The sequence below is a fragment of the Vipera berus genome (assembly GCF_964194415.1).
Source record: "Vipera berus genome assembly, chromosome: 2".
NCBI lineage: Eukaryota > Metazoa > Chordata > Lepidosauria > Squamata > Viperidae > Vipera > Vipera berus.
The window spans coordinates 25,708,114-25,852,292 of record NC_138203.1 but is presented as its reverse complement, the minus strand read 5'-3'; the positions used below and the strand labels follow the sequence as shown (position 1 = coordinate 25,852,292).

Here is a 144,179-nt window from a genome sequence, read left to right as displayed (position 1 = left end):
GACTCTCTCTTCTTTGTGGCAACCCCTGACATATTGGAACACTGCTATCATGTCCCCCACCTCGTCCTTCTCTTAATTAAACTAGACATACCCAATTCCAGCAGTCGTTCCTTATATGTTTTACCCTCCAGACCTCTAATCATCTTTGTTGCTCTTTTCTGTACTCTTTCTAGAGTTTCAACATCTTTTTTACATCATGGTGACCAAAACTGGATGCAGTATTCCAAGTGTGGCCTTACCAAGGCATTGTAAAGTTGTATTAACACTTCATGTGATCTTGATTCTATCCCTCTATTAATGCAGCCTAGCACTGTGTTGGCTTTTTTGTCAGCTGCAACACACTGCTGGCTTATACTGCATTTAAATGATTGTCCACTAGGACTCTGAGATCCCTCTCACAGTTGCTACTATTGAGCAAGGTACCTCCTAAACTATACCTGTGCATTTGGTTTTTCTTGCCTAAATGTGGAACCTTACTTTTTTCACCATTAAATTTCATTGTGTTAGATAGTGCCCAATGTTTTTATTTAATTTATTTATTTAATTTAATTTGTATACCGCCCTTCTCCCAAAGGACTCAGTTCAAGTCTATCAAGATCCTTCTGTATCTTAAGCCTGTCTTCTGGATTGTTGGCTATTCCTGCCAGCTTGGTGTCATCTGCAGATTTGATGAGTTCCCCATCTATCGCCTCATCCAAATATACCCTACTCATTTCCAAATCTGTGCTTTAAGTAAATTGCATAAATATTGATGCAATTACAAAATGCTTATTCTTTCTTGTAAACAACCACAGTCAGCATCAGACTAATTTTAATAGCAATTCTGATCTTTTTATATTATTAAAGAGTATGCATTGTTTGACTATATATCACTCAACCCACTTCCTGCCTAATGCTGTACATAACAACCAGTGGGTAATTGGGAATATACATTAGATATTTTGCTGACAACAGAACATCAGATTTCTAAACTCAAATTAATCACAAATGAGAGAAAATGCTTCAGAGAATGAAAATTCTTGGTCAAAAGAAGGTTTTCTCTGACATCATCTGGTCACTGTCACATCCTGCAATGGACAATGTTAATCGATCCCGTAAGTCGCTGAATTCTCATACAACAGTAAGACATTTTCTTGAACCATTATTTTTTAAAAAAATAAACCATAAGTCACCAGCTTCCTATAAAACAAATGGCAAACCATGTTCCACATACTATGATACATGAAAAACAAGCATCATTATGGTTTTAAATAATGCTCTTGTACTTCAAGACAATTGGATGGACAATGTTTTGATGGCTCAGGAACCCTACTTATAATTTTAATGCGAGTGAACATCACAGTGGGTGAGATGATAATGCAAAATGTGACCAGCATGATTTTTTTCATCTCTTTCCACCAATTGTTTAAAGGGACAGGCAGAGAAAGTTTTTGTTTAATCCACATTTGCTGACACAGCTAGAAGCTGCTGCAGCCTGGACTTCAGGTTCATATCTCAGTTTCATATGAAACTCTGTTTCATATCAGAAGCAAACCTAGTTTGCTGAGAAGATATCTGGTAAAACCAAGATTCATATATGGACTATTTGTCCTCAATACTGCTGTACTGGAGGCTAGTTTTTCTATGCACAAGCAGATTATCAATGTGACAAATAATAAAAACCTCATTTATTATTATTCAAGATATTTGAGGCTTAAGAAACTTGAAAATTGTAACATCTAAGAACTGCATCTTTTCAGGGTTTAAAGCTGTTGCAAATATACAGTAATGCCTATATAAGGTGTGTACTTTTATGTATATATATCTTTCTTGCAATAACATAAACTTACAGAATGTTTTCCTAATCCTATGTTTCATTTTTCTCAATATACAATATGATATTTTACTATATGTTTACTAAAGTATTCACTTCAGCTTTGAAATTCTAATTAGTAAAATTATTCTGTGGGTCACCATTATTTCTCTTGAAGTCTGAAATCTTATGCTGATTCAACTCTGCCATCTTTTGGAAATTTAGATAACTACATCCAGTCATAAAAGAGCCAAGGTTGCCTACCCCTGGCCTAAATCAATCAAATCATCTGCTGTCCTGAAAGCCGTAATTCAGACAATGTAGTTGGCTCAAGTTTAGAATACTAAAATTTGGAAAGTTTTTTTTCAGATGAGCTTCATTGGACCTTCTGTCTCCTACAGTTTTCATGACGTACTATCAAGTTGGTGTTAAATGAGAGTATTAAATTCAGCTAATGCTGAATGGGATGACGTTTTGATCCGATTTATTTTATTTATATAGCTGCCCATCTCACCCCAGTCTTCTGGTGATTGGCCCAAAGTCACCCAGTTGGTTTTCATGTCTAAGCTGGGCAGCTTATAATAAAACAGGTCAAACAAGTAATTTTTTATTATAAAAAAATAATAAAAGTAAAATTTTATATTAAAATTTTATTTTAATATAAAATAAAAATTCATAGCAGTCAAACATCATAAAATAACCATCAACAAAACGAAGAGACAGGCACTCTTCTGGGACCTCAAGCCTGGGCACAAAACTAATCATTTGGGGCCTTGCAAAAATTTCCCAGGAGGGTCAGTTACATTGCTTGCAGTGCTTTATCTGGAATTGGTGGGATCTAGTCTTCAGATAATATAAAGCACAGAGCAGTCACGTTGGTATCAAGAAAACCAAAGCACTCTTCTGCTGAAAGCATCATATTTGTTGCCAATTTTTTTTTCTCAGTACAGTCATTCTTCTAAATCATTTCTGATCCCTCCGCCCCAAAACTGAAATCTTTGGGAGATTCATTTATGGTTTTGTGAGTGCCTGGAAATCTCCTCTTGCAATCAAGAATGTGCTCCTGAAGAACTGAAGGGATTAAACTTTTTGTGAGGTTTTTAAAAGCATTCAGAAGAATGTGTCTTCTAAAATAGGATTTTGACTGATGATCAATTTAATTTCGATCTTAATTTTCACTTCAATATGAGCAGGCTTTATAATAAACCATCAAAAATTCAGTAGTTGACAGCATAACCGTTCAATCAGTCAGTCAGAAAGCTGGAGTGTGCACACAAGTGTTTCCCAGATAAAATCTGAGGAGCCATTACAGAACAAGCCTGCATGACATATTTTAAAGCTGTTTTCTCTGTTGTATCAGGAAAAAAGGCATAGTCCAGGCTGCCCAAGGAATGTGTTTCCAGAACTGGAGGCATCAGAATACTCTCACCTTTGGCAATAGTCATAAAAAAGATGGCAGGCCTTAAGACAAGCAGGCCCTTAAGCATTTCAGATGTTTACAGGCCTTAATTTCCACCTGCAAAGCAAGTGTCAAGCCATGTAGTTCTTTAAAGATGGGTCATATGATACTAATGCTTCAGTGATGATCAGATCAACATTGCAGTTTGGATGTCACCAAAACCTTGCCAGGAGCTTACAGAATCACCTGAAATCATCTCCATTGTCTTTGCCATAAGCCTAGTCCATTTTCTGCACTTTCAGAAATTTTTGGGAGGCAGAGGGTTTTTTCCCCAAAAGTTATCCGTGGGCTTGGGCCAAGTTAAAACAATGTTGCAATGAAATCTGAACTCTTGCAAAATGTTAGAAATTCAGCAGTACAGATGCATCCTTTCAAAACCATGTTGAAAAATTAGGAAGTTAAATACAAAAAAAGGATCTGATCCTCTTCTTACTACAGATGGCAAATCAGTAGAGGCTGGTCCTGTCCTTAGCTGGAATGAGGAAGCTGCTTCAGACTGTAGAATAGATGATGGAAGCAGGGATAGTGGGAGGTAATGGAAAACAGCCAGGTGTGCTTCCCTTGCTCATTCATAAAAGTAGAGTATATTGCCCTCTTCAGGCGAATTCTAGAATAAGCACCAATCTCATATAGGGGATAGAATAATAAGAGTTGGAAGGGACCTTGGAGAACGTCTAGTCCAGTGATGGAGAACCTTTTAGAGACTGAATGCCTAAAAACCACCTCGCAGATTGCCCAGGCAGCTCAGCAGTGTCATGGCAGCCAGGCCCTCTGTCCGCACCTCGCAGCAGCATCTGCACGTGATGGGGTGCGAGGGCAGAGTCTTGTCCTCGCTGCTCAGCTGCCATGTCCTTGGCTGTGCTGCTCTGTGCAGCCTGCGCACTGGGCGACTCTCCTCCGGGGGGGCTGCTGGTGAGGAGGGCGCCACGGGGGGTGGCGGGGCTGGGGTGACAGCATGCGTGCCCACAGAGAGGGCTCTGACTGCCACCTCTGGCATGCGTGCCATAGATTTGCCACCATTGTTCTAGTCCAACCCCCTGCTCAAGTAGGAGACCTTGCACCATTTCAGACAAGTGGCTGTCCAGTTTCTTTTTAAAAGCTTCCAGCGATGGGGCACCTACAATTTCTGAAGGCATCATCAGCTTCATCAGCCTCTGCAAATGAAATGAGACAGGGGATACTATACTTCAACTTACAACCATTCGTTTAGTGATTGTCTGAAATTAAAGGTAAAGGTAAAGGTTCCCCCGCACGTGCGTGCTAGTCGTTTCCGACTCTAGGGGCCGGTGCTCATCTCCGTTTCAAAGCCGAAGAGCCAGCGCTTGTCCGAGGACGTCTCCGTGGTCATGTGGCCGGCATGACTAGACGCCAGAGGTGCACGGAACGCTGTTACCTTCCCACCGTAGTGGTCCCTATTTTTCTACTTGCATTTTTACGTGCTTTCGAACGGCTAGGTTGGCAGAAGCTGGGACGAGTAACAGGCGCTCACTCTGCTACACGGCACTCGGGATTCGACCCGCCAAACTGCCGACCTTCAGATCGACAAGCTCAGCGTCCTAACCCACTGAGCCACAGTGCACCAAAAAAAGTGACTTATGACTTGCAACGGTCACAGCACCCCACGGTAACATGATCAAAATTTGGGCACTAGACATTCGGCATGCATTTATAAAACTTGCAGCATTCCAGTGTCATTATGATCACCCTTTGCAATGTCCAGCTTCCAACAAGCAAAGTCAATGGGGAAAGCTGGATTCACTTAACAACTTCATGATTCACTCAACAAGAATGGCAAAAAAGTCATGAAATTAGGCATGACTCACTTGACAACCACCTTACTCAGCAACAGAAATTCTGGTCCCAATTTGCTACACGCTGGTAGCAAAAGCATGGTAAGTGGAGGGCCCAGCTGAGAGTTTCTCCTATAGATGCATAAAATATAAATATATTGATTAAATCTGAATTTTAAGAGACATGTCCTTAAGTTGAAGTTAATATGCTTTTGGTATTGTTCAGCAACACTGAAAGTCATGTTTAAAGTTTCATGAATAAACATGATATGTATACTCCATCCCTTTTTTATATTATGAGATCATTCATTAGAGTCATAACTGAAGCAATGTTAATGCTATATGTAAAAATATTTTATTATAACAGATTAAGGCAATCAAAACTGCATTCACATATATTTATACATTACCAAACCCATTCTCAATATTGCATCTCCAGAGGTCTTCGGATTGCAGCACTGAGAAATATCAAAATATCACGATTGTGGCTGCAAGCATGTGACTGAGGCCCATCCCTTGTCTCACTCCACTCCCTCCCCCCCCCGTGGATGTTTGCATCTTGAAACAACTCAACGAATGAGAGACACGTAACAGCGTTTTTCTTTGCTTCTTTCCAGGGAATGCTATAAATGGGCAAAAAAGATTTAATAGAAAAGCAGGAAGAACTGGCAAGGGCCACGAGAGCATTTTTAAGATCTGCCAAATACAAAGAATATCATCCTTGACACTTGTGGGGAGGGGAGAAGAGGAGGACGGAGAGGGTCACACGACTGTCAGGTTCTTGAGTAGTAGAATTTGGTACTTGATATTTAGTATTTCTAGTAGTAAAGTAACCTAACCAATCATGTGAAAAACCAAAAACTAAAAAATGAAAAGGTATCTTGGCTCCATTAATCACAGTACGTAAATAAAAAATATTTAGCCTTCATCGTTTATGCTTTTCTGAATTTTACAATATAATTCACTTACGTTAAACATGTTTTTCAATATATATGTGTGCAATATAATTACAAACTTAAATATATAAGAATACAGACACATACATTCATGAAAAATAATGTTTAATATGTTATATCAAGGCAATTTGTTTGCAAATTCTGTCTTCATTGTTTTCTTTGAAAAAGAAATGAATGCAAATGTCTGAAGATATTCACAAAAAGCAGATAATTTGTTGTACTAATTTTTAAAAAGAAATTTTCTAACTAGTATGGGAATGGCAGAAACTGAACTTTTAAAGGGAAAATAAAATAACCTGAAATTGTGGAGGGAGGAAAGAAAATACTTTTGATCAATTTGTCCATACCTCTTATTTGTAATGTGTTTAATCTGGTGCTTTACTCTTCATGTAAATATCCACCCTCTGTGTTAGTTAGAGAAACTGCTAGAGATCCAATCTTTAATGTAGGGTTATTGACTGATTGATTGGTTATAAGACATCAAGTCAGTATAGGGAACAACTTAGATTTTCATCAAGTATAGTATTGTAATGCAGTATTATTTCTGTAAATCAATCATAAAAGCAAATCATATTAAATTTTAAGTTATCCTTGCAACTCTTCAGAGTAATAATTCAGTCCCACTTTTAGGTGCTAGAACTTTACCGCATTAAAATGCAACAGATTTAGAAATTATTTCTTCTTTTGAGAAAGAGGGTATATTTTTATCATGATTCCAACTATTATCTCTAATGTAAAATACTGGAGAAATAACTATTATTAATAAGAAAAAGATTTGAGGCTTTATCTACTGTAACAATACTTGCTACTAGGGATATAAAGGAACCATTACTTAGGAAAACAGGACTTAAACATTTTTTTAAAGTCCAGAACAACGAGATAACATTTGAAGTAGCTCAGGCAGTTGCCTCACTAATTCACTAGGGTTTAAGAAAAAGAGAAAGTAGAGCAGAATCAGACATACAAGATTGTTACTACAACCAATCTCAATAAAGTTGTTTTAGCCTTCCTGTTGAGTCAATTTCCTAGTCTACCTACCAGAGCTGACATTACTGATACTGTTTTTGCTTAGTAAAAATTCTTACCTTGTTCTTTTTATTGTAAACCCCTTAATTTACAGAGGGTGGCATGGTGGCTCATTAGTTAAGTTACTGGGATTGTCAACTACAAAGCCAGCAACTCAAGTTCAAGACCCAAGCGCCACATGATGGGGTGAGCTCCCATTCTTTCCCCAGCTTCTGCCAAACTAGCAATTCAAAAGCATGCAAATGCAAATAGATAATTAGGTATCATTTTGGTGAGAAAGTAACAGTGCTCCATGACATCATGCTGGCCACATGACAGCAGAAATGCTTCAGACAACTCTGGCTCAAATGCCTTGAAATGGAAATGGGTATCACCCCCTATAGCTGACAACAAATAGCAGAGTAAAATCTGCAGGGACTTCTTTACCTTTACCTTTACATAATTTACAGAAGGAACTACCAAATTTGGCATCAGATCCATGAGAGAGGTGTGTAACAGTCTTCAAATGCTTCCACTAGAAAATAAAGCAAGTTTTTAGTTCATGGCTCTTGGAAGCCCCATGGAATTTGTGCCACCCTCTCTATCCTCACAACCTCAGATCAAGCCTCTCTACCCTCACAATCTCAGATCAACATATATATCAAGTCTGATTCCATAGCTACTGGGAGGAAGCAGCTATTCACTACTGTTTGTAGCATTGCAGTGCTTCTGTAATTCTTGCTAGGTGGATTTGTCCCATCCCCATCCATTTACATGACACAGCCTAGCCAATTTCACAACATCACCCCTTGCTTGCTGTAGCCTTCTCTGCTCCCCCCCACTCCCCACAAAACAAGAAAAGACAAATACTTGTTCATCCTGTAAAAGATTGTCTGTTCCTAGAGTAAACTGTATAATGATGAGCAGTGGGCATAAGTTTCCAATCTTCAGAGAGGGTTTTTACTCTTTTTACCACTACCACACATATCTTATTATCTATGAAATAATCCCATTAGTATTTAAATAGCATTGCAAGCTTTGCACATGCTCTGTCTGATATTGTGGATGCTCATTCATCCAGAGATTGCAGTTTAAGTACAGCGTTTTGAGAGCTGATGCTGCACTACCAGCAGATTCCTTCCTAAGCAAAGGAATAAAAATGCTTTTTTTCATGAAACTGTAACGCATTAATGTATTTGCAAGGCTTGTTTTCCATTGGATCTATTAGCAGCGGAGGATAAGGCTCCCGTTCTTTGTCTTTTTTAAAGAAGGCAGATTTAAATTAAACAAGACAGGTGACAGCAATTGCTAGACATGCATTGTTTACTAACAAAATATAGGCTCTAGCTGTAAGGATTTCAGAATCAGTCATGGATTTTAGCACTTCGTCGGTGTTTGATCATCAGAAAGGTATGATAGTTGTTTTTTTCATCCTAAGATTCATTCATTGAATATATTTCTCCTATCCTATAGTTGTATTTCATGAACACAGTACAAAAAGCTCTACATTGTATAGGGAAAATCTGGGGTAACATGAATTTTAAGTTAAAATTGTCCAATCTGATTTTCTGAACTTGTTGATTTTTAAAGCAGGTTCTTTCTGCAGTCAGTTTTGAAATTAGCCATTTACGTCTGCTGCCTAAATTGTTAATTGAAACAGGTGTATTGTTGGAGGGGGGGAGAAAACCTGACAGTGCCTGCCATTTGTTCTTATCTTTGATCTGTGATTTTCTGTGCCATTCAAAACCTGCCTCCTATGTTTTGTCATTAGTAAAGAATTGTGTTTCCTGATCGAAATAACTCATTATGAAACTACAAAATGAAAGTAATAGAAAAATGTGTGGCTGGTGTCATTATTTTCTTTGAAGAATTATTTAAATTAGCTGTTTGGGAATGTTTGTGTTAAAATGCATAATTAAATTTGCTGAGTCTTAAAATAAACATTTTTTTTCTGGAACAATTGGATGTAGTAATGATCTCTTGGGGTGGGAGGTGATATTTTTGTCTCAATTTTCTGTTTAAGGTCTTTATACTATTTGTTCAATTCTATTTCTTATCTAACTTTTTATGTAATTAATTAAAGGATTAGATTTCTACTGGGAAATAACATTACAGATTGATATTGCCTTAACTATCTTCATACTTCCCCCTTCCCCCTGGCATTTCAACATTTTTTGTTTTTGTTATCTATATTGTTGTTTCCGGTGCTACTTCTTGTAGACTCTATTAATTTTGTTGCTAAGATGAGCCATCAGGGATCCTTCAATTCCAAGGCTTCTCCATTTAATTCAGTCCAAAGGGCAATTTCATGCAAGGGTTTGGACTTGGTTAAGAGCAAGTGTGCATATGAATCACTGAAGCACACCAAGGTAATTACATGCATTACAATCTTTGCCGTCTGAGACTCCATCTCCAGATACAAACAGTCACATATTAAAAGGGAATTGACAAACATGATAAGGATTTCTCTATTCCTAATTTCAGAAAGATGAGAATCCCCATTCACAGCAAAGATGACCATAGGTAGAGTGTATACCCAATACTCTCACTGAAAAATCAAAAGCAACTGCTACACCATTGAAGTGTGGAAACAAGATTCTTGGGCCAATGATATTATTTTATAAATTTCCTCCAACTATTCAACAAAAACTTCATATAACAGAATTGGACACATGGATTAACATCTGTAAAGATTATTGTAGTTGTTTTTAAGCATAAATTTTCTCTCTTGGGTATTCAAAGAGAAAGGCAAATTAGAGAACCCAATCTTTTTTATGGTCCATTGTCCTGTTGTCCATCACTGACTTCAATGTTTTCTTCATTGCATTGTTTTACGCTGGTGCTTTTTTCATGATTCACCAGCACTTGCATATTACATATAATAAAGTTAATTTGTACAAAATAAAAATATGTGATGGCCATGCAGTTTGCATAAATTTTATTGCACCAAACAGTACTCCTACTTTATTTTTATTATTTGCTTTTTCTATGGCTTTTATGCCATTCACTTCCTAAGGTTCCCAGTGGCTTATATCTACCTAAAAAATATACAGTTTGAAATATAAGCATTTATATTACTCAAGCAATATATTTTCATGCTCCATCCAAATCCTCAACCTTACCAAAAGCAATCCTGAAGCTCCATGTCTATGAATAATGGAATGGCAGAGTGGGGTTGTGAATAGCAGTTAAGATCTTATGCATCTGATTTTCATACATTCACATTAAACCTCCCCCCAATGCATAAAGGTAAAGGTAAAGGTAAAGGTTCCCCCGCACATGCATGCTAGTCGTTTCCGACTCTAGGGGCCGGTGCTCATCTCCGTTTCAAAGCTGAAGAGCCAGCGCTTGTCCGAGGACGTCTACGTGGTCATGTGGCCGGCATGACTAGACGCCAAAGGCGCACGGAACACTGTTACCTTCCCACCGTAGTGGTCCCTATTTTTCTACTTGCATTTTTACGTGCTTTCGAACTGCTAGGTTGGCAGAAGCTGGGACGAGTAACAGGCGCTCACTCTGCTACACGGCACTCGGGATTCGACCCGCCAAACTGCCGACCTTCCGATCGACAAGCTCAGCGTCCTAACCCACTGAGCCACCGCGTCCCCCCAATGCATGCAAAACGTGAAAGGCTATTTATACAATCCAGATTCCTTACCGTTGAATAAACAATTATGCACACGTTGAGTGAGCTCTCTGGATCTTCTTATGCACAAGAGCAGAAAGAACAGAAAGGCATTGGAGAAAGGCATTGCCATAGAACCCTCTTACAGGACCTGGTAGACTTACAAGCAGGCAAAGAAGAGTAACAATAATGCTTTGAATAGAGTGCCAACAGATTAAAACCATGAGCTATACTTTTCTTGGAGGAAATTCCAAGTCATTATGGAAAATATAAATATCAGATCTTTGAGAAAGTGAGAAGGCTAAAACTGTCATTGACAGTGATTTTTGGTGATTCAGATCTTCGCAGGTGTCCAAGAATGTTAAATGCTAAATGTTAACGCTGGTCAAGTCAGATAACTCTTAGATATTCCTGCTCCCCTTTCCCTACAATGCACAAAGGACATGTTTTTCATGGGGAATATACATCCTGTTCAAAACAATCCCATGTTTTACCTGTGATTCTGCTAGCCTTTGTATCTATTTTTAAAAGGCCAATAACTAGTGTTAATATAAAGGATAACGGTTACTTGGTATATCCTGCCCTCCCATTTTTAAAAGAGAATTTTAAAGACCTTCCTGTTAGGTTGGTTTTAGATTTCTGCTAGCACCTTTTTTCTTTTGGACTGTTAGACTGGCCAGAATTGTGTTATGGGAAGAAAAACAGAATAAAGATACATGGACATTCTGGGGGATGATACATCCATATGGTCATTAAAAGTTGGCACTGATTTCATGGCATTATACAATGTGTCATTATAATTTCCATTGTGAAGTAAACTAAAATAAAACTATATGGGAAATTATTTTGAGCTGCATTAATTAAAATAAGGAATAAATAAAGTCCACTAGCAGCAGCAGTGAGCTATAATAAATCCCTGTATAATTCCGTCATTTCTGCAGATGGAATAAATTGCCACTTGTTGCCTAAAGCTACAGAGCCAGGCCTAGTTGGGTATTTGTGTGCAAGCATGCCCTTGGTGCCTGAGTAATGAAAGCTCCTGCCAGTAATTGAAGGGATAGAAGCTAATTAGAGTATGTTCATGATGCTGAAGCAGCAAATATAGGTAATGTTTTCATACACATTTCCAAAGAAATAGGTTGACTATGCAGTCCACTTTAAAGAAAAACAATCTATTCTGCTAGACAGAATCCCTGAAGATGGGATCCAGCATGAGCCCAAAACCTCTTGTCCTGCTGACCAACGTTATCCTGGAATGCATATATTTGCCTTCATTCAAAGTATTTTAAGTATCCTCTCTATCCGGTTCAAATCTGGTTTTAAAGAATGGATAATATCAATCCATAGAAAAAGCAGGGGAAATGACACAACATTCCTTTTACTGTAGCTGTGAATGAGTTTATGTTCCATGTCATAGGCATCTGCAATTGTTAAAGTGGCTGAAGAAAGGAGCCTCAGAATATGGTCTTGGCTGGGTATCTTCTGTTCCATTCAGTGATCACCGTTCTATGCTATGCCATGAGGTTCCATCTCATTGCTTATGTTTTTAAAGTGTAAACAAAGTGAGAGAAGCCAATGTACATAAGATGCTCCCTGCAATCATAATTATAAATTGCTATCACATAGTATTCCAGTTGTATAAAGCAGGGGTCCCCAACCCCCAGTCCAAGGACCGGCACCGGGCCGCAGCATGCCAGAAACCGGTCCATGCAAACAAGCAAAGCCCCATCTGCAGGATGCAGGCAGTATATGAAACCATGGCCCTCCGGTCCACGGAAAAATCTCCCTCCACGGAACCAGTCCCTGGTGCCCAAAAGGTTGGGGACCTCTGGTATAAAGCACCATTGTGCATGGAGCTGCTTTGCACAAGCAAAATATCCTTTGCAGATGCCATCCTGAAAATGTATATTCAGTGAATTCTTTTCTTTTCCATGTGTTTATCTTTCAATTGGAAAAGAAATAATCACACAGTACAGTGTGAATATGAATAATGTTCAAAGACCACAGTACATAGGACTGGTTTTCTCTAAAATGAAACATTAGTTGCTAGGTTACCTTTTGATTTAACTGCAAGGAAAGCATACCTTCCACTTTGTTTTAAAAAGGATTGTGTTATGTATGCAGGCACCTGCATAGCAACAGCCACCAGGGGGCATTGGCCTGAACGGTTTTGGTGGGAAACCCAGTTTCGGCGGGAAACCTAGGGCCAACCCCATTGGCTGTCCGTTTACCTGGCTAGGTATTTAAGGAGGCCAGGTAACCCTCATTCCTCAGTATGCTACCCCCCCAATAAAGAGCTGAACACGTACTCCGGCTGGCGTCTCTTCCTTGCGTCGGACCCACTACATTGCAGTGGCAACGAAGGTGGGATCCTGCCAACAGAAGAGCTGAAGTCACTGGGGGAATGCACCGCGAGCTGAAGGGAAAGGCATTTTTCCTTCCTCTTTTTCCCCCTCCACGACCGCCAGCCGACCGGACCACGCCGGTCACCGCATCCGTGACTCAAGACCCAAACCTACACCACGATGGCAAGGGCCGGACAACCCCGCAAATTCGACACCCGCCACCCTGAGACATGGGCCCGGTACCTGGCTCACGCCGAACTGTACATGCGGTTCAACCAGATCTTGGAGGACAGTGCAAAGGCGGCAGCCCTGCTCTGCATTGGGGGACCCACACTCCTAGAGATCGCCGCAAACCTGTTCACCCCAGAAGCCATCAATACCATCACATACCGGGACCTCGTTGCCAAGCTCAACGCCAACTTCTGGCCCCGGCGCTCCAAAGCGGCCGCGAGGTCGCAGTTCAAAAAAAGGGAACAGCGCCCCGACGAGTCCGGTGCCGAATTTCTCGCTGCCCTACGAGAAGCCTGCAAGTTTTCGAACTTGGAGGAGTGGCTACGGGACCGGCTGATTTGCGGCCTACAGGACAGGCGGCTGCAAGAGTGCCTGTTCGAAAGAGAGGAGGTTTCACTCCAGGAAGCTGAAGACGCCATCCTGGCCCATGAAGCGGCCTGCGGGGCCATCCAAGCAGTCCAGGAGACCCGGACCGGCAGCCAGGTGGCCAGCATCCACTGGCAGGTCGTCACAGCCGAGGGCGAGCAGAGCATCGACCTCCTCCAGTGGAAGTCGACCCCCAAGCAGCGAGGCAGACGCCCAGACAGGCCCAGGCCTCCTAGCAATGCCACCAACCCTCAGAAGTGCGCAGGGTGTGGTGGAAACCACGTGCGCAGCCTCTGTAAGTTCTGGGCAGCCACGTGTCGGGCCTGCAAGAAAACAGGCCACATAGCCACGGTCTGTTCGAAGGTACTGGTGCCCCAACCAAAACGCGAATTGGCTATGTTGAGAGCCGGCTGGCCATTAACCACACGGGTAGCCGCCAGCTGCTCAAACCCAAAATTAGATTAACAATCCGCTTGCAAGGCGTTCCTTGCAGCATGGAGCTTGACTCCAGATCAGCGGTCTCAATCATTTCGGACGAGATCCTTAACTATATTAATAGCCGGAGCAAGCAGCGGATTAAATTACGGCCTACAAATTTAACCCTGACCGATTTTCAGAATTCACCGGTCAAGGTAAAGGGGGAAGCTACCGTTTTGGTGGGGTTTAAGGGTCGCGAAGAGCACCTGGAGGTTGTAGTGGTAGAGGGCCAGAGAGCCAGCCTGGTCGGTCTAGACTGGTTTGAGGCCCTGGGAATCACAGTCTCCTGGATCCACCGGATCCAGGGAGACTCCATTGAGGCCGTCTGCAAGGAGTTCGCAGACATCTTCGACAGGACGCTGGGCAGGTACACAGGGCCCCCATCTTGTTCAAGCTTAACTCGAACGTTCCCCCCGTTAGGGTCCGGCCACGGCGAGTCCCCTTCGCGCTCAAACACAAAATCGAGTGCGAACTGGATAAGCTGGTGGCCCAGGGAATCTTAGAGCCCGTAGATGGGGGGGAGTGGGAAACCCCAATCGTCACCCCCCCTTAAATCCAACGGGGAAATATGGATCTGCGCCGACTACAAGTGCTTGGTGAACCGTGCCCTAAACCCGCACGCTTACCCAGTCCCCACGGTCAGCCATGTTCTCGCTTCCCTCCAAGGTGGCGCCATCTTTGCAAGGCTCGATCTTGTGCAGGCATACCAGCAACTCACAGTTACTAGGGCAACAGCTGACATTCAGACTATAGTAACACACAGGGGAGCGTTCCGGGTGAACAGGCTGCAGTTTGGGGTCAGCGTTGCTCCTGGCATTTTCCAGGAAGTTATGGAGAAGACACTCAGGGGCATCCCAGGAGTCTGCCCCTATTTTGATGACATCCTGATTGCAGGAGCATCAGCAGAAGAGCTGGCAGGTAGGCTAAGGGAGGTGCTGTCCAGGCTGCGCACAGCTGGCCTCAAACTTAAGAGGGAGAAATGCAGCATAGGTGTTTCCTCCACAGAATTCTTGGGATTCAGGGTAGATGCCAGGGGAATCCACCCCACAGAGTCCAAGGTGAGGGCCATCAAACTAGCACCCACACCCAAGAACAAGGCAGAGCTACAGGCATTCCTGGGTCTGCTAAATTTCTATCATACATTCCTCCCACACAAGGCAGCCATTGCAGAGCCACTTCACAGGTTACTGGATAAAAAGGCAGCATGGGCCTGGACTTCCGTCCACGAGCAAAGCTTTAGAGCATTAAAGGCACTACTGTCTGACAAGTCCACAGTAACCCACTTCATAGAAACAAAGCCCATATGCATTGCGTGCAATGCATCCCCTTATGGCGTGGGCACTGTTCTCAGTCACCTAGAGCCTAATGGGGCTCAAATCCCCATTGCCTACTATTCAAGGACGCTGTCTGGAGCAGAAAGGAACTACGCCCAAATTGACAGGGAAGCCCTGGCAATCGTGGCAGGAATTAAAAAGTTCCACGATTATCTGTATGGCAGGGAGTTCACTGTTTACACGGACCACAAACCACTCCTGGGCCTGTTCACAACGGACAGGCAGACGCCCCAAATTCTGTCCCCCAGAATGCTCCGGTGGTCCATCTTCCTTGCAGCTTACAATTGCAAGCTGGTGCACAAGCCAGGAAAGGAGATGGGCCACACAGACGGTTTAAGTAGGCTTCCCCTCGATACAACTGAACCAGACCCGGCACCAGCAACACAGATCCTAGCTTTGCAGGAATTACCAGAATGCCCAGTTCATGCCAAGGACATTGCCAGCAACACAGCCACCGACAACATCATGAGCAGGGTACACTCATGGGTTTGCACAGGGTGGCAGGACAAGCCCCCGGGGCCTGAGTTCCAGGCCTATTTCACCAGGCGTCACGAGCTCTCCACACACAGGGGTTGCCTCCTCTGGGGTAGCAGGGTCATCATTTCCACCGCAGTCCGGGGCAAGGTATTGGAATCCTTACACGAGGGACACCCGGGGGTGGTTCGGATAAAGGCACTGGCCAGAAGCTACCTCTGGTGGCTGGGGCTGGACAAGGACATTGAGGAACGGGTCAAGGCCTGTTACACGTGCCAGAGATCCAGGCCAGAAATGCCACGCGCACCAGTACACAGGTGGGAGGCCACACACACACCCTGGTCCCGCATCCACATTGACTATGCAGGGCCATTTCAGGGCCAACTGTTCCTAGTAGTAGTGGACAGCCACTCCAAGTGGCTGGAGGTAGTCCCTGTCCCCAATATGACCTCAGCTAGGACAATCCAGGTGCTCAGAGCTCTCTTTGCCACACACGGCCTCCCCGACGTAATAGTGTCTGATAACGGGCCTCAGTTTACCGCTACTGATTTCCAGGCGTTCTTGAAGGCGAACTGGATTAGACACGCCACCTCCACGCCCTTTCATCCATCGACCAACGGGCAAGCTGAACGGATGGTAAGTTCGACCAAGGACGCACTCCGGCGCATCATCAGCGGGGACTGGCATCACAGACTGGCAAAATTTCTACTTGCCCAACACACTACACCGTGCGTTGCTACCGGGAAGAGCCCAGCAGAACTGCGATGGGGACGGTATCTCATCACCAAGCTGGACCGCTTACACCCAGACCGAGTAGCAGCTGAGACGGATAGGCCACCATCACCATCACCATCATCATCATCTGCATCCACGCACAGAGTTCTCAACGTGGGGGACCTGGTCTGGGCAAGGAACTATGGGGCAGGATATCCATGGATTCCAGGGACAGTGGTTGAGAAAACTGGGCCCCTCTCTTACATCGTGGGGGTGGAGGGGGACAGACACATAAGGCGACACATCGACCAGCTCAGAGGAAGGGTCCCTGAGTGCACCACACACGCCCAACAGGATAGCCACACCCCAGGAGAGGTCAGCCCAACCGGAAACAACACAGAACAGGAACCAGAGGAGGAGGGCCTCCTGAACCCAGCTCTGTTCAACCCAGCACAGAGGCCTCACGAACCAGCTGTCCAAGCCCAGGCCCAAGCCATGCCCAGACGGTCCACCCAGCCCCACAGGACACCTGCCTACCTGACGGACTATGTGTGCAAGTGACCACCCCACAGTTGCCTTGCATTGACACACAGTGTATATAGTTACGTAGCTAGTTGCAAATTTGTTCTATAGTTGTTATGTGGTTCTTCTCTAAGGGGAGAGGGGTGTTATGTATGCAGGCACCTGCATAGCAACAGCCACCAGGGGGCATTGGCCTGAATGGTTTTGGCGGGAAACCCAGTTTCGGCGGGAAACCTAGGGCCAACCCCATTGGCTGTCTGCTTACCTGGCTAGGTATTTAAGGAGGCCAGGTAACCCTCATTCCTCAGTACGCTACCCCCCCAATAAAGAGATGAACACGTACTCCGGCTGGCGTCTCTTCCTTGCATCGGACCCACTACATTGCAGATTGTCCTAAATTTGAGTTTAGCAATCTTGTTGTTTCCCCTATATGATTGCTATAGAATTTGCAGATATCTCAAAAACCACAGAAGGAACAAACCATTGTTTGCTGTCCTTCTAACTCTCTAAGCTTCTCTTTTTCAAAGACCAGTAAAACAGCTCAAAAAGACAACAGACACAAAGATTTAATTTTTTTTTAAAAAAACCTGTTTAGCCAACCAGCCTTTGGATAAAAATGAGATTTTTCTGAAAGAAACAGGGAGAACCTGAAATATTTCTGTTTTTGGAACAGCAGGAGATTCCAGATAGGTTCAGACTTTACTACAACATAGAGTGCTAAGTTAGATTTCCTGTTTTAGACTATAAGTGATGCTAAGGTACCTTTTCATTTAGAAATCCCCTTCCCTCCTATATTTAGGTCATGCAGTATGGTTTCCTAGGCTCAGAAGTAGGTTGTATCAACAGTAGTGAGAAGAAAGAAGAAGGAGAATCCATAAAGACCTCTCCTCAAGAAGCCCACCTTGGACCCATCCTCCTTGAATAACTTTCGTCCTGTCTCCAATCTTCACTTCCTTGCGAAGGTTGTCGAGAGCGTGGTGGCGCACCAACTTCCTCAGATCCTGGATGAAGCGGTTTATCTAGACCCGTACCAATCGGGTTTCAGGCCGGGCTACAGCACGGAGACGGCATTGGTCGCTCTGATGAATGATCTCTGGAGAGCCCGGGACAGGGGCCATTCCTCTGTCCTAGTCTTATTAGACCTCTCGGCGGCTTTCGATACCATCGACCATGGTATCTTGCTGCGACGCCTCAGGGGACTGGGAGTGGGAGGCACGGTTCTGCGTTGGTTCTCCTCCTTTCTCCAGGGTCACTCGCAGTCGGTGCTGGCAGGGGGACAGAGGTCGACCCCGAGGCCTCTCGCTTGCGGAGTCCCTCAGGGGTCGGTCCTCTCGCCTCTCCTGTTCAACATCTACATGAAACCGCTGGGTGAGATCATTCGCAGCTTTGGAGTAGGGTACCATCAGTATGCTGATGACACCCAGCTTTTCATCTCAACTCCAAACAATATCAGTGATGCCCTCGACGTGATGTCCCGCTGCCTGAAAGCGGTCCGGGAATGGATGGGGAGGAACAGGCTTCAACTGAACCCGGACAAGACTGAATGGCTGTACGTACCGGCAAGCCAGGATATTCAGAACGTCCCATCCCTTAACATTGGGGACAAGTTACTACCACCTGTTGATAGGGCCCGCAACCTGGGTGTCCTCCTAGACTCGCAGCTCTCCCTGGAAGATCACATAGGAGCTGTGACCAAGGGGGCCTTCTCTCGGGTCCGACTAGTTCGCCAACTACGGCCTTATTTGGACCTGGATGCCTTACGTACAGTCACCCATGCCCTTGTGACCTCTCGCCTAGACTACTGTAACGCTCTCTACATGGGGCTGCCCTTGAGATCCACTCGGAAGCTTCAACTGGTGCAAAGTGCAGCGGCACGGACACTCCTGGGAGCCTCCCGATACTCCCATATCACACCTCTCCTCCGTGCGCTGCACTGGCTTCCGGGTGCCTTCCGTGTGAAATTCAAGGTGCTAACAATGACATACAAAGCCCTACATGGCATGGGTCCGGACTACCTATGGGAGCACCTTCTGCCAATGTCAGCACCCCACCGTCCTGTGCGCTCCCACAGAGAGGGCCTCCTCAGGGTGCCACCGCTCAAGGAGTGTCGGCTGGTGGCCCCCAGGGGGAGGGCATTCTCAGTGGGTGCGCCAGCCCTCTGGAACAGCTTACCAACCGAAATCCGGATGGCCCCCGACCTCCGCACCTTCCGGCGCGATTTAAAAACCTTCCTGTTCCAGCAATCCGGCCTGGCATGATAGCTTTAATTGGGGGTCCCAGTTTGTTTTACTATTGTTTTTATTGTTCAATCTGTATCTCTTCCTTCCTCTGTACACCGCCCCGAGTCCCTCGGGAGAAGGGCGGTCTATAAAAACAAATAAATAAATAAATAAATAAAATAAATAAAGATTATTTGGTTCCACGGATCTTCAAAGTTGGCTCTTCTTGTTTCACTATTAAACATGGTTATTTCCTTCTTTCCAAGAGACAAGATTCTTCATTCTAACGCAAACATTAATTTTCACAGGTGATTCAGCAGAAGAAATTGACCTAACTCTGGTGTATCAAGCAACAGCTAATGGAGATATTAATACATTAACTGCTGTCATCTGTGAAGATCCTTCAATATTAGAATGCTGTGATAATGAGGGTAAGGTAACCTATGGTCTTATTGTTGTAGCACCAGTTTTGGTATGACTATCTTCTATGTTACTGAAGAAAAGTGATGGAGTTTTTTTAAACACTTTTATTTATAGCTTCATTACACACTCATTTACTGTATTTCTATCTAGTAAAATGTGTCATCGGTACAACAGATCTGAAATCATAAGTGTCTGAAATAGGTGAAATAACAAGAGTTCATCAGAATCATATATCCTGAAAGCCAAGCAAAAGACAATATGTTAGACAGGTTGACACTGTTGATTGGCAATATGGATTTCCATATTTACTGCAGCTGCACATAGTAAGCTTTCTCTACAACTCTGGGGAGGGGGGGAAACCAAAGGTTTGATGATAGCTTGCACCTAGACATGTATAGCTTGTCTTTTACAGCACAACCACAGGTTGCTCGCTTAGATTCAGAGAAAGCATTTGGCTCAAAATCACCCAGTGAGCTCCACAATCTAAATCCCACTGATTCCACCATGCCGCAATGGCTCCTCATTCTTGAAAAAATATAGGAATAGCTATGCATTCTTTCAGAACCCATAGGAACTCTAGTGCAGGAACTTATTTGTCTATATTTTGCATCACAAATGTGGTGGCCCATCTTGACTGGTTGCAAACTTGTAGAGTACGTTCACCTGTGATTACATAGTAACAGTGATAGCAATGGTATCTGTCAAACTGTGAACATGTGACATCACAAATAACTCCATTCCTGATTAGTCTAATCCAGGGGTGTCAAACTCACAGCGTCATGTGATGTGTCGTGACTTTTTTGCCATTGCCGGCTATGGAGTGGGTGCGGTTTCACTATGATGCATCCAGTCCTCGGGCTGGCAGTTTGACACCCCTAGTCTAATGTTATTAAGGGAGAGTATATGCTTTGACCAAAGCAGGAACTGCAGCAGCAGTAATAGACATAATAAATGCTAGGAAGCATTTAGTTTGCATCAGCTGCTTTCAGTGAGCGAATACAAAAATGTTTTTGATTACCCAAAGCTAATGGGGTAAAAATTGACAATAAGCATATTATAAAACAGGGGTAGAAAGTGTTTGGCATACTTTAAGCCAAACGTATAATATTTATGTCTAAATATTTAATCATAATCATAACAGTAAAGTTGGAAGGGACCTTGGAGGTCATCTAGTCCAACCCCCTGCTCAGGCAGGAAACCCTATACCATTTCAGACAAATGGCTGTCCAGTTTCTTCTTAAAAACGTCCAGTGATGGAGCATTCACAGCTTCTGTAGGCAGGTTGTTCCACTGGTTAATTGTTCTAACTGTCAGGAAGTTTCTCCTTAGTTCTAGGTTGCTTCTCTCCTTGACTACTTTCCATCCGTTGCTTCTTGTTCTGCCTTCATGTGCTTTGGAGAATAGCTTGACTCCCTCTTCTTTGTGGCAGCCCCTGAGATATTGGAACACTGCTATCATGTCACCTCTAGTCCTTCTCTTCATTAAACTAGACATACTCAATTCCAGCAACCATTCCTTATATGTTTTAGCCTCCAGACCTCTAATCATCTTTGTTGCACTTTTCTGTACTCCTTCCAGAATCTCAACATCTTTTTTACATCATGGTGACCAAAACTGGATGTAGTATTCCAAGTGTGGCCTTACCAAGGCATTGTAAAGTGGTATTAATACTTCACGTGATCTTGATTCTATCCCTCTGTTAATGCAGCCTAGCACTGTGTTGGCTTTTTTGGCAGCTGCAGCACACTGCTGGCTCATATTGAAGTGATTGTCCACTAGGACTCCGAGATCCCTCTTACAGTTACTACTATTGAGCAAGGTACCCCCTATACTATACCTGTACATTTGGTTTTTCTTGCCTAAATGTAGAACCTTACTTTTTTCACCATTGAATTTCATTTGTTAGATAGCGCCCAGTGTTCAAGTCTGTACAAATCCTCCTGTATCTTAAGCCTGTCTTCTGGAGTGTTGGCTATTCCTGCCAGCTTGGTGTCATCTGCAAATTTGATGAGTTCCCCATCTATCCCCTTGTCCAAATCATTGATGAAGATATGAAGATATGAAGAGCACTGGGCCCAGAAAAGATCCCTGGGGCACTCCACTACACAATTCCCTCCATGTAGATGCAGTTCCATTGAGGACCACATGCTGAGTATGGCCGGTCAGCCAGGTACGAATCCATCTGGTGGTGATGCTGTCTAACCCACATTTTTCTATCTTATCAAATAGTAATTTGTGATCTACTTTATCAAATGCCTTACTGAAGTCCAAGTAAATTATATCCACAGCATTCCTCTGATCCACTAATTTTGTCACTTGGTCAAAGAATGCAATAAGATTTGTCTGGCATGATCTGTTTTTGACAAACCCATGTTGGCTTTTAGTAATGATTTTGTTTGCCTCTAGGTGCTCGCTGATTTGTTGTTTGATTATCTTTTCCAGAATCTTCCCAGGTATTGAGGTCAGGCTGATAGGTCTGTAATTTCCTGGATCCTTTTTTCCCCTTTTTTGAAGATGGGAACTACATCAGCTCTTTTCCAGTCCTCTGGTAATTCCCCAGTGCTCCAGGATCTTTGAAAGATATAGTTCAATGGTTCTGAGATCACATCTGCCAGTTCCTTGAGAACTTTGGGGTGTAATCCAACTGGTCCTAGTGATTTGAACTTGTCTAGGCTGGACAGGTGCTCACTTACCATTTTCTTGCCTATCTTAACTTGTGTTTCTATTCTGTTTTTTTATGGCACTATTTTTGATAGGTTGATATTCTTGTCCACACACACATCTATGTTACATGCACTGATAGCCCTATAGTTTTTAGATTGCCGGGGACAGGGATGTTCTGTATCAATTAACTCACTGTCCCTGCTGTTTAGTTTAAATATTCCTCCAGAAAGTATGTGAATTTATAGCCGATCACCTCCATCCCTTTCTTTGATGGATGCAAATCATCTCTTTTGTACATTTTTTCACTGGACCAGCTACAGACATCGTGACTAATATATCCAAAGCCTTCCCCTTTACACCACTCGTTTAGCTACATATTGAATTGTGCTGTATGCTGGCCTTTTCCATTTTGCTCCTTATACACTGGTAAAACCTCTGAAAAAGTAAGCCTACAGCCTATTCTGCTAAGCTTGTAAGCCGTCCTGAGTCTTCAGAGAAGGGTGAGATATAAATAGAATTAAAATTAAAAAAAAATAAGTTCCTGACCCAAGTTTTGGAAATCATTCTGCACAGAGAATACATCTTTTGGGGACAGATTGTTAGTGCCAAGATGTACAATAGCATCCACATCACAGTCCTTGCTGGCATTCTTGATTATTTTGGAAATACGCTTCTTGTCCCTACTGGCAGTAGCACCTGGAAGACACCTGACCTCTTTCAAAATCTCTATGTCCTTTCCTAAGCTTACATCCCTTATATTTGAATCACCAACCAGAAGGTGGCTTCTCTTTTTGGATGCCTTTCTCTTCTTGCATGACTGATGTGTAATACCTGATTCGCACTTCTCCCTGTCGAAAACAAGTTTTTCATTTTGGACCACAATCCCCTGCTTATTTGAGTTATCATCATAAATACCTTTACCAGTCTCCTTAATGTCCCTATTAAGGTCAGCAAGGGCACTGTATCTGTTGTGCAGGGACACAGCAAAAGCTTTGTGTTTATGATTCACAGCTCTCACCCTACCAGATCCCACGGTTGTCAACACTGCCCTTCTCCTGCAGGATCTTTGTGGTAGTGGGGGCAGATAGCGCGGAGGCTCAATCGAGTAGAAGAGCTGAACTGGACACCTAATTTCTGGCTGAAGAGCATGGATTACAGACTCTAGATAAATAATCTGTCCTTGTAGACTAGTGATTTGTTTACAGATAGGACAGTTTCCAAGTTTGAAAAAGGTACTGCGAAAGACAGCTGCAAAACAAGTTTGCACTGAACTAAGCTTGACATCCTTAGATAGAAGGATGTAACACTGCTGTTTATGATTATTAGTTATATAATTCACATGCCGTTAGGTGCACAGGCCGCTACTTCTCTGGTATTAAATATAAATATAAATATACTGCTCAAAAAAATAAAGGGAACAGAAAATAAGACATCCTACTATTAAATACAGTACATTGTGTTGTTTAAGTGTTCCCTTTATTTTTTTGAGCAGTATATAAATATAAATATAAATGATATTTAATAATTTCAAATGAAAATATAAAAATATGTAATTACACCGAACATTGTAGCCACAATGGGCAAAGTGGTGGTATACAATTTCATGCAAGTGTGTGGAGCCAAGATTTCCAGAGTGTTTGAGGCATTTGAGATTGAGGAATTGTTCAGACATGTTAGGTCTGAGTTCACACCTCTGTTTTTAATCTGGCCTGGTTCATGGGGCAGAAAATATCCAGTTTGGAGGTCAAATACAACTGAATCACAGCTTGCTTAAAAACACTAATCAGTTAAGATGGCCAAAAGAGTAATGAGGAAACAGATACCTATCAGTTTTGTGACAAGCCAAATGTTGTACTTACCAACAGACCAAGCCATTCTCCAGTAAGAAGTGAATAAATAAATATCTGGGCCTTGTTGATGCAAAAATAATTTAGGAAGAAAAAAGGAGAAAGTGGAAGATTGTCTCTTTTTTCATATCACCAATTTGAGGTCATTTAAGAAAAGCAGAAAATGGGAAACTGAAGCTACTCCTGTTTTTTATGTATGTCACATACATAGCACCCATTAAAAACAGCAGTTTTGATTGCAACATTGCAACTGTTATCTTGACCGTTTTATTATTATTATTATTATTATTATTATTATTATTATTATTATTATTATTATTATTATTATTATTATTATTATTATTATTATTATTATTATTATTACCACACCCTGTGCATACCCAGGTCCTTTTGAGCTTCTGGGACAACAGTATGGAATTGCCTAATATTTACAGGGGATATGTAATACACAAAAGAAAACTGAAGTTAAAAAGGGGAAGCAAACAAGTTTATTACTTCCCCTTGTCTGAGATAGCTCAAAAATCTAAGCACCGGAATAAGTAACTCTTCTTGCCCACAAAATCCTACTGTATGAGATTTGTCAGCATTTTTAAAAGCCCTGCCTGAAACAGAAAGCAATTAGAAGAACATAAACATAACTGGGCCTCACATTTCAAAATTTTGCTGTTGATTTTTTCTGTTTGCTCTCTGTACAATTTTTAAGCTGCAATCTTTATAGGCAAAGATTGGCATATTGCTCAGCAAAAGATAAAAAGGAATAGGTTGTCCAGCACAAATAGATGGTGTATGAGATTCTAGAGAGGAAACATAACAGCCATCGTTCACTTTCCAAAGAAACAGCAAACGGTATGCCAGATTCTATGTGCTAATGAATATTCCCACCAAGAGACCACGTGTAGACTTTAACTAGCAGTGGGAAGAGTGTTGAACCTCGAGAACCCTATAAAACAGAATCTTGGAGCTAGACCTACCCCTTCTCAAGCATCAGGAGTCAGCCTAAGATTGAAGAGAAGAGCTAACATAAAACAATGCCTCCTTCTTATCCAAGGCTGTGCAATGTTTAGAATGCAGTACTGCAGCTACTTCTGCTGATTGCCAGCTGCCAGCAGTTCAGCAATTCCGAGTCTCACCAGCTCAAGGCTGACTCAGCCTTCCATCCTTCAGAGGTTGGTAAAATGAGGATCCAGATTGTTGGGGGCAATATGGTGACTTTGTAAACTGCTTAGAGAGAGCTGTAAAGCATTGTGAAGCAGTATAGAAGTCCAAGTGCTATTGCTATCCTCAAGCCAAACAAGGAAGAGACCACTTTGATACCTTCATATCAAGGAGGACCAACATAGATACACCAAATCTACCAAAATAATGTCACCTTAGGGCTATATCCCAGATTGAAAGCTGATATAGGTAGTCCTCATCTTGCAAGTATTTTTAGCAACTACATGAAGTTACAATGACACAAAAAAAGTGTCTTACAACTCATCCTCGCACATAAGACTGCTGTAGCATCCCCATGATCACATGATCAAAATTCAGCACTTGGCAACCAGTAAGTATCTATGATGGTGACAGCATCATGTGATTGCTATTTGCAACTCTTCCAGACAGTTTTCAACAAGCAATCAAGGAGGAACCCAGATTCACTTAAAACCATGTGATTCGCTTAAAAACTGCAGTGATTCAACTAAGATGGTAAAATCAAGCACATCTCACTGAATTATTACCTTCCTTAACAATGAACACTGGCCCTTAGTTTAGGACTACCCTGTATATACGATATATGAGTTCATACATCCTATGTAATCTGTTTTAATCAATGAATACTGTCTTATTAATATGAAGAGTAAGAAAGTAGGGATTCCAATCAAGAACAAAAGCCAAATTCTCCAACAGTCCTTAGTTTGCGTCTGAATTCCAGATGCATAAACCAAGTTCACATATGCTAAACTGTGATTTACTTAACATATTCAATATTTAACTGTCCATTCATTTGATATGTATCCCACCTTTCCTTTGGGGATTCAGTGTGGCATACATGGAAGTCCCTTCTCCACTTAATCTCTCACAACAGCCCTCTGAAGTAGGTTAGGTTGAATCAAGTCACTCCACGAATTTCTGTGAAAAAGTGAAAATATGGAGTTGAAACTGGATCTCCTTTAATCAAAATATTGGAGTAAAGGTAAATTGGAGTTGGAGTAAATTGAAAAACTGCAAGGGAGATTTGGAATCAGCATTACAATAAAATTAATCCAGTAATAACTGAGGTTGGAGTTTCTGGATGAGATCTTTTAGCAATACTAATTCTCTTTTAAAAAGAAGTGATTGTTGTATCAATTGAAATAAAGGTCAGAAGACACTGTATTCTAAGACCCTCTCTTAACTTTGCCTCTTTAACTTTTATGTGGGCACAGCTATAATAATAATAATAAATATAATAAACCTTTATTGTCAAAGTACAACATGTGTACATTGAGATTAGCTGAGCCTCCCCCCGTGCTCTCTCCCCCCAACACACAGTGACAACAAACCCTCCATCCCACCACACTATGTGAACCAACTACACCACACACCGGCCTCCTAAGTCATTGTTGCATTGTTGCATTGAAGTTGCATTGAAGTTGGCTAATTGTTGCATTGAAGTTGGCTAATTGTTCATACATAAAGAGGAATAGAAACAACTTCGCTAGCTAAATCCCCAGCAAATGCTTGTTGAAATGGAACCTCAAATGTAGACATGGGACAAGGTGACTGCACAATACATTTTGTACTATGAAAATGCTTCATGTTTATGTCATTTTTTTTCTTTCCAAGGCTCTACCCCTTTGATGCATGCCATTTCAGGGCGCCAACTTGATACAGTGAAATTGTTGCTAAAGATGGGAGCCAATATTAACACTCAAGATGCCCGAGGGCGCACTAGTTTATCTTTGGCAACCTATCTGGTACAGAATTTCCTTGTCTTACACATTGTTTTAGGGAAGCGTTGAGCTGAAATAGAGAAATGAATATTCTTTGTTAGAGCCAGTAGTTAGGCCTAACAAAAGAAGTTACTGGTTAAGTGAGACCTAGAAAATCTTGCTCAATTTTAGCTCAGTATATATTAATTTAATTGCCTCTTCTATGAGAGAAATTGTGAGAGACAAAAAGAGAAATATATTCAACAGTTTCTCAAAATATGTATAATGTATTATTTTAATGATGGAGCTTCACTGGAATTATATTCCATTTCTTTCTCTTGGATGGAGTGCAGAAGTAATTCAGATAATTTCTACCAACACTCTACTTAGAGACTGAAATGTCTAAAACTATCCTCTCGATACTCGTGACCCAAAAAAAATTCTTCTGTAGACCAGTTAAATAAATCTACATGGAAAGAAAGCGACAAAGCCTCTCCCAATTAAACTGCAGTCAGATTGTATAGGATTTATTTTTAATCCTACAGTAAAAACAATAATGAAAAAAATATGAGAAGGATCAGTCAGTCACCACAATGGTATTTAGGGTATCCGACTATGATGACAATAATACAGTAAACAGGATATGGCATTGGTTTGTGGGGTTATCTAACACTAGACAATGTATTAGTTAACTTGCTGTGTGTAGTACCACATTGGCCATGGGATAACATGAATGTGCTCAATAATTTGGGGAAGAAGGGAGGGAATTCAATGCAGAATCTTTACTCAGTCCCCAAGATTTTCTGAGTAAATGAAACTTTGTTCTATTTTCAGGGATGGCTTGAGGGTTGTGTTAGCCTGCTAAGAAATGGAGCCAGACAGAACATCCCAGATAAAAATGGAAGATTACCCCTACATGCTGCCACTGCTGACCCTAATGTCAGGTATCCTTCTTGAAGCTACTCAGATATACTTTTTTAATAGCGTTCCCTAATAATTTTAGTTCTTGTATTGCAAAAGTAACATCACCTCCCCTAGGCAATCCATATAGTAGAGTAAGATGAGAATTCCATTAGATTCTACCCAATCAGAATCTTAGTCATTGTGTTTTCTATTAGTCTTAAGCATCCTGTGCTATCAGTTAAACAGATAAAGAATTGCAGAATTTCATAGCTATCATGCTGTTAATGTACTAAGGGTTTGGACCAATAGATCTCAGGCGTATATCCTTCCTCCCTTTTTATTCAAGAAATCTGTAAAGCTGTTAATCAGGGTATGGCCAACAGACATCTATGTGTAACCCCCATTTTATTTCAGCTGTTACTCCAATGGGTGGGATTTGCATCTGCAATGTGTGCAACCAGCATCAACATACTGCCTATATGCACAAGTCAGATGGTTCTTGCAAAAACACAAATACAAATACACTTTAAATACTTTATCTTCTCCAACTAAAGAAAGATAAGTATAAAGAGAGAAACAGAGACAGAGAAAGTGTTGTGAGTATAACTTATTTGGACTTCAGAAAGACATTTGATAAAGTAGACCACAACCTACCACCTGAAAAATTAGACAGCATCACCATCAGATAGATTCATAACTGGTTGACCAATTGCAACCAACATGTGGTCTTTAATGGAACTGTGTCTACAGAGAAGGAAATATGCACCGGGATACCCCAAGGTTCTGTCTTAAGCCCAATACTCTTCAATATCCTCATCAATGATTTAGACAAGGGGAGAAAAGGGAAATTCATCAAATTTGCAGATGACACCAAGCTGGCAGGAATAGCCAACATCCCAGAAGATAGGCTCAAGATACAGAAGGATCCTATCTAACCAAACTAAATTTTCTGTCATGTCATGATGAGCAAAGTAAGGCTCTACATTTAGGAAAGAAAAACCAAATACACAGGCATAGAATAAGGGGAACCTGGCTCAACAGTATTAACTGTGAGCGAGATCTTGGAGTCCAAGTGGACAATCACTTAAATATGACCCAGCAGGTGCTGCAGCTGCCAAAAAAGCCAATGCTGTTCCAGACTGCATTAACAAAGGCATAGAATCAATATCATGTGAAGTATTAATATAGCACTTTATAATGACTTGATAAGACCACATTCAGAATATTGCATCCAGTTTTGGTTGCCACAGTATAAAAAAGATGGTGAGACTCTGCAAAGAAGAGCAACAATGATGATTAGGGGATTGGCGCTAAAACATATGAAGAATGGTTGCTGGAATTGGGTATATCTAGTTTAATGAAAAGAAGGTCTAGGGAGTGACATGATAGCAATTCCAATATATTTATTTATTTATTTATTTATTTATTTATTTATTTATTTATTTATTTATTTATTTATTTATTTTATTTGTTTTATATACCGCCCTTCTCCCGGAGGACTCAGGGCGGTGTACATAGCAAAGTAAGTATACAATAAAGCAATAATAAAACAAATAAAACCCCAAATCTATCAGGCCAGGCCGGCTTGCTGGAATAGATAGGTTTTTAAGTCACGCCGGAAGGTGCGAAGGTCGGGGGCCGTCCGGATTTCGGCTGGCAAGCAGTTCCAGAGGATTGGGGCACCCACCGAGAATGCTCTCCCCCTGGGGGTCACCAGCCGGCATTCTCTGACCGGTGGCACCCTGAGGAGGCCCTCTCTGTGGGAGCGCACAGGACGGAGGGGTGTTGACGCTGGCAGTAGGTGCTCCCGTAGGTAATCTGGACCCATGCCATGTAGGGCTTTGTATGTCATCACTAGTACCTTGAATTTCACTCGGAGGGCAACTGGAAGCCAGTGCAGCTCACGGAGCAAAGGTGTAATATGGGAGTATCGGGAAGCCCCCAGAAGCATTTGTGCAGCTGCACTTTGCACCAGCTGAAGCTTCCGAGTGGTTCTCAAGGGCAGCCCCATGTAAAGAGCGTTGCAGTAGTCAAGATGAGAGGTCACAAGTGCATGGGTGACTGTACGCAAGGCATCCAGGTCCAGATAGGGTCGCAGCTGGCGCACCAGATGAACCTGAGCGAAGGCCCCTCTAGTCACAGCTCCTATATGATCTTCTAAGGAGAGCTGTGAATCTAAGAGGACACCCAGATTGCGAGCCTTATCTACGGGGGGTAATAACTCGCCCCCGATATTAAGAGATGGAATACTCTGAATATCCTGATATGCCGGTATGTACAGCCATTCAGTCTTGTCCGGGTTGAGTTGAAGCCTGTTCCTCCCCATCCATTCCCGGACCGCTTCCAGGCAGCGGGACATCACGTCGAGGGCATCACTGATGTGGTTTGGGGTCGAGATGAAAAGCTGGGTGTCATCAGCATACTGATGATAACCCACTCCAAAACCACGAATGATCTCACCCAGCGGTTTCATGTAGATGTTGAACAGGAGACCCACTCCAAAACCACGAATGATCTCACCCAGCGGTTTCATGTAGATGTTGAACAGGAGAGGCGAGAGGACCGACCCCTGAGGAACTCCACAAACGAGAGACCTTGGGGTCGACCTCTGCCCTCCCGCCAACACCGACTGCGAGCGTCCCAGGAGATAGGAGGAGAACCACCGAAGAACTGTGCCTCCCACTCCCAATCCCCTGAGACGCCGCAGCAGGATACCATGGTCGATGGTATCGAAAGCCGCCGAGAGGTCTAATAGGACTAGGACAGAGGAATATCCCCTGTCCCGGGCCCTCCAGAGATCATTCACCAGAGCGACCAATGCCGTCTCTGTGCTGTACCCGGGCCTGAAACCCGATTGGCACGGGTCTAGATAATCCGCTTCATCCAGGGGCTTCTACAAAGAAGAGAGGGTCAACCTATTCTCCAAAGCACATGAAGGCAGGACAAGAAGCAATGGATGAAAACTAATCAAGGAGAGAAGCAGACTAGAACTAAGGAGAAGTTTCTTGACAGTTAGGACAATTAATCAGTGGAACAACTTCCCTGCAAAATTTGTGTTTGCTCCAACACTGGAGGTTTTTAAGAAGAGAATGGTCAACCATTTGTCTGAAATGGTATAGGTTTTCCACTTGAGCAGAGGATTGAACTGAAAGACCTCCAAGAACCCTTCCAACTCTGTTGTTCTGTTATATAGACAAAGTGGTAATTTAAGATATTAGATTTTACTTTATTCACTTATTTATTAAATTGATATACTGCCCATCTCTGTGTGGCTTATAATGTATATAAAGCAGTACTTATAAAATTACAACTCAAGAGTTCTCAGTTGAGACAAAAATGACCAAATTTGAATTATTACACTTTGGACACATTATACAAAGAACTAGTTTTCTAGTTCTGGGAAAGGTGGAAGGAAAGAGAAGAAGATAACCACTAACAGCAAGGTGGGTGGACTATTACAGTAGCAAAGGGTGCACCACTGGAAGATCTGAAGGTCCAATTAGAGACAGATTGTCATACAGGAAATCTATCTGGGTGGTGTGTAATCAATCACTTGTGAAGTTGCACAAGTCCAATCATTCAGTGAATTTATGTATACATAAAGCAAAAACCAAAATCAAATTCATTTATAATTAATAATTATTTACTGATTTTCTTGAAGTAGGTAAGGAATAATAGTATGAACCAGAGATAAAAACTTGATACCATCCAGATCTTTTGGACCTGAACTCTCTTCAGCTCCAGCCAGCATGATTAAGAGCAAAAGGTGTAGCTGTTACTGACCAATATGCCTGGTATTATTTGTTTTATTCTGTGCACATTATAACTTAAATTAAATCCGTACAGTTATATTTTACATGCATATACATCACATTTTGAGAGATATGCCAAAAATAAAAATTTAGAAAAAGCATCTGATAGAAGATAGATAGATGAACTGATGAAAATTAAATGTGCAGCCATACATGATGCTTAATTCATTATTTGCACCTACATCTCAGTTTTTCTTATTGTCATCACCATTTTGTTAATTTCCTGCCATCTCCATTTTTCCTTTATATCAGTTGAACAGTGCACTTCGAAGTTTTCAACACAATCACAATAGCACTATTATTAAATAAAAAATCCACAGAAAATGAACCAGTGATGTTTAGAAAAGAAATCGTTTCTACAATCCCCATGGTAACAGGTAAACCTTTGGTCAGAACGGAAGTATGCCAGCTGCTCACTTCATTTTCTATCAACCCAAGTCAACAAAATTAGTTCTGCTGAATACGATCACTCTCTTACTGGAAGGTACTGTTGAAGTGCCACCATTCTTCAAACTATATATTTGTTTTTCTCTTTATCTTTGCTCAACCTGACCATAACAAGTTAAGTGAGACAGGAAATCTAACTGCAGAAAGCAATAACAAGAACAGTATTCCAGTGATAACACTATGATGAGATTGATAGCAATCATACCAATAACAATTTTTAAAAATCAGCCCTAAAACATCCAGATTAAATGCCAGGAAACACTGATCTCTGACAACTGTAATACTGCAGTTGAAGTAAATATATTTATTGATATTTACTTTGTAATGCTTATTTTGTTTTATATAATCCTAGAGATCCATAAAGAAGACAGAAAACCTATAACCTGCATTAGAAATCATATTTGGCCTCTCTCAGCTTCTGTAAATTAAAGCAGACTTGAAGCGGGAGAATTTTTTTTACTCGCTTCTTAAAGTGTTATTTATTTATTTTTTTATTGAAAAGTTTTAAAATACATTTTAAAAACATAAACTCCCTCCCTCCCCTTCCCCCCCATTTCCCCTCCCTCCCTCTCCCCCCCCCCGACTTCCCAGAGCTGAATACAGGGTATTAACTTTTACAAACTTAAGCTAAAATATGCTAACTAACTAAAAAAAGCACTTTAAATTCTATCGCACTTTAACTCCCCTTAGGTTTTAGGTTTAGGTTTTATTAAATTTTTATACTGCCCTTCTCCCGAGGGACTCAGGGCGGTGAACAGGGCATATCATAAAACTACAAAAGTACAAAAGTTAAAAAAGAATTAAATTATTGCCCAAAGTAAAAACAATAAAAATATATACAAATATTAAAACCCTAAGTAACTCCCCATCAGGCCAGGCCAGCCTGTTCAAACAAATGGGTCTTTAACCCACGCCGGAAGGAGCGGAGATCCGGTGCCATCCGGAGCTCAACCGGCAATTGATTCCACAGAGCCGGGGTGCCCACAGAGAAGGCCCTCCCCCTGGGGGCCACCAGCCGACATTCTCTGACTGGAGGCACCCTGAGGAGGCCCTCTCTGTGGGAACGCACAGGGCGGAGGGGAGTCGACGCCGGCAGCAGGTGGTCCCCGAGGTATTCCGGACCCATGCCATGTAAGGACTTAAAAACCATCACTAAGACCTTGAACCTCACCCGGAAGACAACTGGTAACCAATGCAGCTCGCGGAGCAAAGGTGTAACATGGGAGTACCGGGAAACTCCCAAGACAACTCTCGCGGCTGCATTCTGTACCAGTTGAAGCCTCCGAGTGGTCTTCAAGGGAAGCCCCATGTAGAGAGCATTGCAATAGTCAAGACGAGAGGTCACGAGCGCATGAGTGACTGTACACAGGGCATCCCGGTCTAGATAGGGCCGCAACTGATGCACCAGGCGAACCTGTGCGAAAGCCCCCCTAGTCACGGCTACTATATGATCTTCTAAGGTAAGCCGTGAGTCTAGGAGGACTCCCAAGTTGCGAGCCCTATCCATGGGGGGTTAAGACTCACCCCCCATAGAAAGTGATGGAACATTTTGAATATCCCGGGATGCCGGAATGTACAGCCACTCAGTCTTGTCAGGGTTGAGTTGAAGTCTGTTCCTCCCCATCCAGACCCGAACCGCCTCCAGGCAACGGGACATCACAGCGAGGGCATCACTGGGGTGGTTTGGGGTCGAAATGAAAAGTTGGGTATCATCAGCATATTGATGATACCCAACTCCAAAACCACGAATGATCTCACCCAGCGGTTTCATGTAGATGTTGAACAGGAGAGGCGAGAGAACCGACCCCTGAGGAACTCCACAAACGAGAGACCTAGGGGCCGATCTCTGCCCCCCTGCCAACACCGACTGTGAACGTCCCAGGAGATAGGAGGAGAACCACCGAAGAACCATGCCTCCCACTCCCAATCCCCTTAAACATAACTAAATAACTAAATAATAATAACTAAGTAATAATACATCTTATAATAGTAATACTTATTCACATGCTAAATGAAACTTTTTAGTCCCATATTTATTCTGAATAAAATCGATCCATCTTCTCCATTCCAAAATATATCTCTGTTGCGATTGTTCTTTCAAATATGCTGAAATTTTTGCCATTAATGCCAGGTTTGAAACTTTTAAAGTCCACTCTTCTATCGTAGGCAGGTCCGCCTTCTTCCAATATTGAGATACCAAAAGTCTTGCTGCCGTTATTAAATTCAACATCAATTTGGTTTCTATAACAGTACAATCTATAATAATACCCAACAGAAATAACTGTGGAGAAAACCTTATCTTTTTCTTAAATATTTTCTGCATATTCCACCAAATTTTAATCCAAAAGATTTTTAAAAATGTTATTTATTTATTTAATTTATATAGCTACCTATCTCATACACATGATTGTGGGCAACTAACAGTTAAGAACAGTTTGAACAACGGTGGTGTTTTCTTTGCAAATGGTTGATTTTACCATTGATAAAAACTGTTGTCCAGAAAGAGAAAGTTGAAGACTGGTCAATAATTATCAGAATCTAGAACTTCTAGATTTACAGCTTCAGAGCTGTGGTAGTGCAGTGGTTACAGTGCAGTACTGCAGGCTACTTCTGCTGACTGCCAGCTGCCAGCAGTTCGGCAGCTGAATTCTCACTGGCTCACGGTTGACTCAGTCCTCCATCCTTCTGAGGTTGGTAAAATGAAGGCCCAAATTGTTGGGGGAAATATGCTGACCCTGTAAACCGCTTAGAGAGGGTTGTAAAGCATTGTGAAGCAGTATATAAGTCTAAGTGCTATTGCTATTGCTATTCCTGAGGAGGCTGCGCACAGCCACTATCTTCAAGGCAGGCAGTCATAGTCTTTCTTTCAAGGATGCATTTATCACTGCCCTCACCCTGCCCACAGTCACCTCCCTGGAGCTTTCATAATTCAGAGGGACAGAGGTTCAGAGTAAAGGTGATATAGCCAATGTCTCAGAGAACTCTTGTCCACTTTCTTTGGACTCATAGATTCCCACTTATCTTAGAGAGCAAGATGTGATCTGCCTCAAAACACTGCCTCAAAACACGGCCACCTAGCATCTAAGTCTAAACAGATCTGTGCAGTTTTATTGGATGGCCATGAACACATAGGAGTACAAGAACACATAAATACTTGTATAATTCAGCATATTTTAGATACCTAATATAGTGAATGTAAGCTATGAAAGCTTATGCAATAATAAACGTGTTAGCCTAAAAAATAAATGAGAAAGCTTGCAATGGAACTATTCCTTGAGCTATTAAATTGAAAACAGTCTTATGTAAATTCAGATATCTTGCTTTAAAAATGTTATTCTTATCATCTATGTCAGTGGTCCCCAACCTTCTGGGCACCACAGACCAGTTCCATGAAGAAAGGTTTACTGTGGACCGGAGGGGGCATGGTTTCGCATGCTGCCTGCATCCTGTGCATGGGGCTTTGCCTGTTTGCATAGACTGGTTCCTGGCATGTGGTGGACCAGTGCCAGTCCACAAATTGGGGGTTGTGGCCCCCTGATCTATGTGGTCCCACTGTTTCTAGAACCATAAGTGACAAAAAAGGATCAAAAGAAGACTATTTCAATGCTATTGAATTTTGTTTATGACACAGGATCCAATCTGCATTGATCACCAGGACCAGAGGTTTAGTCTTCCCAGCTTTTGGATTCTTGCTGGAGCCCATCCTCAGAGAACTTTTGTTTATGATATACTGGATTATAATGTATTACATTGAGAGTCTTTGACTTAGGATCACTATTGGGACTGGAACATCTGTTGTTATGCAATGCAGTCATTAAGTGAGATGCACCCAACTTTACAACTTTTTTGCCATAGTTAAGTGACTCTGGCAGTTGTTAATTGAATCACATGGTAATTAAGTGAATCTAGCTTCCCTCATTGACTTAGCTTGTTGGAAACTCCCTGGGAAGCTGTAAATGGCAATTCACATGACCCTAGAATGTTGCAAATGTCATAATACATATCACCCAAATTTTGATCACATGAGTGCGGGAGAACTATGACAGCTGTAAGTGTGAAAACAGTTTGCGAGTTACTTTTTTCAGGACCATTGTAACTTTCTGCGGTTGTTAAACAATTGGTAGTAAGTCGAGGACAACCTCTAATGTATTGAATATAATTTTGTTCTCCATAGACTTTTATCTGTCTTGCTTCAGCAGTCAGATCTAAGTGAAATTAATCATCAGGATAATGAGGTAAGCAATCAAATCTCCACCCAAATATATTCCACGATATGGTCCCTGAGACAGTGATTCATGCTAAAAGATCTAAAACCAGCTGATACTATTTAATATTCTGGTATTATTTTCTGGACCGAAATGCATCATGAAAGCAAAAACCCCAGCAAACTGCCCTGTTTGCAATTTGCGCAGTGTGCCTTTCAGTTCCTCCTAACCAGAATTTGATAGGTAAATGAATGACAGCAGGGATAGCAAAAGAAATGGGGGCAGTGGGAGAGATGGAGGAAAGAACAACACTTTATTTAGATGATGTATCTTTTTCTAGAAAATTGAATCTTCTGACTGCAATTGCTAAAAACTGACAACAGTTTCCTGCCATTTTTAAGCAGGAAACATGGAAACCATAGTGTGAAAACTGTAGCGTGCTGAAGTCAGAGTAACTACAGAAAGTATGAGAAACTCTATTGTGCATATTTTTAACTTTACCCTACTAGAGGTATTTAAAAGAATAGAAAAATGGAACAATTTTTCACAAAGTAACTTCTATGCCAAGGCAAGGAATTTTCCATTGTTTTGCTATCTTATTCTATATAAAATAGCATATTATTATTAGGATGTATCTATTTTATTCTAGATAAGAAACATTTTTTCTTTATGCCCAATTAGAAATGGTAGAAAATATTTGTACGTGTTTCCGAACGTTTCATCACCAGACTAAGTAACATCACCAGGGGAACTTCAGCTGAAGTGTCTTGTTTTAGTTCTCTTTTGCTTTTATCGGTCTTATGTGACTGGGGTCATCTGGTGGTAAGGTCACCCTGGTTGTCATGTGAGGTAGGCTAGTGGTCGACACCATCGTTGGTTGGTTGCTCAATTTATGACCAATCCTACCTTCCAGAGCAGTGTTTCTCAACCTTGGCAGTTTGAAGATATGTGGAATTGAACTCCCAGAATTCCCTAGCCAGCTATGTTGGCTGGGGATTCTGGGAGTTCAAGTCCACATATCTTCAAGATTAAAATATTACTCTACAAAAAACATATGTTACCTAAAGATCTAATGATTTTGTTGTGATTTTCAGGGAATGACACCACTCCACTGGGCTGCATTCCACAATCAACCTCAACATGTTCAGACATTACTCCATAAAGGATCAGATCCAACTCTGGTGGACAAAGATTTTAAAACAGCACTTCACTGGGCAGTTCAGGTATGGAATAATTGCTAACCATGTAGTGTCCCTATATTGCATCTTGAAGGGGTGGGGGAGGAACATAAGCAAAGATTAATCCAGCTGTGTCTCATACCCCTCACACTGGGAATGGCACTGTAGGGTACAGTAGAAAAACAAGTCATCATTACATATTTTTTTACAAAAATTTGTGAAAGTATTTCAAGATCAGTTATATTAATATTCTTAAAGCTAACTTTAGCATGCAAAAAAGGTGATTCCCCTTTGTAAGAATTGCATTACTATAAGGCTGTTTAAATTCAAGAAATGTAAAAATGCTGGCTTCAGGTTACAAAAAGAAAAGAACCTAAACATGGCTTTGCTTAAAACCACTATATCTGAGAATCAAATTACCAAATTACAACCTTGGGTCTTTTTTCATATTCTGAAGTGACATTACAGCACAGTGTTGTCAGGCAAATGTTAGCACGCTAGTGTTCCAGATGGCCTAAGGAAGCTAACAAAGGCACTAACCTCCCTTTCCCCACTTTTAAAATGTTATTAATACCTTAGGATCCAGCACTAGAAAAAGAAATGTCTGATGCCACTGCCATCTTTGAAGTTCTTAGCTAATTTTCAAGGTAATATTCCTCTGGTATTATGTCAGGGCCCAAAGGCATTTTTTGAAAAATAATATGGTTACAGTTGAAGTCTGATTTAAATTAAACAAATTATTGAGCTGGTTAAAAACCAAGAACTTAATGAGTAATAATTCAGTTTGGATAGCCCTAACAGAACATTAGGGACGTGGTGGCTCAGTGGGTTAGGATGCTGAGCTTGTCGATCAGAAGATCGGCAGTTTGGTGGGTCGAATCCCGAGTGCCGCGTAACACAGTGAATGCCTGTTACTCGTCCCAGCTTCTGCCAACCTAGCAGTTCGAAAGCATGTAAAAATGCAAGTAGAAAAATAGGGACCACTACGGTGGGAAGGTAACAGCGTTCCGTGTACCTTTGGCGTCTAGTCATGCCGGCCACATGACCACGGAGATGTCCTCGGACAAGCGCTGGCTCTTCGGCTTTGAAACGGAGATGAGCATCGGCCCCTAGAGTCAGAAACGACTAGCACGCATGTGCGAGGGAACCTTTACCTTTACCTTTAACAGAACATTTGTAAATAAAGCAATATTACTTTCTGGGATGAGGTCAAAAATGCTTATAGATCTAGAATTTATGCTTAGCAATGTTGATAAATAACATATTCTCTATGATTGGTTTTCAGAGTGGAAACCGGATCCTCTGTTCTATTATCCTGAACCACCATCAAAGCCCATCAATAATAAACTTCGATGATGAGAATGGGAAGACTTGCATTCATGTTGCAGCTGCTTCAGGATACAGTGATGTTATTAGTGAGCTGGCTAAAATCCCAGAATGCAACCTGCAGGCACTGGATGTGGATGACAGGTAGCCATGGAAACAAAGAGAAGAGCTGTCTGGGGCTTTGCTTGCCTAACCCATAGTTGAAAGAGGGTTGACTGCTTTTGAATGCAACAAGGGATCCTAATGAAAGAGTTTCTCCTTGGCCTTCTCTTTGTTAAACAGCAACTACAGTATTCAGTGGGACCTCTAGTCTGTCATCAGCTAAATAGTCACATTTTTAATAAATGCACATACTACCCATGACATATTTTTTTTTTATTGAAAAGTTTTAACATACAATTTTTCTTTAAAAACCCCCCTCCCCCTCCCTTCACCCTCCCCCCCTACCTCTCCCCCCTCCCCCCCTCCCCCCCCGACTTCCCAGAGCTAAATACAAGGTATATATAAAAAAACCAATCATAAACAATCATATACTAACAACTATAAGCTCTAAAATCCATCACTCTCTAGCTTATATAGGATAAAACAAACCTTAGTAATATTAAATATATATATAAAAAAAACTAAAAGAAAAAAAAGGGAAGAAAAAAGAAAGAAGACTTATTCAAATGCTACATAAAACTTCTTAACCCTATACTTATTCTGGATAAACTCAATCCATTTTCTCCATTCCATAATATAGCATTCTTGCGAGTGATCTTTCAAATAGGCCGAAATCTTCGCCATCTCTGCCAGGTTGGAAACCTTTAAAGTCCACTCTTCTATAGACGGCAATTCCTCTTTCTTCCAATACTGACCTATCAAGAGTCTTGCTGCCGTAATTAAATTCAACATCAACTTAGTGTCCACAACTGTAGCATCTGTAATTATTCCCAACAAAAAAAGTTGCGGACAAAACTTTATCCTCTGTTTAAAAATCTTCTGCATGTTCCACCAAACTTTTATCCAAAAGGCCTTAACCTTTTTACATGTCCACCATATATGAAAATATGTTGCATCTTCATCACCGCACCTCCAACATTTAGGCTGATAATTCGGATACATACTTGCGAGCTTTTTGGGATCTAAATGCCATCTATAAAACATTTTGTAAAAGTTTTCTCTTAAATTTTGAGCTTGTGTAAATTTTACGTTCCTCACCCAAATCTTTTCCCACGTGTCCATTGTAATAACTTCCTGGATGTTTTGGGCCCATTTTATCATACAATCCTTAACAAGTTCTGTTTCTGAATCAATCTCTATCAATGCAAGATATATCCGTTTAATATGTGCCGGTCCCTGATTTCTAATTTGCTTTATCAAATTTTCATCAGTCATTGTAAAACCATTTTTCTGATCTTCTTTCCACCTGGCCCGTAACTGAGTATATTGGAACCAGTTTTGAACAACCTTCTCTTCTCGCAAGAGACTATATGATTTCAAACACCATACATTTCTTTCCAAACTTAGGATCTCCTTGTACGTAGTCACATCATGTTTGAAACCAGCATGTATATTTTCTATTGCGTGTTTTGGAATTGCCCACAGTGGTATCTTGCAATCTAGCTTATGTCTGTACTTCTTCCAAACTCTCAGCAATGCCTGTCTTAAAATATGCACTCTAAACACATTGTCTACCTTCTTGTCAAACAACAAATATGCATGCCAGCCAAACAACAAATCATGGCCCTCAAGATTTAATAATCTCTTCTGTGTCAAATTAATCCAATCACTTATTCCTACTAATGCAGCAGCTTCATAATATAGTTTAAGATTGGGCATTTTAAGCCCACCTCTCTCACGAGTATCCTGCATAATCTTAAGTTTAACTCGTGGCTTTTTCCCTGCCCACACAAATTTATTGATACCTCGCTGCCATTCCTCCAAATTAGAATCTTTCTTAAGGATCGGTATCATTTGAAATAGAAATAAAAATTTAGGCAGGACATTCATTTTCACTGCTGCAATCCGTCCCAACAAAGACAATTGCAATTTTTCCCAATTCTCCAATTCTTTTTGAATTTTCCCCCATAGTTTTTCATAATTATTTTTATATAACTTTGTATTAGAGGGCGACAAAAACACCCCCAAATATTTAACCCTTTTAACAATCTCAAATCCAGTTAGTCCTTCTAAAAGAGCCTTTTGCGAAACTGTCATATTTCTGACCAAAATTTTGGTTTTCTGTATATTAACTTTAAATCCAGAAACCTTCCCATATTGTGTTATTATCTCCATCAGGTCCACAACAGAGTTCTCTGGCTGGGTCACTGTAACAACCAGATCATCTGCGAATGCTCTCAATCTATAATCCTGATCTCTAATTTGTATCCCTTTAATTTTTTCCGAATTCCGTATTTTAACCAATAATATCTCTAATGTTAACACAAATAACAAGGGCGATAACGGACAGCCTTGCCTTGTGCCCTTCTCAATATTACATGCTTCTGTCAAGCTATTATTAACTATAATTCGGGCAGTTTGTTTTTGATATAATGCCCTAATCGGTTGCAAAAAATTTTCCCCAAAATCCATTTTGTCTAAAACTTTCAACAAAAATTGCCAATTCAATTGATCAAAAGCTTTTTCAGCATCTAAGAAAATTAGCGCCGCAGAGATCTGGTTGTTCCTTTCCAAAAACTCTAACACATCAACTATATGCCTCACATTATTTTTCATTTGCCTACCACTAATAAACCCCGTTTGGTCCCCATGAATCACCTGTTGCAGAACCCTCATCAATCTATTAGCCAAAACCTTAGCAAATATCTTGTAATCTGTATTTAAAAGCGATATCGGTCTATAATTTTTAACTTGAGTAGCTTCTTGGTCTTCCTTCAGAATCAAGGAAATAAAAGCTGTTCTCCAAGACGGTGGCACCTTTCCCCCCCTCTGGATTGTCTGGAACAGTTCCTTTAACGGTTTTATCATCTCTATTTGTAGATTTTTGTAATAGGCCGCAGTCAAACCATCCGTACCTGGTGCTTTATCCACCTTCAATTCCTTAATTGCTGTAACAATTTCTTCTTCTGTAATCAATTGATTAATCCCTTCTTTTTGTACTTGCGTAAGAACCGGGATGCTAGCATTTTCCAAATATATATCAATGTCTTTTTCATTAATTTTCTCCTTAGCATATAATTTAGAATAAAAATCCACAAAAGCGTCCTTAATAAGGTCCTGTTGAAACACAACCCTTCCTTTATGCTCAATCTTGTCTATATTAGAAGCCCTTTGTTTTTTCCTCAATCTATAAGCTAACCATCTACCTGGTTTATTAGCGTTGCAAAAAGTATTATGCCTGGCAAACCGCAAATTGGTTGCCACTTGGTCAGCCATTAATTTATCAAATTGTCCTCTTAACAATTTAATAGCCTCCTTAGTTTTCACATCCTCTGAGTTCAAAATCAAAGCCTTTTCTTTTTCCTTTATTTCATTCTCCAGTTCTTTCCTCCTAGCTTCCACAGCACGTCTATGTTTATTATTCATATATATCAACACCCCTCTCATGTAGGCCTTGCTAGCATCCCACACCATATCCATAGAGGTACCTTTGTTCATATTAGTTTCAAAAAAATCCTTCATCCGCTGTTTACATTCTTCCACATTTCTCTGATTTCTAAACAAATTCTCATTTACGCGCCATGAGCGCCTGTCTCTTTTCTCCTTATCAATCTCTAACCAAACTGGACTATGATCAGAGATAGTTCTTGCACAAATCTTCACCTTTTTAGTCCTCAAAAAAAAGTCATTAGTCACCAAAATAAAATCAATCCTCGAAAAAGATTGATGTCTATCAGAATAAAAAGTATAATCCTTCTCCTGCAAGTGTCTCTCACGCCAAATATCTCGCAGTTCCAAGTCATCCTTCATTTCAAAAAAAGATTTAGGCAGTCTAGCATGACTTGGAATGCGCTTAAAAGCTCCAGCCTTATCCATCTGTACATCCAAAACACCATTCCAGTCCCCCATAAAAATAAAAGATTTATAATCCAACTGGGTAAGCTTTGTATGAAGTAAACTAAAAAAGTCAGCCTGTTGTTGTTGTTGATTAGGGGCGTACAGACCAACTAAAAGCGTCTTTTTGCCTTCTAGCAACAAGTCTATCAGTACATATCTTCCATGCTTGTCTGCTTCAATTAAGTCCGCTGTTATAGCACTTTTAATATAAACAACCACTCCATTTTTCTTATTCATTGCAGAGGCAACAAAGTGCGTACCCAGTCTTGAGTTCAATAAAAGCTTTTGGTCCATAGCCCTAATATGCGTTTCTTGCAAACATATAACATCTATCTTGAATTGTTTTAAATATTGAAAAACTTTCTTTCTCTTCTGTGGTGAATTTAGTCCATTAACGTTCCAAGTCAAAAATTTAGTTGCCATGCATATCCTCCCAAAGCTCTTGAAGCACTGCTTTGATAGGACTATCTTCTTTAGGCCGTGCTCCTCCCACTGCTTGGCTATGAGTACGTTGTGAAGATTCCGAAGACTTTTGCTGGTCTTGTTCTTTTATTTTCTTTGCTCGTTTTAAAGCAGCACGCGTTACCCTTTGCTCTCTAGGATCATCCAAAGAAGCTATAGCTTGATCTCCTCCAGCACCGTTTTCCTCTACTTCAACCTCTTGATGTTCTCCCTCTCCAGATCCCTTTGCAGCTTCCAGAAGTGTTAATGGGGTTGCTTTTAAAACGTTATTATAGAAATCACGCGCTTGCTTCACAGTAATCAGCCGATACCTTTTACCTTCATACATCACCATCAACCCATCTGGAATCTCCCATCTGAACCTTATATCTCGTTGCTTGAGCTCTTGCACAAGAAATGTGAAGTCTTTCCTTTTCCTTAAAATCTTTGGAGGAATTTCTTTTAAAACCAAGACTTCTTGATCAGCAATCACAACTTTAGCATCATAGGCAGCTTGTATAACTTCATCTCTAATTTCTCTTTTTGCAAAGTAGACCACCACATCTCTAGGCAGCTTTCTCTGTCTAGCAATCCATGAATTCACACGGAACACTTTATCCATAGCTCCTCTTATTTCAGATGCTGGCTGATTCAATACCACTTCGAGAGCCTCAGAAATCAGCTGCTTTAAATCTTCCTTAATATTCTCTTTTAAGCCTCTGATTCTAACAGCAAACTGCATCTGGTAATATTGAGCAAGACTTAATTCCCTTTCCATTTTGTCTCTTAAATCTTCATTCTCCCGTACTTTTGCTTCTAATATGGCATTCTTTTGAGTCAAGTCATCCACTTTTTCATCCAAATCATCCACACATTCCGCCACTTTATGCACTGAAGACAAAATGTCTACCTTCATCACGCTGCACTTCTGTTCCATCCTCTCTTCTATTCTCTCCTCCAGTTTCTCCAATTTCTCCTCCATCTGTGCAAATTTATCACCCATTGATTGATTAATTGATTCCAAAAGTTTATCCAGAGCATCTCGTAAGTCCTTCGGTGTCAATACATCAGGAGGGTGCAACGCCTGTAATGATGATTGTTGCACCGGAGAAGATCCACCACTCCGAAGAGTTTTAGGGGGAGGTTTAGCCGCCATCTTTTACTTTCACTTGTGACGCACTTTCACTTAAAGTTTAAAAAATCCATCAAGCTCGAGAGTAAAATAAAATAATCCTCTTCACCTTTTCCTCTTGTACCGCTCTGCCTGCTCCTTTTAATCCATAGTCCTTTCTTCAGGCAGGGGTGGTCGCAGACGCCTGGCTCTGCTCCAAGAAATCCAGAGCAGAGACGCCGGCCAGCTGGGAGCAACCCAGGCTTCGGGGGAGTTCAATCCTTCAGCCGCCCAAGCTGCAAGCTCAGGCGGCCCCGGAGAACTCTACCCCTACCTGGGGCCTCACTCCCTCCTCTTCTCCCGAGGAGGGGGCTTCAAATTCGCCCGAACAGCTGATCGGCGCTGTTTCGGGCGAAAAAACACTCAGCTGAGCCGCGGGCAGCCCGGGAAGGCTGTCTCCGTCGCCGCGGAGCCACCGGAAGTCCGACATATTAAGTCAGATAAAGTAGGAGGCCTCTCTTCCAAAACTGGGATTACAGGGAATGGGAAGGGCTTGTAAATGTCGTCTAAAACATGGTGAGCAACTGGCAGCCCCTTTCCAAGAACCCTGTCAAGTTCAAACGTTGGGAGGAAGTTTTCCTTTCCTGCATCCTGCTGATTGTCAGAAAATATAGAAGGGAAAAGTAATGTGAAAATGGGAACAAAGGAGCCTCTCAGAAGGAAGGGGTTATCTCCACTGATTTTTCGCTCTAGTCCTACTCCCTGTGGGTGTTAGCTTTACCTTCTGTGCAATCTTTCTCCCCAAGGAAAAGAGGTCCTTAATAGGAAAAAATGCTGCAGAGCAGTGCATCTATCCAGGTCAGAGGTCCCCAACCTTTTGGGCATCAGGAACCGGTTATGCGGAGAGAGGTTTTTCCATGGACTGGAGGGGGGGGCGTGGTTTTGTGTACTGCCTGCTTTCCTTGCTTGGGCGGACCAGTTGCTGGCATGTCGCAGGCCGGTACTGTTCCACGGACTCGGGGTTGGGGACCCCTGATCTAGGTGATCTTTAGCTCTAGCATTCTCATTTTATAACTTTCCCCTTGTTATCAATTGAAGGATTGCAGTACTAAAACTAATAGTGAATTTTATTTCTGCGTTTTTAAATGAAAAATCACAGAAAAACAATTTGGGATTTTTGTGTTTTGTATATAAGAAGAAGATGAATACTTGGACAACACAATGTAGAACAATTTAATTTTTGATTTTCAAAATAATAAAGTTCAGATATGTAGTGTGAATTATTTGGAAACTGAAAAGCTAAGCTAGTATAGACCTGGCCATTCACTTGGATGGAAAATACTGCAAGCCCTGAATAGTTTATGATACAGTAAAGGAAATATTTTTATTTAAATTATCAGATTGAGAAATTGCACTCAGTTCATACTGGGAATTCAAAATTCAAGTATTGGCATATGTGGTAAAATATTAATATTGATACAAAATCCTACTGACCAGTGCCAAATTATATCAGAATGGGAAGCCTCTCAACATAAGTTGTTGTATTAAATAAACTTGAGGTTTAAAAGAGTTAATTTAACTCTTTTGAATCAGAACAACTACATGGAGGCTATCAGAGTAAAACAATGAGGCAATTCACATGCAATTGTTAAAAAAGATTTTGACCTCACTGCTCCCAAGAAACCTGTTTTATAGGCTGGGGTAAGCTGTATTGTTGCCATTTGTCTCTGACATGCCTGTGCATTTAAAGGAACTGGTACTATGTGCCAAGGTGAAACTTTGAAAGAGCTTAATCATCTCAACAGATTAATTTAAGCTGGCCATGTAAATATATGAAAGACTTCTAGAGATCTTTTTGTCTTTAAATCAAGAAAGGCTTAGTTAATCACAGCTATCAGAAGTTCCATATATTAACTGACCTGGCAGAATGGAAGAATGAATTAAATCCCATGTAGGGCCAAGTCTGTTTATGGCTAATATTAATCCCCTTGAATTTTACATGGTCAATTAACACTCTTTAAGAATTTTGGTGACACAGAAACTACCCTGCATGTTAATGAAAACAATACCGATTTTCTTACCTAATTCTGAATTTAAACTGCCCATTACTGTATGGATTTTTCTTTACTTATTTTTTCATTAGGACACCTTTGCATTGGGCTGCAGCTGCAGGAAAATCTGACTGTGTTAAGACTCTGCTACAACTGGGGGTGGAAAGCAGCTCCAGGGATATCAATGAGAATACACCTCTATCGTATGCCATCTATTGTGGACACACAGCATGCATTGCACTGCTCTCTCAAGCAAACAGGTAGAGTCTTTCCTTTATAATAAACTAGATTCAAATTTTTCAATTCAGAGTTGGAGGTCTTCTAGTCCAACCCCCTGCTCAGGCAGGAAACCTTATACCATTTCAGACAAATGGTTGTCCAGGCTCTTCTTAAAAACGTCCAGTGATGAAGCACCCACCACTTCTGAAGGCAAGTGTTCCACTGGTTAATTGTTCTCACTGTTAGGAAGTTTCTCCTTAATTCCAGGTTGCTTCTCTCCTTAATTAATTTTTATCCATTGTTTCTTGTCCTGCTGCTTTAGAAAATAAGTTGACCCCCCTCTTTTTTGTGGCAGCCCTTCAAATACTGGGATACTGCTACCTTATCAGCCCTAGTCCTTCTTTTCTCTAGACTAGCCATACCCAAATCCTGCAATTTTTTTCATATTCATATTGCTGAATATGAGCATATTGCTGAGTATGAATATATTCAAACTGCTGAATATGAGCATTCTGCAATTTATCAATGACTGATTATGCTTTCATGGAGGATCATTGTAAGCTACCATGCAATGTACATATTAAATGTTTTTTTCCTATTTCTGTATTCAAAGTGGATATCCCAGGCTATATCCATCATAGCTATACCAAAATATTTTAATGCCTGGCCCAAATGAATTTTCTTTCAGAAAGAAAATTCTATAACTCATGAACAGAACTTCCTGTTGTTATATCTTGGGAAGAGGTTCTGTTAAGTACTTTGTGCAGAAAGTTGGAAACTATACATCCTTTTTAAAGTACTTTCTTGGTTTGCTTCTTCTATTCTGTATTCTACTGTTGATACCACCATGTTTTACAGCTTTGAGTATAATATAGCAGAGATATCCAAACTTTTTGGGGCCACAGAAACTATTAGTTTAAAAAAATATGGAAAGTTTTAGTGCTAAAAAAATGGCCATTCCCCACCCTTATTCTCCACCTGAAACCACATTAAATTCTGCAAAACAGTTTGAAAAATCCTGTTATACTGTATACAACCAATGACTCTAACTAGGAATATGAAACCGGCATCAGTTGATCATTATATTTCATAGCTGTTTAGGACACATTTTAAATTAGGTTCAGAACAAATATAATAAATTGCAGTTTAGAAGATAGCATTTTTTAAAGTATTAAAAGCACTTCAATAAATCAATATTTGCTGGTATACATACACATGCACGCACACATATAACCTTGCAGTACCTGATCAAATAGATATATCAGCTTTTAGTAGGACTTTAAAAGATTTGAAAAATTTATTTAACTTGGCAATTGAATGGCGCAGCTAAAAAATAATTTTTTGCATTAGTTTTCTCTAATTTTCTGAACGCTAAACGTGTCTTACTCCAGTTAATAAGTATAATCAGCATTATATCCTGGGTTGTAAAATTCAACAGTGGAAATTTTTATTTTATTTAATTTGTATCTCATCTTTACTGTTTTACAAATAACTCAAGGCAGCGAATATATCTTTCCTCCACCTATTTAAGCACAGGCTTAACAGTGTGGAACTGAGCTTAAATGCTGGTTTGTTCACGTTTGCCTTCAGCCATGGGAACTCACAGTTGTTTTCTCTCACCTCAACTTACATTAAAGATTGTTGTGAGAAAAAAATGCATGTTTATATGTATGATACTGTCAGGACCCACTTCAACTAATCACCCAAGAAAGCAGAACTCAGCTTAAGGTGAAAAGGCACAATATAAATCTAATTAATTAATTAATTAAATTAGCTAAAATATATTACTTAGGGTGACGTTACTTTAAAAAAAGCTAAAACAAGAATCCCGTGAAAGCATTATATGGGTACTATGAAATTAAAATTAATTCTCTATGCAGAATCACAATATTATGTTTATCTGGTAGCTACTTAGCTGCTAAGGCAGTTCAAGATTCTCTTTACACCTAATATTTATTTGCCCACATTTTATGAAGATTAGATGAAAGAGATTTGCCTATGATTTTGTTACTTCTTTTGATGACCTCTCCTTTTTCCTGATAACATCTTTTAAAATATTGTAAAATATTGTATTTCTATACGTTATTTTATACTTGGTAAAGTGCTTCCAGCTGTACGTACTGTACTTTTATATGAATGTTGTAAAATCAGTATCAGTACACACACACACACATGCCCACACATGCACATATACATACATACATACATACTGACACTAAAGATCTTTGGAGAAGGAATTTCATTTCTAATAACCCCAAATATTAATCTATGGTCCTAACAATAAAATTCCAATGTTGATACAATCTGCTTTTCTTTCTTTAAAGACCTGAGCTACTTCATCACATTTCCTCCCAGAACAATAAATTATCAAAGAAGGAAGGAAGATTCAGCATGCTTAACCAAATCTTCTCCTCTAAAAAGAAAAAAGGGGACTGGAAAGTCAATTTGAAGGAGAAGAAAAGAGACAGATCCCAGAGAGAAGAGACCTCAGAAGTAGATGAGATTATCACCACATTTGATTGCATAATGGATTCCAGCTTTGATGGCTCATCTAAGGAGTACATGAAAGCTATTGACCTCAAGAAAAGAAATGCAGACGTCAAGAAATACCTCATTTCAGAAAACAATACACCAGATTGCAGTGGCTTTCCACCAGTCAGAACAGAAAGTCTCCCACCCATAACTGTGAGTCATTCTTTTTTAACAACTTCTCTCACTACAATCTCCAGCATGAATATGGATAATGATTTTGCAACTTGGTCTCAAAAAAGCAGAAGTGAACATGATTTGTCAAGCCAAAGAACCAGCCAACAAGCTTTTGACAGCCCTTGGAAAATTGACAAAAACCAAACACCCACATATAGACTCTGGATGTCTGTGCCTTCCGATAATAAACTGATAGAAGGATTGTTTCCAAACAGATCCCATCATGTGGTATGTCCTCCCCATCTTCCCCATCTGCCTAATTTGTCACCAGGTAATTTTTTCCACACTATGTTTATTTAGTGTGAGCTAAAGGAATTCTGGGTATGCTGAAAATAATTGTATCATAATATATAGTAGTTTCCAGAATGAAATATCCAAATCTATGCGGAAGAGTGATTCTTCCCTTAAGAAATAGGAATGAACTCAGTTTCCAAAGGGGCTTATGCAGTAGATTTTTTTCAGACAACTATCAACCATGGTCCCTTTTGGTCCTTAAAAACACATACCTGTATATCTGCCCACACAATGCACTGTCACCAGGAAAGCATGGTTTATTCAATAATGATCATTATATTGGTTTATAAATTATCAATTTGTAAGGAACAAGTCAAACTACAGAACACACAGAATGTCAGAATCCATTTATATCATATTCATAAATGTATGTTTAAAACATTATTCCATGGATTCTGCCATCTCCCGAAGAGGAGGAAACGGATGTGTATTGAACCGGTATTAGGCATTTCAAAGGAAAAGAGAAGCCTTTTGAACTGGGGAAACAAAAGGGGTGCCTAGCATCTGGCTTGTGTCACAGAAGGGAGCAATAAACATAAAAGGTCCTAAGTTCCTTTTTCCCACGAGAGGGATGATACGAGGTAAATGATGGGGGACTGACCAAATGGGGTTAAGGGGGGTTAAACCGGGAACTCTTTATAAGGGTTTAGTTCATGGAAAATAATAAGTCCTGTCTTGTATTCCTACAACCAAGCATGCCATAGTAAAGATTCTTTTTGGACTAGATTTGACTCCAAGAGTTTTGTCTTCCTAAGACGTGGTTTGGGGTGGGTCCTGACACAGAACTAAATAAATTGCAGTATACTGTAGGTTACTAGTATATATATGAATTAGCCATCTCTTTAAGGCTCTCAGAATAGAAATAAAATGAGAACAGTTTCATGGTTTCACATGAAATTCAGATAAACTAACTTTAGTATTATTATATTTTCCAGGTACTGATAAAAGATAAAACAATTTTCTCAGATTTTTAATATTTTTATATGATTCTTTAGTTTGTATGGAGTACAGCATGAATTATTGAGTTTAATTTAAAACAAAAATCTTCTTTAGGAGATACCCAGCAATTTCAGCTTCTGAAAACAGCCCTGGTTTTTTTTACTGTTGTAAGGATTAAATGCAGGATTAAATAAACTTTTGCAACTGTTAGGAAAGCAATGTCTTGTACCAGCCTCTATTAAGTATATATTCTTTATACAGGGTGATCATACTTTGCACTAATCATATGCTATGTGGACATAGAGAATGAATATGGATTCTCCAATCTATTCTCAGTCCCATTCATATATTGTTTTCTATGTCTTTTCAAAGGAAACTTATTTAAGTGTGTGTATAATACTTCCTTTTGTAGGGAAAACATTTCAGCGTACCACTTTAGAACTTCCTAGTGTAAAATCCCTAACAGCTGTAAGGAACAACTTGGCCCCCATAGTAAAACACGATGATCAGAAAGGTAAGAACAATGGGATAAGATCTTTTCTTTTTAAGGTTTCTAAGTTTTCCCTTAATGCAGAAAATATATTATATAGATGATATAAAATATTATACCTTTGCAGAGCTGCCCTTTTTTTTACTATTAGAAAATGGTCTATGACAGTGCAGGTCTTCTGCATTCATCACTTGCAGTAATTGACCACCTCAAGCCTATCATTATGTACTTTCAAGAGGAGGATACAAAGGTTTGTGCATACAACATGTGTAGCAAATTATTGTTGATTCAGTCAACTTCTGACTCTGCAGGATCCAATCTGGGTCAGTCTAATACTTCTGACTCTGGACCCAGAAGACATCATTTCTCCAAGACTATCTTCTGGGTTGTTGTTTTTTTAAAAAAATCTTATGCTTATGTCTTTACTGTTAATATGTAGTACTTTGACTCTTGTCAGTCTCTTTTTCAATGGTCTTTGATTTGTTCAAGGTTTTGTCAACAATTTGCCCTTTGCTTTTGTTTACATCATTTATATCAGTTACCAATAGTTTATCATTCATACAAGGACAATGAAAGCTCTACAGAGACACTTGCAATATGTCTTTCATACATATTCTACAATATGTATGAGATTCTAGAAAGAGTACAGAAAAGTGCAACAAAGATGATTAGAGGTCTGGAGGCTAAAACATACAGGGAACGGTTGCTGGAATTGGGTATGTCTAGTTTAATGAAGAGAAGGACTAGAGGTGACATGATAGCAGTGTTCCAATATCTCAGGGGCTGCCACAAAGAAGAGGGAGTCAAGCTATTCTCCAAAGCACCTGAAAGCAGGACAAGAAGCAACGGATGGAAACTAGTCAAGGAGAGAAGCAACCTAGAACTAAGGAGAAATTTCCTGACAGTTAGAACAATTAACCAGTGGAACAACCTGCCTCCAGAGGTGGTGAATGCTCCAACACTGGAGGTTTTTAAGAAGAGACTGGACAGCCATTTGCCTGAAATGGTATAGGGTTTCCTGCCTGAGCAGGGGGTTGGACTAGATGACCTCCAAGGTCCCTTCCGACTTCTTCTTCTTCTTCTTATTATTATTATTATTATTATTATTATTATTATTATTATTATTATTATTATTATTATTATTATTATTATTATTATTATTATTATTATGGGAACCTGGTTTTTCCTATTGATCTGAGACAATTCCCAGATACTTCAGCATTATAGTGTCTGTGAACAGTGCATGCTTCTAAAAATTTGATAATTAGGTTCTTTGGGTAGTGCTATGACATGCAAGGGATGCAGTGGCTCAGTGGGTTAGGACGCTGAGCTTCTCAATCAGAAAGTCGGCAGTTTGGCGGGTCAAATCCCGAGTGCCGCGTAACAGAGTGAGCGCCTGTTACTCGTCCCAGCTTCTGCCAACCTAGCAGTTCAAAAGCACGTAAAAATGCAAGTAGAAAAATAGGGACCACTACAGTGGGAAGGTAACAGTGTTCCGTGTGCCTTTGGCATCTAGTCATGCCGGCCACATGACCATGGAGATGTCCTCAGACAAGCGCTGGCTCTTCGGCTTTGAAATGGAGATGAGCACCGGCCCCTTTACCTTATGACATGCAAGATGGGGCTTTTATTGCAATTATTTATTAGGAAGGTGCAATTAAGATATCTTCTAGTAAGAATATCAAAAGTGAATACTGAAACAGAAAGATAGAGGTAACCCTCAACTTACGACCACAGCTAGCATCAAAACTTCCATCGCTAAATGAGTATTCATTATAACTTATGACCTATTATTTGCTGTTTATATGTACACTGTGAGCTTAGGCACCAGAGACAAATTCCTTGTGTGTATGATCACACTTGGCCAATAAAGTCTTCTATTCTGTTCTGTTCTGTTGTGTTCCGTTCCAATTCTATTCTGTTCTATGAATTACACCAATTTTATTATCTTTTTTTGCTGCGGTCATTAAACAAATCAACACAGTTATTAAATGAATCACACAGTCATTAAGTGAATCCAGCTTTCCCCATTGATATTGCCTGTAAGAAACCAGCTGGGTAGGAGACAAATTATGTGAGCCCCCAGGACACTGCAACCATTGTAAATACATGCTGGTTGCCATGTCCCTGAATTTTGATCACATGACTGCAAGCATGCTGCAAAATAGTAAATGTGAGGACTGGGTGTAAGTCTCTTTCTTAAGCACTTTTATAACTTCAAACAGCCACTAAATAAATGATCATAAGTCAAGGACTACCTACAAAATTAAAATCATCAGCATTATTTTAAAATATCTAGTTCTTTTAAAAGAATAGCAGCTAAATGCAGTGTTTCTAGGAGAGAAAATGAGCAATCCAGATCAGGATTATGGCATGCAGTAGAGAGCAAAGTCTTGCATTTTTCTCATGCTATTTTTCTGCCAACTCAGAAACATAGAAAATTGTTATGCAGATAGTCCTCGGTTTACAATAGTTCGTTTAATGACTGTTTGAAGTTACACTGAAAAAGTGACTTATGTTTGTTTTTCACACTTATGACCATTGCAGCATTCCTATGGTCATGTGGTCAAAATTCACAGACTTGGCAACTGATTCATATTTAGGACGGTTGCACTGTCCCTGAGTTATGTGATCATCTTTTGTGACCTTTTGACAAGCAAAGTCAATTTGGAAGACAGATTCATTTAACAACCCTGTTACTAACTTAACAACTGCAGTGATTCACCTGAAAACTGTGGCAAGAAAGGTCGTAAAATGGAGGAAAATTCACTTAACAAATATCACACTTAGCAACAGAAAATTTGGGCTCAATTGTGGCTGTAAGTCAAGGACTACCTGTACTGAGCAGAGACTGGTCCATCTACTTCCATGTTGACTCCATGCTGGCTAGGAAATTCAATCCATATGGAAGTGCCCTAGTAAGTAATAAGAGATTATAAATCATCCTGTGATTTTTATAGCTAAACATATATTACAAGGCACATCTCAAATTATAACATTTAATCCATTCACTGGATTAAAACATCCAACACTGTTCTTGAAAATGAGCCTGTTAGCTGCATTTTTATGCAAATGTTAAATTGATAATCACTTGAGAAAATACATTTGCATGTACTTTGCATGACTCTGTAGGTATTCCTCACAATTTTTTTTTTATTGAAAAGTTTTAAAATACAGTTTTCCTTTAAAAAACCCCCCTTCCCCCTCCCTCCTCCCCCCACCACCCCCCCTCCCCCCTCCCTCCTTCCCCCCTACCTCCCCCCCTCCCCCCCTCCCCCCCCGACTTCCCAGAGCTAAATACAAGGTATATATAAAAAAAAAGCAATCATAAACAACCATATACTAACAACTATAAATTCTAAAATCCATCACTCTCTAGCTTATATAGGATAAAACAAACCTTAGCATTATTAAATATATATAAAAAACTAAAATAGAAAAAGAAAAAAGAAAACGAAAGAAGACTTATTCGAATGCTACATAAAACTTCTTAACCCTATACTTGTTCTGGATAAACTCAATCCATTTTCTCCATTCCATAATATAACGTTCTTGCGAATGATCTTTCAAATAGGCCGAAATCTTCGCCATCTCTGCCAGGTCGGAAACCTTTAAAGTCCACTCTTCTATGGTCGGCAGTTCCTCTTTCTTCCAGTATTGGCCTATCAAAAGTCTTGCCGCCGTAATTAAGTTCAACATCAGCTTGGTGTCCACAACTGTAGCGTCTGCAATTATTCCCAACAGAAAAAGTTGCGGACAAAACTTTATCCTCTGTTTAAGAATCTTCTGCATATTCCACCAGACTTTTATCCAGAAAGCCTTAACCTTCTTACATGTCCACCATATGTGAAAGTATGTTGCATCTTCCTCACCACACCTCCAACATTTAGGCTGATAATTCGGATACATACTTGCAAGCTTTTTAGGATCTAGATGCCATCTATAAAACATTTTGTAAAAATTCTCTCTTAGATTTTGAGCTTGAGTAAATTTTACGTTCCTCACCCAAATCTTTTCCCACATGTCCATTGAGATAACTTCCAGGATGTTTTGGGCCCATTTTATCATACAATCCTTAACAAGCTCTGTTTCTGAGTCAATCTCTATCAATGCAAGATATATCCGTTTAATATGTGCTGATCCCTGATTTCTAATCTGCTTTATCAAGTTTTCATCAGTCATTGTAAATCCATTTTTCTGGTCTTCTTTCCACCTGGCCTGTAGTTGAATATATTGAAACCAAGTATGAACAACCTTCTCTTCTCGCAAGAGGCTATATGATTTCAAACACCAAACATTCCTTTCGAAATTTAAAATCTCCTTGTACGTAGTCACGTCATGTTTGAAACCAGCATGTATATTTTCTATTGCGTGTTTTGGAATTGCCCACAATGGTATCTTGCTGCTTAGCTTATGTCTATACTTCTTCCAAACTCTCAGCAATGCCTGTCTTAAAATATGAATCCTAAACACAGTATCTACCTTCTTATCATACAACAAATATGCATGCCAGCCAAACAACAAGTCATGGCCCTCAAGATTTAATAACCTCGATTGCGTCAAATTAATCCAATCACTTATTCCTACTAATGCAGCAGCTTCATAATATAATTTAAAATTAGGCAATTTAAGGCCACCTCTCTCACGAGTATCCTGCATAATCTTAAGTTTAACTCGTGGCTTTTTCCCTGCCCACACAAATTTATTGATACCACGCTGCCATTCCTCCAAATTAGAATCTTTCTTAAGAATCGGTATCATTTGAAATAAAAATAAAAATTTGGGCAGGACATTCATTTTCACTGCTGCAATCCGTCCCAACAAAGACAATTGCAATTTTTGCCAACTCTCCAATTCTTTTTGAATTTTCCCCCATAGTTTTTCATAATTATTTTTATATAGCTTTGTATTAGAGGGCGACAAAATCACCCCCAGATATTTAACCCTCTTAACAATCTCAAATCCAGTTAATCCTTCTAAGAGAGCCTTCTGTGAAATTGTCATATTTCTAGCCAAAATTTTAGTTTTCTGTGTATTTACTTTAAATCCAGAAACCTTCCCATATTGCGTTATTATCTCCATCAGGTCCACAACAGAGTTCTCTGGCTGGGTCACTGTAACAACCAGATCATCTGCAAATGCTCTCAATCTATAATCCTGATCTCCAACTTGTATCCCCTTAATTTTTTCCGAGCTCCGAATCTTAGCCAATAGTATCTCTAATGTTAACACAAATAACAAGGGCGATAACGGACACCCTTGCCTTGTGCCCTTCTCAATATTACATACTGCCGTCAGGCTATTGTTAACTATAATGCGGGCAGATTGTTTTTGATATAACGCCCTAATCGGCTGTAAAAAATTTTCCCCAAAATCCATTTTATCTAAAACTTTCAACAAAAATTGCCAATTCAATTGATCAAAGGCCTTTTCAGCATCTAAAAAGATTAGCGCTGCAGAGATCTGGTTGTGCCTTTCCAAAAACTCTAACACGTCAACTATATGTCTCACATTATTTTTCATTTGCCTACCACTAATAAACCCCGTTTGATCACCATGAATCACCTGTTGCAGAACCCTCATCAGTCTATTAGCCAAAACCTTAGCAAATATCTTATAATCTGTATTTAAAAGCGATATCGGTCTATAATTTTTAACTTGAGTAGCATCCTGGTCTTCCTTCGGAATCAAAGAGATAAAAGCTGTTTTCCAAGACGGTGGCACCTTTCCCCCCCTCTGAATTGTCTGAAACAGTTCCTTTAACGGCTTTATCATCTCAAATTGTAAATTTTTATAGTAGGCCGCAGTCAAGCCATCCGTGCCTGGCGCTTTATCCACCTTCAGTTCTTTAATTGCTGTAAGAATTTCTTCTTCTGTAATCAATTGATTAATCCCCTCTTTTTGTACTTGCGTAAGAACTGGAATTCTAGCATTCTCCAGATATATATCGATATCTTTTACATTAATTTCCTCTTTAGTATATAATTTCGAGTAAAAATCCACAAAAGCATCCTTAATAAGATTCTGTTGAAACACAACCCTACCTTTATACTCAATCTTGTCTATATTAGAGGCCCTTTGTTTTTTCCTCAGTCTATAAGCTAACCATCTGCCTGGTTTATTGGCGTTGCAAAAAGTATTGTGCCTAGCAAACCGCAGATTGGTTGCCACTTGATCTGCCATTAATTTATCAAATTGTCCTCTTAGCAGTCTAATAGCCTCCTTAAGCTTCACATCCTCTGGATTCAAAATCAAAGCCTTTTCTTTTTCCTTTATTTCATTCTCCAGTTCTTTCCTTCTAGATTCCACTGCACGTCTATGTCTATTATTCATATATATCAACACCCCTCTCATATAGGCCTTGCTAGCATCCCAAACCATGTCCATAGAGGTACCTTTATTCATATTAATCTCAAAAAAATCCTTCATCCTCTGTTTACATTCTTCCACATTTCTCTGATTTCTAAACAAATTCTCATTTACACGCCACGAGCGCCTGTCTCTTTTCTCCTTATCAATCTCCAACCAAACTGGACTGTGGTCAGAAATAGTTCTTGCACAAATCTTCACCTTTTTAGTTCTCAAAAAAAAATCATTAGTCAACAAAATAAAATCAATCCTCGAAAAAGATTGGTGTCTATCAGAATAAAAAGTATAATCCTTCTCCTGTAAGTGTCTCTCACGCCAAATATCTCGCAATTCCAGGTCATCCTTCATTTCAAAAAAAGATTTAGGCAGTCTAGCATGACTTGGAATGCGCTTAAAAGCTCCAGCCTTGTCCAACTGTACATCCAAAACACCATTCCAGTCTCCCATAAAAATAAAAGATTTATAATCCAACTGGGTAAGCTTTGTGTGGAGTAAACTAAAAAAATCAGCTTGTTGTTGGTTAGGTGCATATAATCCAACTAAAAGCGTCTTTTTACCTTCTAACAACAGCTCAATCATAACATATCTTCCATGTTTATCTGCTTCAATTAAGTCTGCTGTTAAGGCACTTTTAACATAAACAACCACTCCATTTTTCTTATTCTCTGCAGAGGCAACAAATTGCGTACCCAGTCTCGAGTTCAATAAATGCTTTTGATCCAGAAGTCTAATATGCGTTTCTTGCAAACATATAACATCTATCTTAAATTGTTTTAAATATTGAAAAACTTTCTTCCTCTTCTGCGGTGAATTTAGTCCATTAACATTCCAGGTTAAAAATTTAGTTGCCATGCATATCCTCCCAAAGCTCTTGGAGCACAGCTTTGATAGGACTAAGTTCTTTAGGCCGTGCTCCTCCCACAGCTTGACTATATGTACGTTGTGAAGAATCTGAGGACTTTTGCTGATCTTGTTCTTTTATTTTCTTTGCTCGTTTTAAAGCAGCACGCGTTACTCTTTGCTCTCTAGGATCATCCAGAGAAGTTGTAACTTGATCTCCTCCAACACCACTTTCCTCTGTTTCATCCTCTTGATGTTCTCCTTCTCTCGATCCCTTTCCAGCTTCCAGAAGTGTTAATGGGGTTGCTTTTAAGACATTATTGTAGAAATCATGCGCTTGCTTCACAGTAATCAGCCGATACCTTTTACCTTCATGCATCACCATCAGCCCATCTGGAATCTCCCATCTGAACCTTATATCTCTTTGCTTGAGCTCATGCACGAGAAATGTATAGTCCTTCCTTCCCCTTAAAATCCTTGGAGGAATTTCTTTTAAAACCAAGACTTCTTGTTCAGCAATCACCACTTTAGCATCATAGGCAGCTTGTATAACTTGATCTCTAATCTCTCTTTTTGCAAAATAAACCACCACATCTCTAGGCAATTTTCTCTGTCTGGCAATCCATGAGTTTACCCGAAACACTTTATCCATAGCTGCTCTTATTTCAGATGCTGGCTGCTTTAATACCACTTCAAGAGCCTCAGAAATCAGCTGCTTTAAATCTTCTTTAATATTCTCTTTTAAACCTCTGATTCTGACAGCAAACTGCATCTGGTAATATTGGGCTAGACTTAACTCCCTTTCCACTTTTTCTCTTGCATTTTCATTCTCCCGTGCTTTTACTTCTAATATAGCATTCCTTTGAGCCAGATCATCCATTTTTTCATCTAATTCTTCCACACATCCCGCCACTTTATGCACTGAAGACAAAATGTCTACCTTCATCACGCTGAACTTCTGTTCCATCCTCTCTTCCATTCTCTCCTCCAATTTCTCCAATTTCTCCTCCATCTGTGCAAATTTATCACCCATTGATTGATTGATTGATTCCAAAAGTTTATCCAGAGCATCTCGTAAATCCTTCGATGTCAGCACTTCAGGAGGGTGTAATGCCTGTAGTGATGATTGTTGCACCGGCGAAGATCCACCGCTCCGAAGAGTTTTAGGGGGAGGTTTCGCCGCCATCTTTTAGTCCTCAGTTATGACGCACTTTCACTTAAAGTTTAAAAAGTCCAAAAAGCTAGAGAGTATAGTAAAATAATCCTCTTGACCATTACCTCTTGTACCGCTCTGCCTGCTCCTTTAAATCATAGTCCTTTCTTCAGGCAGGGATGGTTCGCAGACGCCTGGCTCTGCTCCAAGAAGTTCAGAGCAGAGACGCCGGCCAGCTGGGAGCAACCCAGGCTTCGGGGGAGTTCAATCCTTCAGCCGCCCAAGCTCCAAGCTCAGGCGGCCCCGGAGAACTCTACCCCTACCTGGGGCCTCACCCCCTCCTCTTCTCCCGAGGAGGGGGCTTCAATTTCGCCCGAACAGCTGATCGGCGCTGTTTCGGGCGAAAAAACAAACAGCTGAGCCGCGGGCAGCCCGGGAAGGCTTTCTTCGGCGCCGCACCGCCACCGGAAGTCCCTCACAAATTTTTAACATAGTTAAATCTGAAGCATTCAGAAATATTTCATATCCTTCACAGCCAAGGCAGGAATGGAAGAAAAAGGGTTGCAATGGCATTTTCTGTAGAGACAACCAAACTGAAATTCATTTAGTGATTATATGATTTTGAAAGAAACAAAAATAACATTAATTATACAGGTGCAAAATAAATCTACCAGTTGCAGCTGGTAGATCTACCGATGTTAAAAATGTTGCTTTAGTATTCATATATCAGTGAAGAACTATGAACTTTGCTCAGAGATTTAAAGTTCTTAAAGTTCATGAGAGAGAGAGGGAGAGATTAAACCTTCCCAAAAGAAATTCCACAGTAGATCTTCAAAGCCAATTAGATCTTTATTACGGTCATAGACCAGCATAAGGAAATTGGAGTTCAGCGTTAAAAATCATAAAGAATATATCAAGAGTAAAAAAATAAAAATCTAAACAAATTATGATGATATAAAAGATATATGAATTAAAAACTAAAAGAGTATATAAAAATTGAAGATCTAAAACAGGGGTGTCAAACTGCCGGCCCATGGGCCGGATGCGTCATGCTGAAACCGCGCCCACCCCATTGCTGGCAATGGAAAAAAAGTTGCAATATCTCGTGACACATTACGTGACGTTGCGAGTTTGACACCCCTGATCTAAAAGAATCTAAAAGAAGGGAGCCAATAGCTGAGTATGATCATCCACACTTTAGCTTCCACTTTCATGAAGCCTGCCTCTAGTAACAGGATAGCATTAGAGACACAATTAGGATCCTGAAGGGCTGATCTTAAAAATGTGGATTGTGTAAGTTCTAATGGTGCAGAATTGGATAAGGGCCAGCTGGCCATTACAGAGTTTTGTTATTGGCTTGGCTTCAAATAATTTGAATGTTGCAGGTATGTCATGGCCACCTCTTATCTCAAGGTATTTTAGGATGACAGATGAACTCTTCTGTGCCTGTAGTCCCCATGGGCTTTCCTACTGCAGGTAAGATAAAGAACTATCCCTAGGGGTGCAGGTCTGCATGGCAAAAAGTAAAACTGGTAAGAAAAATAAGGACTATAACAAGCAAGGGTCTTGTGGTAGCACAGGCAGTCCTTGACTTATGACCACAATTGAACCCAACATTTCTGTTGCTAAATGAGACAGTTGTTAAGTGAATTTGCTCCATTTTGCGACCTGTTTTGCCGCAGTTGTTAAGTGAATCACCGCAGTTGTTACATTAGTAACATGGTTGCTAACTGAACCTGACTTCCCTACTGACTTTGCTTGTCAGAAAGTAACAAAAAGCGATCACATGGCCTCAGGACACTGCAACCATCATAAATATGAGCCAAGCATCTGCATTTTGATCACATAACCATGTGGATGCCGTGAGTGTAAAAAAACATTCATAAGTCACATTTTCAGTATCGTAACTTTGAATCGTCACTAAACCGACTGTTGTAAGTTGAGGACTATCTGTATGTAATATGCAGTATTCTTGCAGATAAAAATATGGGATCCAATTACCTAATAAGGGGATGGGCTTCTTTAGTTGCATTAAAGCAGAAGTATTATGGAGGGGCTTTAATTTGTTGGTTGGATTTGGTGGCCTAAATAGGTTCGTCCAACTTGTGATTCTGTGTTGCAAGTGCCGCAGCTAAGATTGTTACATGTATTTAGTACAAAATCTACCTTTTTCTTAACTTCAACATTATTCATTTTACACAGTCTGTATTATTTATTATTTGTTTCTGATGTCTCTCTTTGTACTTTCTTTCAGGCCAGCTAACAATCAACCAAATTCCTCAAAGTGCCAAAGAGTTGAAGTTACTGTCCTTAAATTCACTGAGAACTGACACATCTGTTTTGCCACCAACATTTGCTACCAAGTCTGCAAAAGCAAGCCTTTCCCAGATTTATTTTCCATTCTCATTCTTATCCTTGCAATCAACTGAGCCTCTTGGAACTAGCAAAGTCCTGCCAGCCATTCCAAGCCAGAAAGGATCCAGCTTCACGAGTGAAATGCTTGATCAATCACATTGTGATTCACTCAGTGACCATGAATAAAATGAATAAATGAATAAAAAGCACTACAAGTACTAAATGTTTGCTTTCTAATCCACTGCTGGAGGGCTAAAATCAGATATTTATTACTCCAATGTATTGATCCATTTAATTTTATCATGTATTGGGAACATAATACATGGAGAAACAAAGACAAGGAAATGCAACTTCATTTTACTATCTAAATTTTGCTCTAACTGCAAAGTAATCAAACAATACAAGTCTAATAAATCCCAAGAAGTTTCTAAATATGACATTCTAATATATCTGATCAATTAAAGGCCTTTCACCTCTGAAGTGTTGTTGATTTCAGTAGACGTTAAACTTTATTTTCTTTTCAGTACAAATAAGTGGTGTGACATAATGAGAATGAATATTGCTATTTTCTCAATTCTAAATAAGCACCAACTTCAACATGACTTGGTGTTTTATTTCTTCTTCTTGGAACTGTTGGCTATTAGGGCATCTGTGAGTTGAAAACAGGGGTGACATGAAACTAAATAACAGGATTCTTCTTTCAGTAATTTTAATTGCAAAGAAATAATATGCAAAAATCAACAAATACATGTATCTACCCATTTAGGGATTTTCCATACAATCATTTTAAAGGAACATCAGCTAGTCTTATTTATTTTATTTTTTTTATTTTATTTTAATTCCATTTATATCCCGCCCTTCTCCGAAGACTCAGGGCGGCTTACAAGCTTAGCAGTAGCCTTCATTCTATGTATATGCCTGCTTATTAGGGCTTTCACCCCCCCCCCCCAAAGCGGCATTATTACAAAGTCAGCTTAATTGCCCCCAACAATCTGGGTCCTCATTTTACCTACCTCAGAAGGATGGAAGGCATAGTTACATAATGCTCATCTGCACTTTCATGATCATCTACTGCTGCAGTTTCTTTTTTATTTTTTATTTTAATTCCATTTATATCCTGCCCTTCTCCGAAGACTCAGGGCGGCTTACAAGCTTAGCAGTAGCCTTCATTCTATGTATATGCCTGCTTGTTAGGGTTTTTTCACACACACCCCAAGCGGCATTATTACAAAGTCAGCTTTAATTGCCCCCAACAATCTGGGTCCTCATTTTACCTACCTTGGAAGGATGGAAGGCTGAGTCAACCTTGAGCCTGGTGGGACTCGAACCTGCACTAATTGCAGGCAGCTGGTGTTACTTAAGGAGGCATTAGCCCACTGCTCCACCAAGGCTCTTTGCTTCAAAGAATGCATGGCATTCTTAATAACATATGTAATTTATACACCGATATTTAATTCATAAAGACAGAAGTTTTGTAAACAGACTATCAATTGAAAATAGATCTGATGATCACAAAAAGTGAGAAAAAAATCTGTGCATAAAACAGTCTCTGTGTGTGTATGCATACTAGATTCATTCAGGCCTGAATCAATCTGGGTACAATTAGTTCCTCATTTTTCCAACCTTCTGTTATTTTTGTCAGTTTCCCATTTTTTAAGGAAGTATGCATGAAAATCTGTACACAATAGTCACAGTAGGACTGGCCCTGCTTCCGTCTTAGATTATCTGCACTCTAAGCTTCAAGTTGATCATGCACATTTTGGGGTTTTATTATCAATTCTTGCCATGATTGGCAGAAAATTCAGCTTCTAATAGCACTTCCAATAGCACTTAGATTATATACCACTTCATAGTGCTTTACCACACTCTCTAAGGCTAGGGAGTTTACAGAGTCAGCATATTGCCCCCAACAATCTGGGTCCTCATTTTACCAACCTCAGAAGAATGGAAGGCTAATCAATCTTGAGCCAGTCAGAATCAAACTACTGGCAGTGAGGAGAATTAGCCTGCAATATTGCATTCTAACCACTGTGTCACCACAGATCCTAATCATTTTCAGAAATTGCTTGCTAACTATTTTTCAGTTATTAGAAAGCTTTGGATTGATACATTTTACAGTACCAGATGAGTTTCTTTCAGTCCTTAGTGAAAGAAGTTTTAAATACAAGTTTAAGGACTTAAAATAAATTCTGGAATAAACAGCAAAAATGTCATCAGAATTTTGATTTTACATTATAAATGGACTAAGGCACCAATAAATTTGAAATAAGGTTTTGTAATATAAAGAATCCTTCCCATGAGAAAATGTTTTTGTTTTTAATTCTTTCAAAAAAATCATCATAAGGTAAGACTTTAAAAAATAGACACTAAAGAGAACTAGAAGGAGCTAAAAATTACAGTTGAAGGAGAACATTTACACCTTCTAATACAGAATGAACCAAAATGTTAACATTAGATATATTGAAGGATATTTTTGAATAACTGACCCAGAAGTTAATTTTAACAGTGTCTCCTTCTATAGTCTGTGTTTAAAAGATGCTATGGAAGAGGAACAAGTATTACATAACATGACTGAGACTGGTTTGAAAGTGGATTTATGGTAATAATGACAGGCTATAGGAATCACATGGAAAAAGATCTTACACTGGACATACAAAAGAATCCAGCTGATGTCTTAGTAATAAAAAGGGATATATAAATAACAAGCCAAAAGTGTGACCAGGATAATTTTCCTACCTATATCTCTAATAGATATAGCATGTGTAATTTATGAAATCCTACATATATAACAACCAGTTTTGTTTAGCGGTTAAGGCATCAAGCTAAGAAGCCAGAAATTGGCAGGTCTAGTCCCATCTTCGGCACAAAGCCAGCTGGGTGACTTTGAGCCAGTCACTCTCTCTCAGCCCTAGGAGGGAGCCAATGGTAATCCACTTCTGAAAAAACATTGCCAAGAAAATTGCAAGGGCAGCTGTCAACCCTATCAGGCTAGATAAACTAATTTATTTTAAAACTACATTAACAGAGGCTTGCAAGCCTGAAAGTTCCTGCTGCCACATTAATCTGCTTTACCCATTATGGTGGGTCCTTCCTGCCTCTCTTGTTTGTTTCCTAGGCAGCATCTCAGTCCCCAAGGTCATCTACACATTCTATTACATTAGTCCAGACAATTGTCAGGAGTCAACACTAATTTAAAGGCTCTTCTCCCTCCCACCGTCCTAAAAAACCCTACACATATAATGTTGGTTACTGAAAGAGATGTGTTCTGATCTTTTTTGTTTCTTTCTTGTCTTTTTTTTAATGGTGTGTAACTGGGGACCCCAACTTTCAACATAGCCAAAGTACTTACAAAAAAGCTTGGATATCTCATACAGAAGAGCAGATATTCTATCAATAATCTACTACAGTGCCTCCAGAAAATCAAAGATCAAAAAGCTGCAGAAGATGAAATTATAGGGATGACATCCCCTCAACCAGCCAACGCTCAGATAAGCAGAGATTAACACTAAAGAATCCAGCAGAAAACAATAACCTAACCAAGGAGCTACCAAAGAGAAAACCATACTAACCCTCTCTCATACATACACAAATGGCAGGGCAAGCTACTATACATAAACAGGGGGCAAATCCCCATTCATAAGCACTAATGATGTTACCTAGGTAGGTACTAAACATCTGCAAGCAAAGAGCCAAGCTTCAACCTTTCACCCTTGTAAATGAATCTGGAAACCCTTTCATCTCTTCCCTCATATGGGATTGACTGAATTCAATTATTTTATTCCTCAACGTGAATCCTTTACACTAATGCAGGGCAATTTTCCTAGTCCAGATGGCACTAAAGTGGATTCTGTTCTAGATCATAAGAAATAGCCTTTCAAATGCTTTTGTTGAGATCCAGATGTTCAATCTGGGACTTTCTACAGACCAAACATGTATTTTATCTTGAATTATTCTCTCATTCTTGGACCTTTAGTGTAGGTTAAAAGCTTTTCTTGAGATCCAGATGTTTAATCTGGGACTTTCTACAGACCAAACATGCATTTTATCTTGAATTATTCTCTCATCCTTGGACCTTTAGTGTAGATTAAAAATAAAATATTTTAAAATGACAGTCCCCGTAGAAAAACTGGCTTTGAAAATATATTTGCGGTCTGTTAGTTAAGAAATCTTCACCCTCACAAGCTCCAGAATACAGCATTCAAATATTTGGCCCAAAAGGCAAACTTCTTAAAACCAATCTTGATGCTTTGAGCTGTGGTAAACTAACAAACCATAGACTGCTGTGTGGCTTTTCTCTGTTGATTGTGGTCCTCGCTTCCAGTACAGATTAGTTTCCTAGGAAATGCAAGTGCTTTGTTGCCAAGATCCCTGACCTTCTCAATAGCCTTGCTGAGAAAGGATGATATAAATATAGAAAAGTTTGGCTTGTCAATTGAATGGGTATCTGGAAGGTCAGATGAGGAAATATTATTGTGAATGTGTGACTTTATTGGTCAATAGATTTTGTTGTTTTAAAAAAGTTTCTTCAGAAGTATTGTATCGTTTTTCTAAATGTTCCTTTCCCTGAAATACAAATGCATTTCCCAGTGACTTTGGCACTGATAAATGATACAAAGGATAGAATTATAGTTACAAAGCACAACCAACACAAGATATTTAGTTGGCAGAAACAAGCTTAGGAAACATCTTCTCTCTGTTTAGCATGCAGATGTTAACAGGTCTGATAGGTGAGAAAACAGCATGGCAATAAAGGGGCAAAATGTCACGGGAATAGGTGCTACTCTGCTTTCCCATAGTATGCAACATTTTAGGAATTCTGAAGAAACAGTTCAGACTTCTCTCTTTCTCAGTTTCAATAGTATGTCCAATGTATGCCTTCAGCCTCCTGTTGCTCACCATCCATAGAGATAGGATCAGTCCGATGATGAAGATATAAAAGATGTTCAGCTTGTTTTCATTATGAAGTTAATGAGATAATGCTGGAAGGACAGTCAGTAGAAGTGAATATTTTGTTTGGTCTTAAATCTGCAAATGTACTATGAAATGTGTTGAGCTCATTAAATTTATAATTTAATTTATAAAGCAGAAATTGAGCTCTTACTAAAGGGAAAAGATGGGGGAGCAACTATGGGTTTATGAAGAGATAAATATCATTCTGGTTAATCCTTTTTTGTGTTTATTTTTCTGTTAATATGCTAAATATAATTTTGTAAACAAGAACTAGGGATATATTTTGTAATGTATGCTCTGCCTTTCTACTCTCTATCAGAAATTACCAAGTTTCTGGTTAACCCAAAATAATCTAAAGCTTCTGGTATATGGATGGAAATGAGAGAGCTTCTAAATTAATTTACCCCAAATCCAAAAAATAGCGCTAAACAGCAGAATGGAGGCTAGTACAAAGAAGAGGGCATACAGATCATAATTCTCTGCATATGTTATTTCTATAAAAATATTACCTCTTACCACTATTAAACCCAAGGTTATTACTTTGGAAAACAATTGGAGACTGGTGTACTGTTGTGTGTGAAACTATCTAATTTAATTGTTCAGGACAACTAGGTTATGCTTTGGATCATGGGACAGTATTCCTGGCTCCAGGCCTTCAGTGCATTCACAGAGAATGGAGGCCTAAAGTAATGCAAGATCATGCAAGATCAGTGGGGCAAGATCTCCCACTGCTGACCTCGCATGATCTCATTGTACTTTAGGCCTCTGTTCTCTGCAACAGATAATGTTTCCAGGTGGCAGCAGCCTGGAGAAGGCCTTTGGTGCCCAGATCAGTCCACCGGAGGGCCGCGAAAGCATCCCCCGGCCTCAGATCCAGGCAGCAGCAGCCTGGAAAAGGCATCCGGTGCCTGGATTGAGCCCCTGGAGGGCCGCAGAAGCATCCCCCAGCCTCAGATCCGGGCAGCAGTGGCCTGAAGAAGGCACCCGGTGCCAAAACCGGGCCACGGAAGTGTCCTCTGGCCTCAGATCCGGGTGGCAGCAGGAACTGTGGCAGAGATCTCTTCCAGGTGATTCTGGCGCAGCAGGAAGGGAGGAGGAACCATGAGGTATCTTAGTTGGTCGGGAAGGCCTTGGGGGCCTGTTCCATCCCTACCCTGAGATACCTCATGTGCACTTAACAAGCTGCATGTGTCTTAATGAGCAAGGGAGTGATCTCGTTCGAGGTACAAGATTCACTCCGAATTTTCGAGTTATGAGTGGAATGTGCAGGCTCCATTACACTCATAACTCGAGGATTACCTGTAATTCTTAAAATGGACACAACCAGTCTGAGTTACAAAATAGGGGGGAAAGTGGGGACAATAGGCTATTTTCTAAGTTGCCTGTGGAATATATGGGACCCTGAAGAATTCTCATAGAGATGACATAAAAAGTAGCATTTAATTATTTGATTATGAACAGCCAAATGGTCCAAGGTCTATACTATAAGAGGGTGTGACACTGAAACTATTAAGCAAAGACATAGCCAGATCCAAGAACCAAGACATACCAAGTTCTAGACTAAGTCCGATCCAGAATTTAGAACACTACAATATTCCTAGACTCAGGCAAAGATTAGGGTTTCCAAGAAGTCAAATAAGGAACAAATTAAAACACACCATACTACAGGAACTAGATCCAGTTTGGTTGCAATGGTCTACTGTATATGGCCGCTACAGCAGGCAATAAATAGCTTGTTCCTCTCCCAGTACCTCCTAAAACCTGGAGTCTACTAAAATTCAGTAGCACAGTGTGATACAGTAGTAGCGAGGCACAGATACACCTTAGCTATACCTCAGTATAGCTCAGTATAATAGACCACCATTTCTTGTTATAAAAGCACAGAATTGCAATTAGAATTTAAACTGATAAAATCACACGTTGACTTTTTAGTCATTATCTCAAGCTGCTCTTGCTTGCAAAATATATGCAAGGGTTCTATCTAAATTAGGCAATATTTGGTTTCTTTAGCAGGTAAGGTATAAAGCAGGCAGAACCAGCTTTCATGTTCATGCTTCGTTCTTGACTACACTGCTGCTTTCCTTCATCCTTCTAAACTGTCAGCCATATCATTCTGAAGGCTGAGTAGAGAGGCACCCTATCCTAGGAAAACCTTAACAACTGGATCTCATGAACTGGAATCAAAATCATACTCCTGGGTTTCTAATTTTTCTGACTGTTGGATCCTTTCTATTGACAGGTGGATGGGAAACAATCAGGATAGGAATGACCACATGTAGATTATCCATATATTTGAATTATCATCACTGTTTCCAGAGCTTTTAAAAAATCTTCTGCCCAAACTCTGTGTTCTCAGAAGCAATGATTTCCCAATTAGTTTAGAGACAGTTGATATCTATAAAGTTTGCTAAATAGGCTGGAAACCCCTAAGCAATAATAACAAAAATAGATTTAACGGAAATTGAGCAATGACATATTCCAGACAATAGTTGCTTGTTTGGGAATTTATAACCAGATTTTAAGGGGGGGGGGGGAAATGGAAATCAAAGTATCACGCCATGTAGAGTAGACATGAGATGAAAGAAGGCATATTCTGACCAAGAATAGGAAAGATCCAAGCCCAACAAATAGGACTAGAAATGGTACAAAAACAAAGGTAATGTATGTTGCCAAGAGCATCCAGTAAGTAAAGGAGGCAGGAAAGGGATACCTTACTGGAATAACAGTGGGCTATTATTATTTTTAGTTCAGTGAGGGTAGCCACTATAGTATTGGGAATGGACAATACAAAAATCATAAGGAGTTTGTAGCACCCTCCATGTGTAACCAATAGGATTGAAGTTACATTTCAGTATGTTAGCTGAAGTGACTTACAGGCAATATACTGTACTGGCAACAACCATTAAGAGCTGTGCAGATGAGGGAACTCCTGTAGCTGTGCAACAATTGAAACCACAAAGGAAGGTCCTCAGTTGAATTCAATCATCCCAGTTGCAGCTTTAGTGCAGCCTTTCCCAACCTGGCACTTTTCAGAGGTGGCTCAGCTCCCATGATACTGACTGAGGGAGCTGTACTTCACCATGATTGGAAGAACCAGCCTGAGAAGCCTGGTTAACTATATTGTTAACTATAGAATTATGAAAACCTAGCAAAAAGCTGAAACAAGTACTGGCAAGACATATATATAATATTTAATTTTCAGTTAGCTCATATCTGGCTTCCTGCACTAAATTGCAGTCAACTTCTAGATTGCTTCTAGAGAATAATCAAAAAGGGAGAAATGAAACCTAGTCCTTAATGTATCCTTAGAGCAGAGGGAAGGCTACTCTCTCCAAGAAACTTAGCCAGTTCCTAGTATGTTTCCCTCAAGGCAGCAAGAAAAGAAGTACCATGTGGCCTTCATAGAGATGACTAAAGATCTCATGTTCAAGTGGAATTGAGGAAGTACATTTAAATCAAAACTTCATAACCTGTTTTGAGATAGATTATGGTGATTACGGTATATTGGCTGAGTGGCATGCCAAAGATCATACTCCCAAAATAATAAATTTGTTTTATTTTCATTTTAATCTAAATATTGTTGAATGTAAATTAATTAGTTAAGATGTTTTTCATTGCTTCCAAGAGTTTAATGAATGTTGATCATGTTAAAAAGTAAATTTTGTTAGCTGCCCTTTGTATTTCCCAATAGAAAGGATATACATAAAATAAATGAAGTAAAATAATAACTCAATCAAAAACTTTGGAAGGCTGCCCCCAGGGCTGTGGGAGAGGCACAGGCAGCCTATACATCACCAGGTACATTGATGTACCTGGAAAAGTGACTTAGGAATTTATTTCGACTAGTTTTGTTGCCAAAACATAACAGATAACTGCACCAAATAAAATCTTAAGATACATTTAGGGCTCCCAGAAAGGCAGATTGGGGTGCCAAACATTCTCAGAAAGGGATCTGCTTCCAGTAATTTCTATTTTTAAAATGTTTAAAACCTGGGAAGCTGAAAATAAAACATTGAGAATTACCTTTCACTTCCAGGAGTGCTTTCCTGCTCCCAGGAAAGTAAGTGTGGCTGTAAGGAGGAAAGTCAAAGTAGATATGAGAAGACTCCAGTAGAAGTAGGCTAGGAAGAATATCAGGTAACATGTTTGTAAATCAGTGCTTTATAACTGGTTAGAATAGATCCTCTATGAGAGCCATCTTCTGAATGGATAAAGCCTTCCCAGCTGCTGCTTAGCCAGAATTACGTGAAACAATACTTCAGAAACACACTCAACATTGCAGCTCTGTTCAGAATTCCAAAAGAACTAGGAACCCCTGAACCCCTCCCCAATAAATCCTATCTGAACAATTATTTGAAATTACAATTACATTGTTCAAAGAATAATTTGGGGTGGAGTTGCACAAGAACAAATAAAAAATGAAATCCAGACATACAGTAAGAAAGATTTTATTCCCATGAACAAAAATATGTTTTTAGGGGTAGCTAAAGAAGAAATTGAGTCCAAAGACTTGTTTTTATAGAGGGACTGGTCCTTGATGTGATCTGGAGGGGGGGGTGTACCTGTGGGTTTAATGTGTCCTTCCTTTGAAGATGTACAAACTGGTATGCTCTTGTCTGGGCTTTGATACTGAGGTGCGTGTAAAATCAGGAAAGGAACCCTCAGATATGTAGATTCCACTGCTGGCGCCTCCCTTTATCATGGGGAGGTGTTAAGTCGGGGGTCGTGCAGGCGATGGTTACAATGGAATCTTTATTGGATGGCAGGTGGAAAGAGCTGGGGAAAATGGGGCTATCTGGGCCCTCTTATACCTGTCCAGGTGGGTACCAGCCAATAGATTTAAACCGTGGTTTCCCACCTGGCTGGCAGCCAATAGGTTTACTTGGTTTTCCCGCCAGGCGCAGCTCCTTGCTGGAGCTGTCCAGCACAGCGCCTCCTGGAATTATTGTAAGTGTATGTCGGCCCCCATACATTACACCCCTTCCCCCATAAGAATAGACATTGCCGATCCACTTGAACATCCCCCCCAACATACTATGTACACTTGTTTGTTGGCCCCTTGTTTTCCTCATGTCCGCACATAGTCTGTGAGGTAAGTAGGGGGCCTGTGCGCCCAGCCTGATCACCTCAGGGTTTCCCCCGAGTCCTGTGTGATGTTATCCCCATTGCTGGTTTGTCTAGGAGCACGGGGAACCCCAGGGTCCACAGTTGTTCCTGACGCCCAGTCCCCCTGGCTCTGTTGTTGACATGTCTGGGTAGGTCCTATGGTCCAAAGGTCAGTGTCCCCGCTGGCTTCCTCTGTGTCGGGTTGGTTGAGATGATTGGGGCGCGTTGCCAGGAGGCCCGCTTGATGGGTGCTGCCTGGTGCAATCTCAGGAGCTCACCTCCTGACCTGGTCGACATGTCTTCTCCATTGACGGCCCCCCTCCACCCTTACTATGAAAGACAATGGCTCCGTTCTCTCAATCACTTCCCCCGGCACCCACGCATGTCCAGTCCCATAGTTCCTCGTCCAGACCAGCTCTCCGCTGCTGAATTCTCTGGGGGATTTGGGTTGATCTGTCTCTGCTGCCACTCTGTCGGGGTGAAGTCTGTCTAGTTTTATTATGAGCCTTCTGCCCCAACGCAGTTCAGCTGGGCTCTTCCCTGTGGATGTGCAGGGTGTGGTGTGTTGATGGAGTAAGAATTGTGCTAACCTTTGCCTCCAGTCCCCCTGGATGATGCATCTCAGAGTGTCTTTGGTTGTGCGCACCATGCGCTCTGCCATACCGTTAGAAGACGGGTGGAATGGGGCGGCCGTGACGTGTCTAATTCCGTTAGTCTTCGTAAACACCTGGAATTCCGTGGAAGTAAATTGCGGACCGTTATCAGAGACTAACACGTCAGGGAGGCCATGTGTGGCAAAGAGTTCCCTTAGCACTTGGATCGTCCTTACAGTGGTCGTGCTACTTACTGGCACCACCTCCAACCACTTCGAGTGGCTGTCCACTACCACTAAGAATGTTTGTTGCTGAAATGGTCCCGCATAGTCAATATGGACTCGGGACCAGGGAGTGTGCGTGGCCTCCCACTTGTGGACTGGTGCATGGGGCTGTTCAGGCCAGGACCTCTGACAGGTGTAACAACCAGCTACCTATTCTTCTATTGCCTTGTCTAACCCTGGCCACCACAGGTAGCTTCTGGCTAAGGCCTTCATCCTCACAATCCCGGGGTGCCCCTCGTGGAGTGACTGTATGACCCTATCCCTTAATTTTTTCAGAATGATGACCCGGCACCCCCACAACGAACATCCCTTGTGGGCAGACAATTCGTGACACCTGTTGAAGTATGCCTGGAACTCTGGGCCTGGGGACTTATCCTGCCAACCCGTGCTCACCCACGTCTGAACCCTACTCAGAATTTTGTCAGCAGGCATTTCTGCTGCAATGTCCTTTGCACTGATGGGACACTCAGGCAGATCCTGTAATGCCAATATTTGAGCCGCGGGAGCCGGATCGGGTTCAGTGTTGGCTAAAGGTAGCCTGCTCAACCCGTCAGTGTGGCCCATTTCCTTGCCAGGTTTATGGACCAGCTTGCAAGTGTATGCCAACAGGAAAATGGACCACCTGAGCATTCTGGGGGACAGAATTTGGGGGGTCTGTTTATCTGTGGTGAAAAGACCTAGTAGGGGCTTATGGTCAGTGAATATAATGGGGTATATATTTGAAGTGCTTTTGTTTCCTGGCAAAGGACGTCGTGACAGAATTCTCTGCCATACAGGTAATCATGGAACTTCTTTACTCCAGCAACAATTGCCAGGGCTTCTTTGTCTATCTGGGCATAATTCCGCTCCGCCACTGACAACGTCCTGGAGTAATAGGCAATGGGAACTTGTTTCCCACTGTCTTCTAGGTGGCTTAGGACAGCGCCCACCCCATAAGGGGATGCATCACAGGGGATGCAAATGGACTTGGATTCTATAAAATGAGTGATTGTGGCATCACTCGCTAAAAGGTCCTTTAAAGCCCTGAAACTCTTGTCATGTGTCTTGGTCCAGTTCCATGCAGTGTTCTTATCCAGCAGCCTGTGCAAGGGTTCTGCAATGGATGCCTTGTGGGGTAAAAATGTGTGGTAGAAATTGAGCAGACCTAAGAAAGCTTGTAGCTCTGCCTTATTTTGGGGGGTGGGAGCTCCTTTAATTGCTCCCACCTTAGATGCTGCAGGGTGGATGCCCTGAGCATCTATCCTGAACCCCAGAAACTCAGTTTCTGTCACGCCAATGCTGCACTTGTCTCTTTCGAGTTTGAGATCTGCAGCCCTGAATCTTCCCAAAACCTCCTGCAAACGCTCAGCCAAAACCTCATTATCCCCTGCGATTAGGATGTCATCGAAGTAAGGGCATACTCCAGGGATGCCCTTGAGCATTTGCTCCATTATCTCCTGAAAGATGCCTGGAGCTACGCTAACTCCGAACTGCAACCAGTCTACCCTGAACGCCCCCTTGTGGGTAACTATAGTCTGTGTGTCCGCCGTTTCCCTGTTTACTGGGAGCTGCTGATACGCTTGTGCTAGATCGAGCTTGGCAAAGATGGTGCCGCCCTGGAGAGACGCGAGTATGCTGCTGATTGTTGGAATCGGGTAAGCGTGCTGATTTAGTGCCAGATTGATTTACATTTATAGTCAGCACAGATCCTCACCTTTCCGTTTGCCTTGAGTGGGGTGACTATTGGAGTCTCCCACTCGGCTCCCTCAACCGGTTTTAGGACTCCCTGCGTGACTAGATTATCTAGCTCCCACTCTATCTTGTGCTTCAGGGCAAATGGTACCCTCCAGGGCTTGATTTTAATGGGGGGAACGTTGGGGTTTAATTTGAAGGCGATGGGTGGCCCTGTGTATTTCCCTAGGGTCTCATCAAATACATCTGCAAACACGTTGCAGACGGCTTCGATGTTGTGGGTTTGGACCTTGTTAATGCCTGTGATGCCGATGCCTAGGGCCTTAAACCAGTTTAACCCTATGAGGCTAGTCCTCTGGCCCTCGACCACCAAGACATCCAATTGCTTCTAGAACCCCCCTTACTGCACTGTGAGGGTAGCCTCCCTCCTAATTTTGATTGGTGCTTGCTGGAAATCGGTTAGTGTGAGGCTGGATGGTCTCAAGGTGGCCCTCTGCCTACTCCGGCTGCATATTTGAGTAAAAGTCTCGTGTGAGATCACTGAGACCGCTGAGCCGGAGTCAAGCTCCATTTTACAGGGGACGCCTTGTAGCCAGACATCCAGCCTGATTTTTGGGAGTAATGGTTGAGGGTCCCCGTGTTACAGACGGCCTGCCGGTCGTCGGAACAGTTTATTGACGTGCACCTGTCAGTCGATGGTCTTCCGTGTCCACGTCGTGCAGGCTATCGCAGTTTTGGCTCCTGCATACAGCCGCAATGTGGCTGGTCTTGCCACATGCCCTGCATTTGGCTGTTCGGAACCTGCAGGTAGCCCGGGTGTGGTTGCCACCACACCCGGCGCATTTTGGCTTGGGTGTGCAGCAGCTACACCCGGAACACTTCCACTCCTGGTTGGCCGCCACCACTCGTTGGCCCCTCTGGTTGACACGCCGTGCCAGTGGCTGACCCGGCTTCGGTTGAAGCGTGTCCACTTCGGCCTCGTCGTTGGCGTCGCCGCTTCCCCCGCAGTCACCTGGTGAACGGCTCTTCCTGGACTGCTGTGGTGTGACCCAGTCGGATCTGGCCCCTCAGCCATGTCATGGGCCAGGATTTCGTCTTGGACCTCCTGGAGCGTCAGTTTGGGGTGTGCGAAAAGTTTATGCCGCAGTTTTCGGTCCCTGAGACCGAAGATGATTCTGTCCCGCAACCTCTCATCCAGGTTCTCGAATTGGCATAAATGGGCCACTTGCCAGACCCCTTCGATGAATTAGCTGCCGATTCGCCCGGCAGCTGGTCCCGTTTTTCGAACTGGTACCTCCAAGCCAGTTCCAACATGCGCGGGTTTGAAATGCTGGTCCAACTTTGCTATGAGGTTGCTGTAGGTGACAGTGTCGATAGCTGTCGGTGCACACAGCCCTACCACTATGTCGTACACGGCCGAACCGCTAGTGCAGAGTAGGGCTGCCAGCTTTAAGCCATCTTCCGTGATGCGACTGACCTTCATGAAGAATTCGACTTGCCCCACGTGCGACTCCCATCGCTCCGGGTGTGCGATGTTGAAAGCCGGTATCTGCCTGATCTGTGCCATGGCATCCAATCCATCCGAGATCCGGCTTCTGGGTCCTGATCCTGCTTCCCGCGTCCGATGTGGTGACCAGGCGAGTGCAGCCGCCGCTGCGGTTGTCTCAGTGCAGATTGAAGCAGGATCCCACCTTCATCGCCACTGTTAAGTCAGGAGTCGCAGGTGAATGAGACGCGCAGGCGATGGTTACAATGGAATCTTTATTGGATGGCAGGTGGAAAGAGCTGGGGAAAATGGGGCTACCTGGGCACTCCTATACCTGTCCAGATGGGCACCAGCCAATAGATTTAAACCGTGGTTTCCCACCTGGCTGGCAGCCAATAGGTTTACTTGGTTTTCCCGCCAGGCGCAGCTCCTTGCCGGAGCTGTCCAGCACAGCGCCTCCTGGAGTTATTGTAAGTGTATGTTGGCCCCCATACATTACACCCGGGAAACTCCTCCCTCCACATGGAGCCAGTGAAGTGCTAAATGGAGGGGAGAGCAGATCAGAGGCCTTTTAACTTCTAGCAACATTTTTTAAGATTCCTTGGAAATCAGTAAGAAAATTAAAAAGCAGATTTTTCTGTTGTTGTTGTTAGCTGCGAAGTCGTGTCTGACCCATTGCGACCCCATGGCCGTTTCTCCAGGCCTTCCTGGAAAAGAAAGTACAAGGACCTCCATTTTTTTTAAGCAGCCTGCTTTTCCAGACACAGCAAGGACCAACTAGGCAGAAATTTGTCTGGTCTGAGCCTGTAAAGTCCCTTGGGCCTGTCTGCTGTTCAGCAAGGATAGAATGTGAAGGCTCCAGAACCTTCTGCAGGGAACACACAAAAGCTCTGTGGGTTTATTTCTCTTTCCCATCCTCCTTTTTTTGTAAGGAGGATGCCAGCTGAAAATATCTGTTCCCTTTTTCTTTCAGTACCTTATTTGTTAACCTTTTGCTCTTTGCTCCATTTGTCTCGTCTCTATGAAAACATAATGCTATACAACGAGTTAATTAAGGAGGTGTTAATTAGTGTTACACTATTAGTTGCAGTAAGTCCCCCAAATATTGAGATTTATTAATGCCATAAAATTCCATTTCATTGCATCAAATCGCTTCCTTTATGATTTGCCATAAACGGGCAAATCAGATGCTTCTTATGTATTTCCTTTGCCGCTTTTTCTCCCCGTTCCGAAGACAGCCAGATTCCTTTTAGGACATTAATAAAGCAATTCATTCCCTTCGAATGCTATTTTTATTTGCAGTCTACGCAACTATGTTAGCTATGCCAAGCCAGGCCTGTGCAAATAATCGTAGTTAATTGGACATTAACAACCGGGCTCAAGGAAGCTCTTCCAATTTAGCGCCCAATGAAGTGAGCGCAGTTTCTTTTCGCACGTACACCCGGGGTAAGTTATTTCAGCCCAACCTAGCAGCTATAAAACCACCCGCTCCGAAGTGACGGGTCGATCTCCTCTGCGCAAGCGGTGCGGCTGCAACACAGACCCCACTCAGCGCCCCTTTCCCTTCAGCCAAGCCCTCCCCCTCCTCCCTTCCTCCCCCCCCCCCCGCAACACAAGCCCCGTCGCTTCCCTTTTGGGACCAATTGCCCGGTATCCGAGCAGCCAGAAACCCCGTTACGGGAAGCGCCTCCCCTCCGCTTGCCACGCCCATGGCCTCACGTGACCACCATGTCAGCCAACGGCGGCCCGAACGGGTCCTTCCCCGTGCGCCGCGTCGCTGCAGTTATAGCCGAGAAGTCGGTAGCAAAGGCGTCTGTGGCCGCTAGGCTGGAGGGCGATGGTTCGAGGCCTGCAGAGGTTGCGCGGGAGGAGAAGCGAAGCGGTGAGTGGCGGGGGGGAGGGGATGTCACGAACCCTTAGCCCGTTTTGGAAAAGGGGGAGCGGGAGAAGGGCAGCCGCCGAGCCAGGCCGAAGGAAGGGGGGATATGGCAGTTGCCTAGCGGCGGTCGGAAAAAAGTCCTCCCTCGACCTTCGGGGCGAACCCTGGCTCCAGGGGTCGGCAACCTCGGCTCTTTTATGACTCGTGGACTTCAACTCCCAGAATTCCTGAGCCAGCTATGCTGGCTCAGGAATTCTGGGAGTTGAAGTCCACGAGTCATAAAAGAGCCGAGGTTAGGCCCTGGAGATAGGAAACTTCCTTTGAGAGTCGGAGGGCCCGAAGGAGTCCAGAAATCTCTCTCGGCGCCCATTAGGACCGCCGGCCTTGGGCTGCCCTGCTGCTGTCATTTTAAAGACCTCTTCGGTCAGTCCGTCCAAGAGCGGAGACGCTGTTCCGCTCTCCGGATCAGCCCGGCGCCGCCGTGTTTTTCAACCCATCCGCTTCTAATTGCAGCCTTGGGAGAAAAAAGTGAGCGGGGGGTGGGTGGAATTTCCGAGCGCTTCTTTGTGTGTGTGTGTGTGTGTGTGTGTGTGTGCTTTTCTAATGTGCTGTGTGTGAGAGACGGACACACACTTGTTTGTTTTTTTTATCTTGCGTTCAGAACAGAGTTGGGCGATGACCCTCGTTAAATAAATAATCCTGACTCCCAAGGTGTGATTGCGGTGACCGTATTTTATTAGAAACAATACTATAAAAAGGACAAGCCTGAAACGCGGGCAGATCTGAAAAAGGGTTCGTAAGGATTAAAAACGCAATTGTTCAGGCTCATAAGGAAAATTCGAGACCGAGGAAGGGAAGGAAAACTTGACAAAGGTGTATTTTAATAATATCTAAAAAAAATATGACAAGGCTTGAAGTTATAAGAAGCAAGTGTTAAAAAAGCATTTCTGTAATCTGCATTACAAGGCACCACTTGTACAGTAAAAGATAAAATGAAGTAAAAAAGTAAATTTTTGAAAAAATAACGATCTAAAGGAAGGCTTCTGAAATAAAAGACTGTCATTTATTTGAAGATCTGGTGTGTGCTAGACTTGGAAGGAATAATTTAGTGTGGCTAGTGAAGTTATCCTCAGTTCATTTATTTTATTTTTATTTTATTTTATTTTAATTCCATTTATATCCCGCCCTTCTCCGAAGACTCAGGGCGGCTTACAAGCTTAGCAGTAGCCTTCATTCTATGTATATGCCTGCTTATTAGGGCTTTCACACACACCCCAAGCGGCATTATTACCAAGTCAGCTTAATTGCCCCCAACAATCTGGGTCCTCATTTTACCTACCTCAGAAGGATGGAAGGCTGAGTCAACCTTGAGCCTGGTGGGATGCAAACCTGCACTAATTGCAGGCAGCTGGTGTTACTTAAGGAGACATTAGCCCACTGCTCCACCAAGGCTCCTTTCTCTTTTCCTGACATCCTTTCAACATCTGTTCTGCAAAATACACTATAGGTAGTCCTTGATTTACAACCATTCATTTAGTGATGGCTGGAAGTTACAACGCTGCTGAAAGAAGTGACTTACAACCCTTCCTCCAACTTAGGTGCTTGGTAATCAACATGTATTTACAATGGTTGCAGTGTTCCTGGGTCACAAGAATGCCATTTGTGACCTTCCCAGCTGGCTTCTCACAAAGTCAATAGGGGAAGCGAGATTTGCTTAGTGACCATGTGATTCATGGTCATATAACCAGAAAAAGGTTGGAAAATTGAACAAAATTCAATTAACTGCCTTGCTTAGTAATAAATTCTGGTCTCAGTTGTGATTGATAGTCAAGGTTGACTTGTAGTCATTTGGTCTGTAGTCCTGACTATCTTTCTATCCTAAACTGCTTTAAAATTCTAAATCTCTGGATTGTAATAATCTGCTTTTTTGTATCTGTACGGTCTTGTACAAATAGAAACCTTGACTTGGGGCTTTATCTCATAGGACCGCATGGAATGCCTAATGCAGGTTAGATGTACACGCTTGCAGTGTACAGGTAGTCTTCAACTTATGACCACAATTGAGCCAAAATTTCAATTGCTAAGCAAGGCAATTAAGTGGGTTTTGTCCCATTTTACAACGTTTTTGCCACAGTGAAGTGAATCACTGCAGTAGTTCAGTGAATCATGAGGTCATTAAGGGAATCTGGCTTGCTTGTCAGAAGCCAGCTGGGAAGGTTACAAATGGTGATCACATGACCCCCGAGGGAATGGAGCTGTCGTAAATACATGCTAGTTGCCCAGTGCCTGTATTTTGATCACATGGCCATGGGGATCCTGCATTGGTCATAAGTGTGAAAACTGGTTATCACTTTTTTCAGGGCCATTGTAACTTTGAATGGTCACTAAATGAATAGTTGTAAGTTGACTTCCTATAATATGTATAAAGTCTGGGTGTCAAGAGAAAGGATGTCTAGAATTCTTCTCAATTACAGTTCAGTGTTCCATGTTTAGAAAGTGTTTTTTTGTCTGTGTGTGTGTGCTTGTGCACTGAAGCATCTGCTTATTCTTCCCAATTGTACAAGCTTTATCATGGAAGAGCTAGAATGCAGTTCTGTACAATGTATATCACCTGTACTTCATACTATTTAAAGTCCAGTATCTATAATTGCACTTAATTATATACCTATTTACCTTTGTTTCTCTTCTTGCTCTCCTTATTTTTCTTTTCTCTCACCCTTTCTCGATTAAATTGGTTTATAAAAATTCTGTATTTTTTACATTAATATAGGAAAAGTTACAAGTAAATAGCTATTATGTGTTATAATTCACAGTTTGGTAATTAGCAATACTGTACCAATTTTAATAAACTTAGAAGCACTACTTATTATAACTGAACAGCTCTGATGTTTATTTTAATTAATAACTAAACTGCATCATATGGGGAGAGTCTGTGTGCCCAATAAGGGAAATTCTGCAGAAAAATGTAATGATGTCACACGCGTGAACTTAATTTCCTGCATGCACATGTCCTGGCAAATTTGAGTTGTATATTGAATATTCTTGAAAACATGATTTTCTGGAATTTGATGCCTGTTAACCCTCTTAAGTTAATACTTTTCTATAAATAGAAAGGAGTAGCAGCAGCCGGAACAATGTTCTTCAGGAAATTCCTCAATTGCTCTCAAACACATACAAGGAAGGCTTTCTTGTTATTTTTTTCTCTTTCATATAACATCTTGCTACCTTTTCACAGAAATTATAAAGTAACAAAATATATTTTGCAAAGTCACTGTTTTCTATTTGAATGCTTGCAAATGTAAATATTTAGGAAAGGGAGTGTCAGAAAAAAATGTTTGCAATCAAACATTGTAATGGGTTGGATTCTAAAAAAATGGAATAAGTTTCATGTAGCTTTTTTTTAGTAGAGAAGATTAGACAACATTGCTAGTCTTAGCCATTCCCATGCTGCATCCAGCATTCCCTGCTAACAGCAAGAACAATATCAGTCAAATGAAATCAAACGTCAGCTTTACACAAGTCCGGCATACTCATGCTAGCAAGAAGGGCTTACTTCGGATCTCATCAAAGAACTCTGTCTGGCGGGATCCAGAAGAAAGTGTTCTCTGCTGCAGCACCCCTCTTTGGAGCATCTTGTTCCATAATATTTTAGATGCAATTGTATTATGCATAATGGAGATGTGTCTAAATATTGCTGCAATATTTACTGAAGTTGAGAAACTGGATAAAGAATTATAAAGGCAAAAGTAAAGAGCACACTTGAATTATGGTGTAAAAATCCTCAGAGAGGCGAGAAGTTTAAGGAATAAAATCAGTGGTGGGATTCAAATATGTGAAAAATGTCTCTCTGTGTGGATGCCACTTCTGGAAGTCCATTCTTTGTCTGGGCAACAAAAAATTAGCTACCAGTTCTGCTGAAGGGGTGCGAACTGGCTGAATCTCACCACTGAACAAAATGCAATGACAGAATCGGTGGATGATTGTGGTGAAAGCAATAGTGGTTTGCAAGAGTAAATAGGAATGAAGAATTGTCATGCAAACTAGATTTAGCTGTATTTTAATTGCTTACTATTCTTTTCTGTACTTTTGATAAAATTTCTGGCCCTGAAAGGAACTAGCATATGGGTGTACATGTATACGTATGCAAATATTATGCTCTGCCTAACTGGATTGAAGAAATGGCTCAGATACATCCAATTCTGCTTAGGATTTGGGTTTTTGAAATGATTAAATCATGCTTGCTATTTGGTAGTAGACAACTTAATTGCCTTATGTTTGTTTCTTTTAAGAAGTTTTAATAATAGTCAATTTTCTATAAGGTATCTACAAGACCTATGTAAAATTCTTACACTGTAATAAACATCCTTTATATATTTATCCAAATATTGATGATAAATATTCATTTCTTCAGTGGAAAGAGATTTTCATTCATGTCTTTTTTTTAAAAAAAGGAATAGATGTTTAACATTGTCAGATAAAAATACCAGTTTTGGAAGTGAGGTTGGCCAGGAATCAGTAGAAGCATTTTCATATGCAAATCAGAATTTTCAGCAATTTTGGCTTGTTGAGAAGAAACAAACATGCCAATGCTGCATGGTCATTACATCTGTGGAAGCTTGTTTATCATGATGTGCCAAACAGTCTTAACTTTAGACAGACGCTTCATTTGCATGTAAGAAACTTCTGCTATTTAACTGCTCACACTGTAGGAAATGCTAGTTTGCCATGAATTGAGAATGTATCATACCTCTTAAATAATGGCAAAAGATTCAGTTGTATGCTTGGAGCATTCTGATCTATATTATATCTCTTGGAAGAATTTTATTAAAGAATTGATATATTTTGCCCAACTTTATGATATAGATGTAACAGTTATACAATAATATTGCTACTGCTAAATCTATAGGACAGGGAAAACAGTACTTCACTGTACTTTAATGGAAAGCTGAAGAGGGATATGTGGCATCAAGCACCTATTGTTACAGAAGAGTTCTCTACTGAAACCATGAATTAACACAGCAATTGGGGAAGGGGCTGCTGTTAATTCCAATTTTTTAATTAAATTGAACAGTATACATCAGTACCTGATCCAAGTTATGTCATTTTTATAATTTACAGGTAGTCCTCAACGTACGACCACAATTAAGCTCAAAATTCCTGTTGCTAAGTAAAACAAGTGAATTTTGCCCCGTTTTGCAACATTTCTTGCCACATTTGTTACATTGTTACACTACAATTGTAACATCAAGATCATTGATCTTTTTTTAATTTTCTGAATATATGTATTGAATCCAGAAATTTTTTAACTTTTTTACAAGTTACCAAAAATGATAAATCTCCTCTTGATGTTTATATTTCTAGAACTTATTTGAAATACCCTTTTCACAGTTGGAGACTAATCCAATTGACTGACTTACCTGTATTGCAAGCAGAAAACTCAAAAGTGTTACAGTTGTAGTTACAGGCAAGTGCCAACAAGGTGTCAGTGAAAATACATTCCACTCTAAATAGGCTAACCTGATTACAATATTCTAATATATAGTCCCAACCAATGCAGTTGGTTAGAAGAAAAAAGCATTATCGGAAAGCAAAGTCCAAGAAAAGAAGTCATAGTTTTAACAACTATTTGTAAAAAAAAATAAACTTCTTTTAGATTTAAAAGGAACTCTTCCCTTTTCTTGTTATTAACTTTCTGATATGTACAAATTACAGGTCATAACCACCACTCAATCAATATTGTAACTTTGAAGTCACTGAATTGAGTGGTTATTAAGGGCTTCCTTTATGTGTGTGTGTGTGTGTGTGTGTGTGTGTGTGTTTGATTTTGACTGAATTTTCTATCATGCTTAAGATAGCTGAACTTACCTACTAGGAGATACCTATGTAAAAATAAATGACTGATTCATCATTATAAAAAGAGGTTACATAAATATGTTTTACAGTGACTTGGATCAAAATGTTTTCAAAATGGGACATGTCAATGCAAGGTGTCTACATTCTCCTAAGCATTTACTACTTTGGAGGTAAGTCAGTAAAAATGAGTTATAGTGCTATGCTGAACAGGACTGTGATTTAACATTGTGTTTAAATTACATTAGTGATTTTGAGTATTAGTATGAAAGTTAGGTTATAGAAAAAGAATACAGTTATAAACAAAAATCTGTATAGGTTCAGAGTTGATGTGCTAGTTATTTGTGAATTAAAACCTTTTGAATAGATGCCTAATTCAAATTTATTAAGACAGAGTCCAATAAAATGTAACAAGATGAGACAACAGCAGATTAATAATTGAATTAAAGGACACTAACTGATTTATGACTTGAATTTAAGAAAGGAACTGTAAAAGAATTGGGGATCCAAGGGTGATGGGGGACTAACCAGACAGATTGGTTTGAGCCCATAAGATTCTAGTTCTTTATTTGGAGTCCCCCAAATTTAAAACAATCTCATTGTCATGTTTTGATGAGCTGCCAACTGCAGTGATACAATGGCGTTTTCAGAAAATACCAATGAAAATCTGCATCTTGGCAGATTTCATCAAGTGATGTTTTAGCTCGGTCTTTCTATTATGCTACACTTAGTATCAGTAGGTCGGCTCATTTTAACATGTTTGCTCTAATATGCTCTAAAATGTTACCCCAAAGGAAATATAACACTTCTTTGCAGTTTGTTCATTACATTCTTTAATTACTGGTCCTATTCCAATTCTATAATAAACTATACTATTCTAATTCTAGAAGAACTAGTTCCTAGAAGACATATTAATTCCTAAAGGTAAAGGTTCCCCCGCACTTGCGTGCTAGTTGTTTCCAACTCTAGGGGCCGGTGCTCATCTCCGTTTCAAAGCCTAAGAGCCAACGTTTGTCCGAGGACGTCTCCGTGGTCATGTGGCCGGCATGACTAGACGCCAAAGGCGCACGGAACGCTGTTACCTTCCCACCATAGTGGTCCCTATTTTTCTACTTGCATTTTTACATGCTTTCAAACTGCTAGGTTGGCAGAAGCTGGGACGAGTAACAGGCTCTCACTCTGTTACGCGGCACTAGGGATTCGACCCGCCAAACTGCCGATCTTCTGACCGACAAGCTCAGCGTCCTAACCCACTGAGCCACCGCGTCCCTTATTAATTCCTAGCATAGTGCTAAAGTTAAAATAGACATTAATACAGATAGCAATTATCAAGCTCCTCTAGAGTTTAAGTCTAAAATAAATGAATGAAAGTCTAAAACTCACCAATTTGTGAGGGGAATGTTCTATTAAATTCCAGGATGTTCTGTTTCTCCTCAAGTCCATGTAAAATTTCTGTTTTATGTTTTGAAAACAACTAGTAATTTATGTAAGACATCACACTTGTCCCCCAAGAGAGAAGTTAGCTTTTCTAGTGCACTTTTGAGAAAGCTATTGCTGTTTTCTATCTTAATTGTTTATGTTAAAGCAATAACTATGTTCTCCAATGGAAAAATAAATCTAATCATTTCTCTCAGTTTCAGATGGATTTCTGAACATGTGTGGCTATATCGTCCCAGAGTCACCAGTAGTATTGTCCACTGGTTCCAATTTTACAGCATTTTGCATTCTCCATGATAGTTGTTCTTATTATGCTGACCAAATTGTCTGGAAAACGAAAACGACAGTTGTCCCTAAAGAACAATATAGGATAATAAATCAAACTGCTTCTAGTGTGACATTCAATGATACTTCTACATTGGTTTCTCCTCTGACTTGCAACATTTTAGTACCTGGGGGTATAGTACAGAACATCTATGGAATTCAAATTCAACTGGGCTGTAAGTCATGTCCTTTAATTTTTCTATGGATGGGAACATGGATAAAATTATACTGCTAGGATATATTAAATTACTTATCTTTTTAAGATCTTCCCATTGCACGTTCTTAAATTTTAGCTATACTTGAATACAAAAGGGGACAAATCAGCATAACAAATATTTTGGCAAATGTAATGAGAAAGGCTAAATAATTTTCCCATATTTTGAGTACCATTTACACAATTTGAGTGTATTTTCTGAGAAAGTATGTTTGTTTTTTTAAAGTGGAATTTTCAAGTAAGTTTCTGAAAAAGATTGAAATATTAGTAAAGTACAAAAGCATTTGGTTAGGTGGGCATGTTATTTTTTCTTTCTAATTGTTAATGAAAAATCACGTTCAGAGTTTGGGTATGCAACTTAATATTCTGAACACATGGACAATTTCCATATATTTGCTGCCCTTATTCTAATTCAGTTATGGTATTAGATGTGCTGGGCTTAATGTTAATGAAAAGATGCTTAAGCAAGAAAATACAAAGAAGGGAATCTGGAAAGATCCCTCAAGCAAAGTTCTTTCCAGGCTCCCTGTTTGTATTTCCTTTTTTCGATTGGATCAAGATCCTAGCTGTGATCTTTGATGCAGGAGAAAGGAATGGGACTTGGGAATTGCAGATTATCCATAATATTCCAGCCCATTCTGTTTATAGAAGTGACTTTAAGCACTTCACAGAAGCTTAAAGGAAAGGGATGGAAGGGATGGAAAATTTATTTGCATGTATCCTTTTGTTGTCACAAATTTTGGACTACTTTCTGGTATGTTTTTTTTTCTTTTCTTTTTTTTCTGCAGTTCCTCCCGAGAAGCCTACAAACTTGAGCTGCATTGTGATTCAGACACAAGTAACATCCTTTATTCAAAGATGTTCCTGGGAACCTGGAAGAGATACATTATTGAGCACTAATTATACTTTAAAGCATAGGTGGTAAATATATTTTAAAATGAGCTACTAATTTCTTTTATGTGTTCAATTAACTTTAAAGGAACTCCTAACCTTCTCAAATTAATGGTTTCATGTGGCAAACCTGAAGTGTTTTATGCAGCCAGAAATTGTGGGATCAGTTACCCTGTGAACTGTAAGCAATTCTAACAGTTGGTTCCAAGAAATGTTCCAATTTGAGCAAAGGAGAACTTAATTCAGTTTTAAGCTGACTTCTTAAGAGTAAATTTCATTTAATTATGTGATATTTGCTTGTGATTAATTATGCCTCAGATTATGTGAATGTGTCCTTGTAGATACATTATTATCATGTCAAGATATTAATACATTTAATGTCTCAAACGTGTTTCTTTTCTTTATGTAGGCCATCTACAATGCTTCCTGATTGTATACCTCAAGATAGTAATAATTATTGTACCATTTCTACTGTCGTCTTTTTTGTCACCTTGGAAATGTGGGTAGAAGCCAAAAATGAGCTTGGAACAGCTGAATCTGACCACATTGAATTGGATCCGATAAATTATGGTAATTATGCTCCTTTCCATTAACTAATGTTAGAAGACTCTCATTAATTCTTTCACTTTACATTTGAAATCTCTTTTCTCCTCTCACAAATAGTCTGGATTTGAAGAAGAATATGACTCAGAGCATCTGGGCCTCTTGTACATAAAATTTGTCAGCAGCTCCTTGGAGTACCTGAATGTTTTTCCTGGGCTCAGGCAGCTTCATTTAATCTTAAAAAAAAAAAACATTTGGTTAAATGAATTGCCAGCAGGGACTATGAGCACATTCGTGCATGGTCCAAATCTTAAATGTCAAGAAGTATATAGTTCTAAATGCAGAACATTGGGATCGAAATTATTGGAATCTATATATTCAACTATGAAACAATTTTTCTCCCTTTGTTCCTAGTGAAACCACTGTCTCCACACAAGCTTTCCGTCAATTCAGGAGAATTTCCTAGAATCTTAAAGGTGTCATGGGAAAACAGATTTAATGAACCTCAACAAAAGATAAAATATAAAATTCAATATAAGATCTTGAACATGAATGATTGGAATGAGGTAATCCTATAGCAATTTTTTATTATGGCAATCTCTGTTTTATTGAACAGGTAGCCCTCAACAACTGTTCAAAGCTATGATGGACCTCCTGGGGTACTTGTGACATGATTACCAGGTTATGATGACCACCCTTTCCCCCCCAGTCACTTGACCACATTTGGAGCATTCATCAACCCACATTTATGGCTGTTTGCGGTGTCCTATGGTCATATGACCACATTTTGCAATATTTTTGTTGATAACTTGGCATTTACTTCCAGTTTTTGGCAAAACCAGCCCTTAGTGAACAATTGTTTCACTTAATGACTGATGCAAAAAAGGTCATAGAATCAGACTGCGTAGAAGAAACCCTATAAATATTGTACATCTCAAAACAAAGCTGCATGGAAGTCTGGGGAAAAATATCTGGTTAATGTCAGAGGCTGGTAGGCAGTTATAAGAAATGCCTAGTGCAGATTACTTCTACCAGATTTTACAACCAAGGAAATGGATATATGTCTTAATTTTTTGTTGAATAAATGATTGTAGTAAATACTATTTTTGTTTGATTATATCATCTTTTATCTTTGTTTACTGTTTGGATGAAGATAAAATATTGATATCCAATATCGATATATGTTTTAAAAAGAAGTTTACATGCAATGTATTTACCTTTTCACATGACTGTATAGATAGTCCTCAACTTATGACTGCAAATGAGCCTGGAATTATGGTCTTAAGTTGTGGCATTCAGTAAGTAGGCCATATGTGACTGCCCAATTTTATTGCTTTTTTGTGGCAGGCGTTAAGTGAAACCATTGTCCCCAATGAACCTTTTTTCGTCAGAAACTGTAAATGCTCGTTTCTGGCAAAAAAACCCACCAAAGTACAGTGAAACTGGGATGTTGTAAATGGCTGTAAATGCCCTTTTAAGACTTTAAAAAGGAACATACAACTTAGCAGTTTTCAAATCATAGTGAATGAGTATCATAGTGAATATCATAAGACTTACAAAATTCAGCTTTATTTTCAGATTCCTCCTGAAGATACAGCTTTCCTGAGAACTTCATTTACTCTCCAGGAACTCAGTCCAAATACAGCATATCAGATTAGACTGTGTTGTGCAGTTCATTTGTCAAAGTACTGGAGTGATTGGAATGAAGTAATTGGATTCACTGCTGAAGACAGTAAGCAGTATTTAATTGTTTACCTGGGGCAAAGATGTCAAAACATGAAATTGTCACATGTCTACACAAGTTATCCTATAAGTTGAAAAGAGCATAAAAAGAGATCTATAACTCCATAAGCAAAGATCCTGAATTTGGATGATCATTACTGTCAAGCATGGGAGATCTGATACTAAAAATTATTAATATAGTCTCTGAAATTAGTAATTATTTTTGCTTCAGCGAGATCATTCGTGGTTTCGGAGTTGGGTATCATCAATATGCTGATGATACCCAGCTTTTTATTTCGACCCCGAACCACCCCAGTGATGCCCTCGACGTGATGTCCCGCTGCCTGGAGGCGGTCCGGGTCTGGATGGGGAGGAACAGGCTTCGACTCAACCCTGACAAGACTGAGTGGCTGTTCGTGCCGGCATCCCAGGAAATTCTGATTATCCCATCTCTGGCCATGGGGGGTGAGCTATTAGGGCTCGCAACTTGGGGGTCCTTCTAGATTCACAGCTCTCCTTAGAAGAGCATATTGGAGCTGTGACTAGGGGGGGCCTTTGCCCAGGTTCGCCTGGTATGCCAGTTGCGACCCTATCTAGACCGGGATGCCTTACGTACAGTCACTCATGCGCTTGTGACTTCTTGTCTAGACTACTGTAATGCTCTCTACATGGGGCTGCCCTTGAAGTCCACTCGGAGGCTCCAACTGGTGCAGAATGCAGCCGCGCGAGTTGTGCTGGGAGTTTCCCATACTCCCATGTTACACCTTTGTTCCGCGAGCTGCATTGGCTGCCGGTTGTCCTCCGGGTGAGATTCAAGGTGTTAGTAATGACTTACAAAGCCCTACATGGCATGGGTCCAGATTACCTACGGCAACACCTGCGGCCGGCGTCAACTTCCCTCCGTCCAGTGCGCTCCCACAGAGAGGGCCTCCTCAGGGTGCCTCCGATCAAAGAATGCCGACTGGTGGCCCCCAGGGGGAGAGCGTTCTCTGTGGGCGCGCCAGACCTATGGAACCGCTTGCCGGTTGAGCTCCGGACGGCCCCCGACCTTCGCTTCTTCCGGCGCGATCTAAAAACGTATCTATTTGAGCAGTCTGACCTGGTCTGATGGGTTAGGGTTGGGGTTTTAATACATCTTAATTATTGTTTTAACCTTGGGCACTTTTAACTTTTGTATCCTGTTTTTGTATTTATTGCCCTGTACACCGCCCTGAGTCCTTCGGGAGAAGGGCGGTATAAAAATGTAATAAATAAATAAATAAATAAGTAAATATACAGTACTGTGAAAGTCTAATACTTCATTTTTAATATTTTAAGTGCTGCCATAGAATATTTAATACCAACAGAAGATTAATATATATAACGTATATCTGGCATTAATACTAAGCATTATTACAATGGTGCATATGTCAAATTGACTTAAGACAGATTTTTTAATTTTGATAAATATGCATTACATAAAATGAATAGTGAAGTTTTCTGATTTTATCCTCTGTTAGGACCATCTAAAGGACCAGCTCTTTGGCGTAACATTAAAACATCTGACTCAACAGGAAATTGGACATTAGGCCTTCTTTGGAAGGTAGGAAAAAGTTATATATCATGAATGTCTGGCTTTTGATGTTCTCGGCAACAATAGGTATCTTTCATGGTCTAATACGTTTATATATTGCAATTAAATGTGTAGTTTTATAATGTATAGCATTGCCATTGCTTAGGGCAGCAACTTCTTGAAGTATCCTTTGGGATAGATGTAAATAGTAAAAACAAAAACATAGTGTAAAATAGTGTTTCTCAAGTTTGGCAACTTTAAGATATATAGATTTCAACTACTAGAATTTCCTAGCAGACAGTTGGCCTGGCTGAAAAACACTGGTGTAAGGGATTTGCATTATTCTGAGGACTATACTTGGCTTTTAAGTAACATGAAACTATTCCAAAAAGTAGCTAAGGTCATGACAAGATCTATTTATGATCTAATTTAATTACTTCCCATATGTTTAATCATTTTTTCAGTTAACTATAAAAATTACAATTCAGTGAACTTGGGAAGGGGTGGGGAACTTTAAGAACTCTCTAAAGCAGGGGTCCCCAACCTTTGGACTGGCTGCAGCGGCTTCGGCGGTTTCGACAGCTTCACACGTGCAATCTAAATCCCACAGATGTAAAATGAAGCTTCATGTGCTCACCTGCTGCTTTGGCGGTCCCGTTCCCAAAGAGCTATGGCCCAGTACCAGTCCATGGCCTGGGGGTTGGGAACCCCTGCCCTAAAGGCTTTCCAAGACCATATACACCTCTCTTTGGAGAATATGAAAATATATGAAAAGTTTTGTAAACCCTTTTAAATATATAAAATATATTATATACACAGCCTTTGGTGCTGTGTATTCTAAAGGGTCAGGTTGCATACATAAATCATCAGTTATAAGCATATATACATATATTTCACTGGGTTGTAGAAGTCTTAAAAGATTGCTTGATAAATCTTGTAAGAGTTTGGATCATATTCTGCTTTAAGTGGAATTTCTTGAAAAAAAGCATAAGAGCATGATTGATGTCGATGTCTATTGAAGCTGGTAAGAAAATCAGGTTTTAGCCTAGAACGGATCCCCAACCCCTGGTCCGTGGACCAGTATCGGGCCACGGGATGCCAGCAACCGGTTCACACAAACAAGGAAAGCCCCATCCGCAGGATGCAGGCAGCAGAAAAACCAGTCTGCGGAAAAACCTCTCTCCACAAAACTGGTCCCTTGTGCTCTTAAGTTTGGGGACCTTAATAAAATATAGTTAAAAGCAGCAGAGTTAATGAAGCATAATTAGATTATACTCTGTTTCAGGTAGACACAGATTACCCTACCGCTGCCTATTAACTTTTCTAAGACATTAAGAATGACATCAAGATTGAATGTATAACACAGCTATTAATTTGATTTCTTTGTAAGCATTCACAAGTCATTCCTATATATTTGGAACACGTAATTGTAATTCTGTCTTCTGATCATCTTGATCAGTGTCCAAATATTGATGAACATTATTTCTACCAATGTCTGAAATAAACAGAACATGAATAACAGAAAATGACCTTTGGGGAAGAAAGCCTGTGTAATGGTAGGTGGGAATAACTTTGCAAGATGGGAAAGAGCCACAGCTAAGGACAGATTGGTTAAGAGACAACTTAGCTCACAGAAGTAACGAGGGCATGACAGATGTCTCAGAAGGGATCCTCCATGCTGTAAAGAAAAACAGACTTGCAAGATATTGTTAATGTGAACTTATAGTAATGTAGAGTTAATACTTCAGGGTGAGCTTCTTGTCTGGACCACCTTGAAGGTTGATATCCTGTTACCCATTCAGTCTGTAGTACCTTCCATTTGATGCATTGAGTTCTGTTCTAGTAAACAAAGTATTTGTGATTTCTTAGGTGATATTCTTTCTTTTTTACCATTTAGATTTTTCCCAGGATAAAAAAGTAGATAGAAATACTAGATTCAGTCCACAAGCCTTTGAGAGCATTTCCTGTAAATTATTTTTTCATACAGTAAGGTCCCTTATTTTTTCCTGACAAAGCCACTTGTAAAAGGATCTTGGGTAAAAAGATTGAGAATTGGCTTTCTTAACTTATTATAACCCACTGCTAGTTTGGAACAGAAATGCTGGATTAGTTGGATGAACATCTGGATGTGTACAAAGCATTTTCTTTTCTTCATATATCTCTATAAACAAATTTACTTTTTAACAGGAGTTGAGTCCTTCCGAAGCAAATGGAATAATTTTGAAATATGAAGTATCTATTTCAGGAAGACCGCCACTTTCTTTTCCAACTAAATATTACACTCTGAATGCCACGCAACTGATTTTAAATGTACAAAATGGAACATACGATGTGAGCGTTACAGCATTTAACAAAGCTGGTAAATCTCCTACATCAGTTTTGCTTATTCCAGCAACTAATTCAAAAGGTAAAAATTTTCACATAATTTAGTGAGGGAGAAAAATTCTAAATATTAATGTTAATAGACCACTTTTGTTTTTCTTATGGGGGCAGTCCAGTTTTATTGAAGCCAGTTTGGTTTACTGTTTTAGGAACCAGGCTAGAAAGCAAGAGACTATGAGTTCAAGTCCTGCCTTATCTATGAAATTCAGCTAGGTGGCCTTGGGCTAGTCACTCACTCTAAGCCCAGCTCTCATCACAGGGCTGTTACTGTGGGGAAAATAAGAGGAGGAACTTAGTAACTTTAAATTATTCAGACTAATTTGTTATTTTAAAGATTTTTCTTCTGTTTGAAATGACTTATTTAAAAAAAACTTGTCTTCAGTTTTCTTCAAAGGTAAATTTAAGGAAAAAATTCATCTTTGTTGCAACAATATAGTTGTAGCAATTATTTTGATTAGTTATGTTAGTGAATAGATAAAATATTCCATTTAGGTATCTTAAATATAATGCTTCTTATATATACAAGAATTCCAATTAGATCTTAAAGTTTCAGTTGAACAACTGCCTTATGATATAATTGATGTGGTTCTAAAATATCTGAAGAACTGTCTCACTTCAATTGACTAGCCCACCACACTTGTTCCAGTGAAAAAGGCCGCCTTTGGATTCTGTTGGCCAAAGAATGTCAGTTGGCAGGGTCCATGAGAAGACCTTTTCTGCCATGGCCCCCACACTATTCAATATTCTCTCCTCAGAGCTAAGGTTCACCCTCGCACTCCTGGCGTTCCGGAAGAGCCTCAAAACGTAGCTCTGCTGCTTAGCCCTGGGTCCTGACAGGCCTGCTATGTTGCGGGTGGCTGACCAGCTAGAAAAAATCTCTATGCCTCAGACCTCACATCATCTTGATTTTTAGCTTTTTTAAATTCAGTTTTTCTAATTTTAATTGGTTTTGGTAGATTTTACTTTTTATTATATTATAAGCCACCCAACGTTGCTCTATCAGTGAGATGGATGGCATGGAAATTTAATAAATAAAATTTCAATAGGTATTCTGTACAATACAAATTAAACATTATTTTCCTTTCCTAAAATACATTTGCTGCTATAGGGATGTCAGATACGAGAATTTTAAAAAGTTTTAAGCTATTGAACATAGCCTGTCAGATGAGAATAGTAAAAGTGCTTTAATATCTGAATTCTCTCTCTTGTTCTCAGTGTTAAAAAATCCTTGAAATCTTGTTCTAGTTCTAATGTTTTCTTATCTGTGACTGTAGACATCCTCTCTGGCTTGGTCAGAAATATGTTGGGATTGGATTGTTCATATGGCCAACTGTGTTATATTTCAAATAAGGGTCTTCAATTGAATTTTGATATTAAAATTAGGAACTTTTTAGAATGCTAGAATTTTCACTTTATATCTCTTGCAGAATTAAGGGTTGTTGTTTTTTCCTAATTTCAGCTTCTGTGAAGAATATTGTTGCATTTCCTGAAGATGGAAAACTCTGGGTAAATTGGTCAGCTCCCAAAGAGTCAGTTACTAAATATATAATTGAATGGCAAGAAACATGTAGCAATTTAAGTTGCCCTACTGAATGGCAGCAGGAACCTGGCTCAAAACAGAGAACATTTTTAAAAGGTAACCTTAAAGAATAATCTGTCATTTATACAATGGAGAGAAGAATTCTTTAGATGCACTTATTTCCTTTTAAAATAAAATCAACTCTTAGTTTTTATGTGCTATGCCCACCACACTATATCTTTTAACGTAAAAAGCATGCAAAGTGCAGAAAAGAAATAAGAAATAATATGCATTTATAAATAATATAAATATAATTATATCTTATAAATTTATAAGAAATAGCAAATGAAAGAAATTAAGGCCAAAGTTATAAAAAAAGAAATTAAATCTAAATCTTCAGGTTTCCTATGTTACTGGCCTTAGTCATACTTGTGGGACAAGCAGTATTCAGCAGTAAAGGTGAATTTTATAGCATTTCGGCATTTTCAAGCCAATATACTACTTTTCCATATAAGCTAAGACCTCTAACCTGGAGATAGTTTGCAAGCCAATATATTGTTGTACAGTTGGAAATTAGTTTTGTTTTCCCTTTTTTCATAACCTATAAGCTGCCCATAGTCATCTCATAGGGGAGATGAGCAGCATAAACATGTACTAAATAAATAAATAAAATTGCATCACTTAGCTGTGGGGGAGCAGGAATTTTCATGTTACAAATACATTTTTCCTCAATACAATAATTCCTGAATGACATCGTTTTAACAAAACAACTAAAATCACTATTCTGTTGCCTGATAGAATTGTGACTTAATTATGACATAAGAAATATGTTCCTTTGCTGTTCAAACTCCCACTGTATGCCCCATCAGTTTGTGGGTCATTGAACCTTAATGTTCTGTACCAGCCTGCTACCGGCCCTGCAGAAAAGGCAGGGACAACCCCTTTTACAAGAAGGCAAGAGGCTGGAATTACGCCTGCCAAATTTATTGCTACAAAAACAAATAGAACAAGACACGAACCAAGAAACAGGAGCTTTTCAAGCGGTTGCCTTCAGCAAACCAGCCCTCCCACGCATTCCCCCTTAAATACAGTTCAGGGCGTGGCTTCTCTCTGCCTCCTTCCGAGGAGCCCCATTGCCTTCCTCTGTTTACTCCTAATTGACTGCCTCCTGCGTCAGGCGTCCTTGAACAGGGCCAGCTGTGGGTCATCTTCATCCACGCTGTCAGGCTCACACAGCTGGGTCTGCGTCGTGACCAGGTGAGAGGGGCCTGGCTGAGGGCTCTCATCAAGCTGTCCAACCCCCTCAGCAAGCTCTTCAACACCCCCCTCCTCCTCCTCCTCTGAGTCGTCCGACCCAACTGCCGAACCCACAGGCTGACCCTGAATCACAACACTTAAATAAATTTTGTTTTGATTCTTTACTACAGATGCCACCTCAGCAAAGTGCTCAGAGAAAGCCTAGAAAACAACATTGGGGGCAGACTGATAAAATATGTTGTGTCCTAGAATTTTGAAACTTCTTGTGGACTAGATTTGGAAACTGTTTTAGAATTTTAGAAATAAATAAGATTTTTTTTGGTAGCAGGCTGTTATTTAAAGCTTGTTATACATAAAGCAGGCCAGAATAAATGTTACTTGTAAAGATGTCATTCCTTTTATTTTAGCTGCAAAGTAAAAAAGCTGGTAAAGGAGAGACTCGCATGGAAGTGTTTTTTTAACAAATATTCCCACATCTTTCTCTGATACTGCCAAGTGATAAATCTTTGATATCCACATTTCCGATTAATTTTTATTGTTGGAGTTTGTTTTATGCAAAGGACTATTAGCCCACTACAAATAAAAATGGCGAAGTAGGGGAAATCCCAAATGTTTGAACATTCTCTACATTCAAAATATTTGACAAACTAAGATAATGTGGTTGTGTATTTTTGACATAGTTCATTCTCACAATTTTGTTTTTAATATTAGCAGTGAGTCTTAGAATATGTATGACAGAACTAGAATTGTACTTCTGCATCAGCAGAATGCCATCAACTGCAGCTTCTTTCTTCTAGCAACTCGGAGCAGAGGTTGCTTAGAGATTGAAAAGTTTATAAGTTGATCTTACAAGTGAAAACATTACTACTTTAATCAAGCATCTTTTTATTTTTAAATATGTGTTAGAGTAATCCTGCTGTTCTGATCATATTTTAATTTCGGTTTCCCCAACAAAAAGAAAATCATTTATGTATTAAATGGTTTATTTCTATGATCACTATTTCATCAAAATCCAACAGTGATTTCCCAAAGAATAATCTCTTGCCTTTTGCTTTCCCTCATGCTTCTTCTTCATCAGAGAAATAGCATTGCGTGAAAATGTAATGTCTAGTACAGGGGTAGGCAACCTTGGCTCTTTTATGACTCGTGGTCATAAAAGAACCAAGGTTGCCTACCCCTGGTCTAGTAGATGGATTGTAATGGGACACATGCAGGTCGTCCTCAACTTACAACCGATTGTTTAACAACCATTAGAAGTTGGGACAGACAGAGGTTTTGGATTGGGGAGCCACACCACTACCCTACAATCATGTGACTGTACTTTAGATGCTTAACAACATGGCCTCATTTATGCCCATTTGCAATGTCCCATGGCCACATGTCATTTTATGACAATTTTGAAAAAAAACTTCAGTAATTATGTCTGGTTTTCAGCAAAACTGCGTTCATAGTGAACCATTATTAACTATTGCAGATTCACTTAACAACTGCAGTGCTTAACAACACTGCAAAAAAAGTTGTTAAATCAGGTTGGTCACGTCACCTACCCATTGTGACTTAGGATCAATAAAGGGCAGGCTCCATTATAGTCATAGCTCAAGGACTACCTGTACCACCAGAGCTAATTTTGGAGAAATGCAAATTGTCTTCAAGCTTTATGTACATTTATTACAATTATTTATATCTTGCCTTAAAGCAGCTTGCAAGCAATATTAAACAACTGCAAAAAAAGGAGAAAGTTTACAAGCATTTCTAATGCACAAGCAACTTTTTGCTGCTATACCTAGTAGTATCTCTGGTTGTTTTCAAATGTGTCTGAAAATAGTTACTAAACAATTAAGTTAAATTTCTCTCTATGAGGAAATACGTGTGTGTGAGAGGGTATCTTTTGTTTCTTAACACAAAATTATCATTTTTAATTTATGTAAATACAACCTGTACAATTCTTTTTTTAGGAACTGTAAAGCCATACAAGTGTTACATAATAACAGTGTATCCATTATATATTGGTGGTCAAGGAGAAGGAGAAACAACACAGGCCTATCTTCAACAAGATGGTAGGTTTACTACCACTGCAAGTGCTTTCTTGAGGATGCCACAATACAGTAATTGGTTTATCATATTATTTATGAACCTTGCCTAACTTTCATTATTAATTTATACCAAAGTGGAGTACAAAACAGTAAAGCTATAGGAACTTAGCTTCAATCATAAAATATGACAGTAAGGAAAGAAAGAGAAAGAAATGGGATGCAATAACATGTATTTTTAAAAAAAGCCTAGATGAACTATTGATGTGCCAACTAAGATTGAGCAAGACTAATGCTTTTGGTGAATGCAAACAGGCATTTATAAGTTTCCAAAAAAAAACTTGAACTGCTTGATAGTATAGTGGCAACTAGTGCTGCTTCTACAGTACATAAAAGTTAGCATAGTTCTAGTAAGCTGTCCCTTTAATAGCCTTTCAGCATTTTGCTCTACTTCATCTGCAGACAAATCCCAGAAGCCATTATCGGGTAATTTCTCATTTCCTTTCGTTCTGCACTTATGTAACGTACATAATAGAGCATGTTTATGAGAGAAGTTGGTCTTTTGAGAAAAAAAAAACCTTTTAAAAATACTCTTGATTCATAGTTCCTGCTACTGGACCTACTGTTCGAACAAAGAAACTTGGAAAGTTTGAAGCTGTTTTAGAATGGGAACATCTCTCAGTGGAGGAACAAAATGGGTTTATCAAAAACTACACCATTTCTTATAGAACAGTGAATGGAGCTGAAAGAGGTAATTGTTTTGTTAATTTTTAATTATTTGAACGATATCCTAGCCCAAGGTTTCAAACTTTACTTTTGGCTTTACCAGATCGAGGCTGGAAAAATTCCAAAAAAATCACTACATGGCAGCAAAGGGATATAGAAAACTAATAGCTTCCACCTACTATTCATCTCAATTTTTGTGGATGAACCTTACTTGGCAGTTGCTTCTTGTACACAAAGACCTGTGTACTATGTTGTGGTATTCCTGCCACATTATTCATGCATTGTTAACCTTTCATATAGATTACTATATGAATGCACTCTACATGGGACTGGCCTTGAATAGTATTTAGAAGCTTTAGCTGGTGCAAAATGTGGCTGCATGAGCAGCCTCTCCATCAGCTCACATACCTCCATTCTGTGGGCTGTCTTGCTTGCCAGTTTTATTCTGGGTGTAATACATTTTGTAATACAAAATGCTAGTGATGATCTATAAAGCCTTTCATGCCATGGGACAGATTATCTGAGGGACGGCCTCTCTCCAATTACATCTAATCCAATCAGATCTGGGAGGAGGGTCATGGTCTAGATCCCTTCAGCTAAGCAGTTTATTTTTGGGGTGGAGCCTTCTCTGTTATGGTTTCCACTGTATGGAACATCATTTGGTACTCATCAGTTTTAGTATTCGTCACATCTTCCGGAACAAATTACCGACAGGTACTGAGTTGCCATCGTATTTCATCCAATACAGTATGTGCATGTTATGATATGCAGTAATATTAATATTGAGCTGACCATCTCAATGCGTAACTACAGGCAGCTCATATTTTGACAGAATTAATAAAATTAGAAATGAAGGATGAACTATACTGAGATCAGATCTAAATGTTCTTATTTGGATTAAGGTTAGAGAAAACTAGTTTGGATAGATTTAATGTAAACTATTGTCAATCCGTTTTTTAAAATTTCTAGTTGTGACTGTGGACCCTTCAAAAACAGAGTACTTACTATCATCTTTATTAAGTAATACTTTGTATGTGGTGCACATGACAGCATATACAGAAAGTGGAGGAACAGCTGGTCCCCAGTTTACATTTTCTACAAATAGATTTGGTAAGTTTTGTATATAAATATTCCAATTTTTAAAATAAATCAGCTTGGGATGAAATACCTCCTAAGTACCCATTAGAGTTCCTCCTTTTTTAGACCACTTGAAAGTCCTGTATAGATGATTTCATTACTTTGTTCTGTATTACATACCCTGGGAATATAACATAATTCACAAATCAGGTGATTTGTTTGTTTTTGTCAGGTGGGGGGGAGTTCTTTTGTTTTGCACAATATGTGAATTTTTTTATTTTTATTTATTTTAATTCCATTTATATCCCGCCCTTCTCCGAAGACTCAGGGCGGCTTACAAACTTAGTAGTAGCCTTCATTCTATGTATATGCCTGCTTATTAGGGCTTTCACACACACCCCCCAAGCGGCATTATTACAAAGTCAGCTTATTGCCCCCAACAATCTGGGTCCTCATTTTACCTACCTCGGAAGGATGGAAGGCTGAGTCAACCTTGAGCCTGGTGGGATGCGAACCTGCACTAATTGCAGGCAGCTGGTGTTACTTAAGGAGGCATTAGCCCACTGCTCCACCAAGGCTCTTTAATTTAAACATTATGGTTAAGGATAGGTATGATCCAAAAGGATAGGTATGATTCATTTGTTATTTTAGAGGGTGTTTTAATTGTTTTAGGTAAACTAATAAACATTTGAAGGAAATGTGGTGATTACCTTTTACGTTTTCTTTTTCAGAGGATGGAGAAATAGAAGCAATAGTTGTTCCTATCTGCATAGCATTTCTGCTACTTACTTTATTAGGTGTATTAGTTTGCTTCAGCAAACGAGATATGTAAGTATCCTTAGTGGTACTATCTTGTACAGCACCATATATTCAGCACAAAGGCTGCATTGTTACTAATGTACACATACGTGTGTGTGTGTGTGTGTATAATTCTGAATATCACTTGTTATTTTTTTTACTTGAGTTTTTATTATTTTTCTGCAGGATTAAGAAACACTTCTGGCCTAATGTGCCTGATCCTTCAAAGAGTGTGATTGCTCAGTGGTCACCACAGACACCAGCTAAGGTAAAAGGAAAAAAAAACAAAATTAGATTAGATTATAAACTAATTAACAAAAATATAAAAAAGGAATGGGAGAGGCAATTTTCACTATTGGTTCCAGATGTGGCATCCTCCCCTAAACCCTGGGGTTGATTTATGGAGAGCTACATAGTTGGGGCGGGTTGGGGAAATTGAAAAAGAGCAAAATATCTCCTCCATTCTGTCAACCTAATGTTGAATCAGAGTTTACGTGGAGAATAGAGGCTGTTACACTCAATGAAGAACTTGATTGGAATCCAGGCCAAATCTTCAACTAAATGCAAAAATGTAAATATTTTCTTATATGGTATATATTTTTAAAAAAGCAATCCTAATACATTAGAAGCTTCAGTATATAATCTAATTTTTTAAAAATCAAAAGGACAAATCTTATATATTATGCAGAACTGTCAGGCATGTACAGAGAATAATGTAAATTCAGCAGAACTTCTGGTATAACTTGTATTGTGAAGCGTTTCATTCTCAGATTGTGTATTTTAGTAATGCACATTTAAGTTAAGATAGAGACCAATCTGAAAGGCCAAAGAGGCATTATGTTAATTTACTACTGAAGAAGCTTGACTTTCTGACAGAAAGAAAGGAATGGTGAGGGCAGACTAAAGATAATAACGTCAAATGAATGTAGTTTTGATTTAAAATCAAATTGCATGACAGATAATTACAATGACATTTTTGTCTTTTTTTAAAAAAGCATTTTAATTCAAAAGAGGAAATATATCCAGAGGGCAGTTTTACTGACGTCAGTGTGGTGGAAATCGAAGCTGAGGACAAGAAATCCCTCTCAGATCAAGATCTGAAGCCTTTCGACTTGCTTAGAAAAGAAAAGAGTGCCTCAGAAGGTCACAGCAGTGGCATAGGAGGTTCATCCTGCATGTCTTCTCCTCGACAAAGTGTTTCGGATAGCGATGAAGGGGAAGCTGCTCAGAACACTTCCAGCACTGTGCAGTACTCAACTGTAATACCCAGTGGCTACCGGGATCAAATTCCTTCAGTGCAAGTCTTTGCCAGATCTGAATCTACCCAACCTCTCTTAGATTCAGAAGAGAGGCCAGAGGATCAACTGATGCTTGGAAATGACCACTCAGTGCCCAAGCATCACTACTTCAAGCAAAATAGCAGCTGGGATGACACGGCCACAGATTTTGAAAAAGTGAAACAGATTTCTCCAGTAAGTGAGGAAGATACTACCAGGCTTCCAGAATCACAAATGGGTGGATCTGGCCCAGAAACAGATGAACAGGGGAAGGACTTAATAGTTGCATTTTCTCCTAACCTAATGGAACAGGCTAGGCAGCTTGAAAATAACACAGATATGGTAACCAATGAAGAGATGCCCAAAAGCTACCTTCCGCAGACTGTACGGCAAGGTGGTTATATGCCCCAATGAAAAGAAAATACTGTTATGCCATTGCTCTGTTTTTTAAAAATTATGCTTCAGGTGAAAATTAGGCTCATCTATGGAAGATAATTTGGACAACCTGAATTTGAATAGACTTTTAAAGGAAAATTTCTAGACTTCTACTGATTTTTTTCCTTCAAGCACTACATATATTCAATTTCAGAGAAACATTTATTACATTTCAGTTTTGTCCTGGGCATTCCACTTTGTTTTTAATGTAGAATATAAAGTTACATTCATTTGCATAAAGACATATAGGCCAGGAGTTAATAATTGCAAATATTTCCCTACAGTTAAGACCATAAGAAGTTAAAACGTACATTATGAATGCTCCATTTGTGATTGTCTAACACCAACTTTTCAAAAACAGTGTTTTAATTACAGTGAGAGTTACCCAGAAACAAATGGTTTACTCCCTAACTGGCCAAATATAATTGCTTCAGGCAGAATATAAACATTACATGGGTTTAGCTAAAGCCCCAATAATTAACTAACTAGAAATGTTTTGTTTGCTTGGGCTCTTTCTCTGACCGTAGCGTGTTACTCTTGTCGATCAAGGACTGCATTAATTGAGTGAGTTGTCAGCTAATTGAATCATGATTATGTCAAAAAGTTGACTGGTAATATTTCATGTTGACTTTTGACTGCCAGTATTTCATCCCTTTTGTATCTTGCACTTTGAGCCATATCTGCAAAACTGTAAATACTACATTTGGAACTCAATCCTACAAAGTTAAATCTCTGTATATCCTTATTTTTATTACCATATCATAATTAGACGCAATTGTTACTAAAGAGGAATGTATACTCTTCTTTTGCTAACTGCTAAAATGCCAGGTTCTGGTATTCCTTCCTGTGCATAATTATGAAGGCTGGAAACCAGACAGCTGGGTTATTGAAGACACCTTGCTGAGCCTGTTTTCTCCAACCTATGCAGACATATTATTTCTTGGAAATATCAATTCTTTTGGTTCATACAAGTTTATTGAAAACAAATTTCCACAATGCATTAATTGCCTGAATACCTTTTGGATGCAGTCCAGGAACACTAAAATTGTATAAGAATTAAAGATTATTTGATTGTTTTTTAACAATTTCAGTATGTATATATTGAAACTTTAGAGATCATCACCCTGGTCATTCTCATGTTCCTCTTTTTCTTCCGGGGAAGGGGGGAATTATTATTAGTAGCTGACATTTATATAGTAGAGAAGCTGATAAGTTATACACCACAAGCTCAAAATATAACCACAGATATATTTAATCATTTTCAAAGTTTCAAATAATCTTAAATGGCCTTATTTTACTCTTTTTCTGCATATGTCATTGTAATATTTTCAAGTTTGGAAATGAAGTCAATGCAAGCCTAGTTAACCACAGATTTATTACGATTTGGCTGTTCGCAGTTTGTTTTCTCTTTCTCTGGAACTCAAATCATTTTTTGAAAGTTGAACAGTTCAATGCCTATTCACTGAAACTATCCTACAATGAATCCTAGAAAATGAACAGAAATTGTTCATTGGTGAAAACAGAATGAATTTTAAACATAATCCACAACTTGCCAAATTGTCCTCAAATCTTTTCCAAGCATAATGGAGAAACATGACTTCCTATCTTGTGGGGTAGTCAGTCTATTATTTTGTATCTCTTTACAACAAATTAAATGTCACTGCTGCAGGTGAAAACCCTTTTCAATGTTTTTTAATCTGTTTATCTCAATCCACCATGTAAGCAAACCATTTTGAACATGTTTCCAATTAAATGTAGTAAATAGAAGCCACCAATTAATTTTATAATTCCTATATTCTAATCGTGGAATGCACAAAGCGTGCCCATTAACATTATACAAAAGCACCATTATCTAAATTGGGAGAATGTTATATGATATGGTGTTATTCAAAAAACAGATTACATCACAATAATGTAACTTCAAATATATAAGAATGGTGCTCAGAATTGTATTACAGTACTACTTCCTTATAATTTCTCCAACCTTTTGACCACCTGTATTAACCTCATAGATTTTAGGTGGAAAACCTTTGCATAGTTAATCCCCACTTACAGTATACAGTATAATAGAGCATTTTCTCAAGTTCACAATTACTATTTTAATCTGTAAAAATAGGTAGAACATTGTAACTGTCTTAAAAAAATCCTGCTAGCAAAGAGATGGAAAAAGGGCTGGTTGGTTTGTTTAAAGCTGTCAAACTGGCTTAATTATTTTTTTAAAAAAAATACCCTCAACCCAAGTTTCCCCAAAGAGGCTTTTAATATGAGCATTAAAGCAGAGACAGCCCTTCAAGATTGGAGTCTTTCTTGATCTCCAAGGGGGAAAACCCATCAGTCCTCTGACTCCTGCTGGAACAGTATTTTTTTCAAACTTGGCAGCTTTCCGATGAATGGAAAGCTGGCTGGGGAATTCTGTGGTTGAAGCCTAGTCAACTTAAGGTAGCCAAGCTTGAAAAACATTGATGGACTGTCACAGGGGACATATTTCAGCATAAATATATTTTTACAAATTTGATTTATTAGTTACATTTTAAGCCTCGATTTTTTCATTACTATGAAACAAATTAATCCACACATCATGCCAATTATTTTTAAGTTAAATATTAACTCCAGTGTTGGAATTGGAACACAATTATTTTTGTTGCAATTTATATTCTCATGGTATGTAGCCCTTGATTTTACCATTATTCTGAACATCCACTCAAGTCAACTTGGTGTTAAATTCCGCTGAATAAAATCCCTCAGATAAATTGAATGTTGGGTTGTTTTAAAACTAATAGCCTGTACTTGAATAAATTAGGTACAGAATAACATATAGCATTTTTTAACTGAAATAGTTCAAAGTAATTCTGTACCTTGGGTTTTTTAAATACAATTAAGTAGCAAGGATTCCAAATTTATTTTTATTGCATCTGAAGGTAATTGATATTAGGGAAGTATTTGTTTAATCTGTTGAAATTTATAATTACAGCTTCCGTGCATATCAAGAGGGATGCTGCTCTTGATGTCTTAAATGTGAAGGCAGATTAGTAGGAAAGGAAGAAAATCCAAGAAAAGTGACAATGACTTTTTAAGGGTCTTCTGCTTTTTTGTTCTGACTTTTACCTCAGGTGAAACCAATAATTTAACTTAAATGTTAGTATATATCAAAGAAGTTATTAATAGATGTAAAGGCTGCATAAATAAATAAGCTGCTTACTTACAGAAATATCCATTAAGAATGGAAAAAATCTTAGACTGTACACAAGATGTGGTCAAGAAAGACAAGATGGTGGCCACCATTTTAACTTTTTTGACTACACCCTGTGGACAACCCAATGATGATGACTGGATCTAGTCATGAAATCATCCCAATATCACTATACCTCATTAAAATTGGTGTCCCTCCATTGGGCCTTTATTGAGCAGCTTGATAATTTTCTATTCCTTTTGTCCAATTACCAGTTGTAAAGAAATATTAATGATTTAATAATTGTAAATTATAATTGAATTGTATGTTGCTAAAGTCAAGGGAATTGTTAAGGTGAAAGGAATCAGGAAATGCTCATTTTCCTTTGTATGACAAAGTAGCACTGATTTAGACTATAGACTTGCAAACTATTTCAGTAGATACATGTCTTGATCAACATACCTTCCTCAGACCTGCTTCCTATTCCATTATTTCTATCCACTAGAGACATATCCAACCAACTGGTATTGTAAACTAAAAGATTAGATTGATTAATCTTTATGATTTACTTCTTGGTCCTTCCATGTAACAGATTCCATCTTATAGATAATGGAACTGTAAAAGAAGATGCCTTTTATACCCAGCTCTTAACTGAAAAGCATAAGACCAAAAAAAAAACCAACTCTTAAAAATACACACACACAAGCCAAAGGCAGAAAGGAAATCTGCTTTGTTCAAAAAATGAGGGATTGGCTTGATGTGAAAGGACTAGGGCAGAACTCAGGATATACTTTGTAGAAGCTTACAAACAGCACTTACATTTATCAAATATTGTTGAACATTCAGTCCTAGATTTAGACTAAGGAAATAGGAAATTACACATTTTAAAAAGTATTGTATTTGATTTGCAGTTTAGAGTTAAATCTATTAATAGTGCAATTTACTGAAAGTAGTCATGTTTTAACAGAAAGTGTGTTATCTTTATCTGAACATTTACAGCAGCCAAAATCCTCTTTGTACTCCTTTTGCAAGAAGTGAGAACTTGCATTTGGCACATGTTGTTTACGTGCTGGTACTAGCTGGTAACTAGGAAGAGTTCACATTTCCATTGCCAGACATAGCTGCTTCACCTTTTTAACAATTTCAGTGGACACATAATGCTGATTGTATCTCTGCCCATGAATGGAAGAGAACAGTTCTAAGTGACCTTAGTTATAATTCTTTATTGTATAAGTCAGGGGTCCTTAACACCCGGTCCCTGGACCAGTACTGGGCCACAGCATGCCAGCAACCAGGCCGCACAAACAAAGCCTCATCTACAGGCAGCACACAAAACCACGCTCCCTCCAATCCACAAAAAAACCTCTCTCCACGGAACTGGTTCCTGGTGCCCAAAAGGTTGGGGATCTCTGGTATAAGTTCTCTTCTGATGCCTAAGAAACTAAGTTAAATTAAAAAGAAAGCAAAATCCACCTTAAAGGTATGAATAAGGCAATCCTGCTGCTGCTGTTGCAATGAAGGTATACTCCAGGGGTCTACAAACTTGGCCCTTTTATGACTTGTGGACTTCAACTCCCAGAATTCCTCAGCCAGGCACTCTGGCTGAGGAATTCTGGGAGTTGAAGTCCACAAGTCATAAAAGGGCCAGGTTTGTAGACCCCTGGTATACACATTTATTATTCATTATTTGATCTGAGAAATCTGCAGATTCTCTAGCTGTTGCTGGTCATTATAGCCAATTCATTTTGTATAACGTACCAGTTATCAGGTCCTTTGACCTTTCTATAAAGTTGTCCTAATACCCCTTCCTCATTATGTGAATGCATGTTTGTTACCGTATAAATGTGAAAATACTTGTTGGCATTTGAATTTGTAGCTTTCAGTCTTTTCCCTGAATTGCCATTTATGTATTTCTTTGAAATCCATCTATAAACAATTACAAAATTATTAAAAGAGCTGTTATGTTGTTAGTATTGTTGCCTTTTTTCATTATAAATTTTTTATTGCTTTTAAAATAAAATAATTTGTCATGTATTTTTCTATTGCTTTCTTTTCAGATATTTTTACACTAATATAAGAATTACTTTTGCTAATGTAACAATTATACTACTAGTATAATTCACCTTGCTTGTGAAATAGTGGGAGAGATTAAAGCTGTATGGATGTATCAAGACACTTTATTTTAGAAGGTGGAAAATCTTCATCTAAAAACAATTTACAAAGCTTTCTATAATATCCAAAAGCATGCACTGAATGCTGTTATACCTAATGACAAATGTTATTTTATTTAAATTATGTTGATATTCCCATTTAAAAAGGAATAGGTTTACGGTTTAAACAATTGGTTAAACATAGTACGGTAAAGTGTTTTGCAAAATAAAATGGCATCAAAGAAAAAACTGTTGTTTTTTTAAAAAAAATCAATATTTAGCACATTACCAAAAGGCCTGGGACAATGAAAAACGCCAGGCATAATCCAACTGTAACTAACTAGGAGAACATTCCATAATCTAGGGATTACCAAGGAAAATGATAAAGTGTTTTGTTTTGTTTCAATTTTGCTTCTAAGCATGAAAAAAAAACTGAAAAAGAAAATTAATGAAGGAACATAATATACTTATATAAGTAATATACTTAAGAAAAATATGTTTTTAAACAATGAATTAAAAAGTGGAAACTATGCAACATTTGATCAATGCAAATTTTTAAATTAGTATGGCAGTCTTCAACTGAACTATATTCTACCTGTTTAATCTTAGACCAAGCGTAATAAATCCAGACTTCTTCATAAATAGATAATTTTCAAATTTTTAGAATATAGTTCATGTTATATTAACATATTTCACAATAGCATCTTTTAGCAAGCTTAGGAACACTAAATAAAAACAGTTTGCACACACTTTAACAGGCTAAAATATTTCATATATGAATATATTAATTGTGTGGAAATTATTTTACTTTGTAACTTTTTAAAAGCTTAAATGCTACCTAAGAGAAAAATATATAATTGCCTGGTTTCCTAATGGGCCCTGCTAAACAACTTAGGTAAAGGTAAAGGTTCCCCGGCACATGCGTGCTAGTCGTTTCCAACTCTAGGGGCCGGTGCTCATCTGTTTCAAAGCTGAAGAGCCAGCGCTTGTCCGAGGACATCTCCGTGGTCATTGGGCCGGCATGACTAGACGCCAAAGGTGCACAGAACACTTACCTTCCCACCATAGTGGTCCCTATTTTTCTACTTGCATTTTTACGTGCTTTCGAACTGCGAGGTTGGCAGAAGCTGGGATGAGTAACAGGCGCTCACTCTGTTACGCGGCACTCGGGATTCGAACTGCCAAACTGCCGACCTTCTGATTGACAAGCTCAGCGTCCTAACCCACTGAGCCACCGCGTCCCTTGCTAAACAACTTAATCTGCTTATAATAATGTTGGCAAAAGTAAAAAAAAATAAAGGAAAACTCACACAATGTGAGTTTAAGAATGACATTCTCCCATTACTATTTAATTACCTGATGTAAATCTAATATTCCTAATGGGCCTAAGAATGTATTGTAAGGGATGCAGTGGCTCAGTGGGTTAGGACGCTGAGCTTGTCAATCAGATGGTCGACAGTTTGGCGGGTCGAATCCCGAGTGCCGCGTAACAGAGTAAGCGCCTGTTACTCGTCCCAGCTTCTGCCAACCTAGCAGTTTGAAAGCACATAAAAATGCAAGTAGAAAAATAGGGACCACTACGGTGGGAAGGTAACAGCGTTCCATGCGCCTTTGGTGTCTAGTCATGCCGGCCACATGACCACGGAGATGTCCTCGGACAAGCGCTGGCTCTTCGGCTTTGAAACAGAGATGAGCACCGGCCCCTAGAATTGGAAACGACTAGCACGCATACCTTTTATTGTATTGTTCAATATTTTGCAGGATGTTAATGCTACATCCAATCTCTCAATTGAAAAATGATCTTGCTTCATTTTATATTACTGGCAAGAAGATGTAAACATAACTCCAGTTGTAATCTAAGAATAAAACACACAAGTCACATAGGTTGTAAGCAATTTCATACTTTTATAACAGAGTACTAGGATAGAATATGGCATTGTGACAATATTTCATCCATTACTTTAAAGTTACAAATTTTAGAAACAGTTAATTTTCATCCCACCTTGATGATGATCCAAAAGGTTTTAAAAATATGTCTGTTCTCCCAAGACTTGAGATAGGCTGTTGGTAGAGTCCTATTAGTGATGTTTCTTGTTAGATGGAGCATTCTTATATAGCACCTGAGATTTTCTTGTTGTGTTTATTATCATTGTTGTTTTATATTCTTATCTGATATAAAATGCCTAGAGTCACCTTGGAGTCAGATAGATTTAAAATCTCCAAAATAACCATATATCAAAACAAGTATGTCTCTTCAGTCAATGCTATGTATAAAAACAGCATTTGAAGATGCAAACTGTTGACCTTATTGGCATATTTGTTTCCAAACTGGGCTATGGAATAGATGACTATTATTTCTATAGCATAAGGAATTACTCTTGTGATTTATTCAGTCGGCATCAGGGCTGAATAGACTAATTTCAAAGTCTACATCTATTCAGTGGATTATGAGTCTACACAGTTTTGAACTTAGCATTTAAGGACTACACAACTTATATGGAGGAATTAGGAAAATTTCATATGACTTTCTCTAGTTGTCATCAAGGAATACTGTATTTAGATCTGAAGGAAAGTGACTTGTTATAGAAGATCCCTAATGCTGCCCTTTTGTATGTGTCAATCCCATCTTTTGCTTACACAAAAAAAACACAAAAGAAGAATTCCACCTAGTTCCTCAATGTCAGCCAAAAGAGGAAAAAAAGATGAAATACATTTGGTCAAAACCAGCATTTATGTGCTCAACAAAAACTGACAAGGATATGTAATCTAAAATACATAAATCGTTCCTTGGCAGATAGTAGGGATATTTTACGTGCCACACTGAACATTTCTGCAATGCTTTGTGCAATCAGGCTCTGTGGGATGGAGAATTCAGATCTTATCCTTTCTCCTCTTATCAGGAACAAAGTCATTTTTATGTCATGGTCACAATTCTATAGATTTGAAAGCTATTAACAGATCCTCATATCAGATGTGTCCAGCAGTGCAGTAAGTAATATGCAAAATGAGGAAGTGCTTTCTCAGGTGGGGGGGGGAAACAAGATTTGATAGTAGCTTCTTAGCTACTTCAGAACTTCTAAACACCCTTATCACTTCATTGCAATCATTTGACTTCTTTCTTCCTTTTTTCTTCTAATCTTTCTGTTCCAAGAAAATCTAATTCATCTCAACGCTGGGTAGATTGTGAAATAATGTAATGTACAGAGAGATTAACACTTCTGATAAACACCTATTTAGGCCAAAGCATAGCTTCTAAATACCCTTATCACTTCATTGCAACCATTTGAAGTTTTTTTTCTTCTAATCTTTCTGTTCCAAGAAACTCTAGTTCATCTCAACACTGGGTAAATTATGAATAGTTTAAGAGAGAGAGACAGACTGACACTTCTGAGAACCACTTATTCAGGCAAAGCATTATGGCATCAATAGAAACAACTTTTACCCAAGAAACCTTGAACTCTTGACATTATATAAAATATGAACTCTTTAAAGTGACCTTTCTAGGTTTACATTATTTTTTTTTGATAGATTGAAAACATTTCAACCACTGAGTACAAATACAAATGATAGAATATATATTATATTTATTTCTACATCACCTTTTTATACCAATCTTTAGAACACATTCAATTGTCTTGATCGACAATTATATGACTTCATTTTCCCCTCCATATTTGAGATCTGTGATAACAAAAATGTTAAGAAGGCATAGCTTTGACTGTATTTGCAACAAAAAACATATCCAAGAAATATATTTTATTTTTATTAGATTTTATTCTGCCTTCATTCTTTTATAATTAACTCCTCCTAGTTTCTCCACAACAACCATATGAGGTGGGCTAGGCTGACAGAGAATGACTGGCCCAAAGGAAGGGCTAATAGAGTCTCCTAAGTTCTAGCCTGATGCATTAACCAACTGTTTAAATAGAAAAAAATATATTTTCAGCTCTTTGGGTCAAAAAGTAAGGATGTGTGGATATTGTTCAACTCCTAACAGCATTTTCTTCTATATCCAAAGTTTCTCAAACCACTTTTTTCTATTCAACTTATCATTATATTTTATTAGGAAACAGAGCAGCCATGAAACATGACACCCTGGTGTGAATGTTTTATACCTACCTAACAATCAAGTCAAACAAATTTATGCAATAATTAAAAAAAACATGCAGAAATTACACGCTCACTATTTAATAAAATAGCAGTTACAAGCAGGGTGCCCCATAATTTTTTTTTAAAAAAAATACATTTTGTAATTAATACTTTGACAGTAATTTAACTGTATCTGGTGCTACGTAAGGATCCCCAGCACTACAACAGTCCAAAGAAGCAGGCTGGGTTTCAGTTTCTTTTGTATTTTGTCTACATTCTCGCAATCCAGGAACTCTCTTGAACAGAGTTTTTCAAATATGAATTAAATTCAGATTTCTCCTGTAAATTTTCCTGATATTTCATTTCTTCTTTTGCAGAACTTTCAGAATCCCTTCTTGTAGTTAGAAATGTTTGATTCTTAAAGTCATGGTTCAAAGGTGATTCTGAGAGAAACCATTCTAGAGCTTTGTATTCTCCACTGCAAAAAGTCCCTTGACCAGCAACCTTAATTTCTGCAGTAACATTTGCTTGTTTGAAGCAGTTTTTAGGATTCAGCAATGGCAACTCGTTCTCACTGCAAGTATCTATTTTCAAAATATTGATGTCGTCCTCAGAAGATAAGTTCCCCAATATGACTTTCTGTTGAAGACAGGAAAAATGCAGATTCTAAGAATTTAAGCTTCCTTTACTAGTGAAAATGAAAATAACCATCAGCAAAGAGGATGTACATAGGAGAAAAATAAAAAAATAAACAATTCTACTGCTGTTACTGTCCACATGGTTGTGGCAACATCAGAAAGAAGAGTAACTACTCAGATGGTTGTATCCCATGAGCCGTTGCTTCTTCATTCAATCAGGCAAGCAAACTATTGATAAGATTTTTTCCCGGGAATCCCTCTGCCCTCTAATTGTTTACGTAATATGGTCATTCTTTCATGTGTTCACCAACTTCAGTACGCAATTTAGTTAATGTGGCCAGAACAGAAGATACTGCAAGCTCACTCTTGGGTCTAAAGACAAATTGTATTTATAGAAGGAAGGCAAGATAGAGGAAGAAGAATGGGAGGTGGCAGCATCACTAAGGACAACCAATGCAAAGGTTAGGGGCTATTTTCCTAATTGCATAAGGACTAGGGAAAGTTCTGGGCCATGACAATCAATTTCTCACAGCCTGCCCAGTCCTTACCTGAGATACAGCAGGGCAACTTGCTATTACAGGACGTGGAATCTGAGGCCAGCAAATTCGTTTTATCCTGATAAAACAAAAGCAAACTGATTTAGTTCTCCAATACTTGCATTTGAAGAATGGAACCAAGAGACTTGAACTTCAGTCCCTGCTTTATGGATTTTCACAGGGTTTGGAACATTTCTATCTGATGTCTACATGAAGATTCTGGGCAAGATCAGCCATCCCTATGAGATGACATATTATCAGTATGATGACGATACTCAGCTGTATATCTCAGTCCATGTTGAGTTAAGCGATGCCACAACTTCCCTCTTTAGGCTGGAGGCTGTTAAAGTCTGGATGAGGAGCAATGAGCTGAAACTGAACCCTGGCAAAACAGACTGGTTTTGGGATTGCGTTCTTTGGTTTATAGAGAATTGTCATCTTTGATGCTGGATGAAGTTGCACTGCCCCAGATGTTCCTGGTGCTTAATCTGGGGGTTCTCCTGGGCTCACCACTCCTGTTCGAGGAACAGGTGGCACTCATGGCTAGGCGGGCCTTTGCACAATTGTAGATTGTGCATCTATTATACCCTTTCCTGGACCAACAGCCCTGCTCAAGCTAGTCCACAGCCTAGTCACTTCTTTCGGTTAGAGACAGGAAAAATGCAGATTCTAAGAATTTAAGGTTCCTTTATTAGTGATATTAGTAATATTATTTATTATTTTGGTTTTGAATTTGGGATCTTATCTTTATAAACCACTCTGAGTAGCTGTGAGTGAGTTGGATATCCATATAAACCTTATTATTAAATAAACAAAGGTCCCCTTCCTTTTATTTGCTCTCCTAATTTGAAACATTTTGGATGTTTAGACTATTCTGAGGGAACTTTGGATACTTGTATTCCCTTCTTAAGTAGGGATGCAGTGGCTCAGTGGGTTAGGACGCTGAGCTTGTCGATCAGAAGGTCAGCAGTTTGGCAGGTTGAATCCCAAGTGCCGCGTAACAGAGTGAACGCCTGTTACTCGTCCCAGCTTCTGCCAACCTAGCAGTTTGAAAGCACGTAAAAATGCAAGTAGAAAAATAGGGACAACTACGGTGGGAAGGTAACAGCGTTCCATGCGCCTTTGGCATCTAGTCATGCCAGCCACATGACCACGGAGATGTCCTCGGACAAGCGCTGGCTCTTCGGCTTTGAAACGGAGATGAGCACCGGCCCCTAGAGTTGGAAACGACTAGCATGCATCTGCAGGGGAACCTTTACCTTTACCTTATTCCCTTCTTGATAATATATTAAATATTACATAACATAACATAATCCAGGACCAGATGGATTACATCCCAAGGTTCTCAAGGAACTGGCAGATGTATCTCAGAACCACTGAACTATATTTTTCAAAGATCTTGGAGCACTGGGGAACTACCAGAGGACTGGAAAAGAGCTGATGTAGTCCCTATCTTCAAAAAAGGGAGGAAAAATGGATCCAGGAAACTACAGACTTATCAGCCTGACCTCAATACCCAGGAAGATTCTGGAAAAGATAATCAAGCAATGAATCAGAGAACACCTAGAGGCAAACAAAGTCATTACCAAAAGCCAACATGGATTTGTCAAAAACAGATCATGCCAGACAAGTCTTATTGCATTCTTTGACCAGGTGACAAAATTAGTGGACCAGAGGAAAGCTGTGGATATAATTTACTTGGACTTCAGTAAGGCATTTGATAAAGTAGACCACAACCTACTACTTGATATGATAGAAAAATGTGGGTTAGACAGCATCACCACCAAATGGATTTGTAGCTGGCTGACCGGCCATATTCCACGTGAGGTCCTCAATGGAACTACAACTACATGGAGGGAAGGGTGCAGTGCAGTGCCCCAGGGCTCTGTTCTGGGGCCAGTGGTCTTCAACATTTTCATCAATGATTTGGATGAGGGAATAGATGGAAAACTCATCAAATTTTCAGACGACACCAAGCAATAGCCAACACTCCAGAAGATAGGCCTAAGATATAGAAGGATCTTGACAAACTCGAACATTGGGCTCTATCTAACAAAATGAAATTCAGTGGTGAAAAAAGTAAGGTTCTACATTTAGACAAGAAAAACCAAATGCACAGGAATAGTATAGGTGGTATCTTGCTCAATAGTAGTAACTGTGAGAGAGATCTTGGAGTCCTAAGGGACAATCATTTAACTATGAGCCAGCAGTGTGCTGCAGCTGCCAAAAAAACCCAACACAGTGCTAGGCTGCATTAACAGAGGAATAGAATCAAGATCACGTGAAGTGTTAATACCACTTTACAATGCCTTGGCAAGGCCACACTTGGAATACTGCATCCAGTTTTGGACACTATGATGTAAAAAAGATGTTGAGACTCTAGAAAGAGTACAGAGAAGAGTTACAAAGATGATCAGGGGATTGGAGGCTAAAACATATAAGGAATGGTTGCTGGAATTGGGTATGTCTAGTTTAATGAAGAGAAGGGCAAGAGGGAACATGATAGCAGTCTTCCAATATCTCAGGGGCTGCCACAAAAAAGAGGGAGCCAAGCTATTCTCCAAAGCACCTGAAGGCAGGACAAGAAGCAATGGATGGAAACTAACCAAAGAGAGAAGCAACCTAGAACTGAGGAGAAACTTCCTGACAGTTAGAACAATTAATCAGTGGAACAACCTGCCTCCAAAAGCCGTGAATGCTTCATAAGATTGCTATATGTAATACCCTGTATTCTGGTTTGGGAAGTCCGGGGGGGGGAGGGAAGGGGGGAGGGTTGATGGGGAGGGGGGGTTATTATTAAAATTTTGTAAAACTTTTCAATAAAAACAACAACAACAACCAGTGGAACAACCTGCCTCCAGAAGCTGTGAATGCTCCAACACTGGAAGTTTTTAAGAAGAGACTGGACAGCCATTTTTATGAAATGTTATAGGGTTTCCTGCCTGAGCAGGGGGTTGGGCTAGATGACCTCCAAGGTCCCTTCCAAGTTTACTATTATGATTATGATTATAAACATAACATAACATAACATAACATAACATAACATAACATAACATAACATAACATAACAATATTATGTTTGTTTAGGTTTGGAGGAAATGTATGCAATGGTCCAACATTCTGAAGATGATCCAATAACTTCAAGGCACTGTGCCAATGAATATGGAAGGGGAGACTTCACCTGATCCCTGCTTAAGGCTAGCTCTAAAATTATCTTGTATATAGGAGCCGTGACTAGGGGGGCCTTCGCACAGGTTCGCCTGGTGCGTCAGTTGCGGCCCTATCTTAGCCGGGACGATTTATGCACGGTCACTCATGCGCTCGTGTCCTCTCGTCTGGACTACTGCAACGCTCTCTACATGGGGCTGCCCTTGAGGACTACTCGGAAGCTCCAACTGGTACAGAATGCAGCCGCGAGAGTGGTGTTGGGAGCCTCCCGATACTCCCACGTTACGCCTCTGCTCCGTGAGCTGCATTGGTTGCCAGTTGTCTTCCGGGTGAGATTCAAGGTACTGGTAACGGTATTTAAAGCACTCCATGGCATGGGGCCGGAGTACCTCAGGGAACATCTGCTGCCGGCATCAAGCTCCCTGCGCCCTGTGCGTTCCCACAGAGAGGGCCTCCTCAGGGTGCCACCGATCAGAGAATGCCGATTGGTGGCCCCCAGGGGGAGATCCTTCTCTGTGGGCGCTCCGGAGCTGTGGAATCAGCTACCGGTTGAGCTCCGGATGGCGCCCGATCTTCGCTCCTTTCGTCGCGATCTCAAGACATTTCTGTTTGTACAAGCCGGCCTAGCCTGAGGGGGAGTGTTGGGGTTATTTTATTTTTCGTTTTTTAACTTTTCTGGGGGTTTTTAGTGTTGTATTTATATTGTTTTTAACTAGGGCAATTTGTTTAATCTTATTTTAATGTTTGTATTCGCTATTTTATTCTGCCCTGTGAACCGCCCTGAGTCCTCAGGGAGAAGGGCGGTATATAAATGTTATTAAATTAAAATTAAATTAAAATTAAATAACCTAAGGAACCCAATATTTGGGCAAGGGAAGTTGGATATGTGAATGCTATGCTTGGGAATATAAAGTATTGAATCATTCAAAGCTCCTTCAGTGGAAAATTGCAGCCATCTGGAGAAAAATGAAAACTTTAGATTGTGTTAAGAAGGAGTTTCATGTAACTAATGAAAGGGGGAATTGCAAAGAGGTTGGATTGCGATTTGCCAAAGGTCTTGTCACATAGCTTCAACTAAACCCAGCAATTTAAGCAACGTTCACTTCACAAAGTGAGATAGATGAAAAATAATCTCAGCACTTTCATAGATGAAAGAAAAGTAAAAAAAATAAAATGCCAACAATCTTGAACTACTGGAGACTGAGATTATATATTAGATTATATATTAGCCAAAACAAGTACTTGTATAAATGCCTGGACCATATTATTGTTTTTTGACATTTCATTTTCAATCATTTAAAAATATACTCACATTTTATATTTTAAAGCCCACAATAGTCCAAAACCTAAGAGGCATGTCATGAATATTCCAATGAAGATAACTGCAAGGATAATGTCTGTTGTACCTACAGACGGGGGGAAGCAAATTAAAATGTCAAATTCCAAATATTTTAGGTCAAGAGTTTCAAGTGACATTTTAAACATAGGGATCAATGAAAATGGTGGGATTGATTCCATGAGATTGCATCCAAGAAAGAGAGAAATACATATTTGTACAGATAGGTGAGCTAAGGGTATGGCTCTAGCTTCTCCTTACTTTGAATTTTTCATCTGGTTATTGTGACTAAAATAATGTAACTTTTCTACAGAATCTTTAGAGGTCATTAAACTCTAAAAGGAACACGTTAAAAATGCTACTCTTTAATGTTTCTAGCTTTTCCAGTGGTAGAAGAAAATTGGCATTATCTCATTTTCACACATCTAAAGTCATTGGATTCTTTCTAGTTAAAAACAACACAAACATGTCTTAAGTAAAATGATATATGAAGAGAAAAGCTATTTGCCTTGAATAACTTACTAAGTAGCAGAGTAAAAAAAGACAGTTCACTTCCAGTTTTTCCTCCAATGATGGTGTTTGCCTTAATCAAAACTTTGTAATTGGTGATGGGTTGCAGAGACTTAAGTTTGTACTTCAGGATACTGCCATTCACAGTTTCTTCTATTAAGACATAAATGGAAGGTTAAGTGGTCATCTCACCCAGCGTAAAAGAGCTGCCATCCCTTCAAGCCTCTTTCACTGTTTCATTCATTCCAAGTGTTTTTATGCTGTTTCAGACTCTATGTGATTTATAATAAAAGGAGGAGAAAGGCCCTGAGCAATTATGCCTAAAAAATATTTCTGTAGGTCATTTCTTTTCCCTGCCTTTCATTCTGCTGTATTTTTAACCACCACTCTCTGAAACAATTCCAAAGTATAAAGCCAATCAATAGAGAGGCAGTGTGAGCCATAGCTTTTGGCTTCCCAGCTACTAAAAAGAGCAACTCATATCTGTTTAAAGGACAGATTAGAAAAGCATCTCGTGAGCACTTAAGTGCTGTAAGTAATATCCTATTGTGTTTACACTATAGCAGGATACTCACAACTGCTATCCCTTCAGCCATTCTTCTATGATATCTAATTGGGAGATGTTTGTGAGTGCACAGACACACATTTTTTTAAAATGATTTTATTTACACCCTGCCTTTCTACTAAATTGAGCACGATCAATAGCAATCCTTCAGGCTGGCTGATAAGACTTCTTCAGAGCTATTTTATTTCTCAATAGATATTTGCAAAATAAGATAATTCCACAAAATCATCACTTAAAGGTAAAGGTAAATGTTCCCCCGCACATGCGTGCTAGTCGTTTCCAACTCTAGGGGCCGGTGCTCATCTCCGTTTCAAAGCCGAAGAGCCAGCGCTTGTCCGAGGACGTCTCCGTGGTCATGTGGCCGGCATGACTAGACGCCAGAGGCGCACGGAACGCTGTTACCTTCCCACCGTAGTGGTCCCTATTTTTCTACTTGCATTTTTACGTGCTTTCGAACTGCTAGGTTGGCAGAAGCTGGGACAAGTAACAGGCGCTCACTCTGCTACGCAGCACTCGGGATTCGACCCGCCAAACTTCCGACCTTCTGATCGACAAGCTCAGCGTCCTAACCCACTGAGCCACTGCGTCCCTATAAAATATTTGGAATCTGACACTTATTTTGCTTGCCCTCCCCACCCCAAGGCAGGCATAGCAGATGTTGTCCTTGCAATTATTCTCACTGGAATATTGATGTCAAGCCTATTAATTTTTGCAAACCCGGGGTGGTGATGGATTCAGCCGATTAGGGCTACAAAATCTGGATTAAAAAAAATCAAGTTAACCATTAGATCAGGGGTCCCCAACGCCCAATCTGTGGACCAGTATCAGGCCGTGGCATGCCAGCAACCTGTTTGCACAAACAAATAAAGCCCCATCCACAGGATTCAGGCAGCACAAAAAACCACTCCCCCTCCGGTCCACGGAAAAACCTCTTTCCACGGAACCGGTTCCTGGTGCCCAAAAGGTTGGGGACCTCTGCATTAGATAGCAGCAAAAAGGTTCAGAAAATGAAATTCAATTGCCTGCATGATTTGCTGATTTGCTAACTTCAAAGGTGGAAATGCTATTGGTTTGCTAATACTGTGTACTTGAACAAAGTGACAATTGAGGCACTTTCACAAAGCACTGAGGTACTCCAGCATTGATTCTGTATTTCTGCATCATGATCTGAATTTGACAGCTGAGCTTATCTTTTTCTGACTTAACTATGATATAATTGTTTATAACGAAGCTCCCTTTCTACTCTCCTCAAGTCATTGCAGTAGCATGCAACCATATTGCATCTATTATAAATACTGTGAGCCATCAAAAACCTTTCATTTTGAATGGACAAGGGTATCCTAGTCTAACCTAGTAGATTTAACTAATGACAGCCTCCTCCTATAATTATTTTTTACGGGCAGTGTAATGTATTGGGGGTTTTTGTTTGTACTGATTCACATGTCTGTTTAAATGCTGCTTAATGGTTACTCAATGGTGTCTATGTAACAGCTACAGACTAAGCCAGACTTATTGTCTCCAGGAATATCATTGGTTGATTTGGGGTGGGAAGGGGTTCCTTTAAACCTATTGGCTGCCACCTAGTGGCCAACTGTATAAGTAGCTGCGCAGCACCCACTGTTTCAGTTCTGTTCTGCTTGACTCCAATAAAGCATGTTTCTGTTTCATTTATTGCCTGCAAAGAACCAGCTACACAACACTGGCGATGAAGGTGGGATGCTGCTTCTTCGTAAGAGCCTGAAGTCACTAGGAGGTGAGACCAGCACAGTGCCTGGTAGGGACAGCGTTCCCCTCCCTCGGTCTGCCTAGCAAGCCATGCTGGAGACCACCCCACCCTGAGGATCAGTCCCTGGGCCTACGAAGAAGCCAGCAGCACGAGGCAATGCAAGACATGAGCCGCAAAGACTTCTCACCATGTCGAAGGTTAGAAAGCTCAAAGAATTCAATGTTACGCACCCGGAGAGATGGTTGTCCTACATTTCAAGGGTAGAAAACTACCTCCGGGCAAATCAAGTCACTGAAGATGGTCCGAAGGCTGCAACACTCCTCTCTGTGTGCAGACCTGCAATGTTCGACATCGCTGAGAACTTAGTCACACCGGCCCAGCTGGAGTCCGTTACTTATGTTGACCTGAAGAAACTGCTCGGTGGCCATTTTCAACCAAAGCTATCAGTGATAGCATGGAGGCATGTATTCAAACAGTGAGAACAACAACCTGGCGAGACGGCCACAGAGTTCATCGCAGCATTGAGACAAGCGTCTTTGTCAATTCATGGACTGGGAAGAAAGACTGCAAGATCGACTTGTCTGTGGACTCAGTAGTAGAGAGCTCCAACAAAAACTTTTTGCGAAGAAGACTCTCTCGCTACAAGAAGCTTTGAAAGAGGTCATGGCAGATAAAGCCACCACCGGGGTTGTGAAGGTGTTGCGGCCCACCAAAAGCACACCATACGAAGAAGCCATCCACCATGAGGACGCCGAACAAAGAGAATACATCGACTCTGACCACCAAGTTGACAAGATTCAATGGTACCAAGACAAGGAACAGAGACCCGTTTACAAGGCAGTTCTCTTTTTCGATGTTTGGGCTGTGGCAGCCGCCACACACAAGCAGACTGCAAATTCACGACAGCCACATGTCAGGCCTGTGGGAAATCCGGCCACATTGCAGCCATCTGTAGAGGTCACCAGAAGGACCGCCAACCGGATGAGCTGTTCAGGAGAGGTACCGGGGGGCCCGGGCAGCATAGAGTAGGGTTCTGCTCCAGCTGCAGGAGTGTCTGCCACACAGGAGCTCTCTGCCCCCTTAAACAAAAACTTTAACTACAAGTTGAGCTGCAAGGTGTTCCTTGCAGGATGAAACTGGACACTGGTTCAGCTGTCTCCATTATTTCACTTGAGACTTTCCGGTTCATGTGCAGCCGCAGCAAGAGATAGGCCAAGCTTCGGCCATCTGACATTATTTTAACAGACTTCCAGAATTCCCAAGTAATCATCAAGGGCGAGGCCACTGTGGCTGTACATTTCAAGGGGTTTTGGGGGCCCCTAGATGTCATTGTGGTGGAAGGCCAGAGAACAAGCCTCATTGGGCTTGATTGGTTTGATGCACTGGGCATTCAAGTGACCAGAATTCACCAGACACAATCGGCGAACTTGGCATCAGTATACAAAGAATTCGCAGATTTTTTTGACACAAGCCTGGGAGAGCACAAGGGCCCTCCGATAGCCTTTAAACTTGATCCCTCCATAACCCCAATTAGGGTTAAGCCCCGTCGCGTGCCTTTTGCCTTAAAGCACAAAATCAATGCAGAGCTGGACAAGCTAGTCAGTCAGGGGGTACTACAGCCCGTAGATGGGGGGGAGTGGGAAACTCCTATTGTTACGCTACTTAAGGCCAATGGGGAGATCAGGATTTGTGCTGATTACAAGTGCACCATTAACCGGGCACTGCAGCAGCATGCATACCCACATATTGGCATCACTGCAAGGGGGTAGCATGTTTGCTAAGTTAGATTTGGCACAGGTCTAACAGCAATTACCAGTGGATGAGGTCACAGTGGCTGCACAAACAATTGTGACACATAGGGTGGCTTTTAAGGTCAAGCGACTCCAGTTCGAAGTTAGCGCAGCCCCAGGGATCTTCCAGGGAGTCATGGAGCATATGCTCAAGGGTATTCCAGGGGTCTGCCCCTATTTTGACGTACTCATTGCTGGAGAGTCCATTGAGGTCCTGGCAAGGTGGCTCAAAGCCATCCTTCAGCAGTTCCGCACAGCGGGACTCAAGCTGAGGAGGGACAAATGCAAAATTGGGGTCCCTTCCACTGAATTCCTGGGGTTCCATATCGATGCTGAAGGCATCCATCCTGCAGAGTCAAAACTGCAGGCAATTCAGCTGGCACCAAGCCCCAGATCTAAAGGAGAGCTCCAGGCATTCCTGGGCCTCCTAAATTTTTACCATGCATTCCTTCCAAACAAGGCCGCAGTGGCAGAGCCGTTACACCGGCTCTTAGACAAGAACACCCCATGAAAGTGGACCAAGGTCCAGGAAAACAGTTTTAAGGCAGTAAAATCACTACTGTCCTCAAATTCAGTGCTCACACACTTTAATGAAAACTTGCCAGTTTGTATTGCATGTGACGCATCCCCTTATGGGGTGGGGGCTGTACTAAGCCATTTGTCAGATGATGGGACTCAGTCCTCTATTGCTTACTATTCAAGGACCTTGTCCTCGGCTGAGCGCAATTATGCTCAGATTGACAGAGGCTTTGGCCATCGTGGCCGGGATTAAAAAATTCCACCACTATTTATACGGCCACAAATTCATGGTCTTCACTGACCACAAGCCATTGCTGGGACTTTTTATCACAGACAGGCAGATGCCTCAAATACTTTCCCCCAGAATGTTAAGGTAGTCCATTTTTATGTCAGCCTACAGCTACAGGCTGATCCACAAACCTGGCAAAGACATGGGCCACGCAGACGGCCTTAGCAGGTTGCCATTGTTACACGTGGAGCCAGACCCGGCTCCAGCCGCTTGTATCTTGTCCATTCAAGATTTGCCAGAACTTCCTCTCCATGCAGGGGATGTCACTACGGAAACAGCAGCAGAAAATTTTAAGCAGGGTGCTGTCCTGGGTTCACACCAGATGGCTGGAAAATAGCCCTTAACCAGAGTTCCAGAGCTATTTCACATGTAGACATGAACTGTCTTGTGTGCTCCCACAGAGAGGGCCTCCTCAGGGTGCCGTCGGTCAGGGATTTTTTTTTTATTGAAAAGTTTTAAAATACATTTTATCTTTAACCATCCCCCCTCCCCCCACCCCTACCTATCCCTCCCTACCCCTCCCCCCCTTCCCCCTCCCCCCCGACTTCCCAGAGCTAAGTACAAGGTATAAAAACAAGGAACAATCATAAACATCCATATGCTAACAACAATAAACTATTAATTCTATCGCACTCTAGCTCATATGAAATGACTACAAGCAATACTAATATTACATATAAAAAGGGAAAAAAAAGAAAAGAAGACTTATTCAAATGCTAAATAAAACTTTTTAGTCCCATATTTGTTCTGGATATAATCAATCCACTTTTTCCACTCCATAATATAACGTTCTTGCGAATGATCTTTCAAGTAAGCCGAAATCTTTGCCATTTCCGCCAGGTCAGAAACTTTTAGAGTCCATTCTTCTATAGTTGGCAGTTCCTCCTTTTTCCAATATTGACCTATTAAGAGTCTTGCTGCTGTGATTAAGTTCAACATCAACTTAATGTCCACAACAGTAGCATCTGTAATTATGCCCAATAAAAACAATTGCGGACAAAACTTTATCCTTTGCTTAAAGATCTTCTGCATATTCCACCAAATTTTTATCCAAAAAGCCTTAACCTTTTTGCAGGTCCACCATATGTGAAAATATGTTGCATCTTCGCCACCACACCTCCAGCATTTTGGCTGATAATTCGGATACATACTTGCAAGCTTTTTAGGATCTAAATGCCATCTATAAAACATTTTATAAAAATTCTCTCTTAGGTTTTGAGCTTGTGTAAATTTTACGTTCCTCACCCAGATCTCTTCCCATGTGTCCATTGTAATAACTTCTTGAATATTCTGGGCCCATTTTATCATACAATCTTTAACAAGTTCTGTTTCTGAGTCAATTTCTATCAATGCAAGATATATTCGTTCGATATGTGCTGGACCCTGATTTCTAATTTGCTTTATCAAATTTTCGTCAGTCATTGCAAAACCAGTTTTCTGATCTTCTTTCCACCTGGCCCGTAACTGAGTATATTGAAACCAAGTTTGAACAATCTTCTCATCTCGCAAGAGGTTATACGATTTTAAACACCAGACACTTCTTTCCAAGTTTAAAATCTCCTTATACGTAGTCACATCATGCTTGAAACCAACGTTTATGTTTTCTATTGCGTGTTTTGGAATTGCCCACAATGGCATCTTGCAGTCTAACTTATGTCTATACTTCTTCCAAACTCTCAACAATGCCTGTCTTAGAATATGCACTTTAAATACATTATCTACCTTCTTATCATACAACAAATATGCATGCCAGCCAAATAACAAGTCGTGGCCCTCAAGATTTAATAATCTCTCTTGTGTCAAATTAATCCAATCACTTATTCCTGATAACGCAGCAGCTTCATAATATAATTTAAGATTAGGCATTTTGAGTCCACCTCTTTCACGAGTATCTTGCATAATCTTAAGTTTAACTCGTGGCCTTTTCCCTGCCCAAACAAATTTATTGATACCCCGTTGCCATTCTTCCAAATTAGAATCTTTTTTAAGAACCGGTATCATTTGAAATAAGAATAGAAATTTAGGCAGGACATTCATTTTCACTGCTGCGATTCTTCCCAGCAAAGACAATTGCAATTTTTCCCAACTCTCCATTTCTTTTTGAATTTTTCCCCATAATTTTTCATAGTTATTTTTATATAACTTTGTATTAGAGGGTGACAAAAACACCCCCAAATATTTGACCCTTTTAGCAATCTCAAATCCAGTTAATCCTTCTAAAAGAGCCTTTTGCGATACTGTCATATTTTTGGCCAGAATTTTAGTTTTTTGTGCATTAACTTTAAATCCAGAAACCTTCCCATATCGCGTTATTATCTCCATCAGGTCCACAACAGAGTTCTCCGGCTGGGTCACCGTAACAACCAGATCATCTGCGAACGCTCTCAATCTATAATCCTGATCTCTAATTTGTATACCCTTAATTCTTTCCGAATTCCGTATTTTTACCAATAATATCTCCAATGTTAACACAAATAATAAAGGCGATAATGGACACCCTTGCCTTGTGCCCTTCTCAATATTACATGCTTCAGTCAAACTATTGTTAACTATTATTCGGGCAGTTTGTTTTTGATATAATGCCCTAATTGGTTGCAAAAATTTATCCCCAAAATTCATTTTATCTAGAACTTTCAACAAAAATTGCCAATTCAATTGATCAAAAGCTTTTTCAGCATCTAGAAAAATTAGCGCCGCAGGGATCTGGTTGTTCCTCTCCAAAAACTCTATCACATCAACTATATGCCTCACATTATTTTTCATTTGCCTACCACTAATAAACCCAGTTTGATCCCCATGAATCACCTGTTGCAGAACCCTCATCAATCTGTTAGCCAACACCTTAGCAAATATCTTGTAATCTGTATTTAAAAGTGATATCGGTCTATAGTTTTTTACTTGAGTAGCATCTTGATCTTCCTTTGGAATCAAAGAGATAAAAGCAGTTCTCCAAGACGGAGGCACCTTTCCCCCTCTCTGAATTGTCTGGAACAGTTTCTTTAACGGCTTTATCAATTCCAATTGTAAATTTTTGTAATAAGCCGCAGTCAAACCATCCGTACCTGGTGCTTTATCCACCTTCAATTCCTTAATTGCTATAAGAATTTCTTCTTCTGTTATCAATTGATTAATCTCCTCCTTTTGTGCTTGCGTAAGAACCGGGATGCTAGCATTCTCCAAATATACATCAATGTCTTTTTCATTAATCTTCTCCTTAGCATATAATTTAGAATAAAAATCCACAAAAGCTTCCTTAATAAGATCCTGTTGAAACACAACCTTTCCCTTATATTCAATTTTATCTATATTAGAAGCCCTTTGCTTTTTCCTTAATCTGTAAGCTAGCCATCTACCTGGCTTATTAGCATTGCAAAAAGTATTATGCCTAGCAAACCGTAAATTGGTTGCCACTTGATCAGCCATCAACTTATCAAATTGTCCTCTTAATAGGTTAATAACCTCCTTAGTCTTCACATCCAATGGGTTCACGATTAGGGCCTTTTCTTTTTCCCTAATTTCATTCTCCAGTTCTTTCCTTCTAACTTCCAAAGTACGTCTGCATTTATTATTCATATATATCAACACCCCTCTCATGTAGGCCTTGCTAGCATCCCAAACCATGTCCATAGAGGTATCCTTATTCATATTAATTTCAAAGAAATCCTTCATCTGCTGTTTACATTCTTCCACATTTCTCTGATTTCTAAACAAATTCTCATTTACGCGCCACGAGCGCCTATCCCTATTGTCCTTATTGATCTCTAACCAAACTGGACTATGGTCAGAAATAGTTCTTGCACAGATCTTTACCTTCTTAATCCTAGAAAAAAAATCATTAGTCAGCAAAATAAAATCAATCCTGGAAAAAGATTGATGTCTGTCAGAAAAAAAAGTATAATCCTTTTCATGTAGATGAGTGTCACGCCAAATATCTCGCAGTTCCAAATCATCCTTCATTTCGAAAAAAGATTTAGGCAATCTGGCATGACTCGGAACACGCTTAAAAGAACCAGCCTTATCCATCTGTACGTCCAAAACACCATTCCAGTCCCCCATAAAAATAAACGATTTGTAATCCAATTGGGTAACCTTTGTGTGAAGTAAACTAAAAAAATCAGCTTGTTGTTGATTAGGAGCATACAGTCCAACTAGAAGCGTTTTTTTTACCTTCTAACAGCAAATCTATCATAACATATCTTCCTTGCTTATCTACTTCAATTAGTTCCGCTGTTAGAGTACTTTTAACGTAGACAACCACTCCATTTTTCTTATTCATCGCAGAGGCAACAAATTGCATGCCCAACCTTGAGTTCGATAAATACTTTTGGTCCATAACCCTAATATGCGTTTCTTGCAAACATATAACATCAATCTTAAATTGCTTTAAATAGTGAAAAACTTTCTTTCTTTTCTGTGGTGAGTTTAATCCATTGACATTCCAGGTTAGAAATTTAGTCGCCATGCTTGGCGCCCCGAAGCTTTTGGAGCACATCTTCAATGGCCCCTGCAACTTTTTTGGGCCGCGCTCCTCCCACAGCTTCACTGTAAGTACGCTTTGAAAGTTCCATAAACTTCTGCTGATTTTGCTCTTGTACTTGTCTTGCTCGTCTTAAAGCGGCACGCGTCAACCTCTGCTCTCCAACAACAGCCGATGAAACTGTAATTTGATCCCCTCCAGCACCATTCTCCTCTGTCTGTCCCCCTTCAGCATCTTGAGATTTTCCCTCTCCAGATCCCTTTGCAGCTTCCAAGAGTGATAGAGGGGTTGCTTTTAAAACATTGCTGTAGAAATCACGCGCCTGAGCCACGGTAACCAGACGATATCTTTTACCTTCGTGCATCACCACCAATCCGACTGGAATCTCCCATCTAAACTTGATATCACGTTGCTTAAGTTCCTGTGCAAGAAATGCAAAATCTTTCCTTCTCCTTAAAATCTTTGGAGGAATCTCTTTTAGAACCAGGACTTCTTGCTCAGCAACCACAACCTTAGTATCATAAGCAGCTTGAATAACTTCATCTCTAGTTGCTCTCTTTGTAAAATAGACCACCACATCTCTAGGTAGCTTCCTCTGCCTTGCAATCCATGAATTAACACGAAAAATTTTATCCATGCTTGCCTCTATTTCAGATGCTGGCTGGCCCAATACTGCTTCCAAAGCCTCAGAAATCAGCTGCTTTAAGTCTTCTTTAGGATTCTCTTTTAAGCCCCTGATTCTAATAGCATACTGCATCTGATGGTACTGGACAAGGCTCAATTCTCCGTCCATTTTATCCCTTAAATTTTCATTCTCCAGTACCTTTACTTCTAATATAGAGTTCTTTTGACTAAGATCCTCCACTTTTTCGTCCAAACGTTGCACACATTCAGCCACGCTTTCAATTGTAGACAAAATGTCTACCCTCATTGCACTGAACTTCTCTTCCATCCTCTCCTCCATTGCACTAAACTTCTCTTCCATCCTCTCCTCCAATTTCTCCAGTTTCTCCTCCAGCTTTACCATCTTATCATCCATCATTTCTGACATTACCTGGGATTGCTTTGCAAAGGCATCTTGTAAGTCCTTAAGCATCAATGCCACAGGAGGTGCAGGAGGAAGCAAAGCTTGCAACGATGTCTGTTGCACCGGGGAAGTTCCCGCACTCCGAAGAACTTTAGAAGAAGATTTAGCCGCCATCTTGCCCAACTTTCACTTATTGCGTACTTTCACTTTAAAGCTAAAAAATCCATTGAGCCAGGGAGTAAAAGTAAAAGTCCACTTCACCTTGACCTCCTGTACCGCTCTGCCTGCACCTTGTTATTCGAAAGTCTTTCCTTCTGGCAGGGGTGGTTGCTAGCGCCTGGCTCCGCTCCAAAATTCACGGAGCAGAGACGCTGCGCAGCTCGGAGCAACCCAGGCTTCGGGGGGGCTCAATCCTTCAGCCGCCCAAACTTACAGCTCAGGCGGCCCCGGAGAGCTCAACCCCTACCTGGGGCCTCACCCCCTCCTCTTCTCCCGAGGAGGGGGCTTCAAATCCACCTAAACAGCTGATCGGCGCTGTTTTAGGTGGATAAACACAGCTGCGAAGCGGACAGCCCGGAGCCGGCTGTCTTCGGCGCCGCGTCGCCACCGGAAGTCCCGGTCAGGGAATGTTGACTGGCGGCCCCCAGGGGGACAGCATTCTCTGTGGGCACGCCTGCCCTCTGGAATCAGCTCCCTGTTGAGCTCCAGATGGCTCCCGACCTTTGCTCTTTCCGCCGCGACCTAAGACTTGGCTATTTGAACTTGCCAGCCTGGACTGAGGGACTGGGATTTTAGATCTTAAATTTTAAAAATTTTAAATTTTAGAATGTGTTTTATATTGGCTATTTGGTTTAATTTCATTTTAATTTTTGTATATTATGTGTTGTTCATAGTGTTTAATTGCCCTGTACACCGCCCCGAGTCCCTTGGGAGAGGGGCGGTATATAAATCCAAATAAATAAATAAATAAATAAATAAATAATAAATAAATAAATAAATAAATAAATGGTGCATTCTTTGGGGAAGCAGGGTTATTGTTCCCAGTTCATTAAGGCACAGAGTGCTCCAGTCTCTGCATGAGGGCCATCCTGGTATTGTCTGGATGAAGGCGCTGGCACGGAGCTACCTTTGGTGGCCAGGGTTAGATAAGGCTATCGAAGCCCAAGTACATGGGTGTTACACATGTCAACAGTCCAGACCAGAGATGGCGCAGGCCCCTGTCCACCGATGGGAGGAGAACATGGTCAAGGATTCACACTGACTTCACTGGGCCCTTTCAGGGACAGATGTTTTTGATAGTGGTCAACAGCCACTCTAAATGGTTGGAAGTAATTCCTATAACCACTATGACTACTGCTAGGACCATCCAGGTGCTTAGGAAGCTTTTTGCTACACATGGGCTGCTGGACGTCTTAGTCTCAGACAACGGGACCCAGTTCACAGCGTCCAAATTTCAGGCCTTCTTGAGGGCCAACCTCATAAGGCATGCAACATTGGCTCCTTTTCACCCCTCTACTAATGGGCAGGCAGAACGCATGGTGCATACGACAGAGTCACTAAAACACATAGTTTCAGGGGATTGGCACCATAGGCTGGCTAATTTCTTGCTATGCCAGCACACTATGCCATGCAAAGCCACAGGCAAAAGCCCAGCAGAGCTCCGCTGGGGAAGAAGACTGATCATGAAACTGGACAGGTTGCACCCTGACTGAGTAGCAGCAGACACCGCACACCCAAAGGCACCAAGGGGGTTGCAAGTGGGTGATTGGGTGTGGGCTCAGAACTACAGGCATGGGGCTTTGTGGGTGCCCACTAAAACTGTTAAGATCTCAGGACCCCTCTCCTACAAGGTGGTCCTGGAAGGGGGGGGAGTCATTCGCCAATATATTGATCAGTTGCAACGGCGGTTTGTTGAACAGTCACTAACCAAGGACTCCTCAGTAGGTCCACAACAAGAGCCGTTAACCAGCAGTTTCACAGAGCAGTTCAAACACTCTGAGGATTCCTTCAGACCTTACAATGGGGAGGTGGCCGTAGATGGACACAGTCCGGAAGTTCAAATTGGGTCTCCAGATGGGGAAGGAGAACCCGAATTGTGCAGCAGCTCCGCTGACCCAGCTATTCCACTGGACTTTGGTTTGGGCCGACCAGGAATGGCCAGCCAAAGGAATTCGAGTCAATTTGACTCACTTGAACACAAGAGTCCTGGTCTACCCAGCCCGGCCAGCAAGCAGGTAGACCAGGAGTTTCCCAGAACACCCAGGCGTTCTGAGCGGTCTCTTAGACCACCAAAATATCTTCAAGTTTATGTTAGTAAATAATGTGTGTACATTCTAGGGGGGAGGGGTGTAACATATTGGGGGTTTTTTGCTTCTACTGATACACGTGTCTGTTTAAATGCTCCTTAACAGTTACTCAATGGTGTGTCTGTGTAACAGCTACGGACTAAGCCAGACTTGTTGTCTCCAGGAATATCATTGGTTGATTTGGGCGGGAATGGGTTCCTTTAAACCTATTGGCCACCACCTAGTGGCCAACCGTATAAGTAGCTGCGCAGCAGCCACTGTTTCAGTTCTGTTCTGCTTGACTCCAATAAAGCATGTTTCTGTTTGGAACCTTCCGTCTTGCTTATTGCCTGCAAAGAACCAGCTACACAACAGGGAGCCCTTGGGAAAAGCAGCTAAGCAATAGGGTAAAATAATGCCACAACTATACATCATTCTATAATGACATTATTATAAAGCCAAGGGTCTGTGGAAATTCTCAGTCATCCAGGTCATGGCTATCCCAAAAAACAGGGTCCAGTTGTCTTTTGAAAAAGCACTTTGGAGATAGAAAGCTAGGTATTTTTCAGTAGAGGTACTCAGTTTGCCATTTGGAATAAACTAGGACCATCCTTTAGTAACAACAAACACTTTTCCTACAAGCTTTAGAAAAAGTTTAGGAAACCAAAGTTAACAGGAAATATATTAAAGAAGCAAAGAACATAAGACCAAAAAGAATTGGAAGAAGCTGACTCAGATTATTCCAGGCTGTGATGTACCCTAATGGGGTACGTGTACAGCCTCTTTTGCCTTATGGTCAGTAGAGATGAGAAAGCAGAGTGTGTCTCTAGGACAGATTTAGGATTAAATAGTTGTACAAAGATAGCTAGATGAGATGAACACACAGAGACAGACAGACAGAGGCAAAGACAGAGATACTAAGAGAAATGATTTTAAAACACTTAGCACCAAGTTTAAATAAAGGCTATCTCAGACTAAGGAAGCAGACCTCTGAAGTTAAAGCATTGGCAATGGCTGTTCTTTTGTTTCAGTTTGCATACATACCCAGTTGTTGGTTGTCTGTTTTATATATTATAGTATAGTTAATAATCACACCATTCCTTTCTGATTTTGGAATTTCTTTCCATTTTATGGTGGCATAATCTTTACCAACATTTTCCAGTTCAGGGCGAGGACCACTAGATGGGACTAAATCATACAGAATAACTTTTAACAGTTTCAAAATATCTTAGCAGTTAATTAGGAAATAGTTCTTCCAACAAAAATGCCCATGGCAAGCAACAGAGTTTTGATACTTTGGAAATGCTATGTACCACATATATACAGAACAACATAGGCCACTGGCCTAGGAAGATAATACTAATATATATATATAAAACAGATTAAAATGGAAAATTTAGGAAAATTCTTGCCTTAAAAGTGGCTGATACTAACATGTGACAGTTAAGTCTCATATATGATGGAGGTAACCGTTTTGTTTGGATGCTATTGCCCACCAAAGCTTTTGCTCAGTGACCCTCTACTATTTTCAAAGAGGTAAGCAAGTTCAGACTTCCTTTGAATTTGTTAATCCATGAATTCACTCCCTCTCAGTCGAGAACCACTGTTTATACGTACCATCTTCATGGAAGTAGATACTGATGGAACTGGGCTTTTGTATTTCATCTTTACACAAAGGGTATACTGAAAAATTATAGCATTTACATTCTTTAAAGATTCCTGGAAGAAAACAAAAGTAATAGAATATTATCCTTCTTTCAAGGTTACTAGCAAGAATCCTATTAATTGGTCCTTTCACACTACGCTGCCAAGAAAGGCAGAAAAGTAAAACATGAAAATGAAGGCTTCAAACTCTTGGTAGAGACTTTACCCTTGTACTGTGCTTAGTATGTATTTCCAAATCCAGGAGTCATCCACAGGGGTGGGGGGGTGGGGGGGGGCGGTGTCAAAATGGCAGCCATGGACTGTGTAATTAAAGCCATAGTGTTTTTACACATGCTATAAAATGTGCCGTAGATATTTTTGACCTCTCCTGCCCACCCCCTGTTGCACTTTGTCTCTTTATTTCACCTGTCACACAGATAAGTTAACATACCAATCTAGCATAAAAATGCTTTACACATATTCATTTCCCTGCTGGACATCGTGGAACTAGAATATGCAACGTGAATCAAGATGAACAAGCAGTTTCCAAGAAGAATCTTCTAAACTAGATTGCTACATTTAGGACTAACTTTATATTCTTACTAATTCTATTCATATGAATATGCATTTATACCCTGCATATTTTCCAAAATCTACCACAGCACCAAGCAGCATGTAAGCAGAAATCTCTTAAGTCATATGTGGAAGGCTAAAATCTTTAAGCACAAAAAAGCCTTCTAAAGTAGCTGCAATTAAACCAAAAGCATTTAACATTGAGATAAAACCAGGTCAAAAGCTTCTATTATTAGTTTCTGAAGAATCAACAACAGCATGGGAAAGTTCTTCCTCTATCTGTTCCCTGGAACTAATTAAGAACAATGATCACAGGGGGAAATGAACTCGGAGCCAAAGAGGCTATCAAGAGACTCAGAGAGTCTTTTTCTTTTTGATTGATTTTTTAAGCCACTTTTGGAACTCCAGAACTATCTTGGCAGAGGAGCAGAACATAATTACATGAAGCAATACATTCAAAACATCCATTTCTTTATGCCAAAAGTGTTGTGTGCCTACTGAATTGCATAACTCAGTTTAAGCAGCAATGGAGGACAATCTGGTCAATCTTCAGAATATAGTAAAGGTAAAGGTAAAGGTTCCCCCGCACGTCTGTGCTAGTCGTTTTAAACTCTAGGGGGCGGTGCTCATCTCCGTTTCAAAGCCGAAGAGCCAGCGCTTGTCCAAGGACGTCTCCGTGGTCATGTGGCTGGCATGACTAGACGCCAGAGGTGCACGGAATGCTGTTATCTTCCCACCATAGTGGTCCCTATTTTTCTACTTGCATTTTTACGTGCTTTCAAACTGCTAGGTTGGCAGAAGCTGGGACGAGTAACAGGCACTCACTCTGTTACACGGCACTCGGGATTTGACCCGCCAAACTGCCGACCATCTGATCGACAAGCTCAGCATCCTAACCCACTGAGCCACCACGTCCCTTATGTGTACATTGCTAATCCCCAAATTAATCTCTCAATGGCTTACAATCTTTAGTAATAGAAAAACAAGGAGGGAAGATAAGACATAATTGAAAAGTATATAAATAAAAAGACAATACTTAAAAGCACTACCACCCATAGTATGTGCAAGTAGCCTTAAAATCATACCTTTGGGGGAAGTCCATTCTGTGGTATTTCTTATCCTATGCCAAGATCGCTTGTATGGGTTTTCCTCCAATTCATACCATTCGATAAGATAACCATTTATTTCTGAATCTGCTAAATCCCATTTCAAAAGCATTTCCTCATTTAAAGCATAAGCCTTCAGATGAAGAATTTTTGGTTCTATGAGAATAATTGCCCAAGTTAACTAGGTTGAGTAAATGCCAGCAATTTAAAACTGCAACTGGCAATGCATGGCAGTGGTTATTTACAGCAAAGAGAAACAGAAAACTATAGCATGGTAATACACATACACACACACACACACACACACACACATACACACACACACACGGTAATAGCTAGCTAGCATGGTTTTATATAGTTAGATAAGAGGGAGGGAGGGAGGGAGGGAGGGAGGGAGAGAGAGAGAGCGAGAGAGAGAGAGAGAGAGAGAGAGAGAGAGAGAGAGAGAGAGAGAGAGAGAGAGAGAGAGAGAGAGAGAATTTCACCGTTTCCTTACAGAAAACATGGCAACTCAAATTGGAACACAGGTAGTCCTTGTCTTAGGATCACAACTGAACCCAAAATTTCTATTTCTCAGTGAAACATTGCTGAGGTGAATTTTGAACACACACACATACATATTCATCTACGTAACAAAGTTAAGAGCCATTTTCACCTAACAACCACTTGTTATTTCTTCTTTAAAAAGATACCTTTAGATTGGATTTTAGAGTGGAGGAAGCATATATAACTGTAGCAACAAATTTATTTGATAATATTCTTCTTGATAAGAATCCATATATTTAGCAAGCCTTTCCAAAGTCCATGGAGATGCTCAGTCATCCCAGTCATGATTGTCTCAAAGGTGATTTTTGAGAACTAACCCCTTCATCACCCCCATCATCCCAACTGATGAAGTTTCTTGAATGAGAAGCAAAACAACTTTTTCCTCAAGGATAAAACATAGTCCAGTTGCCTTTTGAAAAAGCACCTTTGAGACAAACCTTTCCAATCTCTCTTTCTCTCTGCCAGATGCACTGCAACAAAGCACCAGTGGCACATAAGTAGTAATACAGTATACAATATAAACAATAACAACTAAAAACACTTTCTTATTCTGTGTGTGTGTGTGTGTGTTGTATACAGTATTTGCATAAACTTACTCATTGTTTTTTCATGTTTTGATGATGGAACTCTAATAGTAGCTTCAGGAGAATCTCCAGCACTGTTATGAGCAATAAAACTGATATTGTAGGCGTCCTCCATCAGGCTGAGAATGACTGGCTCTTTCTGATTGTATTTTTTTTCGAAAGTAATGTTGCTGTTTTCTGCAATGTATCTTACTGTATAGCCAGTTATGATTCCTGAAGATGGGAATTCTTCATTTACCTGGTCAGTTTAAAGTAGCAATTAAGAAGAACAAATGGTTAAACATGTATATGACTGGACTCCTCAAAACCTAATGCATGAAAAATAAAATTGTAAAGGAGCACTTGAAAAGTATGTACATGTTAGCTGCAGAGTTATTCATAGTTCCAGGCAATTTTGCACCACAGAAATGTGCAAATGATTAAAACACATTTAAGCAATTAAAACAGAACTGTTAAAATCTAAATAGTTAAGCAGCATAAATTAAAAGGCAAACATGGGATTTTTTTTCCTCACTCCAATCTGGTTCCCATATTGACTCTTCTTGTTAGCAGGTTGCAAAAGAGGGTCACACGACAGGGGACACTGTAACTGTTATCAGTATGAACCAGTTGCCTATCATCCAAATTTTGATCATCTGACCATGGGGAGGTTGCAATGGTCGTGTGAAAAACGGTCATAAGTCCCTTTTTTCATTCCCATTGTACCTTCAAATGGTCACTAAATGAATACTTTAGCTCAAACACTATCTGTAATTGTTATTTAAACAATGTTGGGAATATCAGCATTTCATTTTAAGAAATTGTAATAACCAGGATTCCTAACCTTCTGATATCAGACTCAAGAAGCAGAGAAGAACTTTGAACACCATATATGTGTGTGTGTGTGTGTGTGTGTATTATATAAAGTAAAGGTAAAGGTTCCCCCGCACATGCGTGCTAGTCGTTTCCGACTCTAGGGGTCGGTGCTCATCTCCGTTTCAAAGCCGAAGAGCCAGCGCTTGTCCGAGGACGTGTATTATAGTCATGCCGTGTATTATATACACATTCATAAAAAGAAACTGGAATTTTTAAATGTCCTGATATTTGTTTACCTTCCACAAAAGGTGCACCCTTTTTTCATTAGGATGAAAAGTTTCAATTACTCTCCATAAGTCTACTTTCAAAGGGGCTGTTAAGAATAAATGAAACAAAATTTTAAAATATGAAAACAAAATGCATAAATAGATCACTTGGACAGGCATCACTCCCTTCTGTAGGTTAAGTAATGGTTAGTCTTCTCTAACAGCAAACAGACACTGGACTTAACAAGAACACAATGACACCCAATTCTTTCTCATCTTTTCTAAGGCTCCAGTTTCAGCTGTATTCTAGTAACTGGATATGTCAGGCCATCATGACTAGCTAGAAATACTTAATCCAATTAAAAGAGATATCAACTGTAACCATACTATCAAAGAACCTCTAGGCATGCAGTATATGTTAAAAATAAGCGGAATTTTCTTTCAATATCAGTGTGAGCCGTTCAAGGTAGCCAGATCAAGAAACAAGACACCAGAAAAAAGACTAAAATTCTACTTTACTGATAAACTTTAAAAAAACCCACCCAGAATATTGAAAACTAGTGGATCTCTCCTTTCATACTAGGAAGAATCAAGGCACAGCCATTTTAAGTCTCTTTCTCACGATTTTTTTTGTTTTCCCATACTAAGCCCATGTTCTGTTAATGGTCTTTGCATATTTTCTCCAAGGTCACATTTGTGCCACTCTGCTATTTAACATAGAACTGTGTCTATCACCAGCCAAACAAGTTGCTCTAAAGGATGTCAACTGGGAAGAAATGTGTATGAAAGAAGCATATCAACACAGATTCCACAACATTATCCACAATTCCATTTGTGGCTGGAATGTGCACTTGCAAAAAACAAAAGCCATCTGCACTATTTATTATTTCTGTATTTATATTTCATCATTTTCAACTGCCTGTCTCCCTTAAATTATATTTTCCTCAACTAAAACCCAGCTAAATTAAATGAGCCCCACTATATAAGTATGGTGCAAACAATATATGTGCCATTATTTGTGTGGCTTTTCATATAAAGGGTTTTATTTATTTATTTATTCATTCATTCATTCATTCATTCATTTATTTAAAACATTTATACAGCCACCTATCTTTTAACCAATTCTGGGTGGCTCCCAAGAAAAGTTAAAACAATATATAAAATCATATTGAAAGTATAAAACCAAACACATTAAAAAGTTAAAACCAATGAAGACCTGGCATCAAGTCAAACATCTAATGGGTGCAATTATCCAATCTTTTCCCATGCATTTTGGGGGCAAAGCCAGATCCTCAAAACTTCACAGATAGGGGCCTGCTGAACTTCCAGGGGATGAAAGTTCCATAGGGAAGGAGTAGCCATGGAAAGGCACGCTACACAGCTCCCATCACATGGCAATATTTAGGAGAAGGGACTAGAACCATGCCCACCCTATCCAACCTGATAGGACACATAGATGGTGGTCCCAAAGATAACCTGGTCCTGTGCCACATAAAGCTTTGAAGGTGATGACCAACACCTCGAATTGCACCTGGAAAGAAACTGGAAGCCAATGCTGCTCACGTAACTGAGGTTTTACATGGACAAATTTAGGGGCCCCCATTACGGTGCCCGCTGCTGCATCCTAGACCAGTTGAATTTTCTGGGTGGTCTTCAAGGGCATCCCTATGCAGAGTGCATTACAGTAATCCAAAGAGTGATAGACCAAAGCATGAGTGACAGTTCTACCTTTAACCTTTATTAACCATGACTAGAGATGTTTAAATCTGCAAATAAAATCTCTATGCCAGACTTAGCTATGTTGTTCTTACCTTGTTCTTCTGTTCTGCTTGTTACTTTGTTGCTCCATTCACTCCAGGGGCTTGACTCATGGGACTCATTAATCCTACACCGAACAGCAACTGTATAATTTGTAAAATTCCATAGGCCAGTGAGATTTGCAGTTTGATTTCTGACAAAATGTTTGATCGGGATACTGATGTTTGCCTAAAAATAAACATAACTGTTGTTTCAATTACCGTGGTAAAAGAATAAATTCAAAATTGTAAATAAGGATTATCATACATCCAGATTTCCCTAGACACAGCTTCTTTTCAGTTTATGAAAGCTCAGTCCAGTTGGGAATAGAAAATATTGTGTTTATTTTATAGAAGACGAGCTTTTACTTCACTAATTGAGAGTGAGTGGTGGTGGAGGGAGGTCTTCTTATCCTGAATGATAAGAACTGAAGCTCTTGCTTGCCATTTGTCATAGTGTACAAACATTACCGACAAATTTGCCTATGGATAGCTTCCCTGCTAGAAGCATAAACACTTTTGAGCTGCAGAGTAATCAGAAGGCCTGGTGGCTTGTGATGACTGTTCAGAATTAATAATTCCCATTAATTTACTTTCAAACTCTACTCCAAAATTATTTATTCCCCAAACTACTTCCAGTTACTCAAATTGCCTTCCTTTATTCTACATTTACCACATATATTTCATTCCTATTTTCTGCTTTATCCACCTTTTAATCATCTTCTCCATATCAATAATTTAATTCTAAAATTCCTTGTATTCATTTTCTGTCATTTCTGCATTTTACTGGAATGCCTTTCATCCAACAGCCATTCTCTCAATCATCAACAATATAATAATGTATAGGAAATACATTTTTGTTCAGTTGTTCAGTTGGGATTTTCAACTGCTCTATAAGATCCTGAATCTCTTGTATGTCACACTTCTCTTTAGCTTGTCAACTTTCATACAGAAAGCCTATTTTAACTAATCTTTATAATATTAGATTTTCCTAATATTTTGATCAACTCAGTGGCCTGTGAATTATATAATCTCATTCATATTCTGGTCAGTACTAAGTGGGGTGGCCTTAGAAATTTAATAAACAAATAAGTATTTTTCTCACAAAAGGTGCTATTACTTGGACAGATTAAAGAGTACAAAGTATGAAGAAGGAATATGCCGAAAATAGGAAGGAGGAATGGCATATTAAATTATGAAAGTGCAAAGTTTCTACATCTGGGGTAGGCAGACGTCATAGTTTGATGGTGTTAAATGTATCAAGATGAAAGCTGCCTTTTGAAATTGACTGATGGTGTTCAAGTGGTGCTCCAGACGTTTTGGCACTCCACTCAAGGTGCCTATTACTACTGGTACTATTGTTGCTTTTTTTTTTTTGCTACCATCATTCTGTTTCTATTTGCGGGTCTTTGTATTGGGTGACTTTGTTACTTATTTATTTTGCTGATTCCAGATATTGCAATGTCCACTATCCAGACCTTTTTATCTTTCTTATTAATATTTGTTAAGTCTGGAATGTTATGCGGCAGTTGCTTCTCTGTTTGAATTCTTCAATTTACTTCTTCAATTACTATTACTTTGTAAATTTTGTTGTCTCACCAGCTCTTACTTGCAGGTAATGATATTTGCTACTTGTCATGCCTTTGTAATCAGTCTATGAAATTATTATTCATGCCAGGTCAACTTGCTTTCCTTTTTATGACAGAGTGACCCCTTAAACAATAATAGAAATGCAGTGGACATACTATAGTGCACCTTGTCATTAGCAAAGTATTCTACAAAGTTCCCCATATGATTTAATACAGAAGATAACAAAATGTCAGCTGTATTATGCTAATGAGAAAGGAGAATTATATTTTATCCTACCAAGCTGATTCAACAATCATGCCCAACAAGGGTGCAGACTGTGCATCAAACTGGAAGGAACAGCAAGGTCCACTCTAGAACCTATAATAGTTCACATTTGTTCTTCTTGTTGTCCGACCCATCGCGACCCCATGGACAATGTTCCTCCAGGCCTTCCTGTCCTCTACCATCTTCTGGAGTCCATTTAAGCTCATGCCTACTGCTTCGGTGACTCCATTCAGCCACCTCATTCTCTGTCGTCCCCTTCTTCTATTGCCCTCAACCTTTCCCAGCATTAGGCTCCTCTCCAGTGAGTCCTTCCTTCTCATTAGGTGGCCAAAGTATTTGAGTTTCAACTTCAGGATCTGGCCTTCTAAAGAGCAGTCAGGGTTGATCTCCTCTAGGACTGACCGGTTTGATCACCTTGCAGTCCAAGGGACTCGCAGGAGTCTTCTCCAGCACCAGAGTTCAAAGGCCTCAATTCTTTGGCGCTCAGCCTTTCTTATGGTCCAACTTTCACTGCCATACATTGCAACTGGGAAGACCATAGCCTTGACTATACGCACTTTTGTTGACAAGGTGATGTCTCTGCTTTTTAGTGTGCTGTCTAGATTTGCCATGGCTTTCCTCCCCAGGAGCAAGTGTCTTTTAATTTCTTGGCTACAGTCCCCATCTGCAGTGATCTTGGAGCCCAGGAAAATAAAATCTGTCACTACAGGTACCTCCATTTCTTCCCCATCTATTTGCCAGGAATTGAGACGGCCAGATGCCGTGATCTTGGTTTTCTTAATGTTAAGTTTCAACCCAACTTTTGCACTCTCCTTCTTCACTCGTAACAAGAGGCTCTTTAGTTCCTCTTCGCTTTCTGCCATTAGAGTGGTATCATCTGCATATCTTAGGTTGTTAATATTTCTCCCGGCAATCTTAATTCCAACTGTTGATTCATCTAGCCCTGCCTTTCTCATGATGCGCTCTGCATATAAGTTAAATAGGCAGGGCGACAGTATACAGCCTTGCTGGACTCCTTTCCCAATTTTGAACCAATCAGTGGTTCCATGTCCAGTTCTCACTGTTGCTTCTTGGCCCACATATAGGTTTCTCAAGAGACAGATAAGATGGTCTGGTACGCCCATCTCTTTAAGAACTTGCCACAGTTTGTTGTGATCCACACAATCAAAGGCTTTAGCATAGTCAATGAAGCAGAAGTAGATATTTTTCTGGAACTCCCTAGCTTTCTCCATGATCCAGCGTATGTTGGCAATTTGATCTCTAGTTCCTCTGCCTCTTCGAAATCCTGCCTGTACTTCTGGTAGTTCTCGATCCACATACTGCTGGAGTCTAGCTTGTAGAATTTTAAGCATAACTTTACTAGCATGTGAAATGAGTGCAATGGTGCGATAGTTTGAACATTCTTTGGCACTGCCTTTCTTTGGAATTGGAATGTAAACTGATCTTTTCCAATCCTGTGGCCACTGTTCAGTTTTCCAAATTTGCTGACAAATTGAGTATAGCACTTTTACTGCATCGTCTTTTAAGATTTTGAATAACTCAGCTGGAATACTGTCACCTCCACTAGCTTTGTTGTTGCTCAGCTTTCCTAAGGCCCAATTCACTTCGCATTCTAAGGAGCATCTTTACAAACCAGAATATGGGTCAAAAAACATCAAGAAAAATTTCAGCAGGGAAATTTTGGATCCATTTTTACATTTTAATTGAAAAATTAAAGTCTTTAATATAGGAATGGAAGGGAATATACTGGACAGTAGTACTAAGGAAAAAGATCTGGGTCCTTGGAAGATTACAAGCTGAACATGAGACAATGTCGTGATTCATTTGTAAAAAAAACCCAAATGCAATCCTAAACTAGAAAAACAGGTGAAGTTACTATTTCTCTCTATTCTGGACTGATCAGACCACACTCAAAATACTAAGTCTGGTTCTAGGTACCACATTTTAAGTTAGACACTAACCAACTGTAACATACCCTGTGGGGAGTAATCATGATGAGAATCATTTGGAGGCAATTGGTAGAATTCCTTAGGGAGGAGAAAACTGCAAGCAGACATGGCAGCTGTTTTCAAGTATCTTGAGCAATATCATGTATATAAGACGTAGCAGAATTATTCAGAATTATTCCAAGAAACAAGACAATAAAAATGGATTTAAATTACAGATAGACATCAGGAAAAATTTCCTAAAGGTTTTTGAATAGAAGCTGGATGGCCATCTCATAGGAATGGACTAATAATGGATTCCTGCACTGGGCTGACAGTTGGGCTGTATAATTTCCAAGGTTGCCCCTACCTTTATATTCTATGATATTCCAGTTTCCAGCTTACTGCCACAAGCCTATTGGCACATCACAAATTCTAAACACTGAATATCTCCTTATCTAATATTTGAGTAGATCTGATCTTCTTTCAAAAGTTCAGAGAAATACTAACATATTCATCATGGTACGCTTGTGTCAGATATTATGATGCAAAATGATGGAAATACATACATTGCCTCATTAGGCTTGTTCAGGACATCACTATCTTTATTCTCACTTGGGGATGAAATTAAAACACCTGGGAGCCTCATTTTCAATGCCATCATTTACTATAAGGAATGACTTATTTCTGTTATCATTAAAGAAACTTCTTACTCTATTTTAATTGTTTTTTTTTAAATTTATATCAATTAAAATTTGACTTACTGAAATGTTTTTTGCTGTGGCTTGGTACTGAATCTGGCACGTAAAAAGATTCCAATCTGGTTCTCCTGGGTTTTTTCTCAAGTGAACTGTTAGCATTTCCTTCATCCCTTCCACTTTCATTATATCAGGAGGACCAGGTTTCACTAGAATTGAAAAATGAGCTGATAAACTTTCAGAAGTTAATGCACAATTTTATAATTTAACTACATTAGTGATAGAATATTTAGGGGAAATGACTACCTGTAGACAGGAAACCCAGAGTCTGTAGCAATCATTCCTAAGAGTTATACAAAATGATCAAATTCATCTAATACAAAGCTGTTTCAGCTAAAGACTACAATAATTTTATCTGTGTTCTGCTCAGTACTCCAGATATCCTTAGAGAAAACCCATTTAAATCCATAATTAAATTCCACTCAAGAAACCAACTGAGTGCACAGATATCCAGGAATGAATTATCATACTTCATCCCAGCAGCAACACCAGAAAATGGTGAAGTAAAAATTGGCAAGACTGTGGGTGGCGTGTTGCAATATAAACTCTATGTCATTTGAATGGGCAGACGATGCTGATACCAAAGAGGCAAACCTTGCGTCTCAGATTCCTTTAGTAGAGGTTGTTGCATCAACTCATTCATTTCACAGTTATTAAAAAAAATTCTTGCTGTTCCCTTGCTATCAAATCCTTCTATATTGGCATAGCAAAAATACTTTTGACATATTTTGAACATGACATCTGTATTCTGTCAGTAAATTATAAATTTAACTGAGGCACAGCAACTTAGAACATCGAACATAGATTAATAGGGTTGGAAGGGATCTTGGTGGCCTTCTAGTCCTACCCACCTTCCCAGTAAATAGCTACAGTTTATGTCTATGTGTCTATCAATGGCTAATTTGTCAGAGTGCTAGGCGTCTAGAAATTCCCTAGCATTTTTGAACTTGGCTTTAGGATGCTCACAGTTTTCCAATTGAAACTATAGTTAAATCTGTCCAGATTGAAACACCCAAGATTATGAATTTATCTCTGCCTAATCGCATACTTCCAATCTGATGGACAAATGTATCAACAAATGACATCTATGGGATCACTGCTTTCAGAACTCATAGCTGAGGTCATAATTCAATGTCTGGAAGCGATAGAATTCCAATACAAACACAAATACAATCCAAAATATGGATCTGATATATAGACAACACCTTCACCATAATAAAAAAGGACCAATTAGAGAACACCCACAAAACCATCAACAACATCTTCAAAGGATTCCAGTTTACCAGAGAAGAAGGAAAAACAACTCATTACCCTTCCTGGATATCCTGATCTGCAATGGTAAACCATAAGCACAAATGTATCGAAAAACTACCCATACCAATCAAGTGTTCCATTACCAAAGAAGTAATGCAACCTCCTATAAGAAAAGTTGTGTAAGAACTTAGACAAGCCCAAACGTACTACAGCAACCCTGAACAACAGAAAAAGTAAGCAAAGCAACAATACAACATCTTCCAACAAAATGGATATCCACGTAACTTCATCACAAAATTCCAGGCCACTCAACCCAATATAGCAAAACCAACACTGCTTAACACCAAAAACGTCTCAGAAACCACCAATAGAGTATTACAACCACATGGAAGGAGCATAGCATACAAGCCAACTAAAACCCTCCAAAACATCCTAAGTAAAGCAAAACACTCAGCAGCCCCAGAAGAATAGTCATCTACAACATGCAGTGTAATATAATAATAATAAAGTTGGAAGGGACCTTGGAGGTCATCTAGTCCAACCCCGTTCAGGCAGGAAACCCTATACCATTTCAGACAAATGGTTGTCCAGTCTCTTCTTTAAAACTTCCAGTGTTGGAGCATTCACCACTTCTGGAAGCAGGTTGTTCCACTGGTTAATTGTTCTGTCAGGAAGTTTCTTCTTAATTCTAGGTTGCTTCTCTCTTTGATTAGTTTCCATCCATTGCTTCTTGAATAGCTTGACTCCCTCTTCTTTGTGGCAATCCCTGAGATACTGGAACACTGCTATCATGTCACCCCATGTCCTTCTCTTTATTAAACTAGAC

General features: G+C 39.9%; 3 protein-coding genes across 4 annotated transcripts; 2 read left to right on the top strand and 1 right to left on the bottom strand.

The window, feature by feature from the left end:
• Positions 1-8,372: 8,372 nt before the first annotated feature.
• ANKRD55 (ankyrin repeat domain 55) lies at positions 8,373-62,161 on the top strand (the record flags this gene model as incomplete). The annotated part of the gene is made up of 11 exons (XM_081316395.1): positions 8,373-8,412; positions 19,618-19,740; positions 27,052-27,182; positions 27,972-28,081; positions 36,474-36,534; positions 37,599-37,727; positions 38,968-39,152; positions 46,703-46,870; positions 49,154-49,806; positions 51,181-51,282; positions 61,875-62,161. 11 exons carry the CDS (start codon positions 8,373-8,375, stop codon positions 62,159-62,161), a joined length of 1,989 nt encoding a protein of 662 aa, XP_081172521.1.
• A 15,706-nt stretch (positions 62,162-77,867) lies between these two features.
• Positions 77,868-107,181, top strand: IL6ST (interleukin 6 cytokine family signal transducer). 2 transcript variants are annotated; one of them, XM_081317830.1, is made up of 16 exons: positions 77,868-77,947; positions 83,887-83,967; positions 85,429-85,731; positions 86,558-86,687; positions 87,070-87,230; positions 87,618-87,769; positions 88,782-88,935; positions 90,425-90,507; positions 92,665-92,884; positions 94,319-94,495; positions 97,591-97,692; positions 98,270-98,416; positions 99,361-99,501; positions 100,200-100,296; positions 100,453-100,534; positions 101,262-107,181. In XM_081317830.1, the coding sequence occupies exons 2-16, from the start codon at positions 83,901-83,903 to the stop codon at positions 101,955-101,957; spliced, it is 2,712 nt and encodes a 903-aa protein (XP_081173956.1). In that variant the 5' UTR covers positions 77,868-77,947; positions 83,887-83,900; the 3' UTR covers positions 101,958-107,181. The 2 variants fall into 2 exon arrangements, with proteins under 2 accessions (XP_081173956.1, XP_081173955.1); XM_081317829.1 differs by having other exon boundaries at positions 86,558-86,690.
• Positions 107,182-110,475: 3,294 nt separating this feature from the next.
• IL31RA (interleukin 31 receptor A) lies at positions 110,476-137,600 on the bottom strand. The gene is made up of 10 exons (XM_081318217.1): positions 137,578-137,600; positions 135,797-135,873; positions 134,718-134,943; positions 133,555-133,731; positions 131,870-131,971; positions 131,297-131,440; positions 117,587-117,727; positions 117,041-117,134; positions 112,573-112,639; positions 110,476-112,025 (listed from the first exon to the last, which is right to left on the bottom strand). The coding sequence occupies exons 3-10, from the start codon at positions 134,818-134,820 to the stop codon at positions 111,657-111,659; spliced, it is 1,197 nt and encodes a 398-aa protein (XP_081174343.1). The 5' UTR covers positions 134,821-134,943; positions 135,797-135,873; positions 137,578-137,600; the 3' UTR covers positions 110,476-111,656.
• Positions 137,601-144,179: the final 6,579 nt, after the last annotated feature.

What these genes read in the sequence shown, in the direction of transcription:
- IL31RA (XM_081318217.1), bottom strand. Translation starts at nt 134,820, where the DNA reads ATGGAGGACGCCTACAATATCAGTTTTATTGCTCATAACAGTGCTGGA. An exon ending in AGAATGGACTTCCCCCAAAG is followed by an intron (nt 131,972 to 133,554) that starts GTATGATTTTAA and finishes GTTTTCTTCCAG; the next exon opens with GAATCTTTAAAGAATGTAAA. An exon ending in AACAGACAACCAACAACTGG is followed by an intron (nt 117,728 to 131,296) that starts GTATGTATGCAA and finishes ATGTCTTAATAG; the next exon opens with AAGAAACTGTGAATGGCAGT.
- IL6ST (XM_081317829.1), top strand. Translation starts at nt 83,901, where the DNA reads ATGTTTTCAAAATGGGACATGTCAATGCAAGGTGTCTACATTCTCCTA. An exon ending in AGTGAATGGAGCTGAAAGAG is followed by an intron (nt 98,417 to 99,360) that starts GTAATTGTTTTG and finishes TAAAATTTCTAG; the next exon opens with TTGTGACTGTGGACCCTTCA. An exon ending in TGCTTCAGCAAACGAGATAT is followed by an intron (nt 100,297 to 100,452) that starts GTAAGTATCCTT and finishes ATTTTTCTGCAG; the next exon opens with GATTAAGAAACACTTCTGGC.